General features: G+C 33.7%; 14 protein-coding genes across 18 annotated transcripts in view; 8 read left to right on the top strand and 6 right to left on the bottom strand.

The window, feature by feature from the left end:
• The window catches only part of LOC123716339 (pancreatic triacylglycerol lipase-like), a 4650-nt gene extending 588 nt beyond the window's left edge, over nucleotides 1-4062 (top strand). The window contains exons 2-5 of the mRNA XM_045672027.1: nucleotides 1-154; nucleotides 234-628; nucleotides 3144-3480; nucleotides 3945-4062. The exon at nucleotides 1-154 is cut by the window's left edge and continues 45 nt beyond it. Of these exons, the coding sequence (XP_045527983.1) occupies nucleotides 1-154; nucleotides 234-628; nucleotides 3144-3480; nucleotides 3945-3990 (932 nt within the window). The 3' untranslated portion in view covers nucleotides 3991-4062. The remainder of the gene's footprint in view (nucleotides 155-233; nucleotides 629-3143; nucleotides 3481-3944) is intronic.
• Nucleotides 4063-7542: 3480 nt separating this feature from the next.
• Nucleotides 7543-9275, top strand: LOC123715917 (pancreatic triacylglycerol lipase-like). Its single transcript, XM_045671287.1, has 5 exons — nucleotides 7543-7649; nucleotides 7781-7976; nucleotides 8059-8453; nucleotides 8550-8886; nucleotides 9166-9275. Exons 1-5 carry the CDS (start codon nucleotides 7613-7615, stop codon nucleotides 9209-9211), a joined length of 1011 nt encoding a protein of 336 aa, XP_045527243.1. The 5' UTR covers nucleotides 7543-7612; the 3' UTR covers nucleotides 9212-9275.
• Nucleotides 9276-18553: 9278 nt separating this feature from the next.
• Nucleotides 18554-21123, top strand: LOC123715919 (lipoprotein lipase-like). The gene is made up of 5 exons (XM_045671289.1): nucleotides 18554-18606; nucleotides 18898-19093; nucleotides 19242-19636; nucleotides 20352-20688; nucleotides 21030-21123. The coding sequence occupies exons 1-5, from the start codon at nucleotides 18570-18572 to the stop codon at nucleotides 21073-21075; spliced, it is 1011 nt and encodes a 336-aa protein (XP_045527245.1). The 5' UTR covers nucleotides 18554-18569; the 3' UTR covers nucleotides 21076-21123.
• Nucleotides 21124-24306: 3183 nt separating this feature from the next.
• On the top strand, nucleotides 24307-27080 carry LOC123715918 (pancreatic lipase-related protein 2-like). Its single transcript, XM_045671288.1, has 5 exons — nucleotides 24307-24398; nucleotides 24775-24973; nucleotides 25465-25859; nucleotides 25943-26276; nucleotides 26500-27080. Exons 1-5 carry the CDS (start codon nucleotides 24362-24364, stop codon nucleotides 26543-26545), a joined length of 1011 nt encoding a protein of 336 aa, XP_045527244.1. The 5' UTR covers nucleotides 24307-24361; the 3' UTR covers nucleotides 26546-27080.
• Nucleotides 27081-27171: 91 nt separating this feature from the next.
• LOC123715920 (endothelial lipase-like) lies at nucleotides 27172-30670 on the top strand. The gene is made up of 6 exons (XM_045671291.1): nucleotides 27172-27502; nucleotides 27710-27893; nucleotides 28189-28337; nucleotides 28707-28952; nucleotides 29499-29829; nucleotides 30413-30670. The coding sequence occupies exons 1-6, from the start codon at nucleotides 27466-27468 to the stop codon at nucleotides 30456-30458; spliced, it is 993 nt and encodes a 330-aa protein (XP_045527247.1). The 5' UTR covers nucleotides 27172-27465; the 3' UTR covers nucleotides 30459-30670.
• A 232-nt stretch (nucleotides 30671-30902) lies between these two features.
• On the bottom strand, nucleotides 30903-36652 carry LOC123716459 (sodium-coupled monocarboxylate transporter 2-like). Its single transcript, XM_045672222.1, has 11 exons — nucleotides 36536-36652; nucleotides 35830-35895; nucleotides 35708-35759; nucleotides 35335-35402; nucleotides 35015-35169; nucleotides 34051-34191; nucleotides 33717-33935; nucleotides 33162-33301; nucleotides 32880-33007; nucleotides 32528-32694; nucleotides 30903-31169 (listed from the first exon to the last, which is right to left on the bottom strand). The coding sequence occupies exons 1-11, from the start codon at nucleotides 36650-36652 to the stop codon at nucleotides 30977-30979; spliced, it is 1446 nt and encodes a 481-aa protein (XP_045528178.1). The 3' UTR covers nucleotides 30903-30976.
• Nucleotides 36653-36837: 185 nt separating this feature from the next.
• Nucleotides 36838-43604, bottom strand: LOC123715916 (sodium-coupled monocarboxylate transporter 1-like). Its single transcript, XM_045671286.1, has 14 exons — nucleotides 43343-43604; nucleotides 42838-42997; nucleotides 42702-42767; nucleotides 42149-42200; nucleotides 42014-42081; nucleotides 41221-41375; nucleotides 40760-40900; nucleotides 40192-40300; nucleotides 39477-39586; nucleotides 38892-39034; nucleotides 38360-38487; nucleotides 37651-37820; nucleotides 37262-37487; nucleotides 36838-37038 (listed from the first exon to the last, which is right to left on the bottom strand). Exons 1-14 carry the CDS (start codon nucleotides 43546-43548, stop codon nucleotides 36955-36957), a joined length of 1818 nt encoding a protein of 605 aa, XP_045527242.1. The 5' UTR covers nucleotides 43549-43604; the 3' UTR covers nucleotides 36838-36954.
• Nucleotides 43605-44347: 743 nt separating this feature from the next.
• Nucleotides 44348-48432, top strand: LOC123716054 (exosome complex component RRP42). The gene is made up of 6 exons (XM_045671555.1): nucleotides 44348-44515; nucleotides 44605-44801; nucleotides 44910-45075; nucleotides 45474-45653; nucleotides 46937-47154; nucleotides 47373-48432. The coding sequence occupies exons 1-6, from the start codon at nucleotides 44459-44461 to the stop codon at nucleotides 47473-47475; spliced, it is 921 nt and encodes a 306-aa protein (XP_045527511.1). The 5' UTR covers nucleotides 44348-44458; the 3' UTR covers nucleotides 47476-48432.
• LOC123716053 (protein ref(2)P-like) lies at nucleotides 47716-56449 on the bottom strand. 2 transcript variants are annotated; one of them, XM_045671553.1, is made up of 8 exons: nucleotides 56300-56449; nucleotides 55691-55873; nucleotides 55278-55442; nucleotides 54734-54906; nucleotides 52840-53440; nucleotides 51382-51516; nucleotides 50267-50398; nucleotides 47716-48814 (listed from the first exon to the last, which is right to left on the bottom strand). In XM_045671553.1, exons 1-8 carry the CDS (start codon nucleotides 56304-56306, stop codon nucleotides 48669-48671), a joined length of 1542 nt encoding a protein of 513 aa, XP_045527509.1. In that variant the 5' UTR covers nucleotides 56307-56449; the 3' UTR covers nucleotides 47716-48668. The 2 variants fall into 2 exon arrangements, with proteins under 2 accessions (XP_045527509.1, XP_045527510.1); XM_045671554.1 differs by having other exon boundaries at nucleotides 50267-50383.
• A 586-nt stretch (nucleotides 56450-57035) lies between these two features.
• On the bottom strand, nucleotides 57036-58490 carry LOC123716438. The gene is made up of 2 exons (XM_045672197.1): nucleotides 57854-58490; nucleotides 57036-57779 (listed from the first exon to the last, which is right to left on the bottom strand). Exons 1-2 carry the CDS (start codon nucleotides 58488-58490, stop codon nucleotides 57472-57474), a joined length of 945 nt encoding a protein of 314 aa, XP_045528153.1. The 3' UTR covers nucleotides 57036-57471.
• A 4-nt stretch (nucleotides 58491-58494) lies between these two features.
• LOC123716458 (biogenesis of lysosome-related organelles complex 1 subunit 5) lies at nucleotides 58495-59919 on the bottom strand. The gene is made up of 5 exons (XM_045672221.1): nucleotides 59881-59919; nucleotides 59377-59482; nucleotides 59210-59292; nucleotides 58950-59138; nucleotides 58495-58671 (listed from the first exon to the last, which is right to left on the bottom strand). Exons 1-5 carry the CDS (start codon nucleotides 59917-59919, stop codon nucleotides 58495-58497), a joined length of 594 nt encoding a protein of 197 aa, XP_045528177.1.
• A 1766-nt stretch (nucleotides 59920-61685) lies between these two features.
• Nucleotides 61686-104726, top strand: LOC123716082 (arfGAP with SH3 domain, ANK repeat and PH domain-containing protein). Of its 3 annotated transcripts, XM_045671622.1 has the most exons (17): nucleotides 61686-62045; nucleotides 65168-65240; nucleotides 70474-70622; nucleotides 82458-82712; nucleotides 87920-88165; nucleotides 89533-89794; nucleotides 90652-90876; nucleotides 92949-93171; nucleotides 93880-94060; nucleotides 94818-95099; nucleotides 95975-96094; nucleotides 97138-97306; nucleotides 97439-97561; nucleotides 98514-98620; nucleotides 99449-99499; nucleotides 100695-100889; nucleotides 101312-104726. In XM_045671622.1, exons 1-17 carry the CDS (start codon nucleotides 61920-61922, stop codon nucleotides 101507-101509), a joined length of 2985 nt encoding a protein of 994 aa, XP_045527578.1. In that variant the 5' UTR covers nucleotides 61686-61919; the 3' UTR covers nucleotides 101510-104726. The 3 variants fall into 3 exon arrangements, with proteins under 3 accessions (XP_045527578.1, XP_045527580.1, XP_045527579.1); XM_045671624.1 differs by lacking the exon at nucleotides 65168-65240; XM_045671623.1 differs by lacking the exon at nucleotides 99449-99499.
• Nucleotides 104727-105287: 561 nt separating this feature from the next.
• Nucleotides 105288-109886, top strand: LOC123715908 (probable hydroxyacid-oxoacid transhydrogenase, mitochondrial). 2 transcript variants are annotated; one of them, XM_045671272.1, is made up of 9 exons: nucleotides 105288-105485; nucleotides 105605-105692; nucleotides 105938-106016; nucleotides 106212-106420; nucleotides 106775-106971; nucleotides 107199-107512; nucleotides 108015-108196; nucleotides 108871-109141; nucleotides 109673-109886. In XM_045671272.1, exons 2-9 carry the CDS (start codon nucleotides 105643-105645, stop codon nucleotides 109754-109756), a joined length of 1386 nt encoding a protein of 461 aa, XP_045527228.1. In that variant the 5' UTR covers nucleotides 105288-105485; nucleotides 105605-105642; the 3' UTR covers nucleotides 109757-109886. The 2 variants fall into 2 exon arrangements, with proteins under 2 accessions (XP_045527228.1, XP_045527229.1); XM_045671273.1 differs by having other exon boundaries at nucleotides 105288-105511.
• A 65-nt stretch (nucleotides 109887-109951) lies between these two features.
• On the bottom strand, nucleotides 109952-140266 carry LOC123715907 (protein artichoke). The gene is made up of 3 exons (XM_045671271.1): nucleotides 140110-140266; nucleotides 121638-121683; nucleotides 109952-112773 (listed from the first exon to the last, which is right to left on the bottom strand). The coding sequence occupies exon 3, from the start codon at nucleotides 112758-112760 to the stop codon at nucleotides 110178-110180; it is 2583 nt and encodes an 860-aa protein (XP_045527227.1). The 5' UTR covers nucleotides 112761-112773; nucleotides 121638-121683; nucleotides 140110-140266; the 3' UTR covers nucleotides 109952-110177.
• Nucleotides 140267-144179: the final 3913 nt, after the last annotated feature.

The raw sequence follows: 144179 nt of genomic DNA, 5'->3' as shown, positions 1-144179 counted from the left end.
TACCAGGGGACAACAGTCACTATGTAGAAGGAGTGAGTCGCTATATATGGATGCCCGATGGAGACAACAAGATTCACCTGGTTGATCTAAAAGCTAGTAGTAGAGACGCTCAATTGTTTAATGGAGCCAATAACCGATACTGGCTCTACACAAGGTCCTATTTATTGTTATTGTATTCAAATGGAAGAGTTTGAAGAACTCTAAAAAACGTAAACAATAATTTTTATTTTCAGACGTAATCCTACTAACCATCAGGTTCTGACGGTGAACGACGACAACTCCGTACGCAACTCAAACTATAACAGAAACTTACCAACTAAGGTTGTGGTACACGGATGGAACAGCAAAGGCAGTTCATCAATGAACCCAATGATTCGTGATGCTTTTCTTCGAGTCGGCGACTATAACGTTATTGTTGTCGACTGGAGAAGAGCCGCATCTGGAATTTACACAACATCAGTACGATCAGTTCCCGGAATTGGTCATCATCTTGGCCATTTTCTGAACTGGTTGATCTCCAAACACGGTGGTAACTGGAACAACGTGCACCTTGTTGGCTTCAGTCTTGGCGCTCATGTTGTTGGAAACGCTGGTCGTACCGTCGGAGGACGTGTTGGTCGTATAACTGGTACGGAACAATTTTTTACAATTGAAAAAAATTATACAGGAGTTTTTTACAAAAGTTTTTTTAAAGTTTGGCCCCGTGGCAGCATTTCCTCGCTGTATTGCGATACTTATTCGTTAAGCGAGGAAAGCAAAACTGTTTGAGCGAATAATTGTCTCGCCTCGAGAAGCATCTTCTGATCGTTGGTCCAAATCTGTCTGATTCTCAATTCGGTTTTCGGCGTGCTCGCTCTACAATTGACGCCTTAGCTAGGTTAAGGGACTTGTGCGAAGAAACTGTCTCTGGTGGTGGGGTTGTGTTGGCGGTTTCGCTAGATATTGCGAATGCATTCAATACTATTCCCTGGAGAGCGATTATGGACGGTCTCTTTTATCATGGTGTGCCTGTTTACTTACGACATGTAGTAGGAGCTTATCTCTCTGAACGATCGATCATATATCCAAGTCGGGAAGGTTGGAGATGTTATCAGGTTCAATGTGGAGTTCCCCAAGGGTCGGTTCTTGGGCCCCTTTTGTGGAACATTGGATTTGATGCAGTCCTTCGAGGTAGACTGATGCCAGGAGTAGGCTTAATATGTTATGCTGACGATACCCTTGTGACGGCCAAGGGATATAATTATCAAGAGGCGAGTTTGTTAGCTGCTGCTGGAGTAGAACAAGTAGTGACTCGTATAAGGCGACTTGGTCTTCGAGTGGCTTTACAAAAATCTGAAGTCATTTGTTTTGCTAGGAGGTCTCCACCTAGAGGCGCTGAAATAATTGTAGATGGCGTTCATATGGCAGTAAAGTCGACTTTGAAATACCTCGGGTTGGTTCTCGATGCCCGTTGGACTTTCAAAACTCATTTTGCAGCCCTGGCACCCAAGCTTGAGTCAACTGCAATGGCTTTGGGTCGTATAATGCCAAATATCGGTGGGCCAGGCGAGGGCTGTAGGCTTCTTTATGCTGGTGTAGTACGTGCGAAAGCTCTTTATGGTTGTCCGATATGGGCGGATAAGTTGACATTTTACAACAAAGGTATACTGAGGCGGTCACAGCGTAAAGTTGCCATTAGAATTGCGAGGGCATACCGTACAGTATCCTGTGATGTAGCATGTGTCATAGCCGCCACTCCACCTTGGCACTTGGAAGCTCTGGCTTTGGGAGACATTTTTTGGAGAAGAGCTGAAGCCAGGAGTGGTGGTTTTGACCCACCTCTGGAGGTAGTCAAGGTGTGGAAGGAGGAGTATCGCCGCTTAATTTTGCAAGAATGGAGGGAAGAGTTAAGTGAATGTCGGTTTGGTTTACATACCGTTGATCTTATTCGTCCCTTTTTGAAACACTGGGTGGACCGACGGTGGGGATCGCTTTCCTATCGGCTCGTGCAGGTTCTCTCTGGCCATGGATGCTTCGGAAGTTATCTGCATCGAATCGTTGGAAGAGAGGCGACACCCGCTTCTCATCATTGTGACTGTATAGATGATACGGTGAGGCTTACAGTGGAGGAGTGTCCGGCTTGGGACTACTTTCGCTCGGTGCTTGCTGATAGCATTGATGGCAATCTGTCGCTTCCACTAATTATTAAAAGAATGGTGGTAGCTGACAATGACGGTCCTTGGAATGCCTTCAAGGCTTTTTGTGAGGCCGTCATGAGTCAGAAAGAGAATGCGGAGCGTCAGCGTGAAAATGATTCAGATGCTCCGCCAGTAAGGAAACGACGACCGGGGCAGCGACGCCGTGTTTTCGCACGTCTGCCCTAAGTTAAGATTTGGAAGATTTGTGTGTGAGAGGAGTCATGTGGCATTCGCGTTTGGCTCGGGATTCGCTTGGATAGGGCTCAGCTGTTACCTGCCGTCGACATTTGGCGAGCTGAAGTCATCTTAGCTGAAGCCGTCAGCTTTTAGTGGGTAGGGTTTATTAAGTCTGAGTCCCACATAATCCCTGCTGGTGTAAAATACCGTAGGGATATGCGTAAAAGCATTTCCTGACGAAAAAAAAAAAAAAAAAAGGAAAGCACCAGCTCTGGAGTCACCAGTACTATCTACATAGCATAGTTAACATAGCTTTTACACATTGAAAGAAAACAATTTTTAACCGGGTTAATGCTATTTGTATTATTATAAACTTATAATTATCTACATAAATCACCGTGACCACGCACGCGAAATGTCGGAAAATTTTAAATTAAAAATTATGTAAATAATTATAAGTTTATAATAATACAAATAGCTTTAATCCGTTTAAAAATAGTTTTCTTTAAAAAAAATATGTGTTACGTAAAGAAACAAATATAACCAAAATCATAAATCCTTTTCCAAAGAAGTAGTCTATCAATTGGGTTGCATCGAAAGCTATGCTCTTTATAGTCCTCAGAAATGTTTGTCCACCTATCTTCCATAGCTGTAATACCCTAGTGAGACGAACGAAATCTTCTTTACGCTTTTAAAACGTTTCTTGTTAAAATAACAAAATAATTCTTTTAGCCCCTCACTGTAGGCAATGGCCTCAATTTAAATACTATTCTTATTATCTTCTTTCAGGATTAGATCCCGCTGGTCCTCAATGGGGACCGAGGAATTCGAATACCTTAAGCAGAAACGATGGACGTTACGTAGAAACCATCCACACTGATGGCGGTAAATTGGGTATTTTTGATGTTATTGCTGACGCTGACTTTTACCCAAATGGTGGTAGACATAGACAGCCTGGGTGCGCTTTAAGCCCATGCTCTCACAGTCGTTCCTACGAATTTTTTGCTGCTAGCGTAACCCATGACCACTTTGTTGGAAGACAATGTGCAAATCTTAATGAAGCACGCAATCAACGCTGTACTGGAAGGCAGCATAAGATGGGAAATGCTCATTTAAACAAAAGCGGGTAAGTTAAAATGCATATCATACAATTATTTTATAATTTCACTTAGTCCTTCAAGCAAAGAACGAGACAATTCTTGAAATGCCGCAAGTGCGTTACTTGCGTTCCTTCTGGCAATGCGCGGCGGTATGACTTAACAGGTGAGCCTCCTGCCCGTTTGCCTGCTATTACATAAAAAAAACAATTGAAATGTTACTTCATGATATTTTTCTATTGCACAAAATGACCAAACGTCATTATAAATTGGGTCAGGGTAGTGAGAATGTAAAATGAAAGATATAAGAACAAAATCAACGTTGTATTATTAATCGGCTTACGGCGTACGTAAACGTACAAAGCGTTTTGTTGTTTGTTTTAAATTCTCAGCCGTCAATGTAGGTGTAATTAGTCGTAGTAGTCCCATGAAGTACCTACAAGTAATACTTGATAACTAACATAATTTCAAATTTTATTTATTCCGTTTTCAGAAGTGGCCTGTATGGATTAACTACTGGTTCAAAACATCCATTCTAAGTGAGCAAAGGACCGATAAATAAAACGAACGATTAAAAATATGTCAATGTTAATAATGATTATCTAAATGCATTGTGTTGGTTTTCCTTCGAGTGATCTTTTAACTTTTTATACAGATAATTAAAATTTTAAAGTTACAGTGAGAACTCGTTCAAAATTAAAAAAAAACTCAACCAATATACGTATTTTTCATTATAAAAAATAAGTTTTACCGTAAACTGGATTTTCCAAAAAAGTGGATTATTTCCAAAAAATAGTATTTATTATTCATTTAATACTTCGTTACATAATATTTATTACAAAATTTACATACGTTTAAATTTACATAAATTTACACGTTACATAATATTTATACAAAAACCTTTTTTTAAATATTTAAATTAATTTTTTCTTCTCTATTAATGGTTTAATAATTTTATCGAAATATTAAATCTGAGTGAGTATTTGTAACAGGCGGTAAAAGGGCTTACTTATGTTTAAACTTCTTTGTTGAAGTACATTTTAGTTTACATATTGTCTGAGCAGTGTTAGCCAATTGGTATTAACAAGCGAGCTAATCTCTAAGGTTGTAGGTTCGAAACCTAGCTGTAAACCTTGTGTCGTGCGCATTTTATCCTCGCTTGTATGGTCGACGAAGATATCCTGAGGAAACCGGCAAGCCTTAGACACAAAAATTCCATGAAATGTATATGCAGATGATCATTATTAAAATAAGCAAATAATTACGAATCAGATTCAGAAGTGAGGCCCAGACCTAAAAGGTAGCGCCACTAGTTTATATTTAGCACGTTGTTTGGCCTGTCTCCGTGTGGGAAAATAAATTTATTACGCATTTAGTTAATGGCTTTTTTTCTTCAGATTATTAATCTAAATTCCGAACTTCCGAACAAGATAGGCTACGATAAGATTCATAATGACAATGATTTGTATGACGGTTTATTTTTCAATGCATAACCAATTTAAGTACTATTGTACTAGTCTTCCTTTAGCGGTCATGATAACCTGTATCGCCAACATAATAGTTTTACTGATTATATAATACTATCGAAGTGCTACGTATAAGCGCTTTTTATGATCAATTGAATAAAGTTTACCCTTTTTTAATGAATATGTATAAAAACTACGCGACTAAGAAAATTAAAGATTTTATTATAGCAAGCATAATTTTAACGAGGTCAGTTGCATTAATTATATTTAGAGGATTGGATTTACTTCTATGTAAATATAAAAAAATCATCCGAATATTTTTGTACTACTAATATAAAAGACTCTTTTTTTATTATTATATAGGTATTATTATAATTTAAATCTAATTACATTACTATGTAGGTTAAGAAAATTGTAAATGTTATATTTAGGTTATAATAAATAATAATATTGAATTTAAATAAAAATTACATCAAACTAATATCAGATTCTATACCTATATGGACAAACTTTGTTTTGCATAATATTAAACGTAGCTGATTCAACAATATAACTTATAGGTAAATTCAAAAATAATAGGTTGGGGAAAAAATTTCTTCGCATGTTTTAAGAAAACATTTTTTAATATAGTTTAATTACATTTAACTAAAGTATGTAGGTACCATTTTTTTCGATAACTTTTTGCCATCCTGTAGGTAGGGACATGATTCCATTGCTATAGAAGTTTTGGGGCTTCTGATCAAAATACCGCGACAATTCGTTTTGGCACTGCCTAAAGAATACTGAAGAGACCTAAACAGGTGGAAATCTGAAGGGCTATACGGCGGATGCAGTAACACCTCCCAGCCAAGCTCTCTTAATTTTTGCTTAGTGGCTGTGTGAGGTCTAGCGTTATCATGACTAAAAACCACAACCCTTCGGTTGATTTATTCCGGCCGCTTTCACAAAGATTCAGATTTTTTTGCGTGGGCTCGTAAGGTACCCAAATATCGCGCATTTTTCAAATTCGCCAAAACTGTTTTGTGGTCAATTCCCAGTTCTTCAGCTACGTCGAAACTATTGATATGCCGATTTGTTTCCACTTTTTTAAAAATGGCATCCATTTTATCCACAATAGGGCGACCAGAGCGACGTGTATCTTTGATATAAAAATTCCCGGATTGAAAAGGCTTAATCCAAATTTGTGCTACTCTCACAGACACTGCACGAGGTCCATAAACATCGCATTTTTTTGCAGCTTGCGTTATTACTTTTTTGTAGTAAAATTTTAAAATAAATCTAATTTTTCACTCATCTTGTACGAAAAAAAAATTACACATTTTCCTAATTAGAATTTGGAATTATCTTCTTTAAAATTTTAACTATTTATTATACCAAAACCAGCCATATAAACCATACAAATAGTTTAACCAAAGAGATTTTATTACAAGTTTATACATACTATAATGCGAAAAGCCTTCTTTCCCAACCTACATGGACACTACACGGGGTTGAAGGTTCTTTGATGCAAATAAGGATAATCGTGTTAAATAATATGATTTCTATAACGATGATTCAATTATAGAATAAAATAAAAACTTTCTCAGCTTATGTTTGGTATGAGCTTATAAGCTAAACAATAATGATAATTTAATGTTAATGTTTGCCGCACACCACCGCTATGTGGAACCAGCTGCCCACTGAAGTATTCCGAACCAATTCGACTTAGGGTCCTTCAAGAAAAGAGCGTACCAATTCTTAAAACGCACTCGCGAGCCATGTGGCATTGAGAGTGTCCATGGGCGGCGGAATCACTTAACATCAGGTGAGCCTCCTGCCCGTTTGTTAAAAAAAAACACAGAAGAAGAAAGACACAAGGAAGGAGTGGGTATTTGATACCTTCTTCGTTCCTTACATGGTATGCATTGTAATACCTACGATAGCCAGTATTTTGAGGGAGAGTAGGCCCCCTACATCGTTTTTGAGCTGTATATTAATGGGGGCTTATTTCTCAATTTACTACGGTTCGTATAAGGAACTGTCTTGTTAATCGATCTGCGAATAATTTTCAACTGTGCAGTTTGGATGTTTTCTGTCTACCATTATAAAATATCAAAACTAATTATTTAGTATTAAAATTATCAATGTTGCTGATTTTGTAGACAAGATAAGACTGTTGGAATACTAGCTAAATTCTCAGATTTTTCTCTACTTTTATTAAATTTACAAAATAAATATAAATATTCTTCAATACAATATATATTTGTTCGTCTTACCCTTGACTTAATCTTGCGTAATTAGTTCAATGCGTCATTACTACATACAGTCAACATTGTAAAATTTCAAATATCATCATAATAATTTAAAAGTAACACCAGTAAAAGTATGTCATTAGTTTAGGTATTTTTAAAGAAGAAAACTTGCTACCTTAACACTGGTAATGTAATATGTATCGTATACATTAATAATTAAATAATTTTATAAATAAAACACACACACGGACTCTAACGATTTTCGACTAACAACAAATATAATTAAACACAATTCATATCTAGAGATTACATACGGACAAACATTTATGCGCACTGGGTTCTATTCGTAGTCCCAATAATCCTGCATAATTATAATAATCATTTTTATGATAAACATAGATACAAGTAGCAATAAAAATAGTTAGATTCGCTCTTTTCAACATTCTTTATCCTACGTTGTAGATATGAAGGTGCTCGTAGCACTATCAGTTTGCGTAGCACGTAAGTGAAATAAATTTAATATCAATCCCATCTGAAAGCTTATCCGAAAATAGCTTGGTTTACTTCCTTGTATTTTACGATTTGCTTTTTATAAGTTACTTTATACACAATCTTCTTCTTTACGTTTGTAGTGTGTGCTGGTGGTAGAATCCAAAATCCGGAATACATCCCTACTATTCCGGGCGATAATAGTCACTACGTGGAGGGAGTGAGCCGGTATATATGGATGCCTGATGGGGATGATGTACCTCACCTAGTCGATCTACATGAACCAGCTGAGGCTGAATCCAGGAACGGAGCTAACAATCAATACTGGCTCTATACTAGGTAATTACATTAAGAGTTGTTAGTGGCCAGATTAATAACGAGATCTTTTATACCATAGAATAACATCGCCTTTTCTTTTTAGACGTAATCAAGCTAATCACCAACTGTTAAGACACAATGACAACAACTCTGTACGGAACTCCAACTACAACAGAAACTTGCCTATCAAAGTTCTCGTTCACGGTTGGAATAGTAAGGGAAGTTCTACAATGAATCCAACTATTCGTGACGCTTTTCTAGCTGTTGGAGACTTTAACGTCATAGTTGTGGATTGGGGAAGAGCTGCAGCAGGATCATACACCACTTCAGTGCGATCTGTTCCAAGTGTTGGTCAACATTTGGGTAACTTCCTGAACTGGCTTATTTCAAACCACGGCGGTAACTGGAACAACGTACATCTAGTTGGCTTCAGTTTAGGAGCTCACGTAGTAGGAAACGCCGGACGTACTGTGGGTGGACGTGCTAGACGTGTTACTGGTAAGCTTAAATTACTATAGAATTCCATTAAGGTTATTGTCTTATTATAACGTCAATTGAAATAAGGTTTTATGCATATTTTTATTCATATTATAGGATTAGATCCCGCTGGACCTCAATGGGGACCAAGTAACTCAAACACACTTAGAAGGAGTGATGGAGGATACGCAGAAACTATCCATACTGACGGAGGACTATTGGGAATTTTCGATAATATTGCTGATGCAGATTTCTATCCAAATGGTGGAAGAAACAGACAGCCTGGTTGCAGCCATAGCCAGTGTTCACACAGTCGTGCATGGGATCTATTTGCTTCTAGTGTAAGAACTGACCATTTTGTCGGAAGGCGCTGCGCAAATCTTAATGAAGCTCGCAACAACCGTTGCACTGGTGCACAGCACAGAATGGGCAACGCTAACTTAGGAAAACGAGGGTATGTTCATTAATTGTTGCTATATAAATATCTAAAAGTAAGGTAATTAAATACCTAGTATAATTTATTTATTGTTTGGGAATGGAAGGTTCACGAGGCTGACTATGCATACCCCATATGTCCCATAGGAACTTATGGGGCTTAGAGATTAAATAAAAGGAAAAGTACTAAGAAACAATAAAAATAATAAAACATCACCGTTTTTTATCATGCATGACTATGCTTGATTCATTTAGATAATTAAATAAAATAATTAGTTAAATTTTGTTTTGTTTACAGAAGCGGACTATATGGCTTAAGCACTGGCTCCGGATGGCCTTATTAATTTTTAATTATTGAAATAAAAGAAAAGAGTTTTTGATATGTATTAAATCATATATATATCACAATTTTATTTCTTCCCTTACGTTCTATATTTCCACGGTGCCATTGTAATGTGTTCTACGTGATTCTAATGATGTATTCAATATGAATTAAATGATAGTATTAGTTTATCTTTCATTGATAGGTATCACAAATATGGTGTTTTGTTAATTAATATTTTTAATCGATATTATCTGGTAGGCAAAACGAGGTTCTCAATGGCATGGTTTTAAAAAGTATGATAATAAAAATACATAAATGTATACATTTAAAAATAAGTAATAAAATATTCGCTTTTAGTTGCTTACAAATTTTGTGCTGAACTCAGTTTCACAACACACATGATTACCCTTGTTTGACAACTCGATTATTCATAGAGTATATTTGGTATAATATATGAAACTATATTTAATAAATAACATTCAATTTCCGGATTCTTATTTTCAAGCACAATATTGTAAGGAAATTTGTCAGTGTCACTCAATGCATTTTTTATATTTGTACATATAAAATGACATTTAAAGAAGAGTTTAGAGAGTTGCTTCCGCATTTTTTGCTTGCTATATCGAGAAGAACAGAAGGTTAAGTAAAGTTACCGGTGCGGAAAAGCGCAATGTAACTCGACCTCTCATTCGTAGTCTTTTATTTTTCTAGTACAAAGTTGCGCCTTAGTTTACATGCCTGGCAACACTGCATGGCATTATAAAGAGGAAAAAATCTTCTTACATTTCACAAGAAGATCCAAATTACGGAACATAGCGTGGAGTGTTAAGTGTTAATGTGTCAACTTATAGCTACAATGTATTTCATTTAAATACTTTAAATATGGACACTTGCACTATACCTAGAATAGCAATAGTAATAATCGTTACTATAACTACTTCATATAATGGACAAAAAATTATACTCATGTTAATGTTAAGCAAAACAAATGCTACTTTCATATAGAATACTTTTTGTTAGTTCATGCAAGCAACAAATGTTATACCACGAAATAAGCATATTGTCCTAGCATCGTACTTGACAACTCGACAGTTCATATCATACTCGCGATCATTAAAACTGAGCGGGTACCGCCGCACAGTTAGTGTCACCCCTGTATATTGATTTGAATTAAAAATAGAATTAGTGCATAAAAGTTTTAAACAAGGGAAATATTAAGCAATTGTTTTACATCATAATTTGTGAGCAATCGATACAGTGATTGGTTAGTCGTGATCGAACATTTTGCTACATACCACGTCGGATATTTCTCGTTTGGTCGTAGTTCAATATCAGGATATTTGTTGTATAAAACTGAAATAATATAGTGAAGTGTATTGTAATAGTGTCTTGTGCTAATCAAGTACTTTAAAATAAATGCTAAACACTATTTTAGATCGTAATTATACAATTAATTCGCCTCACAAATAATGTTGATTAGTACTTGTAACAATTTATTAGGAACATAGTGCACCTTGTTACGTGTGGATTGAATGTTGACGCACATACCTACCACACGAAATTTACTTTATATATACTTCTTTATCAATCTTCACTTGAATAATCATAAGTATTGCTTGCTCCAGGGATCTGGATATAAGCAAGTAAATCAGATGTGCAAATGGTTTAGAGGGTATCACAAAAAGTGTGCGAATGCAACGTCTGATGTAGTGACCGATTCCTCGATGTGTCCGCCTTAGTCACGCAAAGACCATCGCGATCAGAGTACCTCTCCTCACAAAGTTCAGGCCACAATGACACGACGCCATGAAAAGAATACAGAGCTATGTGACCGGGCTATAGATTCCAAATTTGGTCACTTCGAATCTCTGAAAATATCTCTCTTTGTCTTTTGTTATCTATAATATTAATCTATAAGTTTTTAATAATAATACATAGCTTTAATCCGTTCAAAAAGTGTTTTTCTTAATGTCTCTCTTTGTCGAGATAAGGGAAGAGATCAATTCTATCATCAACCCTTCCTTGACGGAAACAGCGTGTTTTAGAGAGTATGTAAATAAACTGAAGAATAATAGAAAAAATAAAAATTCTCTATTAGATGAACTACGATATCAAATGAATAAGCAAGGGGAATAGGAATTAGGGGAATAGAATGAACAACTTAGAAATTTAAAGAAAAAACTTTTTTACAGGATTGAAGCCATGTATTAAAATAAACTTTTAATTATATTACATAATTATTCAATTTCTCCCGACGTTTCGCGTGCTTTACAGCGTGCGTGGTCACGGTGACTGAAGACAAAAGGTGTTGAATGTCAAAAGTGTCACAGCTGTAGAGAAAGTTGTGTTATCTGTATTTATTGCCCCGAAGTTGATATCGACTAAAAGACGACGGGTTTCTGCAGAAATGACTCACGGTGTCCTCTATTTTCGCGGATTGTGTCTTTGGGTTTTAATAAGGATACTTAGAGATTGTTGGGCTTCCACAAACCAAGAAAGTTACGCGCGCCTTAGTAAAGACAATAGCAAAACATGCAGAGGAAGTATTGCGGGATGATGAGATTGAAATTGCCGAAAAATACAGCCGAAAAATTATATGCCTGGCAAACCAAAAACAATCGTTGTGCGCTCGAAAACACAAATTATTATCAGGCTTACGTAAAAAACGGGGAATCCATACATCTGATATGGGAATGTCATTCGAAAAGATTATTTCTAAATGAGCATTTGACCCCAGATAATAAGCATCTTCGTGGCGAGAACAACTACACTTTTGGTAATGCAGGCCATGGTGTCTAAGGCGACTATGGGAGTACTTAGGGGTGCTAAGCGGAGTCTGATGGCAATGCGAAGTGCTTCAGGCTCCAAAAGAGTCCAAGTGTTAAGCGAAGGATAAGCCTTAGGCCAATGACCGCCTTCCCTAGACCTCACAGCCAATGACCGCCTTCCCTAGACCTCACAGCCACCAACCTTGCGCAGTCTGTCATTGAAGTGGGACCTAATAAATTTTTGAAATTCAGATTTGCAAAGAGGATCATCCCTAGATCTAGAAGGCATCGCAAGTCTTGGTTGGATAACCGCACGTTTGTCGCATCTGCTAAATCCATAATCTCGTAGTTTGTAGAATAAAATCTAAGAATTTTTCCTACCAGACTGCTAGATTTATGAGCAGATGAGAGAAACGCAGGAAGAGCTACATTTGTTCATATTGCGTACTCCTAATCCGCCAAAGCGAGTAGGAAGCGATGCTTGAATCCAAGAAGATGTTTCAAAACGAACGTTTAAAATAGATCCCAAAGAAGTTTTTAAAAGATTATCCAAATCACGTAATAGAAATGAATAATTCCATCCATACAGGGAAGTACCTAAGTTGGGAATAAAAAGAGAGAAATTTTAAATTAACAGTGCTAAGTGTGTGGTAATGAGGTGAGAAAGATCTTTAAATTTTGATATTGTCGAGTTACAGTACTCTTTGAAATTATTATTATTAATAATTTCATTTTATTTCTTCTTTGAAAATCGGTGCCCCTAAGAGATACAGCGATTTTTTGTTTATTATTTTTATATTTGGCTAAAGTATTAATTTTTTATTGCTTTTTATTCCTTTTTTCTTTAAAATATTAAGTTGGTATCGGTATGTAGGTATCAAACAGAACCCAATAAAATTCTACAAAATCGATACTAGCAAAGAAGATTTTGTTTGCTTATTTGTTTGGTGTACTACTACTTAATTTAACATAACAACATTTTATTTCACACAGATGCGTTCAGGTGAGTTAACTAATATTATAAACAATAAACTAGAAGATCGAATAAAAGATAAATGAATATCAAATCTAGTTTTTCATATTTATTTACGATCTCTTTACTCTATCTTTTTTTTAGAGTGAACAGTGCATCTGAGTGCATTAAGCACTTAAAGCAACAAGAGAGAAACTATTTAGTAATCATAATTTTATATGTACCTAGTCTAGCCATAAGTTCCGCTACAAATAAAAATGCACTTTTTTTAATTATGTAATGTAATATTAATAAAATTTATACCTACCTTAGTTAATGTCTCAGCAAAAAATAAAAATATGCTATTCGAAATGGCCACCTTTGGCTTTTATACAGGCCTAAATTCTCTTTGGCCACGAATCTATGGATTACGCACAGAACTATGAGTGTACACTTTATCATTTTGCTTATTGTAGTGTTCTTCAATCAAGGATTTTTTTTCATCGGTAAGCATGATATTTCTGTGCTTATCACCTGCGTATCGCGACAGAAGGAGTTTTGATCGATTCACTCTCTTTAATTGTAAATTTTACTCAGGGCATGCTGTATATCGACCATCAGCACCGAGCTTCGGGTTCCTACAAGGCTTAGGGTTTCAAAGAATTCTGGCTTTAAATTTGGCGTTTATATTTATAATTTTTCTCAAATCCTCTTTGACGATATTTGTAGCACGCATTCTGTCAATGTTATGTCAAACGCCATAATATTAAAAAAGTTTGAATAGTAAAGGCGCTATGCTCTGAAAAAAAAATTCCTATTGTGACAAAGGTATTCTTAAATTGTCTAATTTTACCGCTTCCGCTCCATTTTTTATTGTTTTCTTTCATAGAAACCTTCTCCTGACATTAACAAACACAACAAAAAAAGAATTAGCGAAATCAGTCCAGCCGTTCACGCGTGATGCCGTGACCAAGGGAAATAGGGATTAATTTTTATATAACAGAAGAAAGCTGGCTCATAAACACAGATGTCTCCTGTGTCCTGTGCTTTGACTCTGTAGTCGATTCGAGTTCGGTCGCGCAACGAGTACACGAAATGTCACGAAACTTGTTAATCACAAATTCTGTTTGTTATAAATACAGAAACTGGTTGGTGCGATCGAACCAAGCAGAAGCCTTTAAAAAGTAGACTATGTCAAAATTAAATGGCCGATGGCAACAAACAATTTGTTAGTATTATTGAAGTCATTATCTTTAATTATCTAAATAATAATTATTGAAAAAGAGCTTGATTAATTCAGATAATTAATTATTGGAAAAGAATAAGTATCAATTTAGTTTTGTTTACAGAAGCGGACTCTATGGCTTAAGCACTGGTTCCCATTTGATTTTCGATATTCATTCAATTAATAGAAATTTTTTATCTTCTCTTACATTAATATGTTTTATTATACCCATTGGACCTTTATAATGTAGCGTTCTACGTGTTTCGAATTTTGTATTCAATATGAATTAAATGATAGTATTAATATATCTTTCACTGATAGGTATCATAAATTTGATCTTTTGTTAATTAATCTTTTTAATTGAATCTATCTTATCTTGTAGGCGAAACACGGTTCATGTACATGTTTTAAATAAGTATAAAAATAAAAGGACGGGAACATGCATTTAACTAACAAAATATTCGCAACTTCTTCCGTGCTGAATTCGGTTTACGCACGTGGTTAAACTTTGATTACATGAATATATTTGATATCGAGCGGTATATTATAAATAGAATCCAAATGCCGGCTATCACTCATGGATTCCTCTTCATAATATTGTGAGGAAACTGTTCCGTGTCAGTCAATGTCTATGAAAGAAATATAATAACTGAGATGCAGTTGTAATATTTGTATATATAAAATTACCTTTAAGCAAGAGTTGAAGATCGCCATTTATAAGGAATGTAAGAAAAGCGCAATGTAAATCGAACCCTCGTACGTAGTATTTTGATTCTTCTAGTCTGGCAAATAATATTCTAACTTATTATTACTTTTACAGTGTATTAGTTTAATACATAAATATAAAACAATTTGACATATAAAAAGCTTATTCGAAGCGGTCTCCATTGGCTGCAATACAGTCCTTTAAACGTTGAAGCCAGATTTCAATAGAAGCACGCACTCTTTCCATGGGAAATTTCTTCACTGCCAACCGTACGGATTGTGTTAGGGACTCCAAATTAACATGGCGTTTAGAGCAAGCCGTATTCTCTGAATCTGACCATAAATCATAATCTAGCGGATGAAAATCGGGACAAGACGACGGCCAGTCTTCATCTCTGATGAAGTCTGAAACGTTAATTTCCAACCAAGATTTTTTTTATTTTTTTTTTATAAAATAGGGGGCAAACGGGCAGGAGGCTCACCTGATGTTAAGTGATACCGCCGCCCATGGACACTCTCAATGCCAGAGGGCTCGCGAGTGCGTTGCCGGCCTTTTAAGAATTTGTACGCTCTTTTCTTGAAGGACCCTAAGTCGAATTGGTTTGGAAATACTTCGGTGGGCAGCTGGTTCCACATAGCGGTGGTGCGCGGCAAAAATTGCCTTGAGAAACGCTCAGTCGTGAAACGTCGGACGTCGAGGTGATACGGGTGGAATTTTGTATTTTGCCTCGACGTCCGATGCTGAAACTCAGCTGCAGGTATTAATCCGAACAACTCCTCTGAACACTCTCCATGGTAAATGCGGTAGAAGATGCAGAGTGACCCCACATCTCTACGCAACGCCAAAGGATCGAGCCGCTCGGAGAGGGATTGGTAATCGACGATTCGAACCGCTCTTCGTTGGATACGGTCAAGTGGAAGGAGCTGGTACTGGGGAGCCCTCGCCCAGAGGTGAGAACAGTATTCCATGTGGGGCCGTATTTGCGCTTTATAGAGTTACAAGCGGTGGCCCGGAGTGAAGTACCGTCTCGCCTTGCTGAGCACACCAAGCTTTTTGGAGGCTAATTTAGCCTTTCCCTCCAAATGACCGCGAAACTGAACGTCGTTCGATATGTCAACGCCAAGTATTCCGATGCTGGCTGTGGCTTCAAGAAGAGTGTTTTCGAAAAGAGGAGTAGCGACAGAGGGTATTTTTTTCGCGGAAAACGCGCAAACTTGTGTCTTCTTGGGGTTAAATTGGACTAGGTTTAGTCTACCCCAGTCCGAGACTCCACGTAAAAGAGTTTCGACTTCAGACACAAGTTTGTTCCGGTACTCATCGACAACTGCCCGAGAAATACCTGCCCGGCCAGTGTGAAGAGTATCCCCAGTGCTGTCGTCCGCATAGCAATGAATGTTGCTAAGTTGCAACATGTCATTGATATGCAGAAGAAACAGGGTCGGGGATTGCGTAGACCGAGCTTGATGATCCGGCGCCGGGTCTTGCTGGAAGGACCATTCTTGGTTATTGAACATGGTGATAAGAAAACACTTTTTAACCTATGATTGAAGCTAATTATAATTATTTACAGAAATTTAAATTTTTCCGACGTTTCGCGTGTTTTACAGCGTGCGTGTCACGGTGACTCATGGTGAACATGGTGTTATTAAGGGGCTTCGCTACCTTGTTATAAATGGTATATTGATACACTTGTGCCGATGTATTGATAACTTTTTCATAAATGTATGGCTCAGTTACTCCTTCATAGCCACCACTACTCAATACCACACCAAACCATCACTGAATTGCCTACGTTGCACTCTGTCAACTAATTGGAAAGCTTCCTTAGAGCTTTGAGCATAGACACGGTCATATATTTTGTTAAAGTGTTGCTCAATAGTAAAAAAATCTCATTCGTAAACGACAAATTTCTGTGACCTACCTTTGCGTACCGCTTCAGTAGTTGTTACGGTTTTATATTCTTTTTTAAAATATCAGTTAAGAAATGACTAGTATGTCTCTTGTAGGCTACAAGTCCTAAGTTGTGTTTTTAAATACCCGACAAGGTTGTAGGTGTTATCTTCATCTCCCGAGATAAAATCTTGTGCTTTCGGAGAGGATTTCTTCGAATTCTTTCCTTTACGGCTTTGACCACCTTTTTCGTACGAACACTACGTGAACGGCCAGATCTTTTTCTGTCACAAAGAGAGGAGGTTTCGTTGTACCTATAGCCCGGTACACAAACATTTTACTAATACCAAGCGTATGGAGAGTTTTAAAAATAGACTCTGATCTCTTTATCACCACACTCCATTTTAATATCGCAAAATATTGGCGCCAAAATGAGAATGATATAAAAATGACTAAATATATCCATAAAGTTTCGCATAGTTTGCATCTAGGGAACACTGCATGGCATTATAAAAGAGAATCATTCTCCTAAGTCTTTTATTAGCTTGTTAAATTCGACATTTCATATGAAGACCTAAGTCAGATGGAATCGAATAGGAAACATGTATCTATTTATCGCTACTATAACTTGTATTAAACTTGTATCAATAGTCATTACTATTTCCACATTTACTTACAATAATAGACGAAAAATTATATTCATGTTAATTTTAACTAAAAACAAAGTCTATACTATAATATAAATTACTATACTCTCATTTTAAAGCAATTTTTGTTAGTTTATGCAGACAACAAATGTTAATACAAGAATGTAAACATAGCAACTTTCTTGACAGTTCATATTATATAAACAACTGTAGTTGATAAAAATGATAATTTATGGGTGAATTCCTATAAATAATAAATACTATTAATAATAATAATATGTTTAAATTTTGTCTATACAAACGTTTTCCTCGATTTCTATAATGTTTTCAATATTCAATCAAGCTGCATTGCGGCAATTTTTTTAGATTTGCATTTTAATACTTTTAATGTGACGATAATTAAAACTTTTATTTCAAATATTATTTGTTTTTCCTATCGGAATTTATTTACCCAGTGTAAACATGAAATACTTCATTAAATAAAGATAAATAAACTTAAACTTATTAACATTAGGTATCACTTTTTCAGTTCCAAGTAGTACGTATTGATAAGGGTTTCATTTTGTTTTTCTAGATTCGTCTATCAATATTAGTAAATAAGCCGTAGTAAATTCTAAATTAATTTAATTTTGATAAGATTTATAAAATTAATATACGCTTATGTTTGTGTATTATGGAATTTTTTTGCGTTTATATGATAAAAAGACGTATAATTAATGATTTCGGGGTGTTTCAATACAATTGAATGTTTATATAATATTAAATATTGTAAATTTTTGTCAAAAAACACATATATTTTGATAATTATTTTTAAAATCATTCTCTACGTATAATGATTACTGACCAACCACTATTTCACAGCTTCAAATTACATACGTTTTGTTATGTTTTAATCAATTATATTCAAAACGATTTGCAATAGGTGCTTCCATTGACCACAGAGCATTGCGCAGAATGTTTATCATCCACTTGCCTATTAAGAAAATGGACTTTTTGTGGTGGTGGCTATTATTAAAGATATGAGATTTTTTTTTATTTTTTGATTGGCAACATTGGAAACATTTATTAAACCTCCTGTATGTCGTTACGTTCGTAGTAATAAACAAAATATATCAACTTTCTTGATAAGCATAGTGTTATAAATACGAAGGCTTCTAGTACATTACAGCTTCAGCCGAAGACGGTCAACATGAAATTCACAGTGTTCTTGTCTTGCTTCTTAGCTCGTAAGTCAAAATAAGCGTAGATAAAAGTCTTCATTTTCATACAACCTTTTACAGGATTAGTGTTACAAAAAACTATTAAAAATTATATAAACTGTAAATATTAAAAATTACTGTCAAACTATTTAACTTCATGATTCGTTAAAATTGAAAAAGATGCGGAATAGTGTGTATCCAGTTAAAAAAAATTTTATTAAATAAAAATAATAATTAGCAAGTTTTAACAATCTGATAACAAATTATCATACATTAATTTTGTTGGCAGGATTTTTTTAAATAAAATATTAATTACAGTGTCTGCCGGTAGTAGCATCTACCCGCCTGAGTACATCCCCACTACCCCAGGTGACAACAGTCACTACGTAAAGGGAGTAAGTCGGTATATATGGATTCCTGACGGAGATGGTATACCTCATCTCGTTGACCTTCAAGTCCCCGTAGATCCAACTTTATCAAGATCCGGCAGAAACATATATAACCTTTACACCAGGTATACATAAGTAATACTATCAAAATGTAATAATTAAGTTATAATCAAAGGCCAGAATATTCCGTAATTCTCTTCAAAATTGTATACAGCGAATGACGCTGTATACAATTTTGATGTGCAAGTTATAAAAATGAATTAATGTTCACAGATCAAACCCGTACAGCAAGCAAGAGTTGATATCTAGCGATATTTACTCAGTACAAGACTCTAACTACAATGCATCTTTACCAATCGTTGTTATTGTTCACGGCTGGAATAATGATGGGGAATCAAATATTAACCATTTATTAAGAGACGCTTTTCTTCATATTGGTGACTACAATGTTATAGTTGTTGATTGGAGTAAACGCCAAAGCCTTCTTTACCCAATCAGCGCCGGCGTCGTTGACGAAGTCGGTGAAAACCTTGGACTATTCCTGGAGTGGTTGTTGTCCAACTTTGGTGGAGACTGGGATAAAATGCATATAATGGGACACAGTTTGGGAGCTCACGTCTCTGGAAATGCTGGTCGTACTGTGGGTGGAAAAGTAGCGCGTATTACAGGTGCACTGTTTTAATCTTAATATATATAAATCTCCTGTCACGATGGTTGTCCGCGATGAACTCCTAAACTTCTTAACCGATTTTAAATTAAATTGGCACACCGTGAGCAGTATGGTCCAACTTAAGAGATAGGATAGCTTAGATCTTTAATTATAGTCGCAATTTTATTTTATTGCAAATTATTTGTCTATAATTAATTGACAGTCACAATTATCTGTTAACTCCGAAAGATTCTAACAGATGTCGATACTTTTCGACTGGATTGAGTAAGTAATCAATAGATGGCACTGCTATGGTAAACCGACAAACGTGTCATATTAGCTACAATTCAATATCATGATTACCACGTGTTATTGAGGCTAAAGTATAAATTAAATTTATTTTAGTAGTAAACGAAATACCGTGAAATTCAATTATTTCTACTTTTTTTAATTTTTGGTATTAGCCAATGTGTTACTTAGACCGAAGTGTAAATCAAATTCAAATTATAGTGACGATATTACAGTGAAATTATTCTTTCGTGCCACGGTATTAAGCCTAACTAAAACCGCATTAAGGAGAAACGAAGTTCGCGGGGGCAGCTAGTTTTATTATAATACTAGGAAATGTATATATGTGAAATTCCTATATAAAGCCAACTATATACCTAAAAAGAACCGAAGAGTTCACTTTAAAATTGAAGTAATATGATTAATATGTAACTGTCATATTACAGGTATGGACCCGGCTGGTCCAAGTTTCGGTGAGAATACGGACAGAACTCTTAGAAACACTGACGCAAAATACGTAGAATGTATAAATACCGATGGCCATATTTTGGGAATCTACGAGCCCATTTGCACAAATAACTTTTACCCCAACGGAGGCACGAATCCACAGCCAGGATGCATATTTAGTACCTGCTCCCACAGCAGAAGCTACGAGTACGTTGCAGCATCTATAAGATACAATAGATTTATCGCCTTCAAATGTGTTAATGAAGACGAACTTGAAAATAACTTATGCAATGGCGATACTCTACGCATGGGCAACACTGAATTATATAAGGAAGGGTACGTTTAATGTAATTAAATTGTATGTAGGTAATCTAGCAAAAAACGTGATTAGCTTTTTCTACTTGCAGCGTTATCTACTAAAATTCATAAAACTTTCTTAACGTAAAAACTGGTGATTTTGTTCCTTTATTTGTTTGGTTAATTGAACTGTTACTTAATTTTAAACAAAATTTCATCATTTCGTTCGTTTACGTTTACGTTTAACGCATAATAATATACACGATAAACTAGAACATGGAATGAAAACCTAGAAATTTATAAATATGAATTGTAAAGCTATGTTTTATTATGTATGGCACTTTCTTGATTTCTTCACTCTAACTCTTATTTTTTTCTAGGAGCGGGTTATATAGATTGAACACTGCATCTGATTGGCCTTACTAAAAGCGGATATAAACGGCAATTTGGAGACTAATAAATAATAAGATTAACTTTATAATTTTCATTTAATCCTGATACAACCTTTTCTCCATAAAGGTTCTTATACTGGTTTCAATAGCATGTATTACAAGAGTCATATTTCTTCTTAATGTATTTTTATCATGTTACTTTCAATATGAAGAAATGAGAACAAGAAGAGAAGAAAATTCTCTACATGTGCCTTTGAGCGAGTTTTCTCTTATAACATTTTTTTAAAATTTATTCTAAAAAAATCTGGTAACGCACTAGTAAATAGGAATACCATTGTGAAGAAATTGACTAATTCAGATATAAAATAGGAGTCGAATTAGAAAAACAATGTCACTGCGGTTACTTACAAAAATAATTGTTAAAATTTATAAAGAGATATTTAAAAAATCTGGGTAGGTCTAGTAAAAAAAATAAGAACTGTTGAACGAGTTGCTTTTATATTGATTGCTATGCAACATTTGAGATACGAGGAATCGCACGCTTCACAACAGTTTCTTCCTTCTCAGACTAGACCTGTCTGTTTGCTTTTTGTCCTCGAGTTGGCTTCGCGTTTTGATTTTTATACATTTACAAATTATCACACTTATTTTTAAAACCATAGATCGGAAAAAAATTTGGTATTTTGGATGCTAGAATGGATTAATGGATTTTTAATTAACTTCAAAGGTGAAAATTTGCTTTAGGATACGAGCAATTAGACAGACGTAGCTCGTATTCCGTATTGTTTTCGGTTTCGGAACGAATTAAACTCGTATGTCGAGTACCACTGTATTAACAATAAAACTATATTTGTATGCAGGCACTTGGGGTAAGAACTGTGTATAAAATATAACCGATTAAAATTGATCACGAGAGAAACAATAATTTATTGCGTTAGCAGTTAGTAGGAACAGAATGATGACTTGTCTTCGTATTGACGGTGAAAGTTTATAACTTTTACAGTGTGTTAGTTTAATACATATAAAACAATTTAAAATATAAAAATCTTATTCGAAGTGGTATCCATAGGCAATACAGTCTTTTAAACGGTGAGGCCGTATCAATAGAAACACGCACTCTTTCCATGGGAAAATTCTTCACTGCACTCACTCTTCACTTCACTTCACTGTTAGGGGCTCCAAATTATCATGGCGTTTATAGCAAGCTGTACTCTCTAAAACTGACCATAAGTCATAATCCAGCGGATTAAGATCGGGACTAGACGGCGACCAGTCTTTAGCTCGGATGAAGTCCGAAATGTTCGTTTCCAACCAAGACTCCGTAGACCGAGCTTTATGACCATTCTTGGTTATTGAATGGTGTTGCTTAGGGGCTTTACTACCTTCTCAAGATAAGGGTATCTTGATACACTTGTGCCGATGTTTTGATACCTTTTTCATAGAAGTATGGCTCAGTCTACTTTATAAATAATACAACACCAAACCATCACTGAAGTCGTATAATGCCCACGTTGCACTCTGTCGACTAATTGGAAAACTTCCTCAGAGCTCTAAGTTGTTCAACTGTAAAACAATTCTCTTCCATAACAAAATGTTTCTGTGACCTCCCTTTACGTACCGCTTCAGTAGTTGTTTCGGTTTTACCACTCTATTCTTTTTTAAATTTCAGTTAAGAAAACTAGTACATCTCTTATAGGCTACAAGTCCTTAGTCATCTTTTAAAATACGCGACGAGGTTCTAGGTGTTATATTCATTTCCCGAGATAAAATCTTGTGCTTTCGGACAGGATTTCTTAGAATTATTTCCCTTACTGCTTTGATCACCTTTTTCGTACGAACTCTACGTGAACGGCCAGATCTTTCTCTGTCACAAACAGAGGAGGTTTCGTTGTACCTATTAATAGCCCGGTACACAAACATTTTACTAATACCCAGCGTATGGAGATTTTTGAAAATTGCATATGGCTCCATGCCTACTATGTGTAATGCAATCACAGCGATTCTGTTCTCTTTATCACCACACATTAATATCGAAAAATATTGTACAACTAGTGGACCTGACAGACGTTGTACTATCAACTATGAAAATTGATTTTGAATTGGTATAATTTCTAAAAAAAATCAGAAACAAAGTGTTTATGGTATTATATATTCGAATGCTTTATGATATACTATATTCTTTGTTTGTTTTACTGGCGCGTATATAAATAGTTTTGTTGGCGTTCCGACACCGGAACAGCTGTCATATAGTGGACATGTGAAAAACATGGATTTTCACAAAACGCAAATTAGCGACTGTAATTATTGTATGTCTATTTTATCAATTATAATAACTACGATCGAAGTATTTGTTTTAAACGAAATTAATTTTTCTACATCGTCTTTAACGTTATAAGCAGCACGCATTCTGTCAATGTTATGTCAAATGCCATAAGCCTACATCAAAAAAAAAATGAAATGTAAAAGCGCAGAAAAGTACGGGCGTAAAAAGGCGTAGCTTCTTTCTATGCACAGAAAGAAATTTGCTATCGTAATAAAAGTCAGGATTACTTAATATGGTGGTTAGGTATTCTTAAATGTTCTAATTTTTCGCGCGATTTTCTTAATTTTTTCTTTCATAAGATCATTCTTCTAACAAAAACAAACACAAAAAAAGAAATAGAGAAATTGGTCCAGCCGTTCCACGCATGATGCCGTGTCCAAGGAAAATATCGATTCATTTTTTTCGCGCAATTTTAATTTATTCTTACATAAGAACCTTCTCCTGACAATAACAAACACAACAAAAAAAGAATTAGCAAAATCGGAGCCCAGGAGAAATAGGGATTTATTATTATATTAAATATTAAAAAAGATATATAAAGATGTATTGGCGCCAAAATGAGAAAACCCAATGACAAAACAATCATATAAAAATGACAGATTCCAAATTTAAATGTAATATTTTGTTTATTTTTAATTGTAACAGTATTTTTGGCCAGACTATGTACGGATAAGAATATTCCGCCCACCAATAGAGCTTTTATTATTTTTATTAAAGCTTTACGGGCTTAGTTTTGATTTTGATGAATGTATAAATCCTATGACGTACGGCGTTGCTACGTCAATAAAAATGAACTAGGAATTAATTAGAAAATAAATTATTATTCAAATAGTGACAAACAACATTTTATCAGCCACGATAATTTAAGTTATAATTGACCTTGCCTTTTGCGTCAAAGCATTTTTGGAAAACAGCGACATCAATTGATTATCTCAATACGATAAAAAATATTCTGCAATAAAAACAAGTTCCTATACAGTTAGTTTTAGTGATCAACATGGAGCTCTTCATACTACTGAGTTTCTTTGTATCATGTAAGTATACCTTTAGTAAAAGTACGACAAACAAATAAGTAATCTGTAAATGTCAGACATTTTTCGCATGCGATATTCATTTATAAACATGGTCGAATAAAAGTTAAACGACTGGATTTCTTGCCGTGATCCTATCACACCGTGTTCTAGTACATGCCTGTAAATTGCACGTCTATAACAGTTAAATCCAAAGCGAATTAAGAAAATAGGCAAATACAATTAGTAATAATAGTTATAATTAAAATGTGTTAGTCAAATAAATAGGAAACTCTTTTCAGGTTTTCTTTACATTTTCGGTATTTGTTTTGAACTGAGCTTACATCAAACTTTAATATTATCCTATTAAGGTTTCTAATGTTACTAAATTTGTTACCAGTGTGTGTTGGTGGCCCAAAACCTAGTTCAGACTATATTCCAATTATACCCGGAGACAACAGTCATTACGTAGAGGGAGTGAGCCGGTATGTGTGGATACCAGATGGAGATGATGTACCACATCTAGTTGATCTTCACGCGAAAACTGAAAATTTTGCCTCTAAAAGTGGTGCTCAAAACGAATACTGGCTTTATACTAGGTAAGGTTGATTAATATAAATACGTATACTATTCATATATATACATAAATCTAAATCGTTTTACTGATCATTTGGTATTCTTCAAATCAACAATTAAAGTTTATAAATCTATTCAGTTATTATATATATAAAAAGGTCTTATATATTTTCACATGTTTATAGTTATTTAAAATAATACAATATTTTATTATTTCACAATTTGGTTATGAAATTGATGATGAAATATCAATCAAGTATACATTGCATTGAGTCTTTGAGTACATCCCTATTATTTAAAAAGAAAAGAAGGTTTTGTCAACATTGTAACGATGTTCAGTTCTCTTTAGAACAGATTTTTTTATTCTGTTTAGATTGCTAAATTAGTTAAGTTAATTTTCGTTAAAATTTGTATAAAGATAAGTTTCGTTTGATAAATATATTCTATTAAATTGCCCTACTTTAAGCTTTGTTCAATATGTAAAATATTCATAGATCAAAAAATTTCATTGCAGGCGTAATCCCAACAATCACCAGGTTTTAAGGAACAACAATGCAAATTCCGTACGAAACTCGAACTACAACCCAAACCTACCAACAGCTGTTATTGCACACGGATGGAACGGTGACGGAAATTCTAAAGTGAACACCTATGTCCGGGATGCTCTTCTTCATATTGGCGAATACAATGTCATTGCTCTGGATTGGCGTAGAGGTGCAAGTGGGTTGTATTCATCTAGTGTACGCGCGGTTCCTGACGCTGGAGAACATCTTGCTTTCTTTTTAAGCTGGTTGATCTCGAATTTTGGTGGTAATTGGAACAACGTCCACCTTATTGGCTACAGCTTGGGAGCTCATGTTGTTGGAAATGCTGGTCGTACACTCGGCAGACGGGTGGCACGAATTTCTGGTAAGGCGAGAGGCTGTTATCGTTAATTGACCAATGATTTTTGTAGAAACATTTTGGTAATAAAAACACATATATACCAACAGGTCTGGACCCGGCTGGACCTCAATTTGGTAGAAGCCCGCAAGCCTTAAACGCACAGGACGCTACCTATGTAGAGTGCATACATACTGACGGTGGTACGATGGGTATCTTCGACCCTATATGTCAGACTAACTTCTACCCTAATGGCGGCAACAACCCACAGCCTGGCTGTTGGATTAACACTTGTTCTCACAGCCGCAGCTATCAACTATATGCTGCAACTGTACGATACGACCGCTTTATCGGTAGACAGTGTGCAAATCTTGATGAAGCTCGCAGGAATAGATGTGGTGGTGCCCAAATGCGTATGGGCAACGCTAATTTGAATAAAAGAGGGTACGTTAACACAATATTTACCTTAGATTATAAGATCAACCAGATGTGTCAAAATATATACCATAATACAATCAAATCACAAGTGTGTACAATTCATAGGTCCTGGAATTCACGTAAAACCAAGTTTTTTTTTTGGTAAAATCATAGGAAACACTTAAAACGGTTGTAGCTTTTATTTTAATTATAAGCCTATTTACATAACAGCTTACTTTTAATATTCCAGATTTGGACTGTACGGACTATCGACTGGTGGCGAATGGCCGTACTAAAAACCTACGACTGAACACATTTTTTAAATCTACGCAACCTATAGAAAAACTTTCTTTCTAACCATAGAGATCTGTATTATATTTATATATATATATATATATATATATAACTTTTCATATATATATAGCATGGTTATATAACTGTCTCGTTTAAATCGATAAACAGTTGTATTGAACATTATACACTTACAGTACACAAATAAATAAAAATATAGAAACAATATACACATATATATCTTAACACAATCATAGATTATAATTTAAACATTATAATCTATGATTGATGAAATTATGATCATTAATTATTATATAATTCTAGTTATTAATGATTACTAATCTGATTGGTAGTTTTATTATTAATGACGGCAGAATTATTTATATCTTTTAATAAAAAATCAAAGTTCAAATTAAGATAAAAAAATATTAAAATATATTTAATTTATTTAATAAAGGTAGATTTTTGGTATGTGTGTTTATGGGCTGGATGGCTGCCCTTTTTGAGCGTCCCGCAGGCTCATATGCCTCCGTATTACATTAAAAAAAATACAGAACGGCAGCTAGCCATGGGCAATTATCATTTACAATCTTCCTCTAATCTAAGAAATATTACACATATATACTTATATTATTATATTATACTTCTAAGGTATGATATATTATGTCATTAAATATGTATTTTCCTAAATTAAATAATATTTAAACAAATCTTTCGTTTCTAGGCCTTGAAATGTAAAGATTAAATTGTCTAATCTACATTAAATATTATATACTGCAAGATTGGAACAATTAAATCTTAACCTAAAACAATTCATAGTTCTGATAAACTGATAAATATTTAATTGTTGTTTGTAAGTACTACGTATTAGTTATTAAGAGATCTTGAAACAGTACAAGTGATTAATATTAAAATATTCTTCAATATGAAATTGATTCTCATGATATTTGGAATAACATCAGGCAAGTTAAACAATTTTAGAATTACTATTATTTACCAATTTAAAAAAATCGTTTGTATTAAATAATACAAAGAATAAAATTTATTATTAATATTATATAATTTAATGCTTAAACGTGATAAGATTAACACGATCAAAGCATTTATAATATTAAAAAAAAACTAATATTGCAACAACATAAATACTTTTAAAAATTCCATTAATTTAGTTTGTAACGGAGCCACTTTAAGAAGTCCCAATGAATATTATCGAGATGGAGACAGATATTTTTATTTTCCTGGAGATGGAGATAATATGCTTCATTTAGTAGATATTATGGAGCCGATAGATTATAATATACTTTATCAAATTAGGAAGAATCCTATGACGCATCGTTACTGGTTGTTTTCTAGGTAAGACTTTTAAAGAGAATTCGCCTGTTTATCAATACTTTACTAAAGTATATTACATAATAAAACTCCGTATGAGATCTTAAAAGCTTTTGAAGAATCCCAAATCAATTTCTGTTCAAGTACATTTAGCTCGATATTAAAAAATGAGTCCAATTAAGTAAACAAGAACATTAGTTAACACACAGAGTTTAGTTGGCTATTGCGATATTATTCTTCAATTTATTATACTTAGTAGTAGGGAATCATACACTTCATACACTCTCATGAAACGTCACAGAATACCCTAATATAACAGGTATAATCCAACAACACCGCAAGTAATCAGTCACGGCACAAAACAGTCAATCCTGAACTCAAACTTTAATAAAGATAAGGACATCGTTTTCCTAGTCCATGGATGGTTTGGCAGTGGAGTTAATAAAATGAATAAAATGCTAACTGACGGTAAGCACTTACTAGAATCGGTAATACAGATTTTAATATTTTCCTACCTTAGTTTAACTATAATAAAATAATAAATTAAATAAAAAAGTTAAGAGTAATTATTGAAATAATTCAAATTTAATTCTGTGTTTTAAGCAAATTACTAAAAATACGCACATTATAAGCTACACTTAGGCACAAAAGGTTGATCAACTACTTGCCTGATAGAAATCTGAGGCCCAGACCTAAAAGGTTGTAGCGCTATATATAGCTATTATTTATAAACATTCAGTTTTTTGGGTCGGTAAAATAATGAAAGAGACATAGAAATATGAATTAAAACTTAAAGTGGATGTTTGTTTAATAATTTTAAAATTAAAATAATTTCAGCATTCCTTCGTAAAAAAGACATAAATATTATCGTTGTGGATTGGAGTGCTCTAGCAACAAGAAATTATATGACGGCAAAAAGAGGAGTGGCTACTATTGGTCAACAGCTGGGAGAGTTTATTAACTGGCTTCATGAGGAATTTAACGTATCATATAACAACATTCATTTAGTTGGATTCAGTTTGGGTGCGCATTTAGTCGGAAATGCTGGGAAGGCCACTCAAGGTCGCGTTAAAAGAATTACAGGTAAAAACACACAATGACACTTTTTATTAATTAAATCTATATTGATTATAAATTGTTATGTTAGTTGTACTCATTTTCGATGTGAAAGGGAAATCTCCTTTTTTCATCCTTAAAAGAATTTGTTTTGAATTCATTTCTTTGCCATTACTAGAGAAATAGCTATAGGTACTTTAAATGTACTCTTAATATAACCTTTTTTTAAGATTTTTATGTTACTGATTATTAAATTAATAATATATTTAAAAATACTTAAAAGAAGCATGAAAATTTAAATTAGAGAGAAGATTTCTTTTCTTTTGCTAATAAAGTCAAAGTCAAAAATCATTTATTCATATAGGTAACACAATGTCCACTTATGAACGTTAAAACAAGAAATATACATTAAATGTATAGAATATACAGTTATTTAGAATAGGCAGTCATTTTTAACATTTACTGCCTATTATCAAATTAAGGGCGTAGAACGGAAGAGAAGAACTGGCAATAAACTCTCCGCCACACTTTAATCGCCAAGTTTTTTTGTTTTACACTATTAACACTATCCAGGTTTAGATCCAGCCGGTCCCTTATGGAAACATGACAAGAATCGTCTAAATAAAACAGACAGCCAGTATGTGGAAATAATACACACAAACACAGCACTGTATGGGTTTTCCGAGCTTTGTGGGCACGCAGACTTCTTTCCCAATGGAGGTGATATAATGCCTGGATGTTGGTTCAATGTTTGCTCACACAGCAAAGGATATGAATATATGGCAGCAACAATTTTATATAATCACCTAGTCGCCAGAGAATGCTTTACATTGAAAAATGTGGAAGACGACAAATGCTTTGGAGATATGTATCCCATGGGAAATGGTGTTTTGACTAAGTCAAGGTAATATTTAAGAGCTTTTTTGTTTCAACATTAAAATGAATTACATTATTTAAAACCAAAAATCGTGATACTTGTTTCATACAGTAAATGTAATAAAATTTTATTGTTTACATTCCACTAAGATATTATTTATTTAACTTTTTTAATACGGACAGTTGTTTCTTACACAAAAATGGTTTTCCCATTTGCATGAGATTTCAAAAAAAAAATTTGGTACTAAATTTATTGAGTGACTTATTAAAATGTTATAACTTAAAAAATTTAATAGAATAACACTAGAAATGGTATCGCGTATAAACACAATCGCTCGCTTTTGCTTTTTTTTATGTACCTAATAAAAGGCAAACGGGTACATCTAATGTTAAGTGATACCCATGGACTTACATTGATAGAAGGCTCGCAGAAGGTACGCTCTTTTCTTGAAGGACTCTAAGTCGAATTGGTTCGGAAATACTTCGTGGGCACCTGGTTCCACATAGTGGTGGTGCGCAGCAATAACTGCCTCAAAAAAGTACTTTAGTTCAAACTTACTCTATAATTATGACGCTATTATATAAGTATAAAACTATGTTTTTTGTTCCAGATCAGGCATATTTCGAGTAAATACTGGCAACTATTTTCCTTTTTAAACATATTGATATAATATAATAAATTTGTAAATAATACAATATTCCTTAAGTCTAGGATAACAATAAAAAAAACATACCAAATTCTCATACTTTATTTATGTTTGTCATGTTCAAATCCGGTACCTAAAAATATTAAAGTTATTATTAAATAACTTTACAGAAATTAAAAGCAGACCTATCATGCTTCCGTTTTCATGTAGCATTGCTTCTTTTTACTATATATTATTTATAGTTAACTCCATATCCTTAACTATAAATCCGACAGTGTCTATCCGGGACCGATGGTTGATCACCTACTTATCTATAAAGGAATACGAAAAAGACGTGGCTGGTGATATATACTCCATGCCTCATACCGGAAACGGAACTTCGAGTATGTGTCTATCATATTAAGAATATAGATAAACTAGGTAAACACTTTTAGTGTTTCAACCAAATCAATTGCTTCGCAAGAAATCGAAAGCATTGGTATAGTTTTAGACTTTAAATTCTAAATTTTCGTGTAAACATACATTTAATTAAATAAATTTAAATTTACATACACATCTTTTGTTTGTGATCCATTTTCTTAGCACGGGAGAGAATAGTTTTTCATCTGTCTCGTAAACAGTGTGTTCCCTTAAACTTAGCAAAGATCCTACTATAATGGTTACAGTACACCCTAAAGCTGTCAGCCATAAGTGAGATAGACTGTATATGTAAGGAACGTCTCTGAAAAAACAGGACAACTGAAATAAATATAATATGTTTTTGATAACTTAAAGGATCTATAAATAATGTAAATCTGTTTTGGTGATTCTTTTTCCTATTGATAGAGTTTATACAAACAATAACCCAGGGTGACAACTTAATGATGCAAAGAGTCGCCTATAACTTCCATTACCGACCTCGATACCGATCCTCACGCTTTGTATACAGTCTTGATGTATCTTAATATTCGTCCCAACTAAAGCGTATAAATTGGGATCGCTATTGGGAGTTACGTAGTTTTAGTAGAAACATCCTGCCAAATCATGATATCAATAACTAGTATTTGTTTCCTTTGGAGTAGAGACTCTTGGGCCGTGGGGTTCAAATGCACAGGCGCTAATTAATGATTTACTTTGGAGCCCGGTAAATAGTCCCGGTGAACCCAGAGCCGGTGCTTTCGTCGCTTAACGAATAAGTATCGCAATACAGCGAGGAAATGCTGCCAGCGGTAAAGGTACACACCAACCTTTTTAAACTTGTTTTAATTTTATTTATATTAATTTTAAACTATTTTTATTTAGATTGTAACTACTGTATATGATTGTTATGTTTAGGTTTATTTAATTTAATTATTTCAACATAATATCATTACAAATATACGTTTTGAGATCAATTTTATCTTATTGATTGATAATGATTACCATTTTATCTCTACTCCTTGACCTAGATAATTTCAAATGTATTACCATTTATATAAGAGTGGAAAATATTGCTACATAAAATGCTTCGTTTATGTATAAATACACAAACTAGCAAATATCATGTACAACTAAAAACAACACTTCAACCAGGAGTTCTATATTCTTAGTGCAGCATTATGCTTCGGGTTGAAAGGCTTAAAACGTATAGTGTTCTGAATATTCATAGTTTAATAAAGTTAAGAGGCAAGAAAAATATAATAAATATAGACAATGACACCCTTCAACTTTTTAAAGGAATAAAAAGTATTTATAATTGGACCGTTTTAACTGAGGAGAACTCTGCCTCTTTTTATCACAGCAAAAATAAAATTTGAAAGAAAGAGACAAATTTCTAAAAGATTAAATTAATATTAATATATACAAGCATATTAAAGCATAGTGACGATGTACGATCTTCTCTAGCTAAATAGTTTACTGAACTCTGAGAGCGACGCATTTGTAAACAGTACTTTAATAGCTAACAGTAATATACGTACTTAGAGAATAGAAAGAGAAGATAGAGAATATAAAGTATATTTAATTATGTAAATACGAAGTTATTATTTTTTGTATAAAAAGCGAGTGATTTTATTTCTGTGTATATGACTAAACGTAAATAATGCTGTAAAAAAATCTTACCCTTGTGTTTTAGTTAAGTTCGATGCAGGTTCAAATTCATAAGTGCAGTTGTATGTAAACCTCTGTTTCTCTTTGAATACAAGTAAACTATGTGCTTGAGCAAGTTGTGATTGTGCAGCGATCCAGCCAGCTGATGCTATGCCAACGAGACCACCAAAGAGGGCACTCTAAAAAATATTCTTACAAACGTCTTGCTTTACAAATATTCGTTGTTTTACTATCACTCTCGTACTTTCAAAAAGTTCGATTTCGATATTTAAGCCTTAAGCGTTTGATTAGTTAATATTTATCGTAATCATTCGCATTTTAATTAAGTGATTCTAAAGACCTGAATATTTTTATCAATACTCACTGTCCCATCAATAAATGGTAAAAATAGTCCCATTAGGAATATCCCAGTTAGAGGTCCCATAGATGCAGAGCATAGCGTCATAGCCAATTGCAGTACAGGACCCAACATTTCCACAACAAACACGAGACCTTCAATACATATATGGTATAATTATGAAAATAACCAGAGGACAATAACCAAAATAACTACAGGACAGGACAGGGTCGCTTCCCTGTCGGAACGCAAATATAAGAACGTAAATACTATTTTATGGTATCATAAAATAGTATACACATCACATACCAACACATACACATCCAAAAATGACTACGACTGATTGAACTAATATCTGCGTTTGGCGTTGGCTGAACTCCTTGAAAAATGGCTTGCAAAAATCTTCCAATACTACAGCTGCCATAGAATTTAGTCCCGTGGATAAAGAACTGTAATAAAATAAAATATTGTAGCATAAATAAAATTTATAACCGAATTCCAATTAATCGTAAACATGGACACGACTGCCCATTGAAGTATAAGAAATGTCGGGACAGTTTTATAGTTTAAAATCCAGAATAATTAATTGTAAATTAAATAAAATTTATAATAATTAATGTTATTTTAAAAATATATTACTTTAATACGTTACTGAATTGATGTTATGTACGTACGTATAAATATATCGATGTTATCAAATTGTGTCAATAGGTAATCTGTGCTTCAAATAAAATAAAATAAAAATACATCTCATTTATTTTCCTTTATAACCAATAAAATACAGATATTAAATCTAATTTTATGGCAAAAATATTTTAATCTCTCTCTTACAGTTTCTGCGAAAAATCTTAAAGTAATTATTACCTGAGGGCTGCACTAAAAACTCCCGCCACGAAAACCCCTGGCATACCTTCCAAATCGCCCAGCACATCCATTACTAATAACGGTAGAAGCTGGTCTTTAGCCAATGCCAATTTGGAGTCTAGAGGATCACAATCATAATATCTAGCATATGCTAGCATACCACTATAGCCACAAAGTAACATAATTAATAAAACACCAAAGAAAAAGCCCCACACAGCCCTGAAACGAAATTATATTGTGAACTGTATATTGTATAATGTAATAAAACATGTTTTAATACTCAATAATTCGGAGTTAAAACTTTTAATACGATTTTATAAAAGACCTCTCTTACTTTTTAGAAGACTTTAAGTCTGATAACGCTAGAAACCTTTGCATCATTGACTGGTTCACAGCAATATTACCAATCCAATGAAACGTGGCCCCTATCGATACAGCGTAGATAGAATGTCTCTCAGTTAAGTCAAAATTTGACCTGAAAGTAAGATATTTATTTGTAAAATAGTTTCTTTCATCTGTCTAAGAAATTAAATTAACACGTCTCCCAATCCTTTCTCAGGGTTATTGTGACTCCATACCTTAGTGCTCTGTGACTTAGTGATTTATGGTCTTTGATAAGTACGAGTGAAAGTGATTCGTGCAAGTAGTGTCTAATTCTTGTTTAGTCGCTTTGTTAAGTAAATTCAGTTGAAGATACCTGTCGATCAGCAAGTATGGACGAACATCGAGAAGCGCGCTTGCAATTGGAAGAAGTACTAAAAGAAATATTAAATGCGGTGCTATCTGAAACCGAAGAAGTTTTGGAAGCTGAACTTGAAAAGAAGAAGAAAAGTATGGGTTGGAAAATGGATTAATAGAAGACCCTTTCATAGTGTTAGCTACCAACTGAAGATACGACGTAATATTACTTTGCTCTCAGGTTGACCAAAGAGTCCTTTAATATACTACTAAACCTCGTTACACCCGTCAAACAGAAATGCGGTACATTTATGAGTCCTGTTTTACCGGTAAAAGTACAATTGCATGCTATTTATATTGGCTAACAGAATTAGTTTGACTGGCACGCTGCGAGTGAGGGCCACGGAACGTTCGAACGCAGTTCGCTCTCGCTCGCAAAAAAAATAAAACACGCTTCTAATCACGTTGCTACACAGCCAACTAATCACCTGCACTAATCAGTCGTTGACCACACTTATTTTCTACTTATCACTAATCACCTGCACTAATCACTAATCAAAGTGAATTCAGGCCTCTAGGACAATTACCACAGTAGGTACTTAATTTTTGGACATACTTACGGAGGAAACTCAATTCTTTTAGTGTTCCAGTTCCTTTGAATGACATTGCCAAAACCTCCAACAATCATAGTGCCCCTGACTATAACTAAAATCATTGCTCCAATCATAACGATAGTTTGAATAACGTCGGTCCAAACTACAGCCTTAAGTCCTCCCTACAAAATAAATATAAGGCTTTAAAACTTATATTTTTTATACACAATTCTAATTGATTCATTTCAACCGACACTGAAAGCGAATTACGAAGATATCGGTCATCATTAGGCACAATTATATAACTCAGGAACTGAATATTGAAATACTTTATTTATAATACCTACCACAGAAGTATAAAAAATGCATACGAGGCAGACAACCGGAGACACTATATGGATATTGACGCCAGTTACTAAAACAAAGATTCGGTTAAATTAAAAAAATATCAGGAAATCTACAGTTTTTTTAGGTTTATGCAGGAGAATTGAGGCCAAAACCCTAACTCTACCCGCAACATTGGGAATGCGCTACCACAGATAAGTTAAATTCAGAATATGTCAAACTATTGAAACCTCCTTGATGACGTTAACTTTTGGATTTTGCCTCTGGTGGAGTGTGTAAGGGGAAGTAGTTTTTTTTTAAATTTAGATATAGGGTTGATCTTATGGATTTGTTGATAAGTATGATAGGGTTATAGAATAAATAAAGATAATTTACCTTGATTAAAAGCCAATGCCGGTACGTAAATTACAATAGGCAGCCACGCCAACTAAAACAAACTTTCATAAAATGGCTGGAAGATTGTACTAAAATTCAGAAGTATAATTTAACCTGATTACCAAATATGTTGTAAATAAAATAGATCCAAATACTCTGATCCTTTTATCAAAACGAAGTTGTAGGTACTGAAAAAAAGATGTACTTTCTTCATAATGCTTATAAAGACACTTATATAGCATGATAAATAAAGTAATAACGGGCTCTTTATACTTATAATAAATTCTTAAAGAAACAAGTCATGTCTCAGAAAATCTTAAATGAATACAAACTCACGTAACTTCTTTCAACCTCTTTACCACGAGTAAAAAATATATTTATTTCTATTCACGAATTTCAAGACGCAATTTCTTTGTCATCGTTTGTCATAGCTTCAAACCTTGTAGTAAAATTACCTCATAAGCAGACGTTAACTTCAAATCATAAAGAACCGGGAGAAATGTATTACTTATAATAATAGACATCATCAGTGTTCCAATAATTGTGAAAAAATATGACGTTCCGAAAACATATAGCTCTGTTGGTATGCCTAAAAGTGAAATTCCTGAAATAAAACTAAAATAATACTAGAATTGGCTTTACAATAATAACAATTTTTGTAATTTCTATTTATTATGTTGTACCTAGCTTAGTAAAGCTACCCACCCAAAGGAAACTAATTTTAATAGCTAACTTATATTTTAACACATAACCTAATGAAATTATTCTAGTTCCGCTTTTGCTAGTTAAAAATCTAAATTAAAATATATTTTGCATGGCCTAACTTACCTCGCAACTAGTGAAAAGCACACAGGTAGTAATTTCATTTTCCTTCCACCCATCAAGTACTCCTGTGGCGTACTTTGTTTCTGTACAAACCCAAAATAAATTCCTATACCACCACATACACTCAATAATAAAACAAACACCCAATAATCTATCCATGAAAAGTGTTGTAAGGAGGCCTTTAAATTCGAAACTTGAAGTTTTTCCATTTTGTTTAATATACACGACTTATTTATAGTCCTACACACTCAACCGTAGTCAATTGAATCGTCACACGAAGCATCCTACATAAGCTAAGGTGGTCCCTTGATTAGACACTTCCTATTTCGTTTTGTCCTTCAATTTATTTATAGACTGTGTATGTATCTTGAAATAAAAATGGCAATATATTGAAAATTTTATTAAACTTAGGTCCTTCGCAACTAAGTTAACGTTAAGTTTGAGCTCATCTCTTCAATCTCCTTTATTGGCTTCATGCTTATTGAAGTTGAGTTTTGTGTTTTTTCCTGAAATTATATAAGTAGTGATTTACAAATGGAATATAGTCTCTCTAGCTATTCCAACGTACTGAGGTCTTTTTTTCTAACACAAAAACCTGCTCTATAACAATAACGCTCTCTCAAACTGTAACCTCTAAAAATCATATCAATTATCATTTTTTTATAACTTCCCTCCCCTTATTTTTGCCTTGACTGGAGAGACTGTGGTATAAAAACAAGTTCTTCATACCTTTTGGCTATCATATGCGCTTATAAAAGGCTCTTCTTTTGGATGTGGAGGGTCCCTGAAGAGCCCTCTTATCTGTGGAGCAAGTAACTTTGGTGCAGGAGGCACATATGCTTTACCTAAGGCTTTGTTTACCCCAGCTACGGCCATACCCACACACATAGTAATTAAGCAGCCCGCTAGTGTATACCACATGTACGATACCTGAAGCACTGGATTAACTTGCACACTGAAAAATAAATTCAAATATTACATTGATTAAATATTCCTTTAAATTTCCGTAAAGTAGTATATTCCATATTTGGGTATAACTTTACGATAATTGTCTTTTGACATATATCATTTAACTTAGTTGTATTGGAATAATTCTAACCGGAGTTTATAGGGCTTACCTTTCCGTAACTTGCACATTGTTAGCATTGAAGGTGTAATTATAAAGGCAGCCATCAACACTAAGAGGTTTGTGTGAGCGGGTTATGTGACCACTAGCAATGGCTAATTGAGCTGATAAACACCACCATGCCATTACTACTAATCCGCTGAGGCCTCCTATTAAAGCACCCTTAAAAGAAGAACGCCTTAAAATGGTCTGAAGTCAGAAAAGTAAAAAAAGGCCCAAGAATTTTTATAAAGTTTATAATTTTTGCTATTAGGAAATACTAGAACAGTGTTTGACTCTCACCGCTGAGGTCGTTCCCCGGCTGTGCACCAATGCACTTTCTTCCTATATGCGCATTTAACATGGAAGGAAAACATCGTAAGGAAACCGGCTTGCCTTAGACCCAAAAAGTCGTCGGGGTGTTTCAGGCACCGAAGGATGATCACCTACTTGCCTATTCGATTAACAAATGATCATGAAACAAATACAGAAATCTGAGGTCCAGACCTAGAAAGGTTGTAGCGCCATTGATTGATTTTTTTATTATGAAATACTAAAAAAACCTATATGTATTGTTCCTTATTCAAAAAAATTAATTAAGGCTTACTGCAGTAATAAATTGCTATACTAAAGCCATATATTACTACGACAAAATTATTGTCAGAAAATGGCAAAAATCTATCTATACATGAACAATTACAGTCTTATATTATATTATTTACCAATCCATCAACCCACGGCATCAATATCCCCAAAGTGAACACTCCAAGTTGTGGACCCATCGTAATCGCTTCCAACGTCATTGTTAATTGAAGGATTGTACCAAGCTTCTCCACGACAAAGGTTAAAGCTAAAAACAAGTAAATTTGGAACTTAAAGTATATATTCTTCTGTCTGTATTATATACAGTGATTGACGTAACTGATAACTTCAATAAGGGTTTCTGTAGGCTTTTGGAGTACGGTCGTACTATAAAATCTAGCTAACAGTTGGGGAGTGATTAGTTGCTGGAGTCGAGCCGATAAATAAATTTACCATTGATTTTATATATTGTTATCAATGCATAAATTAAAAATATCCATTTTTTTTTAAATTCTCACACATAAATCAAGAATGAATAAAAAAAATAAGGAATACACTTAAAATAAACATAACACACGTAAATCTAAAAATGAGAGTAAAAATTCGACTTTATACACGTTAAGAGAGTTATTATATATATTTTTTAATCTTCTTATTTATAAAGTAACTTACCTAAACATAGCACTCCAGTGAAAACAACTACACCTCGTAACAGCCAGTTTGTCTGTGTATCTGTCAGCTGTCTCTTGTAAAACGGCTTATAAAAATCTTCAAGTACCACCGCGGACATCGAGTTAAGACTCGTAGAAAGAGAACTGTAGACATTGCAGAATATTTAATTGCGAGTAATTTGGGTTAATTACTCGCATTTATTTCATAGGCTTTTTGTTAAATGGACTTTATATTATATCTTTTCTGACAATAGTGAATCAAACAAATAAAAAAAAACCTAGTTTGAAATTAACGCAACCACTACTTGGAAACAATAAAAAGTTAAGTAACCCATTATAGCAAAAAATATTTTCGTACATCGTAGAAAAATATAAGTCGTGGTATGATGGTATGAAGTAGTTCGGTTATAATTACATAAACTTATATCCATAGTTATATTCTAAGTAGAACAAATAAATAACGTTATTATTATGTTTTTATTTAAGTTTCGCTCGAATATAGCTCATAGATTCAAAGATAGCTTGGGTCCTTATTATTTATATTTTTAAATCTCTTAAACATATTTTTATATAATTATGTAAAAACCTTAATGCTGCACTAAATATACCAGCAAGAAAGACTCCCGGTAGACCCGGTAAGTCACCAAGAACATCCATTACCAATAGTGGTAGTAGCTGGTCCTTTGCCTTCGCCAGCTGAAAATTTCAGATGAATCACTAAATTATATAGACTGATATAATTTGTAAATTTTACTTTTATTTGATATGAGTAATAAATTGTTGAATAAGAAAAAAGCTTTAAAATAATAAAGTGTATCTATTTACTTTTTAATACAGTTGAATCTCTATAACTCGAATGTCAAGGGAAATGCAAAAAAGGAGTTACCGATGTTTCGACTTAACAAGAACTTCGATTTACATATGACTTATGGTTTAAAATTTTCGACTTATAGAGCGCGATTTCAAAGTGTATTTTCGATTATGTGCAATGAATGTATTCATTCATAGCACCGTGTACAAGGCAAAACCAATACATAAGAAGCCCAAAACCCGACCATTAATTTTGACTTTTATTACTATTATTTCGGGGAATTCCAAGTAAGACGTCATTATATTTTACCAACTACGACTTACGGAGTCTCCTTTTTGAAATCCGAGTAATAGAGTACAAATCTGTATTATCAATACTTGGAATCAATAATAGGAAACTTATTCGAGTCACAAAGTGTAGATTTCAGCGAAAGGAGCGGGTGATTTCGACTTAACGAGGTTATTGAGATTGTAAATGTTATGTTACTCACCTTCGTTTGAAGAGGGTCACAATTGTAAAATCTCGCGTAAATCAATAGTCCACAATATAAACAAAAGCAGTATAGGATTGATATTCCAATACAAAACAAACACACTGACCTGAAATTATTTTAAGTTATATGCAATAAAGATATAAAATGAAACATTTAAAGTAAGCTTTTGCTTTTTTTGTTGCCATTTCAGCTGTAAGTACCAACAGAGATATCAACAATAATCCCTGTGACAGTCCAACTTAGAGTTTTTACGTATATTGAGGTAAATCTCTCAAAATTCGACTTAAAACCTGACTTCAAAAACGTCGGGATCGGTATCGCTACTAACACTTACAAAGATAGACTCACTATACCATTGCCCATAGTACTGGTCTAATGACTCTGCGTATAGGATGACACTGTAGTTCTGCGAAGCGTTTGACACGGTAAAGGAAAGTACGTTTGTTTCTAATATTTGTATGTAAATCTTACAACAAAACACAGACAACTTTTTTCTTAAAACCTTAATACGAAATAATGGTTTGATGATCAGTATGCTTCTTATGGTTATTATAAAAATCCTTACCATTTGGCAGCTCGCAATGTGGGTAATGCGAGATACCGTTGAACCATGGTTTGATTGACAGAGTTGGCTTGAAGCCAGTAGATTACGCCCCCGATGACTAGGTTCCATATTGTATGTCGGGTGGTAGGATCAAAATCCCAGCTAAAATAATACTCATGTCACTCTACTTGTTATATTGAGTTATATATACAACTTTGATACTATCAAAGAAATAAAGGATCTCTAACATTGTGTAAACAGGTAACCTATGGTGATTCTATTTGGATATTAAACTTAAAAAAGGTAATAAACATAAACAACAAACGCAACGCTTCAACCTCAATCCACTGACTCGGCCATTAGGGCGCATCTCCGATGCTAAGATGCCGATGTCCGATTTTAGTTTTTGTTTTAAATTGATATACATATCTCACACATCTTACCCAACAATACCAAACATTTTTACATTAATAGGTGTATACTTAGGTGCTTCGATTCTTCCACTTTCCATATTTCGCTGCCATACGACTCCAAATCCTCCGACATCTAACGTGCCTTTTATAGCAACGAGAGCCATAGCTCCTAACATCACTGTTATTTGTATAACATCTGTCCATACTACCGCTTGTAGACCACCCTAAAAAAATATTATGATATTTATTATGTTTAAAAATCATAATATTATTTTTTAACATGCCATACATTTATCATAATTACATCTGGGACTTACTTCTAAAATTAACCTCGATAAGTACATTTAAAGGTAAGGTACATTTAATGCCGTTTGGGTAAGATTCAGCCTCATTCTTTGTTCAGACTTAGCCCTATTCGTGGCACAAGAATACTATGAATCTTAAGAAAAGGGGACAATGAATACCAAACAATTACGTATTCTCGGCTACTGTATAATTAATGATACAATAAAATAGTATTCAGTGACTCTATATGCATGACTATTATAAAAACTTGTTTTACATCTAACTATATTTTATTATGTAGATAGATAGAAGTTTTTCCGAAGGCTATACACAACTTCTCGACATAAGCCACTTGGGTCTGCGGACCAGTCAGTAGTTAAATTGGTACAGGACTGTACTGGTCTTTTCAATTAGAATAAATAGAGAAAAATACCCCCTTATTCAGATACGTTATTCAGATATTGGCTAATGTTCGGTCTTTATCACTATCCTTTTAACTAGCAACTACCTACTGTGATAAAACATACATTACCTATTGAGGTGATTTATAAATAAGATGTAAATTGTTAATACTTACAGCGCTCGTATAAAAAATGCAAACTAAGCACACAATAGGTGTTATGACGTGTATATTTACTCCGGTCACTGAAAAGAGACCTTACATTACAAAAACCCTTTGTTTTACAGATACCAAATACAACGTTTTGCTCACCTTGATTAAATGCCAAAGCTGGTACATAAATTACTATTGGTAACCAACCAATCTAACCAGGCACATGAAAATAAGAACACGCTATGAGTGAAATACTTCCATATAAAGAAATTTATACCCTCATCTGTTATTTATAATGAAGATGTTCTAAGTCTGATTTGGCTAAAAAGGCAATTATTATTTAAATTTATTGCGACCGATCACGTACGGTAATAATATGTTTACAAGTGTGTGCGCACAAACACAGCTAGAGTGCATTTCCACTATCCCATAACATTCATAATCCAAGCGGAACAGACCGGTGGCAAGAGCGGACGAACACGAGAGCAGGCTCAGAAATACCGTCAACTCGATAACGTCAAGTTTTTTTACTGTAACATTATAATTTTTCCTAAGATAAAATGTGTTGTATCCTAATCTTAAACTCCACCTGGGATACAATTTTGAAATAAATTTTAATATTTAGAATATATTAATTGTTATTATCGAATAGCAGCAATCCTCAACTGTTAACCAGATCATAGACAAAAAAATTAAATTGATTTCAACTCACCATTGCAAACACGAAAAGCACCGAACCAAACAATCTAACTTTGTTGTCAAATCGTAAAGACAAATACTGAAAATAAGACAGAATTGTTACATTTAAGAAAAACCGTATATATATATAAAAGAAAAAAAACACAAACCTCGTAGTTTGACGTCATCTTAAGTTCGTGAAATACTGGTAAGTAAATTTGTGTCATGAAAACTGACATAAGGAATATGCCGATAATAATGTATGAATACTGAGTTCCATACATGTAGACTTCTGTTGGAGATCCTAACAAAGTTATCCCAGATATGAAACTGAAAAAAAATGGTTTCAGGTATTAATAAAGAACGTTCATAAATAAAATAAACTATTAATATCATCGAGGCGTCACAACAAGATGCGAAATATTAATGTCTCTTAGGCATAGCAAAGAAACGTTATTACAAAGAAATGAGGAATATATCAAATGATGTCAATTCTTTATTATAGTAGTTAGTAGAATCCGAAATATTGTCTGTTAAGATTTTTTTGTTAATTTTGATTGTTGCCTCTTTATTAGCCCGCGTAAAGATTTTTGGTAGAACCTTGAAATTTTTCGCAAATTCTTTGTACACATGTAAACAAAGGCTTTATTAATTAAACCAAAATATTATATTTACCTGGCTACAAGAGACATTGAAACAGGCAATACTTTCATGTTCCGTCCTCCGAGGAGGTAATCATTTTGTGTCGTCTGTTTTTTCATAAAACCCCAATACACACCGACAATCGCACTTATGGCTAACATAAACACAAAAACTACGTAATCTACCCACGAAAACTTTTGCATTCTTGTAACCATATCAGATACATATTCCATTTCCATTTTCGGATATCAATAATGTATTCGTTCAGATTCTAGACGTCAAATGGCTAGTAAGTTCGTACAAATTCAATTTGTTACAATGAAAAAATTACGATAACTCGCAATTTAAAAGAGGATGTTGCGAGATCCCCCTTATACAACAATGAATCGGGATCAGACCAAAGCCCCAGAATTAACCTTGACATTACTGCAAATTGGTTCATTTATTGGCTAGAACATCGAAATATCGTTCTTTATACAATTTCGGTACTTTCATTTAAATCTAAATATTTATTTAAGGTCATCAATATTTGAGCCATTGCTTATCATTTACAGTCGTGGCCACACACAAAATATTTACGTATTAAATGAGATGTTAGTTTTTATCAACTTTGCTTTAAATTTACGTTACACTATCGAAAAAACGTTATCGGTTATCCTTCGTAAACGAATTGTACTTACACATACATTAAAACAAAATTAAATTAAACAATTACAAGCAAAAATTTTAATACTACCTTTCATATTCATAGTTTTAGTACTAAATTTATGCGATTTTTCAATGTGTTGAACATAGCCAGAATAAGACTACCGACCTAAGCATTTGAAATAATATTGTATAGTTTAATACACGTTAGTATATCATAGAAAAATATCATGTTCCTGAAAACCTGTAACGGCTTTCTTAAAATTTAAACCGTGGCGCTTGAATTCAAATGTCGAAGTTATTCAAAACTAATAGTCTGCTGTAGTCTGGGACATCTGTGTCATACGTCATATAAAAGTTTTATCGCAATGAGTATTCTGTGGAATAAACCACAGGTAAAAACGAAAAGTAAACAATTGGTAAACAAAAACACATGGAATTATTGTGAAAAATGTTTTTACTTTAACCTTTAAACTAAGCTTTAAAATAAATAAATAATACATTATGGCAGGATTACTCTTAAGTAGAACTGAGAAAGTTTATATTGTTAATGGCATTGAGGTAAACTTTTTTAGTCGGAATATCTACCGTATACACAATTATCGCCTTGATTTTCCTGCCAATATTATAAATTCATTTCGTTCTCTTAGGAAGATTTCAGGTCAGATGGTCGCTCCAATTATGACTACAGGCCCATTGAGTTGGAGACAAATGTCGTGAGCCATGCAAGTGGGTCGGCGAGGTTACGATTGGCCAACACTGATATTCTTGTTGGTATTAAAACAGAAGTAGATATTCCAAAACCTGAAACACCAGGATTAGGAAAGATTGAATTTTTTGTTGATTGGTAAGCACTTGTTTGGCAATCCATACATACAAAACTTTATTTTACAGCTGTTTACAAAATACAAATATTCGGTTGCCTTTTGTATTATAATTCTAGAAATTTTTTTAGCTCAGCCAATGCAACTCCAGAGTTTGAGGGAAGAGGTGGAGAACAATTAGCTAACCGTATATCCAATATACTCCAAAGAGCCTACCACGCATCTCAAGCATTTAATCTCAAACAGTTGTGTATCTTTGAAGGAAAGCAATGTTGGAAACTCTATGTGGATATTTTAGTGAGTACTTGTTTATTTATTAATTCGTATCATAGGATAGTGTCTAGGAATTACTATTATTGCCATCACAAAGGAATAAAAGTGTTATAAATTTAAATAATAATATAAACTTATATATTTTAGTATACAATTTAATAGATTAGGTTAAGGATTTAAAATCTTTTTCTTTCTCCTTACTCTGTTTTGTTTAATAAAAGTTATTTGTTTAATAAGTCCATTTCAAAATAATCAAATATTTTAATGAGCTTGGGAGTAATGCATACTAGAAACTAAACACTAACCTACATACTACCAACAAATTTTTAAATAATGACGAGTGATGCCTACCTACATATTCTATAACAAAATTCCAAACATAACAATTATTATTTAAAAAAATATCTCATTATATATTTCAGATACTTGAATGCGGTGGAAATTTATGTGATGCTGTATCATTGGCAGTGAAGGCTGCACTTTTTACTACAAGAATACCATTTGTCAAAGCAGCATTAATGGATGGTGGAGATGTGGATTTACAGTTATCTGATGATCCTTTTGATAGTAAGCCTTTGGTGGTTGGGACTGCCCCATTGTTGGTAATTTTACAACTTTACTAACAATTGTTTAATCTTATAACCAAACTTAACTTAGCCTTATTGGAAACGTATTATAGTCTATCTTGGGTTCTTTGAATTACTTTTGTAATATAATAATTTGTTTGGACGCTCACAAGATAAGTAATATGAAAAATATATACTTATATCCTAAAATGAATCAAAATTATAAAAAAACATCAGTGGTTGTAGATGAAGTTATGGTAGCTTTAATTTATTGAGAAGTAAATGAATGAAGTTAAAGTTTTATTTGAAACTTATTAAGTCAACCAATACCTAGGTAATACTGAAAATGTTAAGAAAATGAAAACGGCTTAATGTAGAAAGTTGCCAATACTTTTATTATTTTTCGAAGTAATCCCGTTCCTCTCTACACATCGTCGCATTCGATGGAACCACTGAGAAAAGCAGTGGGCCCATTATTCCTTAGGAGTCTCTTCTATGGCATTTTCGTACGTTTTCACCGCTTCTTCACGGCTCGTAAACGGAATACCTCGAATTTTATCTTTAGTAGTTCTTGGGTATAAATGAAAGTCACAGGGCGCCAGGTCAGGACTGTATGGCGGAGGACTCATTATCTGGCACCTGCCATAGTCAAATATTCACCAGTCCATGCGAAGGTGTTTCTGGCCGTCGGTTAAATTATGTGCTATCCATCTGGTACAAAGCTTCCTAACGCCTAAATGTTTGTGTAATATTTTTTGAACTTGACTCTTACCAATGCCTAGGCTTGCCCCTATCTGCTGATAGGTCGCTCTCTTATCTTCCTCTATCATGCGTCGCACAGCACTGATGTTATCCTCAGAATTCTCTGTTAAAGGACGTGCCTCACCCGGATCATCATTGAGATTGCTCGTCCACGCTTAAACTAGTGGCACGAGATGGGGCATCATTAAGAAATACTAATCGCAGCCTATCATAGCTTTGTTGTTGAGTAAGCCCAGAGCGAAACTCTTAACAAAACATTGATCGAAAATTTTCTCGCGTTAGGTTCATTTACATGTGTAACAAGAGTTTAAGATTTGCCGCCAATTCACATAAATAAATGACAAATAATTGCAATATACTACATAAGGTTACCAGAGTTCTAAACATTTTCAGTGTTACTCACGTAAGATCTTCTAATTTCATAATTGTTAGACCTGTCCTTAAATTACAAGAAACATACCAAGATATTACTATACAATGAAATCATGCACAAAAAGTATTTTATTGGTAAATTGTATTAAGTTTTAAGAAATTTTATTTAAATTAATATTTTTTAGGTTACACTGTGTAAAATTGGAAATAAATTTGTAGTTGATCCATCAGCTGAGGAGGAATTTTGTAGCATTGTATCAGTTGTCATTGGTGTGTCTGGTAACCCTGCACATTACACTACAGAAAAAATCGAAAATGTAGAGAGTAAATTCACTACTATTGGCATGAGCGGGGTTGGAGGCCTAGTTCCTGATACATTGAAGAGTGCTATTAGTCAGGGAATGTAAGTTAATTATTTTATATTTATAATATTTTTTGTACCAATAACAATATGATGTTTGCCCACATCACATAACTTAGGTGGTTCTTCTAATTTTAAGTATAGTCATACTAAATTAAAATGTGTTTTCAAAAGTAGAACTTGAAATGATATATGATATACACAATAGCGTTCCAAAGTGAGAAAAAAATTGTATTTTTCATTTAAATATTTTGTTACAGCGTTGCTGCAAAGTGTCTTGATAGTGCATTGGGAAGATCTTTATTGCGCGAAAGACAAGATATTTGTTCATATAAAAAAGATTCATATGGTTTCTTAAAATAAAATAAAAAAACAATTTTTGAATACAATTAATGAAGCCTTGATATAAATCTGAATTTTGTAAATTTTACACTAAAGGCAACACAAGATTCATTAGCATCTGCTACTTATCGCGGATTGTTTATCGTGGACTGAACTCGTAATTTATCGTACTCGTATAATTTTCGGCGATGTTTAAAAAAAACAATACATATAGTTAACATATAACATAACTAAATTGGGTTTGAAATAAAATATAATTGGTCACCGAAATACCTTTATTAGATTAAATAGAAGAAAAATAAATTATTCTAACATTTCCACCACCAAATATCACAATACAGTCCTGTAATCAATCACTTATCACAATATTTTTAAAAGAATAATATTATTCAATTAAAAACATCCCATTCTAAATAATAAAAAATATATTAGGCAAGATTATATCCATATAATAAACCTATAATAACATTTGAAACATAAGTGACAGTAACATTTATTTAATAATAATACCTATTTATGACCAGCTGATTATACATAATACAAATATATATTTAGAAAATACCTTTTACATTGGGGCTTTAATAATGATTAAGTAGATTCTGTGATGATTGCATTAAAAAACCAAATATTATATTTGTTTGAACACAGTATCAAAATATTTGACATCCATACTGACCACTTATGTATTCAAATATGTAATACATACTTAAATTAGGGCTCTTCTTATTTTTCATTTTTGCATCAGACCGCCATTCGCTTCTGTTTCTCATATAAGCTTTTAAGGGTTGCTACCCCGTGAACAAAGTTTGTAACAATGGTGCACATCAACAATAATCCCTTCTTTTGAATGTGAAAATTTTCACGCAAAAGTAGTAAATGATAACAAAAACAAACTACTTTGTTATCATACGTGAAATTTAATATTTGTGAGTTTCAGTTGTGGAAGGAAGGAAGTTACTTAATAAATTTTCAAAAATACTTCTCTTTATTTTTTCATATGCATGGTAGCAACCCCTAAATATTACTTTAAAATAAAATAAAAATTACATATTAGCTTCTTGCTAAGAACAGAATAAAGGTGACACATATCATAATAAAAAAAAATCCCAATTAAGAAACACCCTAAATTATATAGATATATTACCCTCTAAGAGTAGAATAAGCATACATTATATATTTATATAGGAATATTATGTTTATATGCCAAGTGGCATTTACTTCTTAGGGTTACCGGGGGTAAGCAAGTCAAGAACTGCAGAAATGTTGCCATCCTTGGTCTCAAGGAGCTGTGTGAGCCAGTCAGCTTCGTTGGTGAAACCCATTGACATCATCTGCTCTAGAGCTGCTTGAATGTGAGCAACTGAAAAATATATTTCCTTATAAAACAACTGAGTACTGAACATTACTCACTTAAAACAAAGGATTTGAAGTGCATATATAATATTTTATTCATAATAATAGTATTTTTTTATCATAGCAATGTTGACCAAGTTCTGCGTGCGATTCTCGTGCCAGTCGTCGTAGGTGCGATCCTCGGCCGTACAAAAGACTTTCTGTTTATGAGCGCATATAACACTCGCTTGTATAGTAAAGCAAAAGATCGTGAAGAAACCATCATATCTCAAATCGACGGCATTTTTCAGACAGAAGGCTGATCACCTACTTGTTTATGATGAAATTGTAAACAAAGGAACGGATACAAGCTTAGGCCAAGACCCACTTAGGGTGGTAGTGCCACTGGATTATTACTAAAATATAATACAGTACTCCCAAATGAATAATGCGCATACATATACGTAAGACGTGGCGGTTGCCGAAATGGTTTTCGATTGGGTTCGATTTCGAATAGGACATTGACCTTATTTCTTTCGAACAAAGTGCAAAATGTAAGTGCATTGTTTTGTAAAACGACCACTGGTCAAGATCTGCATGCGCATTATTGATTTTGGAGTACTGTATATTTCTTTACCAACAACTAATATGAAACAAGTTTTAAAATTTTCAGACCTTGTCAATCATTCATTAGTCGCTATATTCGTGGATTGCTTATTATTACTAAAAAAATAGCCTACATAATATCGTACATTTGGCGTGTATAATTGGAGCAGTGATTCAGAATGAAAACTAAAAATCAGTGTAATCATAACATAATATTTCAAAATTGCGATAAATTTATTTTTTCAGTAAACGTGTACTGTTTTATATTGCGATGCGAGTATTTGAAGGACGATTCAGTTAATAAAATTTAATTTAATTATGTGACGTAATCTGTATACTTATAATCGTGTAAATAAACGTGAATAAATTCTTTAAAACCGACGTACACGGTCGAACCATAAGAATTTAGAGCCACAATTTTTTTTTATTAATAAATTTACAAATGTAACAACCTAATAACGACTGTGACTTCCTTTTACCAGAATCACAGCTTGAATCCTTCTAGACATTATTTTCAAGGTGTTTTTAATAACGTTTTGAGGAATACGTTTCCACGATTTTGGCAAAAGGAAGTCACACTCATTGTTAGATTTTTTTACATTTGTAACTTTAATGAAAAAAAAAAGTAAAAAATCTTCTTTTCTTTATAACCAACCACTTCTTATAGTAAACTACATCGGTTTTTCAAGAACTCCTCAAAAAACATTTAAAAAATCAATAATTCACTTCACGCGGTTTAATTTACACTTTAAATTTCATTTAATTAACTGAAGTCGGCCTTAGAATTAACTTTTCTAGAAAAAACTGTCGAAAGTTCAAGCAAGGTTAGGCCTTTGATGTAAGAAAAAAAAGAGTTTAATCGAGACTTGCTTACTTGGATGACGAGCAGTCTCAGGCTTGGCATCCTTGGGTTTCGATTCAGCACCCTTTGCAGGTTCCTGTTTAGGTGCTTCGGGAGCACTGGGCTTTGCTGCTTGGTCCATCGCAGCTTCTTTAGGATTCATCACTAGATGTTAAATATCAATGATGGTGAGAATGAAGAGATACAGCAATCTGAGCCATGCCATGACTACCAATTAGAAAGACTGATTCATTATTAAAGATTAACTTCGAGTAGCTCTTTGACAAAAATATACTTTAGATATCCCCAACGGCTAGACATATTGAACTAAACTTTTGTTAAACGTGAAAATGAACGTAACGCGAGAAAATTTACGGTCAATGATTTATTATGACTTTCGATGTGGGCTTACTCAACAATAACGTTAGCGATTAGCATTTCTTAATGATGCCCCCATCTCGTGCCACTATTTACAATTCGTTAGAAGAGTAAATAGTGGCTATATTGTTGACGTATTTAGGTCAATAATATAGCCATATACCATATAATATATTGTCGTATAGTCGAGGCATAATATACATATAATAATGAATGGATTAATTTTGAAATCGGACAGTAGTTCTTTTTAATTTATTTGTCACAAACATATAAATAAATATAATTTTTTATAATATTAGTATAGTTGCCTACCAAAAGAAAACATGTCTGTAGTTAGGTACACGCGTTAGAAGTTATACTTCTTTGGCGGATTTGGATAAAAAACTTTACAATTTTTTTATCTTTCTCTTTATTCTACGTTTGCAGAAAATAACGACACTAACAATAGAAAAGACGTATTTAATACATTGTTTATTATAACGCATTGTCTAGTTAAATAAAGTTTGTTTAAATTTCACAACTAAAATGTTGACTATAGCTAACTTCAGGGTGTCGGTTTTTTTGTGACACTGTAAGCGGGCATAGTAAAGTATTTTTTTATCATCCTTGTTTTAACGCGATAAAAGAGAGTAAAGTTCAATATCACCAGCAGGGTCCGAGAATTCATTAAAGTATAACTTCTTTAATTAACTATAACTTAATTATAGTAAAATATTGCCGCGGCTATTACAACATATATTAACGTAAGAAACCTGTATTAAATTACTTACCAGCAGTCGCAGTGTTAAGAGGCGGGTAGAGACTCTGGCGTTCGTTAATGCGCACTCGTTCTTGGAACTCTTCGGGCAAGTTGAAGCCAATGGGACGTTCTGCTTCAGTTCCCTTTGCTTCTGTTTCCATCACATCTAGATATATATAAATATTGAACTCATGATTCAACTTTTAGAAAATAGGCCAAATAATCAAAAAAGTATTTGTATGTAAAATGTACCACCGCATGAAGAACTATAATAAAATTGGTAAAGCTGTTTAAAAATATTTAGATATGGCTTTTTGGTTGTATGTGTCATAACCTTTAATATGTACATTGTACATAACATATTACAATTAGGTACGATTAAGAAAAAGATCACATCACACAGACTTATGGTGTACATGTCACAGCCAACTAGCTTAATCAGCCGTTCAATTAACGGCCAAGCCGTTTAACAAATCGGCGCTGCTTAACTAGCGGCCTGAAAGATGTTCAGTCAGATGATTAAACGGGTAGCCAGATGATCAAACAGCTAGGCAAATGACGTTTCGTTACTTGCCTAGTCTGTTGACTGTTAATTTAAATTTAATTCCACTTTCTGCCACTCTCAAACTCGAAACGAAACTCTTCAATATGGCCTCGGCAAACCACAACCTTGATGGTGTTGTCTAAAGTTTCAAGAAAAAACCAACAAGTGCAATGGAGGAGTGTAGTGAAAATAATAATGTGAATTAAGCAATTTAATTTTAAAAGAAATATTTTTAATGTCATTATTCATCTTTTTTATTTATTCCAAATAATGACTGTACCGCACGAATGGCCAAAACATTAGCCAGCCCGTTTATTAAATGTTGTAACAAACGCGACATATAGATGATGTTCTATTTCGAAACCCAGAATATGTGTCGGTGCTTATTTTGATATGCTTTGTAGTTTTTGTTTGATTGTATTTAAGATTTTTTGACTTAATTTCGCTTCATTATTTATTTTTATTTATTAACACTTCGTTACATCTGGGCATCTGGCGGCCTTATCGCTTTCGAGCGATCTCTTTCAGGCAACCACTGTGAGTAAAGTAAAAGAATGTATTAAATTACATAAGATAGGCAAGAAGTGCAAAAATACATGTTATAAACAGTTATTCAGACAAAACTAAACAGGAACAAAAAAACCAAACTAAACTAAAAAGATGATCCATTAAAAATAGAAAATTCATCAGTAAAAAAAATTAAGTTAACAAGCTTTGTGACATTCACGCCTTTAAAACAAACATTGCGTATCACACAGGTAAAACTAGTTTTACAAACGAACAAATTTTGGTATTTTGTTGAATATCTATCTTATACATAGGTATGCAACTTATTAACCTGTGAAATTTCAGTAAACATTTTTTAAAAGCATCTAAGTATGATTGCATGCATGTTTGGTAGGATTGAAAAATAGGGTGAAAGACTGATATAACGTTATCTCTTACCTTTGTTAATCACAGTCCAGCCATCAGTTCTATCAGGAGATTCATCTTTGTTGCCTTCAGCTGCCTTGGACATAGAATCTTGAGCTGCGTTTGATATGGCCCCATCAGACTTTTCATTTTCCTCTGTCTTCGCATCACCGTGCCCCGTTTCTACATCCTGCTTCGATGTTGATGGCTTGGGTAATCCCTTCATGTAATCCCTTATAAAATTTTCAACATAGGCTTTGTCACTTGTGAAGGGACATTGGGTAGGTTTTGGGTTTTCACCTGATGCAGCACAAGAGGTAGCTTCTTGGGACTTTGCTGCGTTCTGCCCAACATTTTCCTGGTTACCTGGATTGGTTTGAGTGTCAAGTCCGATATCACCAGCGAGGTTCGAGAATTCATTTAAGTATGAGGCAAAGGTATCGAGCCAGCTAATGTGTTTACGGCGGTGGTCATCGCGTCCCTGTCGACGATGACCGTGACCGTGACCGTGACCATGGGAATTCTCACGGTGTTTTTCGCCCTCATGACGTTGTTTCTTGCATTGCTCTTCAACCGTGCGTAATGACTTTAAGAAATAACGCGACCTTTTTACAGCAGCTTTGATCATAGGGCGCTGCAAAATTAATCGTTATTATTTATACGTACAAAACATAATTAGTGGACAATCCATTGAATTAGGAAATCATATAACATGTTTTTTATACGTAGTTGGTCCCAAATTTCTGTCACTGGCACATTATTATTAAAATTCGAACATGACTTTATAAAAAATTATAGCATTCTATTTTTGAATGTTTGAAACAATCACTTTCACAAATGGAGTGGACACTCGCCGAGTACCATTTTCAAGTTACTCAAAAATTTGAATATCACGCTTTGGTTTGTGTACCATACTATTGATATATACAATGAAGCCTCCAGTGTTGAGGACAAGAAAAGAACTGGCCGGCCACGCTTCGCAAGAACACCAGCAGTAATCAAAGCTGTCAAGGCGCGGATAGCAAGAAATGATGTCCGTAATCATCTTGATGGCTTTGCAGATGAAGAAATGAAGGAAAGCTTTAAATGAAGATCTTGGTCTACGGGCATACAAAAAGAAGAGTGAGCACTTATTTACTGCTCGTCTTAGAGATGGCGGTTGTTGTTAAAGCGGTACGCAAAAAACCGACACCGTGTTATCCTCTTTACAGACGAAAAAAATTTCGATATTAAAGAGAAGTACAATAAACAGAATTATAGAGTGTACTATTACGGGCCAACTGAGATTCATTTTTGCGAAAAGGGGGTGAAAACATGTCAAAGACCTGCCCAGCACGCTATTTGCGGGACATCACTTCGTGTTCCAGCATGACTGTTCGCCTGCACACAGAGCCAAGACCACTCAAGCCTGGTTTGACCGTCAAAACATCGACTTAATTAGACATGAGGATTGGCCTCCCTTCAGTCCGGACCTTAATCTTTTGGACTACAAACTTCAGGTCTTAGAGAGGAAGGTCTGTGATAAACTCTATAAAAATTTGGAGTTTGAAGTCATCTTTAAAAAAAACCAGACACTGAAATTGATATGAATATGGTGCGTGCTGCGATAGACGACTGGCCGTGGCGCTTAAGGGCCTGATGGGGCCTCCCCTATTAAAAATAAGGGAGGTGATCTTGCTATTTCTATTCCTTAATTAATGAACTATAAATTAATATATCACTCATTAAAATCTGATCAGTACTTTTGTTTTTATCAATACTTACATTTATGACAGAAATTTGGGACCGACTACGTATATAGATTGGACGTTATTTAAATATCATACAAATAATTATTAGATTAGAAATAATTCGATTTTGTGGAATGTAACTTTTATAGATAATACTTATTTTCAACATTGTTTATTTAAAAGTAAAAATCACTTACAGGCAAGGATGGTACTGGTACTCGCACCATGCAGTGTTCGGGATGCATTCCTGCTGCTTCACACTTGGAACACAGGTCATAGTCATCACAGTAAGTGCAATTGTAGCGGAAACCAGTTACTGGAGAGTTGCACCCATCACACACCACACCATTGTGCATGATATTGCTACTGCCTAAGGGGTTTTCTATGTATTAATTGTTGTTAAGTCACACATAAATATAATTTAATTCAATTAATACTTTTTATTAAAATGAATTTGACAATGTTGTGAAAAATAAAAAAGCAAGCCCGGAGCCTTTTTTTTCCTGTGTTATGGGGCCGTTCAAGTATTACGTAAGCACTAGGGGTATGGGGGGGGGGCGTATTCTTTGATTTTCTTATTTGGTTACGTCAACAGTAATTATTTATATGTTTTATTACTAGTATTTTTGAGAGCTTTGCTTTCTTTTGCTGACAACACAAAGGGGGGGGGGGGTTTAAATTGCAGTAAATCTGCTCACATAATACTTGAACAGCCCTTATATGCCTATAAAAGAAACTTACTCTGTGCATTATCAGCTACTGCAGTAATTACAATATCACACTCATTTTGCTGTTCTTCAGGGTCTTTGCAATAGACATAGAGCTTTTTAAGATCATCAGACATTGATGTCAGTGCAATCATTATTTCATCATCCGATGAAATCATCACATCATCACCTTCTTCATCTATTAAATTACGTACAATTAATGCTAAATATTTATTCTCAACAAATTCTTTATAGACACTTAACTATAGTAATAATGATAAAAAGACATGTGAATCCACTATGTGTGGAAGCAACGAACTCTCAAGGACTAGAATGTTTCATTGCATTTAATATATTTGTTATTATTGCATCATCTTAATATTTCAATAGGAACACAAAAGAATTGTACCATATGAAGGCTCAAATTTTTTAAATTACAAAACATACCTTTCCAAAGCACGGAGAATGTTTTTCCTTTCAGTTTAGGAAAAATATCTTGAAGCTTAGCATTCAAATACTGAAAGCTAGTTACAACACTTTTGTCTATCCCAAACCTTCTCACTTCTGGCTTATCATTCTCATTCCAAAATGTATAGACTTTAAATTGTACCTCCATTGTTACTCTTAGAGCTAAAAGAATATTCTTGTGACTATTATATACATTCAGGTATCAACAAATAATTATATTTTGTAATTTTGCTACATCAGAGAGTGATGAAGCAATTTGAGCAAGAATCCATTTTGATTTGCTAATTAAAATTGATTGATAGAAAACTAAAATATGAACACTATATTCAACTCAAATTTACTAACTAACTTGTTAAATTGGCATCTGCTGTAGTGATTAAACTGTATAATAATTAGAAACCCACCTTTAGGTTCTGATACAAACGGAATAAACACAAGCTCTGAACGGCGAATACGAAGTAAAACAACAACCTTTCACTGAGAACGAGTACAAAATGATGTTCGTATAAGCGCTCTTTTATATTATATATGTAGTAGGCGAACGGACAGTTGAGAACGCGGCGGAGTATAAGATGATTCACCACTTACCGAACATTGGAGAATAATATTATGAAGACAAATGAAAAAGTTGTGCAATATAATATATTATTCTGAGTTTAGGAAAAACAGGTCCAATGTTATGCTATTTAAATATGACTTTGAGTTTTAAGTTTGGACTACAGTTTGGAGTTCTTTGATAGATCCACAGATTTAGTATAGGTTAAGTAAGGTTTTTTTACGATCAATTGTCAATTTTAAGGTGGCAGATTGCATCGGTGGTTTTGTCATTTTATAATTTTAATTTAATATCAAAGGAAACAAGCCGTGCAGGCCAAGAAAGGGAAAAAAAAAAAAAAGGAAACAAGTTTTTAAGCCTGTTCAATATTTATTGTTACGTTGATTTTCTCTTTTTCTATATATACACTATGTATATATATATATAGAAAAAGAGATTCTATGTATACACTTTTTTACATAAAACTATTTACGTTGTTATTATTAAACAAAACCCAACATTACACAATATAATAGTCTCATTCTATATATAATATCAGATTAATACAGCTGTCAAACTTAAGCAGACTGCGTTGAAGGAATTTATTGTTAATAGAATATTATTGCAATACCATCCATAATTATTAATTACGTACTCTCCAAGACACGATGCGACGCCAAAGTGCCGATGATGATGAGTGCAATTAAAATTCATAACTTCATTTTAGTAATTACTTATGTGGTAGAACTGTCATAATATATCCTCCTTCCCAAATAAATCTAACAGTAATAGTCTTGTAAGATTTTATTTAACTAATGTTTTTATATAAACATGCAGGTACATTCTTCTCTCTGTATGTACATTTTTAGTTGAATAAAGCCAAATTTTACAAAGGTTTCCTAATTTCAACAACTTTATAATACATTTAGTACATTACTTGTTATAAATCAAACACATAATTGAGAGCTGTTTTTTTTACTGTTAGAAAACCTGATTTTTTTAAACTAAAAAATATGTTTTAAATTTTTTTTATGAAGTGAAAATAAATACAGCTCTAAGCTTATAGGGGGGTTTACTTCACTGTGGTACAGACGTGGAAGAGTTACTACTCAATAGTACACATTTGGGCACTTACAATAATTTATTTTTTGGAAAATTAATAACTATACATATATATCAATACACTAAGTTATATCTAATAAAGGTTTAGACGTTTTTTATGCATCTAATCCTGATGTTCTTTTGTGATAGCATTTTTGTTATCACTGACATAATCGACTTCATTACCAAACTTGACAGGTCCACCGAGCTGAACAGTTTCTGGTACTGATAATTCTTCATTCAGTTTCTTAGCCAGGAAGTATATTTCAGCAAGAGCTATAACTAATGCACACATAACACCAAGTAAGAGCCTAAATCCGAAGTCTAAGTTGCCAACTATCCATTCAACGCCCCGAAATCCAAAGAGAAAACCAGCAAAAATTGATAGTAAGAACTGTCCAATTGCAATCAAATGGCGATTTAGTTGCTTAACTGAAATAAAAATAATACAATGTTTTTACATAATTATATTAACTATCAAAGATATTTCAATTTAACATACTTACTTTGATAAGAAATACTGTCCTCTGGATAACGGATCCTTACATTATCTACACCTTTTGTCATTTTTCTATATTCTCTTGCCTCTTGTTGTGCACGCAGTTTGACACACCTTGCTTCTAAATCAGGATTTCTTTTAAGTATTTTATTTTGAGGCACTTTAACTTCAGATGATTGTAATAATGCATGTAAGTATGGTGCTTTTTCACCCTTGTCATGTTTACTTTTTAAATAAATATAGAGCCAATCTAAATCAGAGGTTGTAAGGAATGGTACATCTACTTCTTCTTCTTCCTTTTTGATTTGTATATTAACTGCATCATTTCTGTCCTCTAACTCAGAGGCATCTTTATTATAATTAACATTTTCTTTTATTTCATCTTTATCTTTAGATGTTTCATCTGATTCAACAAATGTCTTTATTTTATTTATAATATTATAATCTGTCTCTGTCAATATAGTTTGCTTTGTATCAATGACATCATAGTTTATATCTAAACTGGTTTTATTTTCACTCTTAATATATGTAACAATATTTCCTGGAACTTCTTTTGTGACTGGAATAGTTTTAATAAACTCAATTAACTTTAGAGAAGGATATATTCTAAGATTAGTGTTGACAAGGGGGCCCTTTAGATCCATTTTTTCATTTGTTTGTTATATTCAACTTGTGATTAAGATCTGCATACAAATCCCTTAATTCTTCTTCCTTTTCTTCAAATGTATTATCAATTCTCTGACATTTAAAGTTCATATCATCAATAAATTGGTCCCATTCTCTTTTTCTTTTCTCCTTATTTTCAAGGCGTTTCTTTGCACAATCCTGGAATGAATAAAAAAACATGTGGGTCAGCTATGCTCAAGTGGCCTGTAACTCGACCATAAGTGTTGACAGCATTAATGGGCATCATATCAATGGTAACAATACATTTCATAAGAAATTTGGTCAATTATGAAAACCTCATAGATAATCAAGGAGTGCAATGGAAAACCTTACTTGACCTCCTGCTGGCAACCAACAAAACCCTCAATTGAGATGTACAACCCACCTGCTTATTTGCCCCTGGCCCATATAAATTGAAATATGTAACATAATATTACCTTTTGTATGTCTGTATAAACCTTCTCAATATCTTCTGTTAACAGCAATGCTTGTTGTAACTTTTCACTTAACACTGGTAGTGCTGTTGACCCAATTCGGTGGATTTTGTCGACTTGAGTATCTTTTATATCAGTTATGTTTTCAAGGATGTTGAACAAGTTTTCTACTTCTCTATCTCCACGTTTTTCCTAAAATAATGATTAATTATATGATTATTAAAGAATAAGAATAATACAAGTAGTTGCCTACAGATGCTTACCTCGAATTCCTTTAGCAAAAACTTAATCTCGCCATTAAGAAATGGTCTATGGTCAAATAGTCTTGACCACACCTCGCCAATTTCTGTAACGTAACAAGGAAAATGTTTATGCTATTAAATCCATTAGAATTTTTTAGGGATACTACAATATTGATAACATTACATACCTCGTGACAACTCCGTCATCGTTATTGCCACAGAATGCTGAGACGTGCACACATAAATTAGAGAGTACAGAAGTTCAACACAATAAATACATTGTGTGAGTGTAAACTGTCACAACTCACAGTTTTTATCTTTTTAAGACATACGTGTACGTCTACGTTCTAGCGATATTTAAATAACTAATTTATTATTTTAGCCATTACAGTTGAGAATTAGCGCTACTCTAAATGGTAACTTACGGCGGGCTGCCCTTCTCATGTAGGCAAGTACTGTAGCCAACTAGCTGTTTTCAGGTGTCAATTACCGATTAGGTACATACATACATAAGAGAATTTATAAATTATAATATTGCTGAAAATTAAATTAAATGTACTAGATAAAAATTTCTGTTTTTTTTTTATATTTACGCAACAATTTATTGTTGCTCTTATTACACTACTGAATACAACATCATGTAAATGAGTTTACTTCTTGACTAACTATTTCTATCTCAATGCAGCACGAACAAGGCACGAAAGCAAAAGTTCGGCTGGAGGTTTAGCCATATTACAACTGAAAAGTATTCTACAGACACTACCGCTTTTGCTTTATTATATTGTGGAAAACGTTTCCTTCGCAACCAAGGGTATAATCCAATTTCAGTTTTAGTTAAGTAGTCATTTATAAAAGTTGATTGTTTAAAACATATTCCTACTTTCAAAGGTGAGAGTAGCTTTACGTAATGAAGAAGGTGACGCTGCAGTTATGCAAGTGGAAAGATCTTCGGATCTCCTATCACAATTTGTAGGTTTAGAAGAGCTTCTGCAAATAATGGTAATGTGCCCCTTCTTACGAGGATGTATTTGTCCCCCTCTAAAGAAACACTTTCGTCGTCGAGGATTATTAACAGAAGACCAGGTCTCGTCGTTTACAGTTAGTAATGTTGGTTCTTTTGGGGTAACAGCATTTAAAAACACAGTATTGAAGCTTTCAGAGTTGATCTAGAAACTAGAGAGAGTGCTTGGTTGCAAGCTTGATCAAGTGTTAGAGCTAAGTTTTGTTAAAGCCTTTGTCTGATTTTATGCGATGATATACCGGATATGAAAGCATCACGCACACTATCGTTTTTGTTTGTTTCTGGATCAATAGCCGCAAAGTCACAATCTTTAGAAAGTAGTTTCAAAGCTTGTAAATATGTGTCAATACTTTCTTCTGGTCGTTGTTTCTTTGTGATCGCTTAAGGTATGTGTAGGTATTTGGTGATATATGATTTACCAAAAGCTGAAACTTTATGCAGTCTCATTTTCTGGCGGAAGAACCGACTGTGCCTCTGTTTTTGGAGCGGTTGGTTTCTCAACGGAAATGAAAGTTTTACGCCAGTGTATCCAATCTCTCGTACCAGAGCTATCTCACGAGTCGATATCAAATCTTTCAGGGCTAAGATATTTTACCATGTTGCATTTTTAAGCTTATTAAATTGAAATAAGAGAAAACCTTCAATGAATATAAGGTTTTAATAAGCTAAAATTAACAGTAAATTATTATTTTTTAGGTTACATAAGATACATTGACAAAGACACTTAACAAAACAGATTGACAATGACATCAGCTTATGGCTGATAGTTTCAAGTAAGAAGTTTAAATCAGTAAATTTACACCTTATTATCAATTTCAATTATTAGGTTTAATATGTCCAAAGTTCATGAAACTCCACTCCACTCGTTTGATAAATTTCAATATTATATCATTAGTTTCTAATATAATTACAATAATATAATAAGAACTTCTAATTGTGTTTATTAGTGACTGCTTGCACATTTGAATTATACAAATATATGTACTATCATTTTACTTAATGATTATATAAGCAATATACTTAAATGGCATAAATTTTACAACAAACAAGTATCTTTTAAACCAAAACTAAAATTCTAAAAAAAAGCATTAGTTAAAACGTTCAAATTATAACATGTTTTTAAACCCGTAGCAATTGAAGATGGCGATAGTTGTACTGAATTATTACTGACAGCAGCTTTTGAAATCACGCAAAAACATCCTGAATAAACAAAAAATTTTCTACGCTGCCAAAACATTAATTGTCTTGACTACCGAAAAGCGTGAGCATTTTCAGTCTTTGACTTCCTACATACACTACTGTTAATGCATCATGTCTAAGTCCCTTGTAGACGGTGTAGTGTGAGTAGTGACGGTTATGTTGTTCGCTGTCTACGGTACAGAAGTGAAGTTTTCAAACACTCCCATTGTTAGAGAGTTGTCATTTGAGTTTTGACAGTGACACATAATCTCTCAATTCATTCATTCATAAGTCTAATCCTTCAGTTTATTCATTTACTATTTCGCGGGTGGGTGTGTTAAATTGTGTACTTTTATGGACGAAATAAATGTTTGAAAACGAAACTGCAGTGATTCTATGTGAGGCAATAAAGATGTGGTCTACATAATACGTGCATTTTTTAATGAGTTAATCGAATAATGACGTGGAAGGGTGATACATAACTAAATCAGTATTCTTCGTATAGTGATTGTTCCTTTGATCACCGCTACCATGCCGGGTCTTATTGGCATTGGCGAATTTATCGAGGAAACACGAGAGGATTACAATTCACCAACTACCTCTACGTTTGTTTCTCGAATACCACAATGCCGGCAAACTATCACTGCATTGGAAGAGGTAAATATATTCCCCGTATCTGGACCAATTAATTTAGATTTTGAATAGAACAACATTAATTATTTTAACAAACCCTTTAGAGACAACAAGAATTCCTGAAAAGTTACTGTAAATTTTCAAATGTAAATGCATAATTATCTAGGGTTGTACTACAAAAGCAACTATATTTATTTTCCCTTTTCCAAAAAAACTAACCAATGTTAAAGCTTGAATAATTCCATAAATATAAAATAATATGGTGAAAGTTCTGCTGATATAAGATACACGAAAATAACTTTCTACTTTAATCTTTTTCTATAAATATTAAACTTGTTTTTAATATAAAAAAATATAATTGTGCTAGAGTGTTGCTTGGTTTAAATTATGAAATGCATTTATAGCTTAATGATAAAATATAACAAAATGTTGCAAACAAAACCAGTTAAATATAGTAAAATTATTCCACATACATTAGCTTTAAAAGTCATCTTATTATCATTAGTGTCAGAAAAGCATTTTTTGTTATATATATATAGAATTTAAAGATGTTTTGAATGTACATATATTGTACTAGAAATATTCAGTGTACATATTATATTAAACATTTTTGTATTTCAACAAAAAATACTTTTATACAAGTTCCTGTGAGAAGTAGTTTTACAAAAGCCAAATACTATCTTATTATTAAATTATATTATATTTTAATAATGAATTACATATAATCTATTTATTACTTACTAATTTATCTTGGATATACTACTTATTTCATCGTACATTGGAGTATTAGGTCTAGGAATACTTTTGATGAGACTACATATAAATGATAATGAGGTTTATAAATTATATTTCTACTAAATGTAGAAGAAGATTAAAATTGAATATGTCAATTTGATTAACACTAAACCTTTTAGTTAACTACTAATCTTTAAAATGAATTAAATTTTAATAATACACTTAAAAAAATACTTTTGCAGTATGCAATCTTATATGTTAAGAGTAGACTTCAAAATATGATTGATTTAGTATTAATGTCAGTAAATTGTTACAATTACAGTGTTTTCATTACTTTATTAATTGAATTATCCACGATGCCTTTATTTGCAGTGCACATATTTTTGCATGTGTTGACACATGGTCTACTATTCTTATAATACTATGTGTTAAGCCTATAATAACTTGAGTATGTAAATAATAAAAAAATGTATTGGTGCAATATCTAAAGATAATAACATAATCATAATTCATACTGTAGGATCAATGGGGTGGTAGCAGAGCCTTACTTTGTATCTTTAATTTAGAATTAACAGTTACTTAAGCCACATTGTAAACATTTAAATAATCTCTGCATAGATTCTTCTGCAGAGACCTTTTGAGAAGGAATCTTTCTTTGCCCTTAATCATTTGTTACCTTAAGGGGCATTTGTAGATGATTATTAGACATGGTTATTAATATACTATTATTTATTGCATGACATTATAATCTATGTAACTTTAATATTATACTTATTCTTTTTTTTAATTTGTTGCAATTACATTAAGAGTACTTACTATAAGTTACACCTGGAGTACTTTAATTTGCTTATATACAGTTCTTGTCTTCTTTTCTTTTGTCTCTGTGTTATATTAAACAAAACTTTGTGCTAATCACGCTTTAAGTACTGATTAAGCAACACATTGTGTTCTCTCGAAAAATGCCACATATACAACATTTGTTTGTTAATTTAATTTTATTCATAAACTGAGCATATTATGTGTCCATTTTAATTAACTGTAATAATTCAAGTGTTAAGAACAGCAAGATTCAATTGTTGTGACAAAGTAAAAACATCTGTTCATTTTGTAACTGATAGGGTTTGTGTTGTTAAAATATATCTACATTTGATTTACATGCAAATTACTCATTAAAGCAATTACAAGTAGGTCACAAGTATATTTCATAAAAACGTGTTTCTTTTTGTAACATTCATTACTTTCAAAACAATGGCAATTATTTGATATTATTTTGAGATTTAAATAATTTATAGTTTACGTCAAACAACGACGCTCCCATGTCGATATTGATTACGAAATTCAATCATTTTTCTTGTATGGATATAAAGTGTTCGTTTTGTACATGTTATTATTTATTAATACTTAAATTATTAAAGTTTCGGAATCACTTGCCATTAATCATATGATTACAACAATGAATTAAAAGACCCGTAGGTATACATTTTATTTACCGCAATAGAGATTTCTGGTGTAGTAATATTTTTAGAATCAATAATTATAATTTGTAGTACTTGTAAATAAAATAGGACACAAAATTTTATGTTATTTTTACAGATATTTATTTTTATGCCTTAACGAAGCATAATATTTTAATAGTACTTAGAAGCTCGGTTTCCTTGTGACCTATTTTGCGGCACGACCTTTTTAAAACTTGTATTTTATGAACTAGCAATTCCGTAAAATTACGTAATGGTAAAAAACATGGATAGTTCCAAATGAGTTCGAGCGACACTAGGTTCATCAATGTATTTATAAAATTGGAATTTTCTTTCATCGGTATAAAGATGAATTTTATTTTAGGCAATAGTCATGTATTCTTCTCGCCAGATCGTTGTAGCTTGTATTTAATAAGATGGTATACACGCCGGCCTAAATTAAATCAAAATAAGTGTTTATTTAAATAAAATCTTTTCATACTTCGCGAAAAGTCCGTTCAAAATTATATTATTGTAGAGATCATTCTCAATGTCGAGTGTGAGATTGTTCGTCAGCCGGTGCCTCGCGGCAGATGTTAGCTGCTCCACCAAATTGAATAGCTCGTGGATCTATTGTGAACAAATATACGATTGCACTACCAACATGTATTCAATAAAAATAAGATTTAGTTTATTGTACGACGCTTATCTATTTTAGTGCTACAGTGACACGGAGTGCTATGTTTCGTCTTTGATTTAGCCTTATGCCGTAATTAAGTTTCGAGTAATAGGCCAAATTAAACCAATACATATGCAAGTTACTAGGTGATTTGGTATAGTTATTAATTTTATTGATTTGACAAAAAAGTTATTGTGTGAGCCACATAACACTGACTGACTGAGCCTATAATGTTATGGTATTTAAGGATGTGCATAATATCTGTGTATTTCTTTCAGACGCTAGACTTCGACCGAGATGGCCTAACAAAGCTTAAGAAAGCTATAAAGGCTATACACAATTCTGGAAATGGTAAGTCAATTTTGTGAATAATTTAGAAGTACAAATATATCTTATTACCGTATCATTATCATGGCTACTTATAGGCACGGTTTTATAATCTATTTTGGACAATTCGCAATAAAAGCTACTAACATTAGAAATGTCTACATGACTGAAATAATTGTTATAACAACGATAGGACGTTTTGTTCTTAATTATTTACTTTGTGTTGTATTCGTGTCACGAAAGATTTTATTGTGTAACATTGTTTACGTTTATGCTATGCTATTTTATCTAGCTGCGATTCAATATTTACTTTCAGAGAGAATTTATCAGTTTTTTACGGATTTGACTGCAGTATGTAATTGTAATTTTGCTGCATTCAAAATCTAAAACAGCTCATTTAAAAAAAATTATATTCTAGTTTTAATTTTACATATTGTACTGTATAAATCCTTGTCCTCAATCCGATATAAATTGGGCTGTTTAGATTCGAAAACGTTATGTGAAAATGCCTATACAAGCAAAAGTATTATAGGACGGATTTAGTAACAAATTTCGTTCGTGTCATAATTTATTTTATATTTAGCTAAGGAATGCATTAGTTAAAAACAGAATCCGGTGCATAGTAATACGGAGTCGCGTTCCACGGAGGACATGAGTTTGCACTAAAATAGTTTCGGAAGTGTCGGGGTAGCTTTAAATAGCCGCTCGTTGGCATCACTCGTATCGATAAGAAATCCTTTAGTGTTTGAGGGTTTAATTCTATTTAAACTCTATGTAGAGACGAGGACGGAATGTGTTGAGCCGTGACTAGGCGCGCGCCTCTATTCTGAGGACGGAGTGTATCCAGCACAGAGGCAAAAGTTATATTACCTAAGCTCATACTTAATTATTCGAATTCATATTTATAAGTTTAAAAACATGGTTATAATTGCATGCGCTAATACAAAAAATTACAACAATAACGTTACAAATGTTACACACACATACAACTAACTTTATACAAGTACGGCAAAAACATTTAAAAGCAAGGAATAAATGGTATGGGCAGACAGTAAAAATAAAAACGTTTTTATTTGCAATAATTCTATAGCTGCTAGATGCATAGGTGTGTATAGATATACAGCAATTAATTTGATTAGGGACGTATTGAATCTTGCCTGAATTTGGAGCGATGAAGTGCACTGGCCTACATTATGATACAACGAGCTTCAGAGTTCACGTGGATTGGGTTAGATGATAGAATATGCGCCGAAAGGTTCTTTGTTCTCGGGCCACAGTTATTTCGGATAATAGTAACTTACGTATTATATAATTGTAACTTTTGTTATAAATCAAAAACCGTATAAATTTCCCTTCTAATTAGCTAAAACTGTTTTAGGCGATTATTTAAATGTAAAGGTCAAAGCTCAATTGAAAGCTCATTTATATATGTATACTGAGTAATTCCATCTTCGTAAGTACGTTATATATATTATACGATGGTAACTAAATTATTATGTTATTCTTTTAAATAGTAATGTAATAATTTCTTAATATAAATGTGGAGGCTGTAAATCGTTTTTTAAATGCTGGTTTAAATGTATAACAGATAATCACTGTATTGTATAAATTGTTGTCACTTATAAGATCAAGCTGTCATAGGATCAATGCATTTAGATTTTTTAGTCTTTCTTCCTATATTTCATTACATTTAATATCTAAACGACACTCAACTAGGTAGGAAAGCCGACCGCCGAATTTCATGAACTAAATCTAAATCGTTACTGATAGGTCCAAGTGAAGTTTCCCTTCACGTGTCACAGATGGAAAGTGGGTCGACGCACGTCTGGTTGATCATACGAGATTCTATGTTTATCTATGTATTATAATATTTAACTTTGAAGTCTAAATCGGAGGTAGGGCTTATAGAATATATAAATCGTCTTAGAGAAGCAAGTATGCTTTGTCCGTATATCAATATAGTTGACATTTTATTACATATTATGAAAAGTATTACTCTACGGTATTACATTTTTTTAAAAATGGTTATGTTTTAGGGGAGGTATATAGTACTCTTGTTGGAATATTAAAAATGTATGCTCAGTTTTGTTTGGCCTAAAAGTAGATTATTTTATTGCGAATAAATAACAAATCTTTAAACCAATCTCGGGGAAGTATGAATGCTTTGCATCCGTTCATCAGGCAACTCAAAAGTTTTCAGCCTTAAGGCATATCGCAGTAGAATAATAAGGATCTATACTAGAAAAATATGGTTTCACAAGGTTGTTGACTCCGTGTTTATATGAATGTATATAAATACTGATTTTTAAAAGCTATATTCGTGGTGACTTAAGTAAATGTACTTTGCTACTACGCTGTATTTTGGCGGTATGGTTCTGCAATCCACTTATACAAAAACAGTTGAATTACGTCTGAAAAAAAGTTAAATAAAATGCGACATTGGACTTTTTTAATACACTTAAAAACTGGAGCGACGATCTAAAGCTCGCGTTGTAAAATTGCTGTGTAGACTACATGAATGTTATTAGTTCACTAACTGACCTACATCTTGAAGCGGTTATCAGCAAAAACCAGTATATGGAGAAAAAACGTTGAGAAACTTTCTATTAATTCCGCTATTCTGCTATATTTCCAAAATTGTTTTTGAATTTAACGCAATAATCTGTATTAATATTATAAAAAGAAAACATTTTATTGTTTCTTTGGCTGTAAAACTAGTCGACTGATTTGAACAATTATTTCACAATTAGAACCGTACGTTATCCTTGATATAATAATAAAAAAAAAGTTTAGGGTTCGTATGAAAAGTTCGATAATGTGACTCATGGTGTGAACGCCAATAATCCTTATATGGTGTGGAGACTACTGACCGTAGAGCATTACAGGCTTATAGAAGACATCACTAACTACAAAAAAGTCTTATATTAAAATATATTTTTTTTTATACTGAAACTATTTGCCTACGATAGCTTTAAGGCTATAGAACATCGTGATACAACCAAATTAATGCGGGTTATAAATTTTTGTATAGATGATAATTACAATAATTATACTAATAATTGAAGTTCATACCAGCTGCATAGAGTAGTGGGATATTTGTTTATGAATATGTAATGGCTATGGGGTCACAGATGTAAAAGACGAATGTATTTCAAAAGAGTTTATTGACATGTAATTCCATCGCGTGCTAGGGTTTGTTTACGGGCCGGTAACTGGTTTCGCGGGTCGCAGCTGCGCAAGGTCGCTGCAAAAAGCAAAACGAATGCGTATGCAGCGTTCTAGAATATTGGCGGTTTTGGTTGGGATATTGATTTGAGTTTTAGAATTTTTTGAAGCAAATATTATAGGATGAATGTGTTATTATGGTGAGATAGTTTATATATTGTGTTCTTGCAGCAATTCTTTTTTATAAAGTTTTACAGGCGTTTTTAAGCTGTGGTGTCCCAGATACAGAAAAATCCACTCGACATATAACGCTCCTCTATCGGCGGTAAATTATTTTTCCCGAAATGTTTTATAGAAACACATTTCTATTTCAAGTACATTACATTTGGTGTTATGCATTCAAAATCGACATTTAGCGACGTCAATATAATGTCGTTTATGGCCTGCCCTTGGCGCTGTTCCAAGAAACGGTGGAAAATCATTTGTATTTGAATCTCTTTGTGATTTATCGTAATGGGCGACGAATCGCACGTCCTTATATTCGATATTTTTAAACGTTAATACTATGTACACGTAATTTTGAGAAAAGTCTTCAAAGATCTGAAGAATCTCAGATGAATAATCTGGTCCTACAAGTCGATAAAAATATCAGTGGGAAAATGCAGAATTCTCATAAAGGGTGGTATGTGTGTATATTAATAGAATAAAAATAGTCTCTTTCGAACACAGCGTAAACGCAATTTAATAGAAAGAGACAAAAAATTACTAATTATTCTGATTTCGTTTTAATTCTTTTGTGTATTTTATTATTTTAATTACTCATTGATTATATCTGCAAAATCTACATTTCAATAACGTGTATCATGAAACATTTATCGTTGATAGATTAAAAGATACGAACGTCGGAAATTTTGTCCTCAAAATATTAAATTTATTTTTAAAATTGTACGCCCTACTTGCAACCATACTGTCTTAATTTTGTACTCCCCTTTTATTAAGTATAAAAAACTAACGAGACCATAACGACAACCCGTCATTTTCGTTTTCATAAAGTGCAGAATCTAAAACAACTGTCAAAATTTTAATATCAACAGTCCTGCAGTGAAATCAAGTCTGTTTCCCTTTGATTTTCGGACATTTTGATGAAAAGTTGTGCCGATACGAAGTGGTTTGATAAACACTCCCGATGGGAATTTGAAAGTGCAATGCAATCCGTTGATTGAGAAGGCAAATTGGAATCTTTTAACCGAATTAATTTTTAATAAAGAATTTATTAGGATAACATACATTTTTACTGTTTCTGCTGAAACGCTCCGTAATTAATGTAACAACGAAACGTATGATATGGATTTGAGCGGCGTAAGAATATTCACTTTGTATCCACGATATACAAGCAAGCACTCAAACAGACGATAATATATATAACATACTAAGTATGGTTAATATATCAATGTTGAATTTTTTATAACGAATTCTCTACTCTTTGTTGTTTGCCTACATCTGAAGATAATGCCCATCATCAAGCAAGATCCAGCTTAATTCCGTAAAACTAATTAAATACCGTATAACAACAAACGACTCGCGATTGTAGGCACTAGAAGAGGAAAAGGTCTTTGTTACAAAGATGGGATAATCTTTTAAAGAACTAAAGCCTCTAATTGTAATCTTTAAAAGTTCGTTACCATTGATTCTATGAGTGGTTCACTTAAAATACATTTACATATCTGAAATTTCGGCTAAATAACATGATAAAAACATATTATTTATGCGATGATTGTATAAACAAGCAAGTCGCGTTTCGTAAACTGAAATAATCATTGTTTCGCTGGAATTAAGGGTATTGGTCAGTTTTCGGACGCATTCATACAGTTTGTTTAGAATATACACGAATTCAAATAGAACGATTAATGTCTGTCGTTCCAAATACACTGTTATATTCTTAGTATTGTTAGTACGAAGGGATAATTAATAAATGCGTGAAGAGCGGTACCGCAAGGGCGGTACTTTTGTTTCGCCCTCTTATTTTGATTTCGATAAAGCTATAGGATGATAAACAGCTCATAAAATTGTATTATTTGTTAAATTTTTTCAGCACACGTGGACAATGAAATGTACCTTTCTCGAGCGCTTGAGAGGCTGGGAGGGAATGCCCTCAGTAAGGACTCGGAGCCAGACATTGGGGCCGCCTTCTTCAAATTTGCCGTCGTCACTAAAGAACTGTCTGCACTTATGAAAACTTTGGTAAGTTCCTAATTTATGGCTTCAGAGACTTTTTTCTTACTTTTGTCAAACGCTTAGCTTTTCTTTGAATGAATTTAATATAAATAAAACTAACGATAATATTCAAGTAAAATATTTGCTGAGAATTCAGCCACAAGAATTCTCAACTATTGTGAATAGCGAATAGTTGACTGCGCTTCGCTTTGTAGTTGTAGTATTTGACTCCGTGCCAACATCAGAAATTATTTAAAAATCTATTGATTTAGAATGGGTTATCATAGGATCTTGTAATAACCGCGTTATTTATATGACAACTATACTTACACATATACAGTTTCCACAATGCACAGTTACCGTAAGTTAGCAAAATATTAAGCGACATTTTCTTATACAACTGATAATAAAACCTTTATAGAGACACCAATCTGCGACTATAAACAATAAGATATTTCCAGAATGGCACTGAAAAAGTTTTTCCGAGCCCTAAACTTATATAGAACTTTTCGACCGGCCGATCCGACCGGTGTCTTTGGGCCGCTTAGCCAGTGGTCTTACACTGGCCGAGATCCTACAACTTTTATTTTCCAATCCTTCCTATTTTTTTTATTATACATATATTATCATAACTAGTTAGTTTGTTCCTTCAAATTTTAGGGTACATTTTGTTAGTAATATTTTTAAGCGCAATTTTTTTACAGACAATTAATGTACATACTTTGGCATAGGTATTGCCTTGTAAAATTATAATAGAACCTCAAAAAATATGAGAAATCTTTTAAAAATATCTGTACGAAAGATATTTAATAAAATCTCGTTCGTCTGCGGTACACGGCGTGTAAACCATTTGTGAAGTATGAATTGAATGCCATTGTATGTATGTGGTACATCTTCTGTCCATACATTAGAATGGCAACAGTTCATAATAAAAACGTTCTAGATTCTTTTATCCTTTGGGATTCTGCCTGAACTGAAAACACATTGTTTGCAATGTTCCTGCGATCTATTCTATGTAGTTCCAATTGCGGTGTTCGCTGTTTTTGGTCTTCTTCATTTGAAATGAAGTTAGTCTTTTAAATTTTGAAGTTTTAGGTAGAACGTGGTAGATTTGAAATCATGTCTTTATATTGTGTAAAGTTTATCCTAGAAACATTCTTCAAGCGTTACCAGATCGCGTTTATTAAAATAAAAAAAATGTATTTGAATTTAGAATAAAAAACTGTCTTGATGGGTGGGGTAGTAAGCACAATTGAACTTGCTTGTGACTGACATCTTTATTCCAATTTTGCGACACGATCCGTCCTTTGTTTTTGGCCAATCACAAACAAAGCAAACGCGTCATCGTTTCTAGGGTTGTTTTAACTTCTAAAAATGTATTGAAGTGACAGATTATTTTTCTATAAATAATGAAAATTTCTTGATTTTAAGTATTTGTAAACAGTGATAACTATCACTGTTATACCTATAATGTATGCTGCTTTCAATTAATATGTAGGATATTATTGTTATCAATAACTACTATTGGTAGACTTTTACAGAATTTCTCCTCCATTGATTACGTCAACACGTGATCGATTCGGCTGTGGCGACAATTCCGTAAATAAAGGATATTTATAACATATAATATAGGATATATATATATAATGTGTCATTGTATGTGTAATTCGTATTAAAACATAACGAGGAAAGCGTTTGAATTTTAATGAGTCGCATTATCTAAAGTACGTATTCGTATATTCACCTGTATGTGTACGCCCCAGTTCATGTTGTTTGCACGAAACGGTAACTTACGGCTGACGACCGGATTAATAATTAATAAACTGCGCCTTTACTTGTTTCAATTATTTTTTACCGTGTAACCTATTTTGAAACAGCTGTACTTAAGGCTAAACAGATTGGTCTACTGTTTTGTTTATTTAACATTTCGATGCGTCATCCAAGTGCTCCCCCCATACTTTAAAATAAATTTTTGCATTTTATTGTATTGGTAATTGTTTTGTTTAATATTTGTATGATCTATATGTGTATGTCATGTTTGCCTTGTTCTTGTCAATTTAAAAATTGAATTTGTGCTTATTTTACCAATGTATTAGTGTGCCGAGCGTTGGCAAGCTTTTATCAATGGAATAAAATAAGTGACTGAATTAGGGAATCAATAAATGATTACATCAGCCCCATTTAGGTGAAGTGGTTTTGTTGTGTTCGTAGGTAGGTTGATATAAAGTTAATATAATGATTTGGTTTGTTTATATATTAGTCTTCCGTGCTATATTAATTGATCGAGTAAAACGAGCGTAATAAGACTTGAAATTCTACTAGTAATATTGAAGGAAAGTCTTACAGAAGCAATCATAATATTACCAGAAGTGAAAGTTCAAAGACTCGCTCGAATATTGCGTTGTACCGGTACTTTTCGAGAGATTTTCGCTCTAACTACAGTTTTATATACCCTAGACGTCATCTCCGTTTTATATAAAGGCCAAATATTGTATGAGGAAACTGAAGTAAACCAGTTCGTTGGGCTAATAAAATATACTTCATTCGCATACTGGGCGAGGAAGAGAAATAAATAAAAAAAATTAAATTGTAGACTGAAGAACGAACTTTTTTTTTCTCATAATTGAAATTGATATTCTGTATTCAGTTTTTTGACCGTAAGTAAATTGTAGTAACTTAATTATAACAAGTTAGCCGTAGGAATAAGTAAATAACAAGTTAAATAACGGAAATTTATTAAAATGTAATCGGTATTTGATGATGCGATCTAATGAAATAGGTTGGTAGATTAAATGATCTGTCAAAGGGGTATTCAGGGGTAAAATAATATTTTTATATCAATTGGAACTCATTAATTTTTATACGAAAATATGAACTAACTAAAATGTAGTTTCAACTTAAAAGTTCAAGTTTATTTCATCAAAACATTTCAGAAAGTAATTTAAAATCAATTACACGTTTATCAGTTAAAGTGGAAATAAAATTCCGTCCGTAAATTATTCACGCGTGTCCTCAATAAAATCGAAAGAAAGTGAAGGCGAAACTTGAATTGGTGTTTACTATACGTTAGAAAGAGTTCTTGGTGTATACTGACCTACAAATGTAGGAATCGTTTAAGTTATCTATATAGTTCTACTATAATTCTTAGTTAAGTTAAAAGTCTATTATGGTATCAGACATTTAAATATAAACACTGAGACAGTTCTTTTACATCTTTGATGACACGGAAAGGTTCGTCGATTTCGATTTTGTGTGAACCTCTTTGTTTAGTACATATTTTAAATATAGAACCTTAAGCGATAGCCTACTGAAGAATTTAATGTTATCGTATATAAATTTATTACCATGTCAGGACTAGTAACTATGAATATTTATTTAAACAACTTCATCCCATAAAAAAATCACGCACAGAAGCCTAAATTGATTTAAGAATTAAAACTATTTGATCAAATTGAAAATTTGCGGTGAATAAAAATATATACTACCCAAAAAATACATACATTTAGTAAATTCGGTTGAAACAATATATCAAAGCCATTGTATATCAACAATTATTGAATATAACCTAGGTTCCGTTTCTGTCTAGGATACGCAACATTAGAATTGCATTTTATTAAAAACGCATTGAAGTAAGCCGAGAAATAAAAAAATGTTTTATAAGTGAATAATTTCATAATTAGTCGTTAATAAACAGTGATAGTTTGCTACCGGAAGTGGTGTGATTGAAATATTCACAGCGGACAGTCTGATATCAGAAGGGACCGAGCGATATAAATCTAAATTGTACGTGCAGCCTATTTTCCTCATCCTATTTGCTAGGGTCAAGATTTTCTATAAATAGTTATACAGTCAAAACGTTTTACGACGACATCGTTTAGAACAACATACCGCTTATATTGACTAAAATCAAAGTTCGCGGCCGAATTCTACTGTATTAGGTACTTAATAACAACGTCATCGGCTGTTACGACTATCGGTTTTTACGGCCGAATAGTCCCTTCGATTTTTTTATAACAGATTTTGACTGTATTTCTCTTTTGAGCCTGAAATGGACGAACTAAGAAACGCAGCCAGTGTTCTTCCACACAATATAGTAGCTATACAGAAAATGTTAGGTTGTTTTCCTTAAATTTAGATTTTGAATTTAGAATATAAAGCACCGCATAATGAAAATCTCGTTGAGATTCGAGGAACATCGGCATAAAACGCTTTGACGTAGGTGCGTGGGCGCAGATTGTACACCTACTCGCAAATAGGTCAGGGTGATGTTTGCAATTTGACCCTGTATTTTTGCCAAGCAACATCAATCATGATTTGGAATATTTTTATTCCCTAGTGTTAATTAATTTCTACATTTATTTGAGGACCTCATGTTTACTAGAGCAGACAAATGTCAATATATTTTTTAACGCTCGTACGGCGAAGGCAAACCTCGCGAGGAAAGCATGCCACGCAAAAAGTCGGCTCTCACAGAAGGGTGATCACCTTCTTTTAGAAAAACAAATTATCTCGAAACAGATACAGACGTCTGAGGCCTAGACCTAAGAGATTGTAGCGCCACTGGTTTTTTTAAAATATCTTTAGAAGAAACGAAAAGAAGAAGAGCTATTTTGCGCCAGACGAATCCGTTTTTGTTATGTCTTACGAGAACAAATTTGTCATCATATATTTATATTTTAATTATTGTTTTAATAACAAATAATACAAATTGTACAGTATATTATGTCTTCGAAACAGAACTTAATAAAACTCCCTTTGCCATAAATCATTAAAACTAAATAGATCTCCAAGCATCTCTGGGTGTTGCAGAAAACTTAGTGGAACTGATTGCCACCCTATTAAAGAAGGGAGATTCAACGACAACGGTCAGGGTAAACGACGTAGAATCTGCACCTTTCTAACTACAAAGAGGTTTTCGACAGAAATGCATCCTGTCTTCCCTCTAGTTCAATATTTATAGCGAATATATGAGGGTAGTGCTGGAGGAATAGGATGAGCAACAAACCAGAAACCTCCGATGACAACGTTATTTGCCTTCTCGGAACCGGAAATGGCGGAACTGTTTACCAGAGTGCAGCAGGCAAGCGAAATGCTTGTCTTTCTATTAATACGGTAAAGATGAAAAGAAAGATGTCAGCGGATCAGCTTGACTCCTCACGCGTTCTGAAGAATTGACATAATTTGTGTTTTTGGGTTCAGTAATTAGGACCACGAAGGAGAAGAGACATTGTGTGCATGTCTCTTAGAAGCGCATCTCTTTCTTTTTAACACAGCGTAAACACAATTTGCCAGAAAGGGAGGAAACAGCAATTTTATGAATAAGCGGATATTGTAATAGTCGTCAGTGCTATGTTTTACAGATATAAATGAAAACATGCAGAATTAAAAGACAAAGCGAAATATCGCACCTAATGACCTCTCCTTATCTTTCAAGATAATATTTCCAGCAAATTTGTTACATTGAAAGATAAGTTATCTCCACTTTCCCATTCCGTCTACATTTTTTATCTTTGCGATAAGTTGGTGCATAATTGCAATTACCTTAGTTTACGAAGTAATAGCATATAGTTTTATCTTTTGTTAACATAGCTTTTACACATTGAAAGAAAACACTTTTTTAACCGGATTTAAGCTATTTGTATTATTATAAATTTAAAATATGTATTAATATATATATTGTTTTGCTAATACTTATCATGACCATGACGAATTTATATATAAACTTTAATTCCTGTTTTTCGCAATAAATGTTCGTCCTTTCCTGTATAATAAATTCTATTAAAATGTTAGTGTTTGTGTTACTTTTTCATAACATAAGTAGTATGACTGCTCTATTATTCTACAAATATTATACGAGAAAGCCTATAAGAATTCATGGATCTATTAACATCAGTTAAATCTCAAACACCAATTCTCAGATCAAAGAATTTAAGGTTTGTCAAAGAGCGATAAAGAAAAGTTTACTAAATACAGTGTAAACTATATAAACTATATGACTATGCGTTTTATGGCGCTTTAGAGAGTTGTCGTTAAATGAGAGAAGAAATGTCAGAATTAGACAAAGATAGAGTTTATTTCAGATTACTGTTAGTCTGCGTATAGTCTGTTATTTTTGTCTGATGTCTTTTGCTGCACCAGTAATTTTGTTGTATTTTTTTATTTATTTTTCATATCATACGTTATTGAGGCATCTTGTTGATAAAGGAAGTGTTTTTCCAATAATTTTGGTGCTACCAGAGCTTCTTTAATGTTCCGCGGAGGCTCAGGGTCATCAGTCTCATCTTCTTCATCTCCTTGCCTTATTATTGCGTGTATCAGAGAAGCTTTATCATCAATACACTGTGATTTTCTTTTACTAGCCATGTTTACAGTTTGAAAGTTAGTGAGCAAGTAAGAATATGTTAACTTATAGACTCCTACTTATTAGTCATGGTCAACAACAGTCTACACATGCAAGCAATCCCAATTTGTAAACAAAAGAACGAATTTCTTAGAAAGTTCGTAATCATGATGCCGACACTCAAGTTTATTGCGGGCTAGGATAATAAAGCGACAGAAGAAAGTACACAGCTGCGCAGTTTTTACTAATTCTAGCAAGTTAAAAAGTACTTTAATACTAAATTTTTGTCGTTATTTAGAGTGGGTGTAATGCTATGTAGAGTGCATCATTGTATGGAAGACAAGCTAAACCAACCAAAGCCAATTGATTTCGACGCTTAAGGTAGTTTACACTGTATAAAGAAACAGATAGGGTTAGACATTAGGAACACGACAAAGATAAGAACGTTACAAAGTGTATTTGATACGACGACTATTGCCAGGAGCCGAGAAGTAGAGTAAAACTGTAATGAGTTGGTACCTATAACAGTAAAAGGCCTCTTGTTTCGGAAGACTAAAACTGGTTGCAGGCGAGGTATGGTCAAGAGTAGGGCGAGTAAAAGCCCTGGTAGGAGGAGACCTTTGTCTGTAGAGTTATGGCTATTGGAAGTAGCAAAGTTTGACCGCAGTTGCGCCCTTGAGATAAAAAAATATTTTTTTATCATAATTTTAAATATGCGCGGGAGCCGGCTCTTATCTTGTTTCGTTTGCCTGTTATAAATCGTATATAACATATCGCTGTATATTTGTATATTTTATGGGGTATATCCATGATAAATCAATCAAATAAACCGTTAACACTTAATGGTTTAAGTATGATTATGAGTAGTGTCCAAACTATGATATTCGGCTATAAAACGAAACTTATAAAAAATACGCTTAAATTTAGTCTTACCTATTTTATAAATCAATTCAAACGAACTAGTAACAAAATATATTTAAAAAAACTGTTTTAAGGATACCGTGATCATTGTTTTATGCTTTATAGTCAGCAGAAGATAGTTATCGTTATAACTGATAATTAATCGGTATTAATTTGACCGAAAATACTTTATGCAAGTACGTAGTCATTTGGAAACAAATTTTCCATTTAAATATATTTTGTTTGCCCTAATTTTCATGCCCACTTCAATTTCTTTCGGAGCTTTCGCAGCTGGGTGTAAGGTAGTGCGCAGAATCCTCGCCCTGCCCTTGACACGGCAGCATCCTTTGTCCTTAAATATCGGTTTTATTACGTCTTCGATATTTTGTCTATTATGGGCTAATGATAATCGCTAAGTAGTTTAATCTAGAAGCTCCTGGTTTATAAAGAACGTCATATGCTAACTACTAAAGTACATAGTAGGTACTAAAGTACCAGTCGAAGCGATAAACGAAGTTATCTATAACAATGTAATATATTATTTCCTGAACAAAAACACACAAAACGTGCAATCGCTTTATTTTTGATAAAGTATTAGCTTGTAGAATTGGAACACTTTTCTTTGTGACAAAGGTGTTGTATATATATTTTTTTCTTCTATAGCTGTCACTTCTTCTAATCATATTCTATATAGATGTGAACATTCTAGTACAATTAAATGTGTTAAGTTTTACAGAGCTCAGATAATATTTCTAGCGGTCCTAAAACCTGTCGTTAAAAGTGAGGCTTATTCAATTTCATATAAATATGTTTGACGATTTTGGTTTAACAAGGTATTAGTCCATATTTTCAAATGTTTCATGAATACCTTGAATTCTAATAATATTGGTCAATTGCGGGCCAAAAGTAGAATTACCTAACACTAGTTTCGTCAATTTTGGATACCAAAGTGGATTAGGATAGTCCTCAATCGCTGGTCTTTCATAGTTAGCTTCACTAGGCTTTTTTATGAACTGTGGAATCAGCTACCTGTAGAGATTCCCTAGGACATACGACAACGCACAACATATGGGCTTCGTAAACTGCCGTTTATAGCTGTCCAGTAAAGGTTTTGAGAATTCAGTTTTGAGTTAAAATAGGTCAATTAGGTATTAGGTAATTCACGATCAAGGGAAGTAAAACAAATGAAAAGCAGACGTTTGATTTACACACAATATGCTTTACGCACGTGCTCTTAATTACAATTATCTGTTATCATTGTTATTATTGTATACTCTGTGAGAAAAAGTGTTTTATGAATGGCGCCTTCGTTATGAAACAATTTCAATTACGATCAAGTTAACTGTATTTTTTTCTAAATACATATGTTAATTACATTTTGTGATTATTTTTTGTTTTTAAAGGCGAGTATAAAGTGCCTGAAACTGTTTTAAACCCTCTTAACGGGCCCCTGGGGAGAATTCTAGGGGGCGGGCCATACGACATAGAAGGAAATTGATAACGCGCAATTAACATCTTTTGGTCTCCGGTCCACACGGATACATAACTGTACCGTTTAGCCTAGGCTTTGGTGCCTATCGACCGAAATGAGTAGTTCCTGAGAATTGTACTCTTATACGCCTGTCTTAATACTAAGCTATTAGCGGTGTAGGCAAAAATGGTGCCTTTAAATAACTCTAGTTCATTTATTTAAGAATTTCCCTTTGTATTTTATTATTATGGCATTATCGCGTTTCCCTTAAGATAAGCCGGTAATGTCGTGTAACGGATAAGTAACCGTGCTCGCCGTTGCCAACTTCCGGTTTGTAACTTCCTTTTGATCGTTGAGTTTTAGTAGCTTTTAGAGTAAGTGAAATGAAGACAATATAGATAATACAGGTCAACAGGTGACATTTAGAGTAAGAATTAGTCAGCCCTAAATATGACTCCAGTAAGTCAAAAACGTATTCTATTTGACTTACAGAAGTCATTCTTGGCGATTAGACTCGTCTTTTGATTATATGATAAGTTTTAATGTGAGGGATATATCCTTAAATAATTTCTTCATAGTACATAGATAGGTACCCATATAAGACCCATATAGAACATATGGAGAATAAAATATCAAATCATTGGGACTTATCAAAAGCTAAAGTTAGTAGAGACAATAATTGTTTAATAACTTCAGTATAAACTAATTTTATATTAGAATCACTATTCTTTTCCATGTAGAGCAAAAACATAATTTTCTAAAAAATGTTATGAAAAAACTTATTTTCTTCATCAACATTTCTTAGCAAATTATTAATATCTTACATCATAGTTGTAAAGAAAAAGTATTGTAGACATTGCATCTCCATGTACAGCTATAACCATACTTTGTACTAGTGAACTTGAGAAAATAAAAGATTTTATTATATCTCCGGGATGAGACAAAGAAATGCGATGTTCTATTGTCTATTGTGAGTTATGAAGAGCCTCCATATCGAATCCATCTTCTATAGTATATACTGCCACAACGTTATTGTCTATTTTATATGAAGAAACACGAAACCTTTTATTTTTCACAGTAAATATCAAATGGTCAATAAAAAAGATTTCATCATTACTGTAACGAATTAATCGTACGTTCTGATTTCATGGTTTTTAGTTTTGTTTACTTAGATTAGTTTGTAGTAAGAAAGGCCATCTTTTGTATTGAAACTTTTTATTTTTGTGACACTTCCGGGCGGTTTAACGCTTGAAGTAGGTATTATACCAACCTGATGCAGTGCAGTAAGTCGAGTCAAAATCATCATACACTAAGGGCTGTTTCAATGTATGGATAAAGTACCAAATAGCTATGCAACACATAAATTATTTGGAAGATAAAAGTTCCGAATAAAAACTTCGCGCTTCATCGGACTCATAACTTATGACAGACTTTATGTGACGAATTCGTTATTCTCACAGTCGTGAAACGCAACAATACTGTTTAACCTACCAATAAGTAATAAACAGCTTATTTAGAGCTTATCTAGAACTTATCCTTACATTGTGAAACAGAACCTAAAAATATAAAATACTTTTTGTATTCATTTAAACACAAAACACACAGAACCCTTTTCTGATTTATAACGCACTGACTAACACTGTAATAGACCACCTGTGACCATGCAACTGTAACCACGCGAAACGTCGGGATATAGTAATTAAGATAATTAAATGACTTATTATCCGTTGTAGGCACAGCAATAAAGGGTTATAAACATCTAAGTTAGTATTGCGTATAATTTTAGTCCATTTCACCGTATAATTAGACATATTATAACACATCGTAGTTAGAAATTAGGGTTGGCGAACTATCCAGGAAAGGTTTCATGTCAAACACTGTCCCTCCGGCCCCTGGTAATCGATGTGTTCGCTTCAATGATTTTTCGATGGCTTTCTATAGACATTCTACTTAAATGAACACTGTTAATCCGTACTTGAAAGTAAAACTAAGGTTCTCTTACCAGTTTTTAATTAATAATACTGAACACGATTGAAAGTAATAATTTTAGAACAATTATATGCTTGTGTTTTGAGCACGCAAATATTGGGCAAGTGTTGCAATAAAAAACTTAAACTAAGCTTTCCTTTAATCGTTTAATACCCGTATATCATTCATTTAATATAACAAGATTTACCCGAATATACATTTTTCTCGTAGAAATAAATAATAAAAAATATGCTGTGATGTTTTTTCTTCGAATGCATATATATCTCATATAACATTGCACTTGAACTAGTTGGATTTTATTCATACACCGCGAGTGAAGCACTCCATACCTCAATACCTCTATGCAATTGAATTCACGTATCTTTACAGGTCATTGCCAACTAAACTCGTTGCATACAAGTGTACCTCGGCTATAAATTCTCATTGCCGTTTGGTACTTTAGATGCGGGCGGTGCATTTACAAGTAAATAGTCTATCAAAACGATATGAAGCAATCCCAGAGGCTGAGCTTTACCGTGCCGACACTAGCGGAATTCTAGTTGAGTTGTGCAATACATCGGGGAGCTGAACTATTCTATATCTGTAATCTTTTGAGCGGTTTTGTAGAGAATTCGTTTTGGTTTCAATACTTTTGTGTAACTTTGTGTGCATTTGAGATACGAAGTGATGAAATAATAAACAAGTATTTTGTTGCGTTAGTATCCACAACTAGACGCATTGATATAATGTTGTAATAGAGATTCTAGCGAAACAATAGATGATAAACAGTACTGTTTGATTGTTTGATTATGTTATGTTTTTCCGCTCAACTTATATAGGTTAATATAGCAAGATGTTGAATCATTCCTTATAAATTAGACAGACAAAATCAGAAGAACACATTTATTTTTGCTAATATTAATAAAATAAGGATCACAAAACTGCGCATACACACACACTACACTTAAGCATCTTTGTACTTTCCTAAAGGAACCCGTTAGAAGACAGAAAGGTCTTATTTAAGTTATTGTAGGCTGCGACGACTATTTTAGAAAGATAAATATTTTTGATAGATTGCCTCCTGTTTAATAGTGCAATTTGGGGTTATTCTATTATATATTTCCAATTTTTTACCTAACATTATATACGAAGCTCTGTCTTACCAATGTTCTTATGTTCACAGATGCAGAATATAAACAACATAGTCATGTTTCCCATAGACAGCCTTTTGAAGGGTGACCTACGAGGTGTGAAGGGTGACCTCAAAAGGCCGTTCGACAAAGCATCCAAAGACTACGAGTCGAAGTACCTAAAAATTGAAAAGGAGAAAAAGTCACAAGCTAAGGAAGCCGGTCTAATTCGTAGTGAGGTGACGCCGGCAGAAATTGCTGATGAGATGGAAAAGGAAAGGAGATTATTTCAACTGCAAATGTGTGAGGTAAAAGTTTGAAAGATTCGTTTTGATTTTATCGTATATTTTTAATCTGTGCATTGGTAATGAATATAACCTAAAAATATTTTGTAATTAGTCGGGATTAAAAAGTGAATAAGGGGTGATGGCGTGTAAAATTAAAATTAATGAACGTAAATGTATCTGCCTCGTGCCGTCGTTATGGGAATTCACTACCAATACCTATTAAACCGTGATGTGTTTAAATATATTCGTTAATTACATTTTATCGTTTAATTCAGACCACATTGAATTCTCATGGAAATTGGTTTATAATAGAAAGCTGTTTTCGGAGTAATTTTTCATAATGCGCCTAGTATAATATTTGTTAAGATATGTTATTGTTTTAATAATAAAATGGTCCTTAGTTTAACAATTATATGCCAATCATATATTTTTTATTCACTTTTATATAATTCTGTGCTAATAAAAAATGTATTTTTATTCTGTCATATCGTGACAATAATGAACAAAGTGCAATTAAGGTACTCAGTACTCTGGTAGTTAATTGTTAGCAGAATAGCTTTGTTAGTAGTTTAACCACGGTTTCGACTGTCATTGTAGATAAAAGGTACCTTGGTAATTACGCTTTTTTAGTGTGTTTAGTTTTTGTAGTTTGAAATTTAAGTAAGGTAGTTAAAACATCATTTATATTCATATTTAACATTAAAAGTCTAATCACCTGTAAGCATACATTGATTTGTCTAAATAACAACTAAAATATATTTTAAACATTTTACAAACAATTTTATAGTCAAGTGTAATGAAGAAAAAATCCCAGTCTAGAATTAGTTTTGGCTCGGGCCGGCGTTAGCCATGTAATTAATTGTAAGTGCAATTTGTGGTTCCGAATCTGACTCGAGAGGGCAATGGAATTGCCACGAGCGTTAGTAAAATCTTGCTTAATTGATATTTTATACGGTAATATTAATGTGCATTTCGTAACGACTTTGTGGTTATTAATATTCGATTTCATTTATTAAAATTTACAAAAGTTGTACATTTAGAGCTATACGTCTAATGATAAGAAAAACACGTTTTGAACGGATTAAAGCTATGTATTATTATTAAAAACTTATAATTATTTACATAATGATTATTTACGTAGTCACGCACGGTGACTGAAGACAAAAGGTGTTAAATGTCAAAAGCATCACAGCTGCTGAGAAAGTTGTGTTATCTGTATTTAGTCGAAATCAACTTCGGGGCAATAAATACAGAAACACGCTGAAAAGCACGCGAAACGTCGGAAATAAATTAAAATTTAGAATTATATAAATAATTATAAGTTTTTAATAATAATACATACCTTCAATCCGTTCAAAAAGTGTTTTTCTTAATGTGTAAAAGCTATGTTAACAAAAGACAATACTACGTCTAATGTTTATACAATTGGTGCAACCTGAAACTTATCACAGCTAAGTTAGCTGTTTTTTTGTTTTTCCAAAGATAGCTTTATGGTAGTAAAATTAAGTACAGTTAAGTAGTATTAGTAATAAGCATTATTATTTATTTGTTCAAACATACAATCATAAGTCCATATGGTTATTATTGTATTAGTTACAATATTGTCATAAATCAGTATATTATCTTAAAATTAAAAAGGGCACATACTGTCCATTGCAATGACCCATGTTAGGGCAATACAGTCTTCCTGCCATTACCGCCATCATGCTGTTTTTTAGTGTAATTACTACAAGTGTTAAACACACGCACACTTAATAAAAACCTTCAACAGAATCGGCTTGAATCCCATTCAAATTCCAATAGTTTTATGCTGTTTTGAAAAATTCCATTGAAGTCTTAATACAAAAGTGAAATATGTCTATTAGACCAACCAAAGTATATTTATTCGTAAAAGCTAAAATTATCCAATTTCAACCGATAACATTATCAAAGTCAAATAATACTATTTGCCACTTGTTTATGTACTAAGACGTTAACAGTTATATATCACATAGATATAAGATATGCCTATTGTGTGAATGACCGACCTTACAATGGCACTATTAATTCAACTTGGGAACGGTGCTTTATGATTTTCGGTGTTTCGTTACGGTTGCATAAAATAATGTGTTGACGTTAGATAGTATTTTTTATAGAACATTGGGGAACATTTATTGACAGGTCATCGTTACACTGGCGCTCGCGAATTCATTAACGGCATTTTAAAGTATCACTTGATAGATCCAAAGTCGAATTGGTTCGGAAATAATATAACTAGCCGCTCGTGCCATATAGACTTGATACGCGGCAAATTGTGCTTTAGGTAATAATAATAGGATTTGACAAATGTAAGAGATAGTTCGCTATTACGATAACGATAGATAGTTTCGAATGAATCGAACCTAGCTATAAAGCTAGGTTAGCTAAAATTAACATCCAGATGAAGAAAAAAGGCCTTATATTTGATTGATATCGTGAATATATGAATTATTGTTTTCAGTACGATTTTTTGGAATTATGACATGAATTATGGATCCGCTAAATTATTTGAATAATGTACAAATTGTTAACAAAAATGATTACTGAGCAGCGCTTATAATCTATATTTTTACCATATCGTTAGCACGTCATTGGAAATTTCCCCTTATGGTAATTGTATGCAAATTAAACGCTTCAATAATATTGATAAAATCTTAATGCGTATTATCTAATTATGTATCATAAGCTCTCGAAAGCCGCGTGAAAGGTGTTTGATATGTTACATAATTGACATTTGTTTGTATTGATTATATTTTCTACTTTCTTTTGATATCCGGCGACGGTATTCTGTTGAAATTTTACACAATGTTTTTTTAGTTAATAATTTTAAGTATTTGAAGAAATCGCGATTTCCTTTTGTGTATAATATTATAAATACCAAAAGAGTAATAGTTTAATCGGTATTTCTCCAAGAAAAAGATTTTGATGGTGATATCGGTAAGTCATATTTGTATCCAAAATAATTAGTACCGCGAGCGACGTTGCGTATCTAATTTTTTAAACTCCTAGTTCTTGTGCAAAAATTTATCTACAAAATAGTTTTTACAAATATTCTTTAGCGAAATTATCTTAATATATATTATTAATAATTCGTTCCATGAATTCATGAGTCAGGCATAATACTACATGATACTAAATAGTCAACACAAACTTATTTGCTACCACCGGCTCAAAATTCTTCCGAGAAGAGTGTAAGAAGACCGGCATTAAAATTCTTTTATCAGACCCCTTCTGAACTCAGAAATAAGTTTCTGTGAGAGTGCAACACTTAGTACTTTATAAAACGCTACATCATACCCCTGTGACCGAGCAAGTGATATTGTGTGGAGTACCGTTATATGCCAACAAAGTCTGAACGCGATTTATTTAAATTGTTTGAGGATTGTGTTACGATGATTATGGAGGTCATTGCTATGGCGGCAGCCGTTAAATGTGCAAGATTTTAAAACATTAAAAGACTTGTTATATTTTGTTATAAAGTTTGTTACTGTGGTTAGCTTACTGTTTCTATGGAAATAACATTGGTAACAAATACAGTACAAACTTAAATCCTAGTAGTCACACGTCACCCATTAAAGGCTGAAAGGAAAATCTAGCAAATATTATAAACTTTGCTAACACAAGCTGTTTAAAGATATTGTTTAGAAAAGGAATAATACGAATTTGGCTTGTTGTTGTATTTAAAGTTTTTGTTGATTAGGCAAAATACGTTTCACGTTACGCAGCATTTGTCTTTTATATTATTTCGATATGCGTATAACAAATTAATGCTATGGCAAATGCATCTGGCATAGCGCTAGTGTTTCTGACAGGAGCTTATTTATTATTATTATGGACTTTAATGACCATTGTTATATAGCTTAATGCCATTTCTACCACATATCATTTTCATATGTGTATCACGGAACAATAAGTATTATTTATTTCATACGAAAAGTTTTGTAGCTTAAAACTTTCTTTATTGCAAATTTAAATTATGTTTTAAAAATTATAATCGCTTTAGATACTTAGTTTTGATACCATTCAAAGATATGTCTGTTCACAAATATTATAGAAACGAACGAAAATACATACTTATATATAACTTTCTTTAACAGTAAAGAGTTCCAAGTGGCTTTAGCTCTATCTTGAGTATATATATTATATTATTGCGTACAAAACCTTCTACTAAATAAAGCACTATGTCGTAGCGGCATTTCAATGTTTAAACTTTAATCCAAAATAAGAGTGTCGCCTTCTATCAGGCTGTCTGGTTTATTGATTTCTATTCAGTTAAAAATAGACGAGTCTATGCGCGAATAAATTATGTAATCCATAATTTCGTTTATACTATTGTATCGGATTCCGAGTTTATTTCTATTAAGCGTATCATCAGTGCTGGACGTTTACGATGTTCCATTTAAACATTGCAAGTAGAAGTGGAAGGTGATAGGTCTTTTGACTTATGGTTTGCATGGTGTTGACGACAGTTTTATCTTGTAGGTAACAATTGACTATGGAAAAAATAAAGTTATTGAGTTTTTTAGTGTTTAAAAGAAAGGTTTAGCGTGAGCCACAATGGCGGCAGGTTAATGACCGGCCTTGCGCGGCGCAGGGCCGTGCTGTCATGACCCTAACTTGAATTTGCTTGTCTGACAAGATCCTTTAAGAGTGAATTGTTGCAAAATCAGTTCTCGAAATGAATTGTCAGCGAGCTTACGCGACTTAACTGACTCTGACGGATGACGTCTCCGCAAACATATTTGTTGATGTTTCAACCATGCCAAATAAATATACAAATAAAGTCGAGACGTCTGAGCAAGGTCGTATATTATTAATATTGCACAAGCAAAAAGCGAATTGGGAGCTATGCGCGTGCGTCATAATGTACGGAAGGGCAAACTTTTTACACTTTACCAAGTGACCGTTCACCGTCAGAATAAAGTTCATGTGATTATTAAGACAGTTTATGGCCTGAATTAGGCTTCATATGTTATAAGTTAAAATTGGGGATTGTTTCCAATTAATGCTGGCTTGGTTTTTTTTTAATAGAACAGGGTGAAACAAAAAGGCAGGACGCTGACCTGATGTTAAGTGTTACCGGCTCATACACACTATCAATGCTAGAGAGCTTATACGTACGCTCTTTTCATGAAGGACCTTAAGTCGAATTTGTTAGGAGTTACTTCAGGGGGTAGCTTCGATTATTGTAACAAATATTTTTGTTTCAGTATCTGATAAAATTCAACGAGATTAAGACGAAAAAAGGGATAGAGTTGTTACAACACCTCGTAGAATATTACCACGCCCAGACGAACTATTTTCAAGATGGACTGAAAACTATTGAGCATTTTGGAGTGTACGTTGCCGATCTAAGCGTGCAACTGCAGAAGATAAGACAGCAACAAGACGACGAGAGGAGGAGGCTTCTTGAATTACGAAATATGCTGAGGGCCGCCGCTCCACAGGATAGAGAGGTAACAATAGTTTTTCTGCCATCGCGTTCATAATCGACGACTTGTCTGTTGGAATATTAACAATGAAACAAACGCAGAAACGTTTCTGTCTTTATTATTGATTTTGACCTAATCGTTGAAGGTATAAAATAATTTTCGTTATCTATTATAGTGTGAGCAGTGTTGGACCAGTGGCTTCAGCGTGAGACTCTCATCCCTGAGATTGTTGGTTCGATCCCTGGCTGTGCGCCAATGGGCTTTTATGTGCGCATTTAATTCATATCATTAAGGAGAATTTCGTGAGGAAACCGGCTTGCCATAGACCCAAAAAGTCGATGGCGTGTGTCAGGCACAGGAGGCTGATGGTACTTGCCTAGTACATTGACAAATGATCATGAAACAGATACAGAAATCTAAGGCCCAGACCTAAAAATGAGAGCCACTGACTTATATTATATTTTTATTAATAAAATTATTTTAATATGAGGTGTTCCAAAACGTTAAAGTCGGAATTTTATCTGACCAGTATTATTACATCGGTATTATACACCTCACCTCGTACTTCCACGAATGCGTCATTGCAAATTACGTTTTTCTTTAAAGCATTTAATTTTATTGCATTCCATATGCCTTATCGTATTGTGCGGTCGTTGTTTTTAAACTTTTAACTGTTCGGTGATTAATGCATTTTGATATGACATACGCCTCTGTGTTTATATTAACCACGGAACTTTGAGTATAAAGGTCAATTGGGTTCTTATATTAAACATAAATAAAAATAAAATAAATCAATGGAGCTACAACCTTTTTAGGTCTTGGCCTCAGATTTCTGTATATGTTTCATGATCATTTGTTAAACTAATAGGCAAGTAGGTGATCAGCCTTCTGTGCCTGACGCAAGCCGTCGTCATTTTGGGTCTAAGGCACGGTCTCTCGATATTTTCATTCACCGTTCGAGCTAATGTTAAATGCGCACATAGAAAGAAAATCCATTGGTGCACAGCCGGGGATCGAACCTACGACCTCAGGGATGAGCGTCGCACGCTAAAGCAACTCGGCCAACACTATTCAAAATCAAAATTATTCTAATAATAAATAAGATGAATCAATCTTAAGAGCGACTGGCTACACCCACCACTATTTCCATGTAATTGTATCGATACAAAATTAAGCGTAATCAGTTTATCACGCTCAAATATGCTTATTAACGCCATCTAGTAACACATTTTAACATTAGATCTCTATATCCTCAACAACCTTACATAATATAGGCCACTAGGCCAACACTGCTTTATTAAACATAAATACTACGAAAAAATATCGCAAGATACAAATGCGCAAAAACTAATTGTGTTGGAAGTGATCATTTAAAGGCTGTATACTTTTAGGTCGCGTCAACTGTCGGTGGCTATTCTCTCCACCAACTCCAAGGCGATAAGCAGCATGGAGTCACACGTAGCGGATATCTTCTAAAAAAATCTGAAGGCAAAGTAAGGCGGGTTTGGCAGAAGAGACGATGCCGAGTCACAGCTGAAGGCTACTTGGATATTTTTCACGCGGACGAGAACAAGATCCCGGCCAGAGTGAACCTATTATTGTGCCAGATTAAAGTAGCGGCGGAGGACAAGAGGGCTTTCGATCTAGTCTCATGTAAGTACTTTAGGGGAGTAAGGATAATAGATCGTTATGCTGTAACAAAGGAGCTGGGACTTCATTTAAGTGAAATTTAAGAGGTTTGAAATAATTTATTTATTTTTGCTATTAAACATCATCTATACAAAAATATCAGATCTGTTATAGAGAGGATATCCATGTGTGTAAACATAAGAACTTTTGTAGCGCAGCGCTTATCAGATTCGTGAAAATCTCTCACAATCGAGTAGCCTGCAACGCAGCACACAACTCATGAGGGGCTTTTTTGTATTAAAGCAGTTAAATGGGTCCGCCGAGCATCCGTGAATATACACTCTAAATACATATTTAAATAAATATATAAGGGAGTTAAACTCTGTGTTGCAATAATATTTATTTTAAAAACAATATTTAGAGTTTGCAAATGACTGACACATACATAGACACACAAAACTAGTGTATTTTCCACAGACTAACAAACAAAACTAAATAAACATCTGTAAAAACCATAGATAATTAATATTCTAATTTAAGAAATATAATTATATTTATATTAAAAATTGTACTTCAATTACCACGTAAACAGAATTTGCGCATTTTAATGAAAATAGCACATAAAAAGATACGCAGCTTATTAATACATACATAAATTAAATATAATTCAAAAATATAATCATTTTAGCGATCTATTGAAAAAAGCGTTATAGGAATTGCATGTGTTAATATGTTATTGTCATATTTTAACAAATAGATATTTCTTTTTCAAATTGTCTCCGCTGGTTGTCCTTTTTACTATTTTTTAGCATGTTACTGTATTCTTTAACGTATAATATTTATAAATTTGCGTATGAAAAATACTCATAAAACAATTGCAGGTAGCCGCACCTATCACTTCCAAGCGGATGATGAGAACGAACAACATGCTTGGACTTCAGTACTTGTGAATTGCAAGGAAGGAGCCCTCATGAGGGCATTCCATCAACAAGGGGGAGAGAGTAACGACACGGGTCATTCTTTCCTGGATCTGCAGAGGTCTATCATCAGGGCTGTAAGGTCCATGCCAGGGAACCAGGTCTGCTGTGACTGTGGATCTGTTAATGGTAAGTTTTTCTTAGTTGTATCGTTAAAATGGTGGTTTCAAACTATTGATTTGATTTGGTGTTCTGAGTGAATCACTTAAACAAGTGTGTGATTTATGTTTTGTTGTTTATATAGTGTGGATATTTTATAATTTTGTAAAGCTACTATTTGAATCTTCTATTATTGCAGTGTAATGTAATTCTATGAAATTAACACTTAAAAATTAACATATATATTCATGTTTTAAACACGGTTGATCAACTGTATGTTGTGCTGTGGGAAAGGTCTAAACGGAAAATTTAACATTTAAAAAATAACCAGTGGTGCCTTATCCTTCTTGGTCTGTGCCTCAGATATCTGTGTCCGTATCGTGATTTCTGTGCCTGACACACGCTATCGACTTTTTGTTGGGTCTTAACCATGTCTGTTTCCTCACGATATTTCTTCTTTCACCGTTCGAAGAAATGAACGTTGAATACACACGTAGATCGAAATACCATTAGTGCACAACTGGAGAACAATCCTACGAACTCAGGGAGTCGCACGCTGAAATCACTAGGCCAGTGCAATAAATGTAACATTATATCAGCTAGAAAAACCTTCCAAATTTCAGCATACAAACGAATCTACTCAACTAGATTAAAAATATCGTACAAAAGTTCGCTAAAAGCAGCTATGTTGAGGACAAAATAGCCGTCTCGGCGGAAATTACGCCAGCTATACAAAGTTATGAAACTGTTGTATTGTGTATTTAAGTTTCAAGAGCGAATTGAAACCTAGCTGACATTTCCATCAACAGCTTAACAAGCGGTATTATATTGAGAAGGGAATATAAATTATACCTTTAATTTGAAAAATGTTGTGTTACGTCTGTGTATTTGTAGGAATAATATTCTTCCTGTAATTTTAATTAAATCGTTATCGTTAAGTCATTTATAAAAATAAATTAGCTAGTCATCTCATAGAAAGAGACAAATGCGTAGTTTAGTTAATAGAATGCAATTTATACTTTCGTTAGAGGTATGTACCTTGTCTTCATGGTCTGTACACTTATAACACTTTTTTGGGACCTACCTAATAATATATATTAAGTTTAGCGGATCCTGATCATATTAAGTTTTTGTACCACGTAAATCAGCGTTTCATATTTTGAAGGATCTGAATTTTATTTCGCCGCTAGGCGATGACGTTCAGGGTGCTTTGTTTGGGAGCAAGTGAGGGTCAAAAGATGACGATCAGATATAGGCATTCGAGATGTGTTGTTGGAGGAGAATGCTGCGAATACTATAGACTGAAAAAAGGACCAATATGTCCATTCTAAGCCAACTATTATTAGTAGAGGTAACCGAATAGTCTCGACAAGCTGGTAATGGTAGGAGAAGTCGGGGTCGCCTTCCCATTGGTATGACCAAATTAAGACAATTATGGGTTTCAACATGTCCTGAGACATTCTAAAGATACAGGCATGAATAAAAACTACGAGGAAGAAGAAAATGTTGACAGCGTTTGACAGCACAAAGTAAAAACTTCTATAAATATATGACAGTATCGTATAAACCGAACAATTAAGTGCAAGTGTCGGTAAACGGGTAAAAAGTGCAAGTGTATTGTTTTCATTGAGTAGTCATCGTTGCGTAACATTATGCATTGTGCATGCAACACTAGGTAAATAGGTTGGGTTTTTTGTTCATAGATCGTTGTGACAGCCTGTTTCTCGAGTTGTTTAAGACGAGTTCGCCTTTAACGTTAAGGAAACAAACGGGCCCTTACATGATGGTTATTTCTGTTGTAATCCTTTAATTTTAAGATTCAAACAACAAGGTAGTTACAACCTAGTTAGTTGTAATATCATTTCTTGTATAATTGAAGATTTGGTTATATACACTGATTATTCAAGTGTAATCGTTAATTATATATAAATGTGTTACAAATATTACAAGCACTATATTTCGTAGGTTTTTGTATGCATTTTATTTGTTTATATGTAACTTACAAATTTTATGTTTACAGATGTTATCGAAATAATTTTTCATGAATTCATCAGAAGATATATAGAAAATACGTGTTTAATATGTATTTCAATTAATTCCAGATCCGACTTGGTTGTCAACAAACTTCGGTATAATAGTGTGTATAGAATGTTCTGGAAGCCACCGGGAACTCGGTGTACACATCTCACGGATACAATCTTTGACCTTGGACCGGCTTAGCACGTCACAGTTACTCCTCGCACGGCACATGGGCAATCAGACTTTCAATGACGTCATGGAGAACACGCTGGACGAGAGGCTGAAATTAAAACCTGGTAGTACAATGTAAGTTGAATTTGCATTTTTTTTTGCCTACAGAAAACAGACAATAGTAAAATATTAAAGTTATAATTTTCTTACGTAAACGTTTTGTTTCCCAATCCTAACTAGTGTTTGACCTTACGTCCATTCTACGGCTATAAAACCAATCATAACTAGTGTTTGATAAAATTTCCGTAGAAATCTTAAGCGTTCCGGTCATACATTTATTAAGCCCGTCATTACTCCTCACTCCTCCTTTCTTGGCGATTCCTTTAAGGTCTCTGCAGTTAGACTATGGAATTCACTTCCCGTCCCTATTCGCTTTGCTCCTTCTCTATCATCCTTTAAATTTCTTCTGTACAAACATTACCTGTCCACATCGTATCCCTAACTTTCTCACTAACTACTGACCTGAAATTTATCTTAAATTATCCTGATTTATATGTCTTTTTACTTTCTATTTTTAATGTATCATCTTTTTAGTTTAGTTAACATGTATTTTTGCACTACTTGCGTAACTTATGTAATTAAATACATTTTTATTTTTTCTTTACTCACAGTGGATGCCATTTGATTTAGTTATGTTATTTTTTTCTTTTTATATCGTAGTGTAACGAAGTGTACATAAATAAATAAATTACAAATTAAGGAAGAAGCCTACAGAAATAACTAAGTTCTTATAACGGTACTTAATTGGGAACAGTTGATGACGCAATTATTGACATTTTCCAGGGATGAAAGGTTAAGGTTCATTCGGGAGAAATATGTTTATCGTGCGTGGGCGGCACGGACGTGTAGGGATGAAGCTGAGAGGTTGTCGGAGGTTGAACACGCGGTTAACAATGGACACCTGCAGAATCTTTTGCAGGCGTATGCGGAAGGTGCTGATTTGGCTGCCACATTGCCAAGTTCGGTATGTTCTATTAATATGTTGAGGCAATTCGCCTATATAAATTGCTAGAATGAAATCAATATTTTATACTATATGTAAAACTACCGACGAACGTTGTCCTTTACACGTTTTAAATACGAAAATTTCAAACCGAAGAAGTTGTCTAATTGTAAATAAAATCATTCTTCAACCCACACAAAATTCATAAAAATCGATTTAGCTGTTTAGGAGGCGTTTAATTACAAACACACGCACAGAAGATTTACATATATAATAAAACGTTATAATGCGGGGCGGGGATTGAATTACGCGTTATTGTTAGTATTATTTTCCAGTTTTTTTACACCACATAATGGTAAGTTTTAGCTATAAAGTTACTGGGGGTGGTCACGAAACGTTACGGCGCGTTACATCGGGGTGGGGGGGGGGGGAGATCTCAAGAATCTAAATTACGTGACGTAATACTTGAACGCTCCCTTAGGTATAGCTAATAAATTGACATACAATATTCTTAGCTGAATGATATTTAAGTTGCTGTACCTAATTATTAAAATTAATTTTTGAGAGTGATTGCTGATAAATGCTTTCAAATAAAATATTAGAAATGCCGAGTGACAGATTTCTATATGGAACAGCTTTGTATAGAAAACCTAGAGATTTGAAGGTAGTTGCAAAATATATAGAAAATGTATTCATGAATTTCACAAAATTTGTCTGGAATTTATGTCATTAATTGACAATTTAGAATACATATCATATCATACCTACAATATTTCAGGACTGCGGTGAAACAGCTCTACACCTAGCAATATCTCGCGAACTGGGTGACGGGTCCTGCTTACATATAGTAGATTTTCTAGTCCAAAACGGAGGGTCCCAGCTCTTGGATAAGGCCACGGCCTCTGGTATGACGGCTTTGCACCTGTGCGCGGCGATAGATAGGACAGAACCGATGAAACTCCTGCTAAAAGCTGGAGCCGATATTTCTGTGAGGGATGGAAATGGACGGACGCCATTGCAGGTCGCGAGACAGTTGGGACATATGGCATGCCTGGAATTGGTAAGATTTTATTTTATATATTTATTTTTATGTATAAACCAATGGCGCTTCAGCACTTGACCTTGGCGGCAGATTTCTGTGTCTATTTTGTGATCATTTGTTTTTTTCTAATAGGCATGTAGGTGATCAGCCTTCTGTGCCTGACGCACGCCGTCGTTTTCAGTATAAGGCATGCCGGTGCAATATGGCGTGCGTATATGTCTCAAAATCACCAAGTTGCAGAAAAAGCTATGCTAGCAATTTAATGCCTTAAATATTGACATAAATGAGAAAAGAAAAGTAATAAAATACTGTAACTGACCTGTTTTGTGTGTAGATGGAACAATACAATTTAAAAAAGTGGTAAATTTGAAATTGAATCACTATAAATGCAGGAAAAGTCATTCCGGAAAGGCATCCTAGTATACGATCGTCAACAACATATATTTTTATATATGTTAAATTATAAATATATATTACCTGTCATTACTTTATGTACACTTTTCATATACGAAATCTTATTTTGACCAGGATACTAAAATAATATATATTTTTTTAGTTATAAAAGTGCAAAAAATGTTTGTCCGAAAATTAAAAAAATAAAATATATATATATATATATATCTATATAGACAAAGTCCATTGGTCCACAGCCGGTAGAACCCTTCGAACTCAGGGATTATGTTTATGATTCGTGCTATATGTGTACCATTCATCACTAAAACAATTTTAGAATTTCAGTCTATGCTACATCGGACATGAATAATGTTTTCTAAGATTGTATTTTTATAAAACTTGGGGTAAAATGCTAGACGGCTTTCATAAGCCGCTGATTGAATTATAATAATAATATTTTTTTAAAAGTATTATTAACTTGTTATTATGTTATTTTTCAGTTGGAGAGTGTTGATAAAAGAGAAAAGAGTATATTTGAAAATATAAATATTGATTGGAACTTATCACACGATGAAGGCTCGACAGACTTCTCAGATGATGATACAGTGATTGACGAACGGGTAAGTAATATTGTATGATATACATAAACCAGTCATATTAATCTCGTTATTTATTTTTAATTACACTAAAGATATAGATGGTATACATAATATATACAAAAAGGTTGAAATATTTACGAAAGAAAAAAAAATTAAATTTCAACTAAGTAATACCTAATTCGGCTGTATTATGTGAAAGTGAAGATATCTACGAAAGGATGTGTGTATATATATATATATATATATATATATATATATATATATATACACACACATGATTTTTAACTTATTTTTTAAGAAACATTACTTAAACTTACAACTTAATTTGATGATAAACATTATCAAGCATTCGCTTCCAAGAATTTATTGTAATTGGTTTTATAACTCGGGATATTGAGCTGGAGTCTCAGCTGATGTCAAGTGAAACCGCCGGCCACAGTCTCTGCCAGAAAGCTCGCGAGTGCGTTGACAGCCTATTAGGGTAATTTTTAATATTAAACTCAATCAAAATTCATCCCATAGTTTTAATAATAATAAGAAGGCTTTATTGAAATAAAACACTTTTTACCCGAATTGAAGCTAATTACATAATTTTAAATTTAAAATTTTTCCACGTTTCGCGTGCTTTACAGCGTGCGTGGTCACGGTGACTGAAGACAAAAGGTGTTGAATGTCAAAAATATCACAGCTGTAGAGAGAGTTGTGCTATCTGTATTTATTTCCCCGGAGTTGGTATCGACTAAAAGCTGACGGGTTTTCGCAGAAATGACTCACGGTGTCCTCTATTTTCGCGGATTGTTTGTCTTGGGGTTTTAATTTGGATATTATTGGATCCCAGGTGTTTGATAATTTTAGGCCGTCTTCTCTATTGAAATTGGGGTGTTTTTTATTTCAATGGCTTCGCGTACCTGAAAAGAATCTGTCGAAATTTGGTTAAAATTATGTAAATTATAAGTTTATAATATTACATAGCCTCAATGCGGTAAAAAAGTGTTTTCTTTCAATGTGTAAAAGCTATGTTAACAAAAGACAATACTAAGAAGGGTTTATTATTATTTCCATAGCAAAATGGAAGCGTGACTCCAGAAAAGAAATGTCCGCGGTCTCGTCCGCCTTCGTACGCGGGTGGCGGAGGGGGAGGGGAGTCCCCCGTGCTCAGATCGCGCTCGTCGACTTGCGACTCGCTTCAGCATCCCCCTACGCCTACCACGTTACCACGGAAACCAAATGTTTGTAAGTATGAAAAATATTCTTTGCGTAATAAAATGAAACAATTGAAATATAAACGCTAATTACTTCGCAGTCGACGACTGTTGATAGCATTCGGGTGAATGAAATATACTTGAAGTATATTGTTCCTTACAGATAATTTAAACAGCTTAAAGAAGCGTGTGGCACCCCTACCACCAGCCGTATCGCTACCTCACCCCCACCCCCATCATCGCTCGACACCCTCCCCCTCGCCTTCCGACTCTAGATCTATACATAGTGAGTATTCATTTCATTCTTTTTTATATTAAGCTTAATAATAATAATCCAATGGCGCTACAATCTATATGGGCGATTTTTTTTATTTCATAGACAAGTAAACCAACTTTCTGTTTGACACATGACATCGATTTTTTATTTGAGACATACCGGTTTCCTCACGATTACTCTCGGTGTTCTACATATGAGCGACAGATGACGTATACAGATGCACGGCCGGGGATCGAATCTAGGACCTCAGGGACGAGAGTCGCTCGCTGAATACAACACTTTGATTGCCCTATTAGTGCCGTATATATTTTACCAATATATGCTAAAAATGCCAGTTCATATAACAATGCACTTTATAGATAATTTATATGAAGAAGAGAAATATTCACCATTTCCGTTACAATACTAATACAGTGTTCATGATATTTTCAACATTCTCTTCAGAAGATACTATACAATATAAGATAATAAAGGCACAGGAATTGAATACTAGATATTTACTGCCAAAGGGGCTGTTGAAGTATGACGTAATTACACTATACAGATTTAATGCAATTTATCCCCCCCTCTTGTCAGTATAAGTAAACAAAGCTGTCAGTATAATAAGTCATATTTCTTTTTTGTACATTCTTCAAATAGTCCAAGAGTCACATAAAAACTCTTTGAGGTGTATTGCTTAGAAAGACAGTACAGTCAACACCGTTTACGACGACATCGTTTCGTACATACCGATTATATTGACGAAAATCAAAGGTTGCGGCTGAATTCTATTGTATTGGGTACAACGTCATCGGCAGTTACCACTATCAGTTTTTACGATCAAATATGAGTAGTCACTTCAATGTCATTATAACACATTGACTGTACGTATACTTCTGGTACATTCGGGTAGAGAAGCCGAAGAAGTATAGGGAGGTTTTATTATGAACTGTTAATCATAAATAAACACTACATATTTTAGGTGGAACAGTGAAATATCGGCCTCAACAGCCGCCTCCTACACCGCCACCCTCACATTCCATGCATAATGGGGCACACACAGACGAACCTACGCCGCCGCCTAGAAAGGTAATTTATAATCGCCTAATTAATCTAAACTTTATTTAAGGATTCTAAAACTCTTTTCATACTTTGTTTATATTGTGGGAAAGTTGTAGGCATGAACATAAAATAAAAAATTCTATAGCAAAAGAAATAATAACAACAATAGGAAATTTTAGTACTGAACGACGTTAATTTTGATCCTGTATTCTGTATTTGATCGTGTAGTAAGAAAAAAATTACACTTTTATAATAGATGTGAATAAATTATTGGTTCTAATTAAAGCATCAATATGTTGACAAAAACGGGGCTGTCGTTTTGGGTATCTACACATAATCGTACTACGTAATCTTACACGTTGTGATACATATGTACTTAAAATGAATAAACACATTTTTTATTTTTTTATTATATTTATCTTTGGTAATGAAAAAGTATTATTTTTTATTAAGAATGATGTCAGGATCTGTACATACCACAGAGTGCTTTGCGCATATGTCATAGTTCCTTTAGTATTTTGGCTATGTAAACTTTCTTTCGTTCGTTAACATCGAGCACTTACACGAGACTTTCGTACTTTGAATACAAACGTAGGAACTATACGTTACTTAACTATATAATATTGTTACACAATAATCTCGTGCATTAAATAAATTTAAAAGTGAATGAACATGAATTGCACAAAACATTTCTAAAATACATACCTTTTAGGTAAAAATTCGCATCAGAGACATACATTTAATCTCATTTCATAGATCTTCTATTGCGTTTATTTCAAAAAATTAGATCGTAGTGATATCAACATACAAGACACGACAAGAAAAGAGTATAGAATATATTTGTTTTTTCTTCAGAAGAAAAATAGATTGCAACCGGAAAAGGCTGACAAAACGAAACTGAAAAGGGTAAAGACGAGAGAGCTTTAGTGTAATTAATCGCTTTTCCCGTTTTAATTTCACCCCCGATATTTGTTTTTTTCGAATTTAATGCTGTCAAAAGACCACAAGGATAATTATTATATATAGTGTATGAATATATGTTCTGATTTCTGACCACTACCTTCTGCTACCGATGAGCGTTAACAAAATAAAAGAAGATCTGTTACTTTAAATAATAAAAATTATTAATGAAACTAAGTACGTAGAGATATGTCTGCTCCAGAGCTCCAGGAATTATGGATATTATAAAAAATAAACAGCTCTCCAACTGAGTACTAACAATTATGATTGTGATATACGCGTAACGCGTGCAACCGTACGCGTTTGATTTAAAAAAAATCATGATCGTACAAAATTTAAACCCTTGAACGTTTTCCAATTAATTAAAGCTACGATTTAGAATTCGCCATTAAAATAGGATGTGTTTTTACTTGTAGACTTTTGACAGTAACGTAAATATAATCTTCAAAAGGACGCTTCAATGCGTTGTTTATTTACTGCATGTATAGAAATGTAGTTAAAACCTTAGTTTCCAAGAGTAGAAACACGAACTTATTCATAAACGTACAATCTTCAAACAATTGAACGCGGTTTTTGTTATTCTAGTAATTTTAAAAATAATTCCTAAAGGATATAAATGTGAAAAACGTCAATAAATAATATATATTCTTACTAATATAGTACGTTTATGAATATATATTTTAACAATAGATCTCCAATTGTAGGGTATTAATGTCACCGTGTAAATAATGAAGATTTTGTGGATTTTATACTAACACGATATATTGCATGTTTTTAAGTGAATAAAACATCACAAACTTCGTCGCTTTCCCAAAATGTATTTTATATTAGAAAACGTGCTTAGAAGGTACATAGCATAGCATATCTCTGGCTTGCGTCCAGACACAAAGGTCAATAAAATTAATAGTTTAATGAAGTTAACGTAAAAATGCAGTGAATTTATATTGATATTTATAATTGTTCTTGTTGAGAATTCTATTAACACAGAAATACTAAACTATACTAAAGTTGTATTAATCAAAAAGAATCGTTATTCGGAACTTGACAAGTGACACAATAATTTTGACTTGTGTCTGGACGTTTAATACACTTACTTAAATTATTTCTTATGGTCTATAACGCGTGTTTCATACATTTTCAGGAATGTTCTAGTCAAGATTCGTCGCTGGAGCTGTGCGATATATCGGACGGTTTAGACGATAGTCGTCTTCAGTCAGCGCTGTCGTGTGACAGTTCGCGTTCCAGGGAGAGATCGCGGCGGAGTGACAGTCGTTCACTTGATATTTCTGACACCTCCAGTGTTCATTCGAGGTCACCGTCGGCTTCTATAACAATGGTATTTTATAAATATCTCATATTACCTTTAATATTTCTATTGACAAAGTCAAAGAAAATGTCAAAAAAATACGTACTACAAATTATGCCGGTGTTACAAGTTCAACTTCATGTAGCAAATCAATCGGTTTAGTAAAAATTAAATTATTAATTTTATATTTTGAACTATTATGTAAATTTTAACACAAATGTGTCGATGTTTCACGTGATCTATGTAAAATGTAATGTGTATGTATGTATATGTAAAAATGGTATGTCAGGCCCGTATCAAGTGGAGATCTTTCGTGGTCTTTGTGAAAAAAGGCGTAAATGTAAAAATATAATATTGTTTTAAATTTAAATATATAAAAATAAAATTTTTTGTGTTCGACGTTGATGTGATATTTCATGAGTATTTTGTTTAAATAACGGATTTTTTTATAGATGGGCTGTACAAGACGATGTAGGGCTCTGTATGACTGTTCCGCTGACAACGAGGACGAGTTATCCTTCCGCGAAGGCGAAGTAATTGTGGTTATCAACGAGAGAACAGAAGACGACAACTGGATGGAAGGCCAGGTAGAAGGAACTAATCGAAGGGGAATGTTTCCCGTCTCTTTCGTACACATGCTACCAGATTAGTGAGACGGAGACGGATATAGTTGCAACAGTTCAGCTAAAACGTAACACCAACGTTTGGTTATCGGACTTATCATTTTATTTAATTTCCAACAGATGCGAGTTAAGTCCAGAGTAGAAAAAATTGGTCTCTTCTAGATTAGGCTATTCATAATTTGTAACTGTTTGTCTCATTCTTTCAAATACATAACTTGCTTGTTCGATAGAGACAAAGCAGTACGCTTATACGGTTATGAAGGTGGTAGATGTTGTCTTCGAAACGCCAAGTATGAGATTTCGTAATACTTTAGCTCAAGCTATCTATTGAGAATTTCCTTATATACTGAACTCTATATGGGCCTAAAGCTTTCGGCATTTATTTGACGGCTATGAGCTTATTTACATATAGTATTTTGTATTCAATACATTATGTACTTTGGAAATTAACATTCATATATGAGTATTTAATTACAATTGATGCAACACAGTTTAAAGAATTTAATACATTCACAAGAGCTTAAAGCATTATATTAGAGAGAAGCTTAATACAAACGATATTATGTTGTTGTATGTTTAAAAAGGCAATATGCCTTATCTTAACAAAGACTTCATACTGAAGAAAAAACCTAATTCTTGTGAACGACGTATGAGTATTTATACAGTATCAACATGGTCTCGTATTTCAACATTAATATACATTGTCAAGCATTTCATAACGCTCGGAAACTCGAGAAAAATGTAAACATACTGCTATCTCGTTCTTCGTAATTGCGAAGAAAAGAGATAGATATAGGTTCAACAGTTGCGTCAGAATTTCTAAACTGCTACGAATTTATAACACCAATATTGTAAGTGCCAACAAACACTCCGTCCCTTTGCGGGTTTTATTTATTGACAACTTCATATAATATATTGACAATGCAGTCACTGTTTTGGTGTTTTTATAATACACTTTTACCGAAATAAAATGCGTAAACTGGCTGAAGAGGATTATTACTGGAGTTAAAAAGTAAAATTCCAATAATTAAGGTTATAATGCATAATTTATATAAATTTTTAAAGTTAAAAACTTAAATTAATTATAGATGTGTGTATCTATAACTGGGACGAAATTTATTTCTTAATTATTGCGAACGGATTAAAAAAAACATAAAATGGTAAAAGTGTATTTTCTAGTTTGAGCATGAAAAGACAGTTATAATCTGTTTTGTGTTAAAATTTTGTTCGTTATATATTTAGGCTTTTTCGTGTATATACTACTAAAGGAATTAATCTATTTTTGATTCCTTGTGCGTCTATCAACTATTAATTAAATTCCGATCCAATTGCAACGCACAATTTCTTTTATACTTTCTATTAATAATTGTATTAAATCATATTAAAACGCTTGCCGTTTTTCTCAAAGGCGTGAAAAAACATACAATCGCATATATTAAATGTAGTGCCATTAAGATTTTTCACTTATAGTTATAGTACTTTTGCTCAAAAAAAAACGTTGTTTGGCTGAAAAGTAGAAATTCTGAATAAAAGTGTTTTTTTGTCATTTTGTACAATAAATATAAGTTATTTGATCTCTTAAAAAAGTAAATGAAGTCCTAAGTTGGCTGTTTAACATCCTGTTATCCTTTGAGAAACTGATGGTGAAAAGTCCGTGAAAATCGGCCTAAAAATTAATTTGCTTATCTTTGTTTATACTCGAGCTCATAGTGATTTGCCAAATATTTCAGAAATGTAAATAATTATAAATCTATTGGACCAGTGACCAGTTTGTTGTAGATGTTTCTCGTAGAATCATATAGATTGTTGCTACATGTTGTCTATAGAAATCTATGTATATGTTCTAAGCCGTAAGTTACGTAAGAATTAAGCTAATTATAACCACAAAATCATCACGTATAAATATACGGGACATAAATATATACGGGAAAACACGTATTTACGAAAATCCGTAAAATTATAGTATTCTTCAATTTTGGGATATGGGCCAACTTTGTTAAAAAAACTTGGAAATCCATTTGATTATTACACAACAACCTAAATCAATAATTGTTATTGTTGATTAGAACTACAAGTCATAGACGACAAATTGTTTTTCCTATTTTCTATTGATCCCATTTCTGTCATCCAAGTGAACTAGTGAGATGTAATTTATCATCTAGGGTTGAAGTAGAAATGACTAAATTTCATCCGATGTCTGAAGTTCCACTATTGAGCGTTCTTTAACCTAGTTTTTGCGTAGGCGTAACATACATTCTAAAATGTTTGGAAGTTTTTATAGATTTATTTTCTTTTGATGCATTTAATGTTAGCCCCTAGACAGTTTTGTAATCTCAGCGCCATCTATGAACACTGTGGACTTTGCAATTGGTCTCAAATAATATGATAACTTACGGCTTACTTCTAACATTTTTACTAACTTTGATAATAATTGTTATGAATGTGAAATTTTATTACATGTGACCGATTGTTCAATCGTTGATTATTTATTAAAATTGTTTTACCTTTAGTTTAAAAAAATATTTAGTCAAATATTTTAACGATTGAAGTATCGGTTGTTAATGTTTCAAGGATTTGAAAATAATTATGAAAACCAATCAATTTCGTTAGTTTTTATTCTATCCGTATTATTCTAATTTGCACCTTTGACCATACATTTAAATTATATATTACCTATATACACATTCCCAATAAATTTCATTGTAATTTAAGCTCCTATAGCTGTAAGTAATTCCAGCTTTGTGTAAAGTTACCTAAGTTAAAGTTTGTTGCCATAATTTAGTATTATTCAATATAACAATCAATTAATAATGGTTTGTCCTTTGACTCCTACAAATATAGAATTGAATATAACCATTGTAAATATTATTTTAATCACAATCCTGGGTTTTATTCAAAAATGTTTTATTAATATCCAATAAAATAATTTATTTTATTCCTTTAATAGTATTTTTTAATGTTTATGAGAGTTAAACTTGGACTCTAAGAATATCAGTGAAAACTAACAAAGTTAGCTTGAATTTTATTCTTAACAGACTACGAGAGTGTACTGTCACTGTCATAAAAAAACATTTTTAATTATCTAATTTATTTATGTTTCGTCTAATCTTTTAAATCAATATATCTTCCTGTAAAGTTTTACCATGTAAATTATATTTATTTTACAGAGTACCTAGCATAAAAAACTTTATTGTGATGAAATATTTTAATGCCATTTTAGCCTGTCAGTATGATACTTATTAAATTTGTAACCAAATGATGCTATAGTTATTAAGATGTTTTATTCTAATTCAAAAATTTGTAGCATATTAAATGTATTTGTAGTTTAAAGACTTTTTCTATTGTGTATTTCCTGAATAAGAATGCATGAATTACATCATTTTGATGTCTTATCAAGTGTTGTTTTAACTCCTTTTTTACTTTGGCTTAGAATGTTAAAAAGTAACTGCCAATCTATAAGTTAATTAGGAGTCTGACAAAAGCATTAGATAAAAGTTAGTCATTTAAATGACGTTCTGTTATAAAATCATTTTATGTATGATAAAGGGTACAGCTTAATTTGTTGCTATTATACATATTACTCAAAGTTCCACTAAAGCTGAACCCATTCATATATATTCTAACAATTAAAAAAACAGAAACTAGCTTCTTAGGGAATTCCCTAATTGTTTATCGGATTTAACTAATTGTAATAAATTTATTAAATATTTGATTTTAAAAATTATATATTAGCAAAAAGATTGCAAAGCTATTTGAATTTAAGCGTATAATGAATAGTCAGTACTTCAGTAGTCTGTGGTAGGTCAGTGTCAGAAGTCAGAACACAGACGTCGTTTCTGTGGAACCTGAATGTGAAAAAAATGTTAAGAGTACATATTCAATAAACATAAAGTTTATTGAATTTTTTACTATTAAAATAATAAAAAAACAGTATAATGATATGAATTTATATTTATTAGTGAATATTAATTAACACATGGACATAATAAATAGATAACAACAGGTATTTCGCTGGAGCAATCTACAGTAGTTCGTAATTCTTATCTGTTTTTCGCTTGATAACTTATTTGATAATAAATTTGAAACAAAAGTATTTACAATGCATGTTATAATATTTTTTAGCTTTACATTATACAATGACCTATAATTAATGGGTAAACATGTCTCGTAAACGAGTTTTTGATCTGCTGAGGACAATTAATGTTGCTGCGTAAGTATATAGTATAATGATGTATTTACTTTTTCGTCATAAATACATTTTTAAAGAACTGCGTAACTTGTTGAACTTATATAAATTAACTTATAACTTTCATTGTTCATGTGTTGTTTTACATTATTACTTTTTATTAACTATTTCTTTAAACATTTTGATCAAAGTTATTTTCTTTAAGTTTTAATTCACTTGCTTGATGCTCCTTTTAAAATTAATTAACAAAGTGTATTAATAACTTACAGTTGCCAGTGTCCAGCTCATAGCCATAGAGGCAATATACAAGTAACAAACACTACTCCTAGCAAAGATTATGCTTTTGAAGTAAGTTCTTAACTGAAAATTTTTTTTATAATAAATAAAATGCAATTATTGTGTATCAGCTTCCCTAAACAATACAAATTTCTTAAGGCACATGGAAATTTGTAATATCAGAACTAGAATGTTACTTGATTGAAACACAAATATAAATTTTTATCATTATGGATTTAATTAAATTCATAATAACTTATATTTTAGATAAAATGTTCTACTGTCAGATATGGCCTGGGAGTGACAAAGGAGGTTGGCTTGGACTTGTTAAATCTTGGAGCTCAAAATGTTTGTGTAATGACAGATCCTAATGTTGTATCTTTGAGTCCGACTAAAGCAGTTCTTGATTCTCTCACCAAATATGGAATTCATTACAAAGTTTATGATGGAGTTAGGGTGGAACCAACAGATTCTAGGTTAGAATTAGGCAGATCTTTATATTATACTAAAATGCTATTTCTATTAAAAAGAGTTCTAAGAGTTCTACTAATATTAGAAAATTAATTCTAGTTATAATAGACTTACCATAGTAATTTCTGGCATTCTAAAATAAATTAAACTGAAGCCATGGCATTGAATTTGAATTATTGATGTAGCAGCATTGCACTTTTTGCTGTAATTATTAGTCACTTGTACAGTGAAGGAAAACACTGTTAGGAAACCGGCATGCCTACTTGTCTATTAAGAAAAATAATATAAAGAAATAGATACAGAAATTTCTGGCCCAAACTACACAAAGTATAATTTTTTTTTTAAATTTAAAATTCCAGCTTTAAAGCAGCCATAGACTTTGCAAAGGCTGGCAATTTTGATAGTTTTGTAGCTGTGGGAGGTGGATCTGTGATGGATACTTGTAAAGCAGCTAACTTGTATTCTTCTGATCCTGAGGCAGAATTCTTGGATTATGTAAATCAACCTATTGGTAAAGGAAAAGAGGTCACTGTACAATTGAAGCCATTAATAGCCAGTATGTATTTGTTATTCTATGAGTGCAATATTAGGTAAATGATCAGCTAAAATTCAGTTTGTTGCCCTTGTACAGCATGGCATTATTGTCCACAGCTTTCTGCTTCTATTTCTTTAACATTTTTTGAGAGGCAAATGAGTTTATTGGGCTTAATTTTAAAAATTATATCTCAGATTTTCAGTGTTTTGAAAACTGTACATCTTAAAGTTTCCTACTATTATTTCCAGTACCAACAACAAGTGGAACAGGCAGTGAAACTACAGGAATGAGTATATTTGATTATGAGGCTATTCAGGCAAAAACTGGTATTGCAAATTCTGCTCTAAGACCATTATTGGCCCTTATAGATCCTCTTCACACCCTCTCTGTTCCAAAAAATGTTGCAATTTATTCTGGATTTGACATTTTCTGTCATGCGTTGGAGAGTTTTACGGCTATTCCATATTCAGAGCGAGGTCCTGCGCCAACCAATCCCGCTTTGAGACCTGTTTATCAAGGAAGTAATCCTATATCTGATGTGTGGTCAAGATTCTGTTTACAGGTGAGCGAATAGTAAAGTATTTCAACACATAAATAAATACGGCGAAACTTCCTTATTCATAACAACTAACTCGGTATTATTGTATGCTTTTAACTGATATTCTATTTTTCTGTTTATGTCTGTCAAATTGTGTCTACTCTGTGATGAAAAGGGACAAAGACTATAAGACACTTATTGAGTAGCGTAGTTGCTCACTAGTAACTTAAATTCGACAAATAATAAAAATTACTATTTCATAAAAGCATCTCCGCATTGGTTCTGCTTTCAAAGTTCAAAACAAAAGTTTCTATGCCCTAATTAATGATGAGAATGAAGATGAATGAGACACAGAAAGCTGACCACCTACAAGATTGTAATGTAAAATCCCAATTTGGGATAACGTGGTTTCATTCAATTTGCGTCAAATTTGGACTGGACAACTCGTCACTGGACTCCTGATAGGCCGGATGTTTAGATTTTACCAGTAGGTCATCTCAATTTCAAATCATATCTAATTTTACAGAGTCTAGCCAAATACTTCGCCCGTTCTGTAAACAATGCGGACGATATCGAGGCTCGATCTAGTATGCACTTAGCGGCCACTATGGCTGGCGTAGGCATCGGAAATGCAGGCGTGCATTTGTGTCATGGGCTTGCTTATCCAATTGCAGGAAATGTTAAACAATTTGTCCCCGAAGATTATGGGTAAGTACAATTCTTTTAAACTTCCTTCTTCTTTTAACTAAATGACTACAGCTACAGCTATAAACATTTTCATTATACATTTCATATGTTAACCTTTTAATATTATTTATCTATGATAATTGTGTTAAATCTTTCAATGGTACAAGGCTCAGTCCAAGGCCAAAAAGTATCGCCTCTTAGTTTCAGTGGAACGAATATATAATGCGCGCCATCTATGGGCATATTAAAAAATATATATATTTTTTTAAGTCAATACTTTCAAATTTAAAATTGATGTAACTGTGGGACATAAATTGTCTTTATGGTCGATGATAAATATATTTAATTATAATTTAGTTTAGCTAGTTTGCGCAGTGGTTTACTGTTTTGGGGCCATACGTTGTATGTACAAAATTACGCTATGAGTATATATATGAAGGAGCGTATGTCTGAATTAGGCTGTCCACACTATTATGCCGTTCACGGTTCGTTCGGTACCAAATGAAAAAGAATTCGTGCTTCATACTATCCGTATTAGCGAAGGTCCGGACTAATCCAAAGAAGAATATTTCACCAGACCGAAATCGCTCCGAGAACAAACCGTGAACGTCATTGTAGTGCTGATCCAGCCTAGAAACTAGTCGAGATATTCCTAAACCAGAATGTTCTAGATAACAGGAAATTGCATCTTTTAGAAAGGATCCAATAATTCCACACGGGCTTGCAGTAGTCGTAACGGCACCAGCTGTATTCCAATTCACGGCTAAGAGTGACCCTGATAAACATTTAGAGGCCTGCAATCTCCTAGGAACAGATATCTCAGGCAAAAAGCAAAAAGATGCTGGGAACATATTGTCGGACACAATATTGAAATACATGGAAATGATGAGGATTGACAATGGTCTGTCTGGACTTGGTTATACACTTGAAGATATACCACAACTAGTCAAAGGAGCATTACCACAGGTAATGTATGAGGAACATTATAGTGTTTATATTCCCGTGATTATCACACTTATACGACCTTTATATATAATCATTTAGCTTATCTATTCTTGAATACAGATTAAAAATATATTTTCGCAGTCAACATTTGCAGAATTGAAATTAATTTTCTCTTTAATACCATAATAATGTAGTTTCATAGTAGGATAAAGTAAATTCAGCAATGTAAGAATATTTTAGATTTCCTAAAAAAAGTTTCAGGATTCAAAGCTCAATCGCCTTAATTTAATCAAAGTGTGCCATTTAATTAACATTAATTTACTAAACAATAACTTTTGTAATTATAATTAGATCTTTCGTATATTGAATTTTAACCATTACCAAAAATCGACTTATAAATCAAATAATTTAATGTTATTGACTTTTTGTATTATAAGTTTAATTATATGTTGGTAATCAACCAGTTTTCCATGCTTAATGACTAGCAGTCGAGAATATAAATAACTTCTAATTTCAGTCTCAAGGAATATATCTAGTAAATTGTTTTTTCAGCACCGTCTCTTGAAACTGACTCCTTTGCCTCAAACAAAAGAAGATTTGCAACACATTTTGGAAGAATCGTTAACTATTTATTAATTATATCAAGTAAAAGAACATCTGTTAGATTATAGTATATTTTTATAAGAATGTAATATAATTTTTAACATTTACTAAAAGTAGTCATTAATTAATGGAGCTATTTTCAAAATAAATAAAGACATGTTGATTAGTGTTTAATTTTTAATAAATTTAAGTACATAAAATAATCCTAACAACTAATTTGTATAATATATAATAATTATGTATATCTTAAATTAATTTGTTGAATTTGACTTCGATTTGTTATTTTAATAATACAAAGCGCTAGTTTGGTACTTTATTCAAAATTGTTCGAAAAATATCATTTGAAGGCACTATCGAAATGCTCAATTTGTTAGTAATGATTACTAGCGCTTCATCTATCACTTACTGCTTATTTAAGAGTTAACACAGTATTAATGTAGTGTAACATTTGTGCTCACACCGCTTCGGGCACAATATTGCTGTGGTGGAAAGGACTGCTCTCATAAGACTGCACGCCGGATGCGTTTATTGTCACGTTGTGTAACGGAGCGTAGCGGTTCAACTTGGGTGTTGCGGGGCCTGTTAGGTCCTCCGATAGCTGCTGGTACACTAATCCGCAGTCTTTCTTAGTACGCCCCTGGTGACTCATAGCGGCGATTATGGCACTGTTGTACCGGATTTGTTTGTTCCTTCTTCCACACACAACCATCACGACCTTCGCAATTACGATAAGGAGCAGTAAAGCACTCAAAATTGCAATCAAAATAGGCCACAAGTATGCGTAACGGCTGTGTTCAGACTCTTGAACGGATTCGTGCACGTATACTTCAGGCTCCAAATCATCGTAAAAGTTATCGTTTTCAAACAGCTTGATGTCAATTTTCATTTTATCCTGTCGGCTCTCTTCAGTTTTTGGTGCATGTGTAGAAGACTTAACTTGAGTCTTTTGAGCTGGTTTTTCCACAAGTTTGACTTTGAGGTCCAAGTTTTGGTCATCATCGTCATACTCCTCGGAATCATCATCTTCATCACCTTCTTCCTCTTCGTCGTCAGCGTCATCTTCATCCTCATCAGCATCGGCTTCGTTATCGTAGCGGAGTTTTGTATCGTCTGCGATTTTACCGTCATCAAGAGTGTCTTTTAAATCGAAATCACCAACTGTATCTTTGTCAATTCTTTCCCATATTTCTTCATCAGCTGCGGGAAGAGGCTCAATAGGATGAACAATGACATCACTGCTTCCACAAGTTTTTTGGGTGAGAAATTCCCAGCTATATGTTTCAATGTCGTCTTTATTATCTTTAGCCAAGTTGGCGATACTGGCGGAATTTGCGTTGGGAGAAACCTTCTTCTCGCTCAGCCATGACATAAGGTTTTCAAACTCCCGACTACATGCAAGTAAATTGTTACTGATATCTAAAGTACGCAATTTCTTGAGGCCGTCTAAATCTGTTTGTTTAATTTCAGAAATACGATTGTGTGAAACATTCAAGAAGCTCAAGTTACCAAGGTTGGTAGAATGGTTCTTATCGGACTTCCATAGTGCTGTCAGCTCACCGTGACTCATATCCAACCATGTGAGCATAGGTGTATGAATAAATACTTCGGCAGATAATACTTTCAACGGATTGCCTTGCAGATTCAGTTTTCCTAACTCCCTGTTCTTTTCGAAAACTTTAGCATCCAAAGTCATGAGTTGGTTGTACGAGAGGTTGATTTCGACTAATTTTGGTGATCGTGAGAAGACTTGGTTACTGATGGATTTGATGTTGTTTCCAGAAAGGTTTATTTGAGATAAAGCCGTAAAAGTCTTCAAAGAGTCATCAAAAATTTCATCAAGACCGCAATTGGCTGCTTCAAATAGGTAAATATTAAATTGTTCTGCAGAGCATAGAAAACCATCTTTTGGCAGGTGTTTTAATCTGGGATTGTTTGAAATTTTGAATATATCTAATTCAATGTTTTGTTTGATAAGTATACTAGAAATGAAATCCAAATTGTTAAATGAGAGGTCGAGATAGTTAAGTTCAACTAATTTGTGGAATGCCTGGTTGTGGATTTTTTCAATATTATTTCCACTCAGGTTAAGGTTAGCAATGTAAGTCATACCGTTAAACATTGATGGACCAACAAATTTTATATTCGTTTGACCAGCGTTCAATGTTAGCAAGTCTGAAATTTGAAGTCCATAGACAGAATCGATGGGATTACGTTGAATGTGGAGCGTTGCTAGCTCAGTATTTTCAGAGAATATGTCTTCAGGAAGAGATTTGATACTATTGTCGCTCAAGTCTAACTCTTCTAAGTCGAGCAAACTTTTAAATGTATCAGCTTCCATATCTCCCAAGTTGTTTCCAGCGAGGTTAAGATACATTAGGCCTGGCATATTCTTGATCGTATTGGCTGTAATGTACTGCATGTTGCAGTAGGAGATGTCAAGTTCTTGAACTGAAGAAGCATTTAAAAAGTATTCCGGTGTACCAGGTTCAGGGAATTTAAGAGGATTGTTAGAAAGCGTCAACAATAGTAGTTTCTTGTTAGTCGCAAACGTTTCATGGTGTAAAGCTTTTAGTTTGTTGTTAGACAGATTTACTGCGTACAGTTCATGAAGACCGTGGAATGCATTGGGTCCGACGGAGGCAATTGTACTGTTCACAATTTTGACAGTTGCGATTTGATGCAGTCCCAACTTTTTGAATACAAAGTCACCCAAAACGATAGGTGACTCTGGGTCTGCATTTTCAATAACGAGATCTGTGATGTCATCGCCAAACTTCTGGGTACCAACTTCCAAGCGATTGCACTTCGCTATTCTATAACCTTGGGATACAGTGCATATGCAATCTCTGGGGCACGGTCTGTCTTCATTAAATAGGACCTCCTGTTCATCTCCACCATCGTAATCTTCATACTGGAAGAGAAAGTTGTCGGAGTCCTTTTCTTTTCCGTCTTTCTTGGTAGTTTTGTTGACTGCCTCGCTGATAGCAAGTGCGCACACTGCCAGGAGCAGTATAACCTCCCGGGACCTCGCTCCCATGTCGTTGTGAACTCTGAAACATAACGCATATAGTGAGTTACGGTATTATTATTAAAATGCTCGATTTTTGTTACCCTAGTTACGTAAGAAAAACCAGCTAAACGTCAATACAGTCGCCAAACAATGTAAGTATTGTTTCTGTGAACCTTAGTAAAGTTTAAACAACAGTAAAGCAATTAACATGTGCACAGATAACGTCTGTGACAGCTGGGCATGAATTTAAAACTTTGTAAGTTACAAGTGATTACCGCTCATTAATTAATGTGTTTAAACTTTTTGTAAAAGAAAAAATTAAAATGTCGATTAATTGTTTACACTTTTAGGCGCTCAAAGCCGAGTTTATAGTTTGCAAGTAAACTTAGGGCGCCAGTTATTTATACAAAGGTCTTTATTATTGAGTATTCGAAAGCTTTGCTCTAACTTTAATTTTCATTAATATTTGTTTTTAAATACCATGACAACTTGGAATGGCTGTGCCGTATTATCATTCAAATGGTTTCAAAACAGATGTTTGTTTTGTGTGAAATCTTATCTGGCATTTGTCCATCTGTTGACTTCTCATTACGTCGAGATATAGAATCCTTTGTTACACAAGTTTTTTTTCTAAACATCAGAGTTCTTGTTTATGCGTATGGAGATTGTAGCTATATTGTTGTATACTTCAACATCCTTTGAATGTCAAATTAAAAATAACATGGATTTGTTATATCAAATATTAGGTCCTTACATATGAAATTGGCGTTTTGTATGGGAGGAACAAAAAGTCGAATGTTTTTAAATATAATATATTTAATTAATCAAAGTATGAACCATTGTTTTCTATGCACTTTTGCCATCTCATAGGTAGTTCGTTGATCCCTTTACTAAAAAAAACAGTCGGACGGGAATCAATAAAATCTGTAAAGGCGATTTGGACTGCCCCATCAGAGTTAAATTTTTTCCCTTGCAAGAAGTTGACCAAATTTCGAAAAAAATGGTAATCTGTTGGAGCAAGGTCCGGGGAGTACGGAGCATGTCTTAGACATTCCAATTGAAGTTCTTCTAATTTGGTAGCCGTCTGTTGTGCAATGTGTGGTCTAGCGTTGTCGTAAAGTAGCAGTGGCGTGGAGCGATTGACCAGCCTAGGTTGTTTAGCCGCTAGCTTTTCCATCATGGTTTGCAATTGCTGACAATAGACATCAGCCGTAATAGTTTGGCGAGATTTGAGAAAACTGCAATGAACAAAACCGGCACTAGTTCACCAAACGCTTACAAGTAACTTTTTTCGGGTTAATTTTCGCTTGGGACAGGATTTGGCTGGCTGGCCAGGATCCAACCAGTGCGCTGAGCGATTCCGATTATCGTAAAGAATCCATTTTTCATCACAGGTAATGATTCGGTTTAATATACCTTCATTATTGTGCCGGTTCAGTAATGTAACGCAGCAGTCAACGCGCGTTTGCCGGTTTGCTTCAGTCAATTCGTGAGGTACCCACCTTTCAAGCTTTTTAATCTTCCCGATTTGCTTCAAGTGAATTAAAACAGTTTTATCACTAACACCGCAGCCTGCAGCTAACTCGGACGTGCTTTGCGATGGATCCGCTTCCACAATAGCCTTCAATACTTCATTATCAACTTGGGTCTCAGGCCATCCACGGGGCTTGTGCTGCAGGTCGAAATTTTGAGGACAAAAACTTTGGAACCAAAAACGAACTGTGTTTTCTTTTGCAACATGACCGCCATACACATAATTCACCCTTCGAGACGTTTCCGCAGCACTAGTGCCACGGCGGAACTCGTACTCGTAAATAATGCGATACTTTAAGTTTTCCATTTTGTAAAATGAGTGACGCAAACAGAAAAAACAAATGAATGACGGTCATCGAAGCACAAATACAGTAAGTAGCTGTACAAATTTGAATTTGGAATTCCTTACCAAAGAGGAGAACATCATAATTAAAGTGGCCAGTACGAAATATGCCAATTTCATATGTAAGGACCTAATATTTTATTCGATTGCCATTTCAATTGTAAATTATATGTAATAATAGCAGGTGATACAACACATGCTTTTTAAAATTCTATGTATAGCTTGTTCATCTGTAGCTGTTCGACATGTTGTTTATATATATTAAGTTTTCTGGCACTCTTTATTTTTACAAGATTTTTCTTTTTTATTATTACCATATCAGAATTATTGATGATGTAAGCTGTTTGTATCATTATGTTTGGCATATGTCAGCAATCTGGCACTTAGCATACAATCGACATACATTGGCCGTGTGCGTGCAAATATGCATATCGTCCTAGCCAACTGCGGCGCCTGATATATTATTATAAACATTATAATCCTGCATTTGACCCCGATTGACTTTATGCTCTATATGTTTTCCTATTAACTTACTGGGAGTTATATGCGGTTAAGAGATTGAAATATACACTTCCTATTGAAAGTATATCCTTATTCATAAAACCTAAATGAGTCTAATTGCATTGAATATTTAAGTTACGTCCGTCTTTTAATATCCAATTGTGTGTACGCTATGATGAAAAGAGATATAATTACTTTACTTAAAACGGGCAATTAAACTGATTTATTTTTAATAAATAAGGGTTACTTATTTCGATTATTACATAATTAATAATGTATAGTTTAAGCTTATGCAATTAAAATAAATCATAATTGGCAAATTAAATGTAAAATAAGAAATAGAATATGTGACAGATTTAATTAATACGTAAGTATTATATTTTATCCTTTAGTATTTGGAGCAAGGCAAAAAAATCGCGCATAAGAAAATGTGTGACGCTAATGGGAAAATGGAACTGAATTCGCGTAGCAGTTAGACAGTCGCCCGTTTAAAAAAAACCATGGGTGGACGAATTCATCTACACAAAGGTAATTTTGGAAGATCGCGTCATGGTACAATTTGCAATGAGGGCATTGTTAATAACACGTGTTCGCCTTAATCAACTCTATTCCAACAAACATACGGGCCAAAATAGTTAAACAAACGAGGGCATTTAACGTTTCTGTCAATGTTTGCAGAGACAGCAAAGGAATTTGTTTGAACGTTGTAAATGTCCTCTCAGCATTCTGACCTTTATTGCTAAGCAGTAACGTTATTAAAGGCTATAGGACGCCCACGACTCGTCTTTAATGATGCTTATTTCGCAAACTATTGTTTCGGCATAAGTCTCGATGTATACCAATTAGTAAATTAGGTATGAGGAAGCAAATAAGAGATACAGAAAACTGAGTATCTATCAACTAGTCCAGCAATTTTATTATTCACTAGTCGATGTCGTCATATATTTCATAACGATTTCGATATATGAAGTAAAACACGGAATATTGTACAATATACGATATTGTTGCATTGTGAATTTCAGAATTTTTGTTATTGCTTCTATAATTATAATAAAGCCCGTTTAATTTCCAATCATGGCAAAAAAATATACAGCTTAGATTATTTTTACATTTTATACATTATTTTTATAATGTTATCGTATATCGTAGCTACCTTCAGTAGTGGCCTTTACCCTTTCACGGGTAAAGGCCTCCTCCAGATTTATCCAACTGAATCTGTCTATGGCTTTCTCCATTCGCTTCCTGCTACCGCTTGCATTTTTTCTATCATTTTTTTGGGGCGTCCTCTTCTCCTTCTTCCCCTTGGTCCTTGTCCTTTCCAGACAGTTATCCTTAAAGTCCACCTTTTATCTGTGGATATTGCTAAATTGCCATTTCTGTTTTAGGGCATAATGTAAGGCATCTATCACTGGTGCTTTTCCTCTTATTTTTTCGCTTTTAATTTTATTTATTTTTCTTATTTTCAGTACGCTTCTTTTCATTGCTTTCTGGCATGCAACTAGTTTGGTTTCTATTTTTTGTTATAAGTCCTTAACTTACGTTTTGCAGCCGTATGTGAGAGTAGGTAAGATACAAGTGTCCAAGACAATTTTCTTAAGGTTAAGGAGGGGAAATTGATCCTTTAAGATCCGTCATGGACCAAAACTTTTTCCAGCTCATGTTAATTCGCCGATCTACCTCAAGCTTTTCTTTATTTTCGAATGTTAATCGTTTACCCAGGTAAATGTAGTTTTTTTACATATTCCAGAAGCTTTCTGTTAAGGTATACTGCAGTGTTTGAAGCAACCGCGCAGTCAGGTAATTTTAGTTTTGTTCTCGTTTATTATAAGGCCTACTTTTCACTTTCTTCGTTTAAGGTAATTATTACCTTTTCTAATTCCTTACTTGTTTTAGCGAATAAGACAATATCGTCCGCGAACCTGAGCTGTGTATTTTTTTTTTTTTTTTATAAAATAGGGGGCAAACGTGCAGGAGGCTCACCTGATGTTAAGTGATACCGCCGCCCATGGACACTCTCAATGCCAGAGGGCTCGCGAGTGCGTTGCCGGCCTTTTAAGAATTTGTACGCTCTTTTCTTGAAGGACCCTAAGTCGAATTGGTTCGGAAATACTTCAGTGGGCAGCTGGTTCCACATAGCGGTGGTGCGCGGCAAAAATTGCCTTGAGAAACGCTCAGTCGTGGAACGTCGGACGTCGAGGTGATACGGGTGGAATTTTGTATTTTGCCTCGACGTCCGATGCTGAAACTCAGCTGCAGGTATTAATCCGAACAACTCCTCTGAACACTCTCCATGGTAAATGCGGTAGAAGATGCAGAGTGACCCCACATCTCTACGAAACGCCAAAGGATCGAGCCGCTCGGAGAGGGATTGGTCATCGACGATTCGAACCGCTCTTCGTTGGATACGGTCAAGTGGAAGGAGCTGGTACTGGGGAGCTCCCGCCCAGAGGTGAGAACAGTATTCCATGTGGGGCCGTATTTGCGCTTTATAGAGTTGCAAGCGGTGGCCCGGAGTGAAGTACCGTCTCGCCTTGCTGAGCACACCAAGCTTTTTGGAGGCTAATTTAGCCTTTCCCTCCAAATGACCGCGAAACTGAACGTCGTTCGATATGTCAACGCCAAGTATTCCGATGCTGGCTGTGGCTTCAAGAAGAGTGTTTTCGAAAAGAGGAGTAGCGACAAAGGGTATTTTTTTCGCGGAAAACGCGCAAACTTGTGTCTTCTTGGGGTTAAATTGGACTAGGTTTAGTCTACCCCAGTCCGAGACTCCACGTAAAAGAGTTTCGACTTCAGACACAAGTTTGTTCCGGTACTCATCGACAACTGCCCGAGAAATACCTGCCCGGCCAGTGTAAAGAGTATCCCCAGTGCTGTCGTCCGCATAGCAATGAATGTTGCTAAGTTGCAACATGTCATTGATATGCAGAAGAAACAGGGTCGGGGACAGAACACAGCCTTGTGGGACCCCAGCATTCACGGGTTTAAGGTCGGAACATGCTCCGTCGACGACGACCTTGATGCTCCGATCGGCTAGAAAGCTGGAGATCCAGTCGCATAATTTCTCAGGAAGCCCGTAGGCTGGAAGCTTCGAGAGCAGTGCTTTGTGCCACACCCGATCGAAGGCTTTCGCTATGTCCAAACTAACCGCTAGTGCCTCCCCCTTGGACTCAATTGCCTCTGCCCATCTATGAGTAAGGTATACTAGAAGGTCACCAGCCGAACGACCACGACGAAAGCCGTACTGATAATCGCTAATCAGCTGGTGGCCCTCTAGATAACTCAAGAGCTGGCCATTAATAATGGATTCCATTATTTTGGAGAACAAGGAGGTTATTGCGATTGGGCGATAGTTGGATGGATCAGAGCGATCGCCTTTTTTAGGGATCGGATGTATCGAAGCGGTCTTCCAGCACTTCGGGACAGTGCCGAGCGAGTACAGGTACCGGAAAAGGCGCGTCAGGACCGGAGCCAACTCAGGAGCACATGTACGCAGCACAATTGGAGGGATACCATCCGGCCCGCTCGACTTATGAATGTCCAAGGAAGATAGTGCTCTGCGAACAGCACGTTGCCGGAATGTGATTTCCGGCATTGAGTTATCACACCGCGAAATCGCCGGTGGTGATCTCCCCCGGTCATCCAAAGTCGAGTTGGACGCGAAGAGACAGCCCAAGAGGTCGGCCTTCTCCTTCGCAGTGTGGGCGAGCGAGTCATCCTCTCTGTGCAGCGGTGGTATCGATGGCTGACAAAAATTCCCTTGTACAGCTTTGGCGAGAGACCAGAAGGCTCGGGTCCCAGAAGGGAGTTGGGCCAATCTCTCGCCAAATCTGGCGATGTGCTCTGACTTTGCCTTAGCGATTTCCCGTTTGAAGGACCTGGAGGCTGAGTTATATGCTTTTTTATGTTCGCTGGTATTGGCATCACGAGATATCGCCGCTTCCGCCCATGCATTAAAGCATTCTCGCTTTCGACGCGATGCCGCCTTGCAAGAACGCTTAAACCAGGGCTGTGACTTGCCACCGATCGGCACCGCAGAGAATGGAATAAAAAGTTCCATGCCCTGCAGAACCACTTCGGCGACAAAGGCAGCGACGGAATCTGGAGCTTCCGACGAAAAGCACATAGGCCCCCAAGGGTAGGACGCAAAGAAAGACCGCATCCCATCCCAATCTGCTGACCGATAGTGCCAAATACGACGACAACCCGAAAAACGGGGCCGAGGAGGGCGCGTAGTAGGCACAGTACTCCGGACCACACAATGATCCGATGAACCCAATGGCGGGTCAACAGAGACTTGATAGGTCTCCGGATGTGAGGTCAGCAGAAGGTCCAACAAAGAGGGTTTATGACCATCCACATCTGGTATTCGCGTAATCGCAGGGACCATTTGTGACAGGTCGTAAGCTAAAGCAAAGTCGTGAAAGGATCTTCCCGCGTGATCGGTGGTTTCCGAACCGAGCCAATCGGCATGGTGAGCGTTAAAATCGCCAAGTATCACGATTTCAGCGGTAGGGACCCCTTCGAGCAGGGAATCTGTAGCCATTTGGATGTGCTCAATGAGTCGCTCAGTTTCGGTATTTCCGCTATGGGACCTATACAGGCATGCGTAGAATCGCGGATGGTCATCGCAGTCTACGCGCAGCCAGAGGCTAGATAGGTCCCTTCCTTCAAGCGACCTGAGGCGACGAGAACAGATATCCTCTCTGACGTACACGCAAACTCCCGCCCGCGGCACAAATGAATGTTCCAATTTGTACCCCGGGTAGGAGAGGTAGGAAGTATCAGCCGGGAAGGATATCTGAGTCTCAGTAAGGAAGAATAAGGCCGGCTTCGCAGTTTCGAGGTGAAAGTGAACCGCGTTAAGATTAGAGTTGAGCCCCCTAACATTGGTAAAGTCCACTGAGAGCGTGGAAGGGGATGCCTTCGGTAAATTCTTCCGTTTGCCCCGAGATCGAAACCTATAGTTTTTTGAGCAGTTTTTGCCCACCCCAGAATACGAAGGGCAGCCTGTGCATCCACCACCAAATACTGATTGTTCCGATGATGGACGCTCAGAGGGGGATTCTCCACAGCGGAAACGTGTGGTACCCCCCTGGGGTAACCTCTGTTTAAACTGCATCTTCATATTCTGGGGGGGGGGGGGGGGGGAATTGATGGGCTCCGGGAGTCTCACTCACCGCACGAAACGCGAGTACAATAAGATGAACCTATTGCATCACTTCACGCCGGTTTTCTGTGAGACAGTGGTACTGCCCCGGTCGTGCCTGCCCGATTGGCTGAAGCCCGAAAGCAACAGCATGGCACTCCCACTAGGGAAGATTATATTGTGACACTATTGTGTCGATCCTGGTTAACTCTTATCCCTCCCGACTGCTAGTTGAAAATTTGTTGAAGTATCATTATGAACACCTTGGGTGATAGGAGGTCTGCTTGTCTCACGCCTCTACCAATCGGTATCTCCGGACCTCGTAGCCTCGTGATAAATTGTGTCAAACGCTTTGGCATTAGTCGATAAAAGCGCTGTAAAGCTTGTATCGACTAACTGGCTTGTTAAATTCCTTGTATTTCTCCATTATTTATCCTCTATATAATGGTTTTTAAATGATATATTTTGGCCAAGGTAGACAGTAGATACTCGTCAACATACTCTATATTTCTACTGCAGACGCTTATACCTACTGTATTTTATGCCATATACATGATTTTTCAGGGTACATTTCCAGTCCACACTCTCTATATGTGCCTTATAGAGGATTGAAGCATGTACTATAGTCTTCATGCTTTTCAGTTATTAGAACATTGTCATCTGCGTACCGAAGATGGCTAGAACTTTCTCCATTGATGTTTCTTGTTTTCTCCACTCCTAACCTTGACCAATCTAGCTTTCGGAAGATACATTCCAAAAGTGCGGTAAATAAATTTGGCGACACGGGGGGCTAATAACAATAATTTAAATAATTTTGGTCGAAAAGGAAAAAATATCGTAAAAATCGTAGAACGGAACTGGTTACGGGACGTCATCTATAGTAAAATAGGCATTTAATAACGAGAAATCTCTCCTCGGGACCCAGTAGTTTAGTCTGCGTTTCCGTGCATTACCTCCACTCTACATCGCCCTTTGATAAGTAGGTAAGCTACTAGAGATAATTACCTTTACAGTATAAATCCAGCCTACTCATAAAATGCAATTACTTCCGCGTTAGTTAATTCTGGAGTAATCACTTATTACTGAAATAACTGGATATAAAGATTTCGTAAACGCAAATTATTAACTGAATATTTTGTTTGCCTCCTTGTGTCTTAGTATACAGATTGACCAGATTTAGAGTGTTGCAGAAGACTTCGTGCATAAACGTAAGCAGAAATAAATGTGAACTATCTGGGTAACTTAGTACCTAAGCCAACACCATAATATATTTTAACAAAGCGTCTATATATATATAAGCTGAAGTCTTTGACGTAATTGCAGTTTATCAAAAAAAAAACTATCTAAATGTTATTTTGGCATTGGTTAATTTGTATCTTACCTCTATGACTTCGTTCAGCCACTAAGCGACGTTCTTTTATTAGATCCTGAAACAAATTAAAACATTTATAAAAACGTTTTTCTCTTTGGATTCTTCTTAAGAAAAGTGAGCTTCCGTATTAAGCATTTGATTAACAACATTGCAAGCATTGGAATAAAAAATAGAGAAATTAAGGATTAACAAACAGTTTGTTACTGTTGACGGTTATACTGTATTTTATGTCATTTACTATTTTATACATAGTTTTTCAGGGTGCATTCCCAGTCCTCAATCTCTATTTGTGTCTTCTAGGGATTGAAGTATGTACTGTAAACCTTCATGTTTACTCCTAACCTTGACCCATCTAGCTTTCGGAAGATAAATTCCAAAAATATGAACTGGATTAACGGTTGTGACATAGGATCTTTAAATTTTCGTCCGCTAAGTTTGATGTAATCAAATTCCAAGTAATGCCTCATCATTGTTTTGTCCGTCACAATGACCATTCCATAAACTCTATAAGTACATAACTTCCATCGAAACCAATTATTCGTTATGAATATTGATACTTATAACTGAGCGAAGAACTTAGGCGTCAACTGTAATACAGTTTTTCCTACAACATATCTACATATGGACTTTGACGACTGACGTCAGCAATGACAAAGGCTTTGTATATCAGATATTTCGTTTTAGTCGGTGAGATAAAAATGCAGAGCGCATGGGTAGTGTTCAAATAAAAAATATCAAATGTTTCCAGCAAAGAGTAGATCGAAAACCAAGCGAAACAACATAGAAAAATTGTCACGAATTACACGCTGGGAGGTTGTAAAATTATTGCCAGTGTATCGTATTGCAAATTAAATTCATGAAGATTAAGACTAACGTGCTGGTATTCAATAAAATAGTATCTTATAAAATGTATAATACACAACTGTCTGGACTTATTAAGGCGAGTGTACACAAATTAATAATAATATTTATTTACAAAATTAAAAATATTTTTCAAGTGTACCACTTAGCAAAGCAGGTCTGTGTAAATTTATGGGTTTATATCATTTATCTACCTTAACATTAAATATTATAAACGATTAAATACGTCTAAAGTCATTAGCAATTAATTTATTTCGAAAAAAATAGTTTAGCTGGTGCTATGTTTTTGTTTATACATCGGATATTTACTCTCAAATTATAGAGATTTAAAAGCTTGAATGCTCAATATATACAATATATGGTGTTTACTTCATTTGTATTCTATTAGGGAAATACGTCAAAAAATAAAAATTATTGTCCACTAAAATTAACCAATGTGTTGATGCGCCCGCGCCACTATGCACAATATCGAGGCCAAGAGGCGAGTACACAAACTGGTTTGAGCCGCAGCTAGATTGTAAAATATGAAGGAAATGGAGGCGTATTGAGTTGAGTATAATATGGTGTAAGTATGAAAAGTATAATATTAATTTCTCCTCTTGCATACAATCGCACTATTACTATTTCACTCTAATTAGGAGTAAGCCACGTGTCTCAGTCGTGAGCTCATCTCTTAGCGTCGTGGGCAGCATGGAAACATCAAATGAGTTTCTGTCCAGTGCCTCTTTTATGCGTGTACAGTTTTGAGTACTTTGAGTGGTCCATCTGGTTCCTTGGCCACGTGATCTTTTGTATAACCAACCACGATCATTCTCCAAGTTCTCATCGCCTCTGTCACGTGACATAATTGTAGGTAAGATTTAACTTGTTTAGATATAACGATTTATACTTTTGAATATTGAAACGAAAGGTAAGTCAGTATAAAGACTAATGTGATATTGCTGTTTTTAAAATTTTATAATTTGAGTTGATATTCGTCACGTGAAAATTCCCTTTTTATTAATGCCATTTTAGTATATCGTCCTTTTAGTTTCGGCTTGATTGATGGCCCAACAGAAAGACGAATCGTGTCACGTGTGTCTTTGACCAAACACAATATAATAGTACCATCGCTTATCTGTCATTCTCAATTCTTTCAGTCAGTAATTTTCTTATATTAAAACCGCGGTCGGACCCAAAGCTTCTAAGAACAAATAGGTACGTTATGTCTGTCCTTTCCTTAAAGGATTGTAGATGAGCACCTTTGCCTAAGCTCATCTACAGTGACGTCACTTTACAAAAAGGAGTCCGGACGGAGGCGCGGCTAAAGATAGAATAAATTATAAAAAGGCGCCTTGAATGAAGGTCGTAAAATCAACTCGCGGTGTGAATAATAATGTGTCAGACAAAATAATGGCTCACAACATTGACAACGGTATATTGTTTCGTTAAGGAGGTCTTGAAGATTTTACAGGACCTCGTACACATTAAAAATATTAGTTAAAAGTATTAATAACATTTAGAAATTTAATTTCTATTGACAAATAATAATAATGTGGTATTTTTTACTATGTTACATACAAATAAGCTTTATTCATTACGAAATTTTTGTCTGGCCACCTTTAGAACACACTACTTAAATGCCTAGAACACGAACCTTACTTATCAAACAAAACATGTCCTCAACTAAAGAATTTCACACCGAGATATGAAGGTTTATCTTATTGTCAAGACGCCAGAGTAATCTTGGTTCTTAAACAATAGGCTATAAGATTGAAACGTCTAGAATATTCCGAGATACAGATAAAATATAATCCCTATACTTTAGCTATTCAGGTTTCAAATTGGACAAAGCAGAGGAAGTATTATGTTTCAAGAGAAATATAGCTTCTTTGTATAGGCATTTACGTATGTAATGTAGGCTTATTGCATCTGTATGTATCAGTGAGTGTTATAACTATGTAATCATACAAAAAGCTAATTATTGAATTAGTCTTAAACTTAAACTTATTCAAAAGGTTGGTTATTAAGAATTTTACCATGAAGAACAATCTACTACACTATGAAATTTAACGTAATACTGACGTTGTTTAAGAACTCTTTTAATATGGGAAGAACCAAGTCGGTTTTTTAGTTCCGTAAGTACAACGTATTACACAGTATTATTTCAAAATATAAAAAAAAATATTGCTAACAAAGAAAGTCTCGGCAAGAAATAAAATACATTAATTGCCGCCCATGTACGCATACAATGTCAGTTGGTAGCCTTTTAAAGATACATTTATACAATTTTTATCCTGTATTGTTTGAAAACACGTCCCAGATAATACCAACGTGAGATAAATACCTGTCAAGTATTGTTATCAAATTGCCGGTGTCATACTTTCGTGATAAAATATTCATACTTTTGAGAAGGCTTAATATAAGATTGCCAATTCGTGACAATAACTAATATTAGTCCTATAGGTAGTCCCATAAGCCAACGGTAGGCCGAAGTCTGGTGCTATTTTTTTTTCAACATGGTCGGATGGGTTAGAATTATAATGGAATATAATTTTAATGTTAATGTAATAAGTGCCATTGCATTATGCATTTTGACTGTCGTTTACAGAACGGTTACTCACGTTAATATGAAAGTGAACAGCAATTCGAACACTCAATATAAAAGTTACACTTTGCCTGCAAAATGCTTGTCACACTAAATACTGTTTTTATGTAACGTTAGTGCTGGTAAAAAAATAAATCGTAAAGAAAATTAACACATTTTCAGTATCATTTTTACGATTAGATTAGATTTATAGGATTGATTATCTTACTTTTATTTCTTCGAATCTAAATAATTGTTCTGCGGGTCTGTTAATTATTTAAACCGCATCAAATATAGATTGTATATCGCCATGGTTCAGTAAATTCAGAGTTGAATGGGAAATCGTAATGCGTGATAATCGTTTAAAATAACTGTTACTGGTTTTGTGCAGATGGTCGTTAATGGTTCTTTGTTTGCGACGGATGCATGGTAGGTACCTTCGAACATAGAACACTACACAGGTATTGTTCACGATAACAGTTCCAAAATCCCCCTTTTACAGTGTTACTTTAATAAGCTGTGCTATGTAATTGGGAATTATCAAGCTACGTTTATTAAGTCTTAATAATAATCAAGCCATAATGGTAAAACTTATCGATTGTCGTCTACCAAGTTCTTGTTTATAAATTTGTTGTTTCAATAATTCTTATATAGCGCTCTGACAGAACAACATATGTACTTATTTATTTATTTACAGGTTACTTAAGTTATTAGGCAACGGGCGGCCTCATCGCTAACAAGTGATTTCTTACAAGCAACCCTAGCAAAATAAATAATTAAAAGAACATAGCACACACCTAATTAAAATAAACTAACATCTAATAAAACATTATGACATTTACAAAAAGGTGATAGCACATGTAAGAAGTTAATTACGAGGCAGAAGATGAAAAACAATATATTTTTTAATAAATTTAAAAACTGAGCTCGTTTGATATAAAGTTGTAAGGAGTTCTAAAGCACGATACATTGCACAGTAAAGGTGTGATAGAATTAAGGTTTATGAGTAGGGTTTTCCAGAATTAGATTGTCTAGGTAACGAAAATCAAAACTACCGCCAGAAAGGAACATAAAATTTTGCATTAAGTAACTAGTAGTTCTAGGATTAAAAACAACAATGTAGAGAAATTGTTAAATGTGCATCTTGCGCCGGAATCTTATAGTTTATTAATAGATTGTACTCTAAGGAAACGTTTATTGATTTATAAACGAACCATCTTATTTCGTCGTTTATTCTTAGACAGAAATATTTTTCTTTTCACCAAAAAGAGATTATGAAATACAAGTTTTAAATGCACTCACTCTTATATATAGAGAAATCACGCAGTCAGAGCATCATATTATATATATAGTTTATTATATATATATATATATATATTATATACTCTAAGGACACTTCATGTATGTGTTACCGTAAATCATTATTTTTAAGGTACGTTGGCGTAAGCTTAACAATATTTTCGCCTGGTCAGGTACTGTTTCATCGCTACCGCGAACAGAGTGCGTGGCGTATAAAATGTCTTGTTTTAAATGGCTATTTAGTTAATACTAATGCAGGTGGTATCCAATCTAATTAATGACAAGCAAATACAACACCTGTGGGTACCGGTTTTTGCGAAAGGTAAACTGTATTTTTTGGTGCTATCAGATTACCAGCACCTGGCGACCGACGGGGCTTCGTCAATAATAAATGTAAATTATTGGCGGTCGCATGTTTTCGGTAACGCATTGATGATTTAAAATTGGGCTAAATCGCTGGAGAATATTCGTGAGAAGTACGCAATTCTAAAACAACTAAAAACTAAACAGTTGAGTCAATGTATTATATATTTCTTTTGATTTTATATGAAACTGCTTAGAGGAAAAATTCGTATAGTTTTAAAGAATGAAATGTTCATGTTACATTTTAGGAGTAGTCAGTGGCGGTTACAAGTATTAGATTGTCAAGGGAAAGCAAATCAAAACTATCGCTAGAATGGAACATAAAATTTTGCACTAAAATTTTGTAACTAGGACTTTGAGGATTAAAAAGAACATTATAGAGAAGTTGTAAAAAGTGCATTTTACGCCGCAATCGAATGGGTAACCAATTGATTTTAAACGGTGTGACGATTGTTAGGTACCAATGTCCAGTACATAATCGATTATCATTATAGATTACGAGAAAAATAACTATCGTTAAAACGTATTTATTTTTCTTGTCCCCCAAATTTCAACAAAAAATCAAAACAATACCTAAAAAAAAAAATTTAAAATAAACACGCATAAATTCTACAATTCCCGATATAGAGCCACAATACACTATAAAAGATATATATGTAAGTAGATTTATTACCATAAACATCTAGTAGTAATAATAAGTTTAATTTTACTACGAAGCATTCAAATCCGAGTGACAATAATGTTGGTGACACTTTTTACGGTTCTCGGGCTACATTCGCCTATACGTATGTAGCTTTATGAGTCACAATCGTATACCTACAGAAATAATATTTTAACGAACCGATTCGATTTGGGAAGTTTCCATAAAGGATTGACAAGATTACATATGAATTTGTGTTTAAATACTTTTTGAAATGTCTTAATTTTTTTAGGTCAGAATCGAAATAATGCGAGTGATTATAACGTTATAAAAACAGGTTTTTCCAGAAGGATGAACCTAATTCAATAGATAGAAGAAAACTATAAATTGTGTGCCATAGACTATGAGGGACTTTAAGTCCAAGTTGTAGGTATAAGTGTGTGTACTGTCGGTTGGAAAAACATATAAGTACGTATAAAATACGCTAACACAGCGATCGAACACCATTTTACAGCGATCCATCTTATACAACTATTACGATACATTATCATAGTTTACACTGTCGCTCGACCCAGTTAGTATATCCTTGCTCTTATTCTGTACATGAAACTGTACTGATTACTAATTGTGAAAATTATTTTCGAAAATTTTGTAAACATTATCAATGAACCTAAATTATTTCTGCTTTAACCTTTAGTTTTCTATAAGAAAATTTAAAACCTTTTTTTTATTGTTCGGAAATCAATTCGATCGGTTTTTAGGCGCAAGGGCAAGTACAAAGTTCAGTTAGTAAAGTACAAAAAAAAGTATGTATTATAATATTTATATAAATAAATTGGTAATTAAATTTCGTACCTGAGATGCACTGACTGTGTGTATAGCTATTACTAATGCAGTAAGGTTATTGCAAATTATGTCAAATGTAAAAAAAAACCTGAGTGATCGGGTAAAAAGTGCATATGTGTAAGCCAGGTGCAACCAGCAAGACCTGTTCCGTTTGGTCGGCAGACAGTGACCGCTCTGAGAAAAACTCGTTACGACACATAATTGCGCAAATAAAGAGATATATTATGCACTTGTCCTGCTCGCACATATGCGATAAACAGAGATGTGACATCGTAATTAAATATGCCATTGAAGACACGACCGCGAATGTATTTCATCTGCGAAGACTTGCTTAGTTTGTTCCCGCGGGAAAGTCTGTTAAGAGGCGATTTCTTTTTGATTTTATATCCAGTAGTTCGCACTAAATAAAATTTCACAATTCAATATCTGTAAATGCAGATAATGCAAATGTCTTTTGAAAAGAACAATTTAAGGTATCTAAAAACGTCTATGCACTAACATACGCCAAAACTCTACTCTTTATGCATGGGATCAAATATAGCTGTTAATGTTTGTAAATTAAATCTAATCGTATCGATTGTTGCGAAATTATCGATGTTTACTCGGGGCAAGAGCACAAAATTCGTGTAATTAATGTTTTGTTACTGTATGGCAAAACTGGATTAGTCATTGCTGAACTAGAGCAATCAATGTTTTGTTTTGTTCGCCATACTTGTATTGAGGGCGTGTGTCAATTTTTTATGCAAAGCGTATGCTATGTATATAGATATATTATTTCCGGTCGCCATAAAAAGCTCTTTTTTTATCTAAGTACGTAAGTAGCACATTTTATAATCTAAGTAATTTTCAAGTAAGGATGTGAGTGTATGTAAATTATATTGGTAATGTTTTCCGTAATTTTACCGTATCATAGACAATGAAATGGACCTCTGACCTCTGAGGCACATTTAAAAATGGCAACAAAACATTGCCAAAATGGTAGTTTTTATTTTGTAATACATAATTAATATTCTTAGAGTGCTTATTTTAGCATTGTTGTACTCGTATAAGGGATAAAGAATAGCAAAGTCATATCAGTACATCACTAAATGTCACCTTGTATGGCTGTGCGTCATTCTAACATGTTTATGGCGCCCTATAACTTTTTACTAAAGGAAATGTATATGGCACATTGACCTATTTAATTACTAAAGGTCTTAACATTCATAATGTCAAGGTGTTATATATGTCAGCGACTCTTCATTTTCTATGTTAGAGGTTCCTACTTCCTGCTATGAGTCATCTGAAAATCCATTGAGCTAGTTCTCAATAGGCTATAAATATCAATGAACTGCATTATACATATAGGTTTATAAACTACACTTTACCTAATGTTAGAAACTGGGTAACATCTATATACGTTCTTATGTCGTTCATTAAGAGATTAAAGATAAAGCGTTTACTTAATGCTTCCTTTAATCGGTCTGTAACTAATGGAAATTAAGCATGAAATTTCCTAGCTCCGTCGTTGGATTATTAACCTAGCTACTGCTAGAGATAATGGAAAAATCTGAGTAGGGCCGCTAACTATATGGTAATAATATAGAATAATAAAATGTATATTGCAAAATTTATTGATTGAGAATGTAGCGAGAGCAGGCAGGTAAACTTCACAAATTGTTTGACTTTTGACCTAATCTGTGTATCTATACTATATGAATATGTATTTTATCTGTCTACATAACAATGTAAATCGAATTTAATTCGATTGTCTATGTCCTCTGTCGAAAGTTTTCAACTTTCACATAAAGATGCGTCATGATTACGCCGTGCACGAGTTTACGTACACATTTTGGTTCTTGAATTCAAATATTACGGAACTGGTTTTATTGATACTGTTATTTTTCATTTACTTGCCACGCTCTAACATTCGTAACCATATGAAATTCAAGAAATGATAAGGTGTTACAAGTGAGAATTTTCAGTTAAATTAAATCGCCCAATCCTAAATCAGTCTATTTTCAGTTCAACAAAATAATTTTTTTGTCCCTTTTCGGCACATATTTTTCGTGCTACGAGGAAACGGAACAGATATAACGGAATATATACTAGTTGTGAGTAGCAAAATGATATAGCAGATGTGAATTATACTGCTATAATATCTTATTTCTACAAAATCTTATGACCTAAAGCAAGTAACCATATAGGTACATTGAATGACTGTATTCCGTCACGTGCTTGAACAGTACAGAGGTGCGAAGGCTGGCTAAGTTTGTATGTGTTGTGACGTGTAAGTAATATTATAGCGCTGCCGTAACAGCCACTTCACAGTGGGAGGCGAACGTTCCTATCGTATTTAGAAATATTTTAAAGTGGCAACACATGTTAACGGAAATGGCTATAGCGAATTGTAACTTCGATATTTAAATTTCTATATCGTTTAAATATAAGAGTTACTGAAATGGCAGGATTAGGTATATGTATAAACAAGTTTAGACTCGCTAAAGAGAAAGTTGTGGCTAAGTCTTGCGAAAAGAATTCGTTATACATAAATGCATTGTTGCATTTTAATCAGGATCAAAACTACATCTGACGTGTCGGTAATTCCCTCTGTCATAACGTAATCTCTGTAAAACGTATAACAATGTTTTCCTCGATTTAAAAATGCGTTTAAATTACCTTGACAAATTATATTAAATTAGTTAGATTTTAAATTGTCATTTGTTGAAATCGTGTAGAATTACTGAGCTTAAAGGAATGATTGGTCATCCTGTCGAGAGAAATTGTTTTGACATAGCTCGTTGTCATACAAGGCAATAAACACGAGTCCAAGTTGTCCTCCTTGAATCTTAGAATCATGATTGAACGAATGAATTTCTATAAACAACTGTTAGCTTTTAAAATTTGTGTTAAGCCTTTTGTATTGTTGTGTATCGTTTTATTAGTAATTCAATACACGATTTAATTGTTTTTTTTAATATTGGCAACAACTAAATTCAAGTCAGCCAATTAATTATTTTGATCATGGAACGCGTCAACATTGAGTGTAAATCAAAAAACAATGTTTGTTCAACCTCGGAGGCAAATCGTTAATCATTCGCACATGTGCAGAATAAGCCATGTGCCTATTTATTCATGCATAAGCAACTTGCGCGACATATATACTTAACATTTATTGTTTTTATTGCTCCCCATTAATTGTTTCATAAAATGCAGAGTTTGACAAGTGACAATCATAAGTACTTATTTTTTATTGCTGGCCAGTCATATTTCTTTTCCATACATGTTTTAGTATGTGCGTCCGATGAGTGACAAATTTGTTATCTACAGATATAATTCGACATATTTAAACTTCGAATTTGCATTCCAAAGACAAGAAATGTTTCACATGTATTAACGGAGTTATTAATTTTAAAGAACTGGTTATCATGGAGTGTATCTGCTGTCAACAAAATTAACATACCATTTGCAATTTTAACGTCAGACGCGATGTTTGTTTTTTTTAATGCGATTATATACATATAATAATATAATACATACGTCTAGTATTATCTGATTTGTTACAGGTTCTTATTTGTATTAGTCTCAAAGAATTTCCAGAAAACTGTGGTTTTAGAAAGAGAATTAAGAACGCGTTAAGTTTTAACACTTTGTTTTTTTCGATAAACTAATTTAAATAAATTAACATAAAAACATTTTTTGTTGTTTGTGAGTTATAATTGAACATACACATATATTTATGTTGAATAAATATTTTTTATACGTTTACAAACTTTCTCTATCACAGATACCACGACCTTATGAAGGGACTATGAAAATATAAATACATATGTCACAAATGGAAAATTAATGTTTTATCACTTTTATTTTCTTTTGAAAAGGCACGAGAAAGATAAACAAAATATTCAATATTTAAGGTGTGTAATACATTTATGCATAATAGTTACCATAGATAAGTAATGAGTAAGTGCTGGTACGTAGATAATTGGTTGGATTACATTAGTAGGTGTCGACTCTACAAGGTAAAACATTTACATTATTTTTGTATAAATACTGGGTTGAATGCCTAAACTAGAATAATCTTACCTATATAACCTTTACCTATATAAATCGGCCACTTCATGATTCTTAATTCGATTTTTTTAGATATAAGAAAGTATACAATGTTAATAGAACGCTTAGTTCTTTTTTTAATAATAGGAGGCAAACGGGCAGGAGGCTGTTAAATGATGCCGCAGCCCATGGACACTCACATTGCCAGAAGCCGTTGCCGGCCTTTCAAGAATTGGTATGCTCTTCCAGGTCGAATTGATTCGGAAATATTTCAGTGGACAGCTCGTTCCACATAGTGGTCACGTCGAGGTGATACGGATGGTATTTTATCTTGATGTCCAATAATGAAACTCAGCTGCAGGTATTAGTAAATGCGGTAGAAGATGCAGAGAGGCCTTACATCTACGCAACGCTAAGGGATCAAGTCGCACGGAAAGTGACTGGTTGGCGACGATTCGAATCGCTCTTCGTTGAATACGGTTAAGTGGAAGGAGCTGGAGTATGGTACTGGGGAGCCCCCGCCCAGAGGTGAGAACAGTATTCCGTGGTATGCCGAATTTATTTTTTCGTATGTATGATAAATTAAACTCTATAATAGGAATAAATATGATTTTCTAATATAATTCGAATTTCAAAAGTGCATAAGTACTAAGGTAATTTTGTTAATTTACAAAGTCAATATAACGAAAGATCTTTGATAATGAAGCAGGAAACGAACCAAGAGGCTTCTGTTTATTCGAAGTTTAAACATTCCGGGAACGATGGGATTTTACCGTTCGCTCGGCGTCTTACGTTGATAATAATGTTTTTTCTCAAGCTTATATCATTAACAGTTTTGTAACTTGACAATCACGATTACTTAATTTAAAAAGTATTATTATTATTCTAAATCTAAAAATCAATAATAGAATCTCATACATGTACGTAACATAAATGTACATTGTAAAGATAGTTGTAGGGTACATATAAAGATAGATACTATTAAAATATTTGTACAAACAAAGTTTGTAAAAACTTAAGATTGATGACTTAATAACAGGCCATATGTGTAGCAATTGTCTTGAGATTTATTAAGTATTGCCTTTTATCACTTAGCCAATACGAGCTTTGTTTGAATACTAAGTAGCGATTCACAGGTATTTGTATGATATCATCAGCTTTAGAGGACGTACTCCGCTGTATTATTACCGAAAATAAATTTAATTGTGACTGTAACGTACTGTAAAGTTGTAAATTAAGTGTTTTTGTCCTTATCATGCTCTAACTACATAAACGTGATATAACATTATTTTCCAGTTTTGAGGCTTATACTACGTTTATTATGCATAATCGAGAATAAGTAGTTTACAAATAACTAGTTTTTATAAAAAGTTTTTTACAAATGACTTGTAGTTTACAAATAACTAGTTCTTATAAAAAGTTTTTTTGTCTTTTTAACTTGAATACTCTCAAACTTTGAGAGTTTCTGAAAAATCATATTAATGAATTTGAAATGAAATCGACTTTTTAATTTTGAAATTTAGTTGCTTGTCGCAATTTAGTTAAATTATAATTCTAAATAAACTTCATTTTTGCTTATTTACTTTGAAATTTAAATTTATTTCTTTTGGCAAAAATGTATTTTATTATAGATCTCTTTTATCGATTAGTTTTAAAATGTGTATACGCGCTATAGTATTCAATATTTATATTTAAGAAACCTAACTCTTATTTGCTATAAAGCTCAAAGTGGTCAAGCGACAAGCGACCTCCATCAAATACCCACTACGCAAATGTTTACGTTATAACTTATTACCGCCGACGCATTTAGAAATAAAAACACCTACCGAGGTCCGAGGTGAATGGTCTGTAAACCGTGTCTATGGGGTACTAGAGTGGAGTCAACTTATGTTGGTTATTTCCGAACTTTTCTTGAATGGAGTATATACCCATCCTTGTTTTTCGTTTTAATAACGAAAAGGAAAGGAATACTTCGTGCATTGCATCATGTAAGCCTTGAAAATATTCAATATATTGATTTACCACGATAGAATTTACGTTATATCGATGCGAAGGAAAGTTTTCATGTTGGTTAGGTAATGTTTAGTATTTACGTCGTTTTCTATACTGAATGTATAGAAATATTACTACTCCTATAATACTATACGTATAGAATATTATATTAATATTTATTTGAACTATCACTTGTTACGATTGGGAAAAAATCTGATGAGATTCAGTTCAGCAAAAATTAACCTCTTCGTTAACATTCATTGCAAAGCAATTAGCAAAATGTAATTAAACTTATGCCGCGCCTTAGTGTGACTTTTTTGAAGTGAAACGTTGGGGAAAAAATTACCGTCACATTTTTCCGTTACGCGCTATCGTTTTCTTGTTCGAAGAGATTCGAAGCCATTAATAAAAAATATATAATAACGATAACCATGAGAGTAATAAGTCCATTGCAATTAATGAAATTCTGTTATAATTTTAGAAGTAATAAGGTAAAATGAAATAATTGTTTTATTTGTATTCATGTCCATGATAATACAAGCCTTTTGTTAAACTTTATATAATTTAACTTTATTTAACCAATTTCTACAAAGTTCATTATCGTTTTTCGAAAAATAAGATGAATATATAAGAAAAATACCTTTTTAAGACGCAAAATAATACTTATTATAAAGGCAAACTAAACATTATTTTATCAATACAATCATACAGTACACCTTTTTATTAAGGGAGGCCCTGTTCTTTCATCTTATCTATGAAGAAATAAGAGAGGGTATAAAGAGTGAAGTTACATGTTTTTCTTGTACTTGTTTGGACTAACATTCCACTGATAAGGCTTTGAGCGCTCTTTCATGACCGCGTTTCTAATAAAAGATTGCGTGGAATTAGCTATTTGGGTGGGCTGTTATGACTTGAATAGTCTTTTACAATTAAATTTATTTTTAAATGGTGATGGCAATGCGGTACACATAATACGCATGCACATTTTAGAGCGTCCTTCAACAATACAGCATTTAGAAGCCCTAAAACTTTATAAATAAATAATTGTCTTTTGAACCTGATGTTACCTAATATTGTTCGTTAGTGCCATCCTAAAGGCTCTACAAGACCCGAGCAAGGGAAATAGTAAAGAAAGCAGTTTTTTTTCTGTTGTAAAAATTAACAATATTTACCCAGTTGTCAAGTATTTCGTTTCAAATAAATACCATAGTGGCCGGTTATTAACACGATATAATTTCCTTTTGATACGAAAAACTAGGTTATCGAGTAATACGATTACGTTTGAATAGGTAAGATATAAAAACCATGCATTTATGTAAAAAGGGAAAATCGTGCAATTTTCCACTCGAGTTCTATCCCCGACCCTACTTACAGACTTTTCTGTGTACGCCATTAACTAAAAACGAAGTGTCAAACAAGTGTTTTGGTCTAAGAATGCAAAAGCGTAAGACCAATATGCATGGCCTGTAAGCGCCACGGGATGTAATTATATCATATTTATTGTATTAAAGCAGTGTCCTAGTGGCTTAAGCGTTCGACTATCATAGTTGAAATCGAAGGTTCGAAACCCGCCTGTGCACCAATGCACTTCAAAATTCCTTTTTTCCGCGTTTAAAGTGCTTTAGGTTTTGAGTTCGAATAGATTGTTTCTACCAGTCAGTATATTCAGATTGTGTGTCGGGTGTGGGGGCAGACACAATGCACCTTTTGCACATATTATTTTTTGTTAGAACTTAAGAATGTGTTAAGCAAACAGGCCATATCAATTTTGAAATTATTGTACTACAATACATTTTTCTTAGGCAATTTTCGATAAGAAACTCAATAAATCATTAAAAAAAATATAAAAATTAAGCAAAATACTACATTTTAATATCCGCATTTATAAATCTGATGTAACGTTTATTATTGTATAAATTACGTTATATCTTGTTTTAGTGGTTAGCGGTTTTAAAGACATTGCGTTGAAGGTTCGAATAAACATATATTCAACCGTTATAATGTTCCTTTTCCTTTGTAAATTGTTTACAAAACTATTTCCAGCAATGTACAATGCTTGTTCAATACAATCTTGAATATCGGTACAAGCAATTCTAAGAAACATGGAGCTTATTATTTGTTCTGATTTAGACAAAGCTAACATTGAAAAACTGATACAAATACTGATGATAATACAATACAATCTTTGATAATTAATTAATGTAACGTAAATGTTTGAAAATATGTCTAAAATTAATTCATATTATGTCTGTTTATATGATTTTGTGTCATTTATCCTTATTAGCACCGTAACCTAGACTGTATGATACATAAAATTAAAAGCATGATTTTTAAAGATTTTTTGCTAATCGTTCAAAACTTATCTTTTATTACTTATATAATCTCGGGGGACCGACGATATTTATGACCCACAAGGTTAAAATTAATGGATCGATAAATATCAAAAATGAAAAGTTTGCAGATATGATTAGCGTTTGATAAGGTGACAACAATTCATGGAATACAAGGTTTGCAAATATAAATATCATTAGAACAAGAAACTAGGCCCTTTTTGTATACAAAAACTATAATATATAACATTACATTGACGATGTATAATAATAATAACACCCTCTTGTTCCTTTACAAATATAACAAATATACCAAAAAGTAACGTTTTACCTATTATTCTCTAACGAAGGTCTTATTTGTGATATGGTTTATATTGTGATTTCGACCTAAATGAGACAAGTGAATAAAACATTTCTGTATAAAATTTAAAAGTAAGATTTCAGCTGAAACACTGTCAGTGTAGCGCAGTGTAGGTATTCGAGTTTATTCATTTTTCAATGTTTCAAATTAAACACAATTACACATAAAATGGCGGCCGTGAAATAGTCGTGGAGGGTTTGAGGGACCACATTACCTATGAATAAGAGGAAAATGTCCCATCTCCTAAACTCTAAAGGAACGAAAGAATAACGCAAAGTTAATATCTGTTATTGAAATGCTTTCGAGTACGTAATCAAACGATTTTATCTCGCAATAAATAACTCATGTAGTAACATATAATCAGCGAGGTCCAGTGAGTATATACGAAAACATCTAGAACATCCCCCCACCCTCCCCCTCGAAATAAAACGTGGTAAATCAGTTTTATATACTATAATAACTGTCTCTCTGTAGAAACCCAAGAATGTAGCTGCCATTCTTAGGCAAAAGGTTATTTAAAATGTGTACTTATAAAAGCTTATTACCACCCTCAGCTGTGCCTTCTATATCGTATATAGGCAAAGACATACGTGGAATATTAACGGAATAGTATCAAAGTTTGCTAAAACGGCTTAATAAGACGTAGTGGCTAATCATTTGGCATTTGCAATTGTTGGTCAAATGGTCTAAGCCGGATTATTAGGGCTCGTTTTACGCTGACCGCTCCAATTGAGCCCATTGATCTTTATCATTGGCAAGCTGATGTCATCATCTCTTTATATCAAGACTTGATAAAAACCATAATGAACTTCGTTCCGCTATAATTTTCGCTTGGGTAAGCACTGATGCAAATACTTCGAATATTGACTGAATCTTTAGTAGGACTTTGTATTTCATGACTTCATAATTAATGATTATCTGTTTGATTGAATGCACACAATGCTTACAGTTGACAGAGAATTAAGGTCTTTCAAGAGAAGAATTTCCAATACTTATACAGCCACACACTTGAAAGCCCTCCAGCATTGTGTGTGGATATGGGTATCACAAAACATTAGGTGCATTTTTGCTCCCTCTCCTATCAAATAATTCCGTGTTGCCTCAAAGTGCTATTTGCCTTCAAATTTTTGAAAGAAACAGAACTAAGCCTACGGTTATATTAAAATGTATCTTACTAACTAACCAAGAAGGTTTTAAACAATGTATTAGTCATGACGCTAAGTATGGAATAAATAAATATTTAGTTCGGCAAATCAATACGACGCGGTGGCGGTTTAAAACCGCAGAGAAAGTAGAGTAATAATGCTTAACAAGTATTACAATTAAGCTGGCTTAAAATGGCATTTAAATGGGGTTGGATTTAGAAATACGCCGCCTGTCGCTGTCCAAAAAACCTATTATTATTTATGGTTAGGTTAGGTTAGATTAGTTTTTTTTACTACTATAAATTTATTTTATTTTTAAATAACTTTCCGGTGCGTGGAAGTGGTTTGGTGTGATAACCGGGTAGGGTTCCTACTCCCCCCTCCCTTAACACACGCAACCCCCAATTCGGGCGACGTATTTCAAAATCGTTACCATTAAATTTGCAGTAAAGTAATAATAATAAAAAAAATGTCTTTATGACGTGAAAAATTACATTTACCTTGATGCCATATTAAGGGTTTTGATCGATCGGCAATATCCTCTTTATCAACAAAACTACAGGAAATTAAACAATTGATTTTTCTTATTGAATATTACAGCGAATGGAATCAATTCAATGCAGCTACCTGAGGATCAATATCGAGGTCACACGTCACTCATTCGGTTAGAAAAATACCACAAAAGCCAAATCGTTCGAATTGGTTCTGTTTGGATTTCTTTGAACAAAGAACGAAATTTCTGGGAACTTTATGTTATGCCAAACAGAAGAGGATAAATATTAAGAAATTCACGTTTTTAAAGGCGTAAAAAGACAGTCAGTGAGTCTTTTTACAGACAGACCGTATAATAAGTAAATCCTTCAAAAAAAACTTTTTTTTCTTTAACTAAAGGGCAGTTAAGCGACAAAAATTTCTTTTTTATGCAAATACAGCATACCCCAAACGGTATTGAATGGCAGTTTGGGACAAAAGAGGTTTTACCAGTTGCCAAGGCTTTGATAATGTTCAGTGAAGTGTATGGCAGGCAGTCTGATTGTCGAGTCTAAGAGCGAAGGTTAAACTTTTTCATTGCAGTGACTCGTAATAATTGTGATATTTTCATCAGAAATGTATTATCTAATTTGTTATGAACACATTGATAAAGATTTTAAATCGTCTAACAAAACCACCAGTACTTCAACTGTTTGTTTTATAATATCATATTAGAGATTATGTGTGAATCGCTACGCGATTTATGAATACCTGGTTTAGATATATGATATATGTATATTAACAAAGACGTATATTACTATGTTTCGAGTAGGTGTTCTAAATGAACGATGGTGATAAGATATCTATTGATAAGGCACGTGAAGGTGGGGGGCTAGAGCCCTCTATCGTCAGTTTACTTATTGTGTAAAATATAAAAGACATTGAAACCACATAGGAGTTAAGAACTAAATCAACTTAAATTAAAATTCAGAGATATTCATAATTGATAGCTATTAAGGTTAATCGCTTACAAAATTTAAATTATCTGATATTTAAGGGCATATGTGTACAGTATATATAAATTAATTGTCTTGTATATTGTCGTTTCCTTTGTCGAGTTCGCAATTTTGACTCAGAACGGCGACGTAACTTATGCCTTAAACAAATATGTGCAACGGTTATTAGTTCATTACATTAAACATTAGGCGTGATAAGGCACTCAACGTTAACACAAATTGTTTAGGATCTAATATACTATATATTATTGAATCAATATAAATAATATTCAAATGTAATCTTTGCTAAACAAAACACCACGATGTACACAAAGAGCCATCACGGAAACAAGTCGTGATTATTACTAAATTTGTCACTTCATCGCTACCTACGCTGCGCAAGAGACTAAGGCTGCGCCGCTCGCCTTACGAGCCTCCACTCCTATGTACTCACCGCCCTCGGTAAATTCTTTGCATAAATAAACGAGAAAGCTCCTCAAACAACGTAATTATGTTATCGACACACACTTTTCAGTTTATAACGCACTGCTTCCAGAACAATGTATAAAAACTTCCTTACCTTACACTGCGCAGTATTGATGTCTTAACACGATCGATGAAAAGAAACACAAGCGGAAAGTAGGCACAGTCACGTTCGTACGGATACGTCGAGAGCAATGGCGCCGGTCGTTCGTTTAAACGTTTCCAACCCGTCGAGTGTTACTCACAGAGTCGGAAAGCCTTGTTTGCTCTCTGACTGCTGTGACGCGAGCCTCGTTCGATTGTCTCTTTCTAACTTCTTGTTACATTATGTATTGAGTGAGATGGATAGCAATACGTTTGTTCGGATTTACCTGTGCTGCAACCTACATCACCGGCGTGCTAAGCGCTGTACAATGTTATGTGTTTGCTTGACTTAAAATTTGATGCAAAATGTTTACATTAAGTTTGATTAAATTGAATTAAATTACTTCATTTATCATTATTTCTATTTTTAAGTGCAATATTAATATTTTAAACGGAAGGTTTTTGTCCAAAAAATAATTAATAATTATTTGAAAATAGTCCACTTAACTGCTATATGACAAAACGGCAACTAAATTCTTAAAGTATAATTGACAAAACTACTCGGTGGACCTCTTTTAGCGGAAAAAAACAAAAAAAAATATTTCGATTGTTCAATAAAATTTGCTTCTAGTTGCTGCCATAAAAGTGCTGCCATCACCAAGATCAGAAAGAATACATTTTGTAAACTAACAGCTGTACTCTTACTACTTACGTACTCTTTATACACCATCAAGCGGTTTACACAATTTCGAAGAGATGGCGCTGTTAAAGATTATGAGAAATTTATTTTACAAATGTTACGTAGTTATAATGTTATAATTAATTTCTACTAACAAAGAATTGGAATAAAAATAACAGAATAATAAATTGATGTCAAATCTACATTAACATAAGAAAATATTTAAAAAACGTGAAAGTAAGCCAGTAAATATTCCTTTAGCATTTCGTAAACAGTTTAATTATTTTATTAGACATAAAATTGAATGGCCACAGGCCCCACAGCCACAGTCGCAAAATCTTGTCTTGTGACCGTTTATGAATGAACCATTTCAACGGGACATAATTCATTCTTGCTGAATGATGTTTTGTACTTGCGAAAGGCAAAATCGACTTTTTATTGCAAGTGATAAAATTATTATGGTTATTTCACACTTTTTTATCAGTACATGGTATTTTATTTAATCACAAGCACTTGAATCATCTTGCTAATGTTCCGCGTGAAATTTTAACTTGTTAGGGTTGATTTTAGTAGTTTTAGAGCTTAGTCTGTACATACAGACAGACATGAGCATTAAAAAAGTTTACTAAAAGATATCACTCTTTCCTCTATTATGTTTTTTTTATATTTTTACGTCCTCAAATGTTACCAACGTATTTTTAATGAACTTGCAGCTACGTTGTAGCGGGCGGTTTAATCGTTTCTATGCAATCTCTTCCAGGCAACACTGGTATATGAAAATTGAAAAGCGTTAAAAACTTTTGACGAACAATTGTAAAACTTTCACATAAAGCTGGTAAAGCAAAGATTTCATAACGCGAGAAAGTGAATCTTTATTAGAAAACAGTTACTGGTTCCACTGTTTCCCGATTGTCTATATTAACGTATAGTTGGTGTTATACGGTAGCGAAATTTGTTTTACGATATCAGATTCAGCGGGGAAATAATGGAGACGGTATTGTGTTCATTCTTTTGCATTTTATCGACTTGGATATTAGCCAAACCTTCATAGGTCACGACAAATCCAAATATTGGAACATTGTTATTCTTCATTATACAAGTATGTACCTATACGTAATTATATTTTTTAGTATTGACAATCTTTGTGCCTGTGCTAGGTGGCTCCGTAGTAACAGTATACTTGTGAGTACTAAATAAGTCCAAATTGTAACTCCTATATTAGTAACTATTATATAAGTTTAAAAATTAATTTCTGCAACTAACAAAAGCGCCGATGAACTTAAAACGCCTGAACAATTCTTCATAGCTATGAATCATCTCGATCTCGTTGGCTATCCAAAAAAAACACATAATTTAATTTACTTAAAAGCTACGATATCAGATATCACTTAGACACGTCGACCTTTTTGCATGTGGGGTTAAAAGTAATGATCTCAGTATGATGAAGTAGCAGACATATCTGAATTGGCTTCTCGATACCGCGAATATCCAAACTGTCCCTGATTCCAATTACGAGTCCCGGTGTCCCCGAATTGAACTGTGGGACGCAAAATTGTCCCGTTTTCAGAAACCGCGCGACAATTTGAGCATCAGAATATTAAAAAATCGTGCCAAGAGTTTCATTCATATTTGCAATCGTCACCAGCTATATTAAAACAAATTTGTCTGAATATGAATACTGCTAAACACTAAAAGTGTTTTTTTATTGACTACTTATTATTTGACCGAAATTAAACCAATGTCCCGTTTTGAGTCAAAGAATAAATGGTCACTTTATCGTATACCACATCAAAATCCTTAGTACTCTTGATCAAAGCTCAGAAAGCTTTCACTCGGTAGGCTAACTCATTATTCTCAGCGTATCGGCTGTCATAATATCTGAACAGTGAGCATTTAATTAGACAACTGTCTACGTCCTCGCAATATTAATTATATTCTAAGCAATACCGTTATCAGTATATGCCACATTGTTTGAATGTTTTATTTACGATTATAATCGACGCGGCTCGATTACAGTAATTACAAACAGTAGTTTTAGGTAGTTTTATAGTTTTATCGTATTAATAATGTTATTTGAAAGTTCCATTTTAATAACTGAACTAAAGTGAAAACGCATACATTTATATAAGAAGCCGGAAAAAGTGTATTGTCGATCAAAAGATCAGTAATTAATTGCCATTTGATTGGATCTATGGTATACTTATATTAAAATGATTGTATCGATTCTATGAGCCGATGTACTCGAATTTAAATTAATTTTGGATTTGTGTACTGTTGTCATAAGTTTTTTCTTTGCAACTCAAATCAAGCCTTTTGTTCCTTAAAGCAAACGCTTTAAAATGCGGCATTTATGTACCTAAGATAGTTTGAAGCTGTGTAAGAGAAGTGAAATCAAATATTGGTAATATTTTCCTAAATTTAAACGGCTTAGAATAAAAGGGTAGATAAAGACATAGATAACAATAGTATAAATTCCGGAAGAGCAAAAATGAGTGTACAAATATTTTTCAAAATCTTAGTTAAACAATTCTCTCATTGTTTGCTCAGATAACGTGATGGGAACAACACGCCATCATCTATCTCAAATATTATTCTAAAATAGATTCAATCAAAATTATATCTATATCAATATCTAAACATTATTATTAGTATTTCTCTACATTTTAACATTTTAACGACAAAAGACTAATAAGTCTTAATATATGCAAAATCTACGTACAATAGGTCTCTACTTTTTTCTCTCGCTCTGTACGTACGAAGTAATACAATGAATCCCCTAATCGAAAGGAACCGAAAACAATTGGGTGTTAGTTTTATAATAACTATCTGCGCATGTACCGACAAATTTGCCGCAAACTATATTAATTGATAAAAATTAACGCGGAACTTTACAAAAATTTTGTGAGTTTTACCTTTAAGTGAAGTTTAGAAAGTAATAAGCTGTGTAAGAATCAGTAAACAAAGTAATAAAAGAACTACGTACCAATTAAAAGAACTCATGTCAGATCTGTGGAAATCGAAACATTGAATGTTTTGATTACGATCGATTTCCCCAGTAACTATTTAGTTGTCGTATTTCATAGTAAAACGTTGCTTATAGCGGTTGAGATTACCTGTCCAGCTGCTTAGAAGTGGCCGTCTGTCAGTTGTAATGGATTTGAAATGCCAGTGGCAGTCTTAGTTTCTTGAGTGTACTGAAAATGTACAGTTTTTTTTAAACAATAGGCGTGGAGTGTTCTAGACAACTTACTACGGCATATTTCTATTTATATTGCTTTTAGTATTTCTGTATCACGTGAAAACTGTTGCGCAAATGCGGTTTCTAAATTCGTAATGCAAAGCGAGTGGAACGCATTCATTTGTTTAATTACTGTTTACTAAAAATGAACATGACCTCTGTGACC

The sequence above is a fragment of the Pieris brassicae genome, chromosome 11 (assembly GCF_905147105.1).
Source record: "Pieris brassicae chromosome 11, ilPieBrab1.1, whole genome shotgun sequence".
Classification (NCBI taxonomy): Eukaryota; Metazoa; Arthropoda; class Insecta; order Lepidoptera; family Pieridae; genus Pieris; species Pieris brassicae.
This window is presented reverse-complemented; position numbering and strand designations above follow the sequence as displayed.

Bases quoted from the DNA above. Each gene is read 5' to 3' on its own strand.
- LOC123715917 (XM_045671287.1), top strand. From the start codon at position 7,613: ATGAAGGTGCTCGTAGCACTATCAGTTTGCGTAGCAC. The intron at 8,454-8,549 runs GTAAGCTTAAAT...TTCATATTATAG, and splicing joins ACGTGCTAGACGTGTTACTG to GATTAGATCCCGCTGGACCT. The intron at 8,887-9,165 runs GTATGTTCATTA...TTTTGTTTACAG, and splicing joins GCTAACTTAGGAAAACGAGG to AAGCGGACTATATGGCTTAA.
- LOC123715919 (XM_045671289.1), top strand. From the start codon at position 18,570: ATGAAATTCACAGTGTTCTTGTCTTGCTTCTTAGCTC. The intron at 19,094-19,241 runs GTATACATAAGT...TAATGTTCACAG, and splicing joins ATATATAACCTTTACACCAG to ATCAAACCCGTACAGCAAGC. The intron at 20,689-21,029 runs GTACGTTTAATG...ATTTTTTTCTAG, and splicing joins ACTGAATTATATAAGGAAGG to GAGCGGGTTATATAGATTGA.
- LOC123715918 (XM_045671288.1), top strand. From the start codon at position 24,362: ATGGAGCTCTTCATACTACTGAGTTTCTTTGTATCAT. The intron at 24,974-25,464 runs GTAAGGTTGATT...ATTTCATTGCAG, and splicing joins GAATACTGGCTTTATACTAG to GCGTAATCCCAACAATCACC. The intron at 26,277-26,499 runs GTACGTTAACAC...TTAATATTCCAG, and splicing joins GCTAATTTGAATAAAAGAGG to ATTTGGACTGTACGGACTAT.
- LOC123715920 (XM_045671291.1), top strand. From the start codon at position 27,466: ATGAAATTGATTCTCATGATATTTGGAATAACATCAG. The intron at 27,503-27,709 runs GCAAGTTAAACA...CCATTAATTTAG, and splicing joins GATATTTGGAATAACATCAG to TTTGTAACGGAGCCACTTTA. The intron at 28,953-29,498 runs GTAAAAACACAC...AACACTATCCAG, and splicing joins TCGCGTTAAAAGAATTACAG to GTTTAGATCCAGCCGGTCCC.
- LOC123716459 (XM_045672222.1), bottom strand. From the start codon at position 36,652: ATGTGGTGGTATAGGAATTTATTTTGGGTTTGTACAGAAACAAAGTAC. The intron at 35,403-35,707 runs GTAAATTATCTT...TCTTTGTTTTAG, and splicing joins GGCATTGGCTTTTAATCAAG to TAACTGGCGTCAATATCCAT. The intron at 33,008-33,161 runs GTATGTGATGTG...TATGTATTGAAG, and splicing joins TTTTGGATGTGTATGTGTTG to GTCTCGTGTTTGTTGTGGAA.
- LOC123715916 (XM_045671286.1), bottom strand. From the start codon at position 43,548: ATGGAAATGGAATATGTATCTGATATGGTTACAAGAATGCAAAAGTTT. The intron at 39,035-39,476 runs GTTTTTACATAA...CAATGTCTACAG, and splicing joins ATATTTAGTGCAGCATTAAG to TTCTCTTTCTACGAGTCTTA. The intron at 37,821-38,359 runs GTAAATAATATA...TCTTCTTTTAAG, and splicing joins TGCCGTGGGTTGATGGATTG to GGTGCTTTAATAGGAGGCCT.
- LOC123716054 (XM_045671555.1), top strand. From the start codon at position 44,459: ATGGCAGGATTACTCTTAAGTAGAACTGAGAAAGTTTATATTGTTAAT. The intron at 45,076-45,473 runs GTGAGTACTTGT...TATATATTTCAG, and splicing joins AACTCTATGTGGATATTTTA to ATACTTGAATGCGGTGGAAA. The intron at 45,654-46,936 runs GTAATTTTACAA...AATATTTTTTAG, and splicing joins TTGGGACTGCCCCATTGTTG to GTTACACTGTGTAAAATTGG.
- LOC123716053 (XM_045671553.1), bottom strand. The intron at 54,907-55,277 runs GTAAGTTTCTTT...AAAACCCCTTAG, and splicing joins AGTAGCTGATAATGCACAGA to GCAGTAGCAATATCATGCAC. The intron at 51,517-52,839 runs GTAAGAGATAAC...ATATATATCTAG, and splicing joins CTGGACTGTGATTAACAAAG to ATGTGATGGAAACAGAAGCA.
- LOC123716438 (XM_045672197.1), bottom strand. From the start codon at position 58,490: ATGGATCTAAAGGGCCCCCTTGTCAACACTAATCTTAGAATATATCCT. The intron at 57,780-57,853 runs GTAAGTATGTTA...TTTTTATTTCAG, and splicing joins GGACAGTATTTCTTATCAAA to TTAAGCAACTAAATCGCCAT.
- LOC123716458 (XM_045672221.1), bottom strand. From the start codon at position 59,919: ATGGCTAAACCTCCAGCCGAACTTTTGCTTTCGTGCCTT. The intron at 59,483-59,880 runs GTTCGTGCTGCA...GAGTTGTGACAG, and splicing joins AACTTTTGCTTTCGTGCCTT to TTTACACTCACACAATGTAT. The intron at 58,672-58,949 runs GTAATATTATGT...TATTCATTCCAG, and splicing joins TTTATACAGACATACAAAAG to GATTGTGCAAAGAAACGCCT.
- LOC123716082 (XM_045671622.1), top strand. From the start codon at position 61,920: ATGCCGGGTCTTATTGGCATTGGCGAATTTATCGAGGAAACACGAGAG. The intron at 89,795-90,651 runs GTAAGTACTTTA...AAACAATTGCAG, and splicing joins GGCTTTCGATCTAGTCTCAT to GTAGCCGCACCTATCACTTC. The intron at 96,095-97,137 runs GTAAGTAATATT...TTATTTCCATAG, and splicing joins ATACAGTGATTGACGAACGG to CAAAATGGAAGCGTGACTCC.
- LOC123715908 (XM_045671272.1), top strand. From the start codon at position 105,643: ATGTCTCGTAAACGAGTTTTTGATCTGCTGAGGACAATTAATGTTGCT. The intron at 106,017-106,211 runs GTAAGTTCTTAA...CTTATATTTTAG, and splicing joins GCAAAGATTATGCTTTTGAA to ATAAAATGTTCTACTGTCAG. The intron at 109,142-109,672 runs GTAATGTATGAG...TTGTTTTTTCAG, and splicing joins TCAAAGGAGCATTACCACAG to CACCGTCTCTTGAAACTGAC.
- LOC123715907 (XM_045671271.1), bottom strand. From the start codon at position 112,760: ATGGGAGCGAGGTCCCGGGAGGTTATACTGCTCCTGGCAGTGTGCGCA.